This window comes from Cavia porcellus, unplaced genomic scaffold, assembly GCF_034190915.1.
Source record: "Cavia porcellus strain 051 isolate PalLab524CR breed Dunkin Hartley unplaced genomic scaffold, mCavPor4.1 scaffold_5, whole genome shotgun sequence".
In the NCBI taxonomy this organism is placed as follows: Eukaryota; Metazoa; Chordata; class Mammalia; order Rodentia; family Caviidae; genus Cavia; species Cavia porcellus.
The window spans coordinates 51,687,841-51,828,560 of NW_026947488.1; the positions used below are offsets into that span (position 1 = coordinate 51,687,841).

The 140,720-nt window shown below is 46.9% G+C and overlaps 4 protein-coding genes, 1 long non-coding RNA gene and 1 other non-coding gene across 23 annotated transcripts; 2 read left to right on the forward strand and 4 right to left on the reverse strand.

The window, feature by feature from the left end:
- Window positions 1-275: 275 nt before the first annotated feature.
- Plxnb1 (plexin B1) lies at window positions 276-27,450 on the reverse strand. 9 transcript variants are annotated; one of them, XM_013159733.3, is made up of 39 exons: window positions 26,784-26,919; window positions 23,247-23,299; window positions 21,488-22,600; window positions 20,518-20,700; window positions 20,136-20,264; window positions 19,922-20,022; window positions 19,497-19,629; window positions 19,070-19,226; window positions 18,503-18,611; window positions 18,322-18,430; window positions 17,241-17,930; window positions 16,945-17,067; window positions 16,632-16,754; window positions 16,217-16,310; window positions 15,943-16,115; window positions 15,632-15,783; window positions 13,817-13,922; window positions 13,538-13,674; window positions 13,166-13,342; window positions 12,788-12,950; window positions 12,394-12,636; window positions 11,463-11,639; window positions 11,238-11,401; window positions 10,635-10,735; window positions 10,320-10,537; window positions 10,044-10,222; window positions 9,851-9,917; window positions 9,488-9,634; window positions 8,893-9,061; window positions 8,574-8,677; window positions 8,418-8,502; window positions 8,016-8,188; window positions 7,714-7,874; window positions 7,474-7,621; window positions 5,369-5,433; window positions 5,156-5,231; window positions 4,078-4,152; window positions 3,246-3,325; window positions 276-2,975 (listed from the first exon to the last, which is right to left on the reverse strand). In XM_013159733.3, coding segments are annotated over exons 3-39 (6,399 nt in total). In that variant the 5' UTR covers window positions 22,595-22,600; window positions 23,247-23,299; window positions 26,784-26,919; the 3' UTR covers window positions 276-2,974. The 9 variants fall into 9 exon arrangements, 8 of the variants coding, with proteins under 8 accessions (XP_013015187.2, XP_063104875.1, XP_013015185.2 ...); XM_063248805.1 differs by lacking the exon at window positions 3,246-3,325 and adding an exon at window positions 23,950-24,067; XM_013159731.3 differs by lacking the exons at window positions 3,246-3,325; window positions 26,784-26,919 and adding an exon at window positions 27,338-27,450.
- A 1,979-nt stretch (window positions 27,451-29,429) lies between these two features.
- Window positions 29,430-37,693, reverse strand: Ccdc51 (coiled-coil domain containing 51). Of its 4 annotated transcripts, none has more exons than XM_003476637.4 (4): window positions 37,576-37,693; window positions 32,032-32,345; window positions 30,897-31,061; window positions 29,430-30,424 (listed from the first exon to the last, which is right to left on the reverse strand). In XM_003476637.4, exons 2-4 carry the CDS (start codon window positions 32,335-32,337, stop codon window positions 29,669-29,671), a joined length of 1,227 nt encoding a protein of 408 aa, XP_003476685.1. In that variant the 5' UTR covers window positions 32,338-32,345; window positions 37,576-37,693; the 3' UTR covers window positions 29,430-29,668. The 4 variants fall into 4 exon arrangements, with proteins under 4 accessions (XP_003476685.1, XP_063104882.1, XP_063104883.1 ...); XM_063248812.1 differs by lacking the exon at window positions 37,576-37,693 and adding an exon at window positions 33,058-33,078; XM_063248813.1 differs by lacking the exon at window positions 37,576-37,693 and adding an exon at window positions 32,604-32,869.
- Window positions 37,691-41,332, forward strand: LOC100725144 (uncharacterized). Its single transcript, XR_216425.4, has 4 exons — window positions 37,691-37,819; window positions 37,898-37,953; window positions 38,037-38,124; window positions 40,965-41,332. It is a non-coding gene; the product is annotated as an uncharacterized LOC100725144 (long non-coding RNA).
- A 3,704-nt stretch (window positions 41,333-45,036) lies between these two features.
- On the forward strand, window positions 45,037-62,969 carry LOC100725412 (three-prime repair exonuclease 1). Of its 6 annotated transcripts, none has more exons than XM_063248809.1 (14): window positions 45,231-45,368; window positions 45,953-46,110; window positions 48,065-48,195; window positions 49,131-49,301; window positions 51,690-51,808; window positions 53,152-53,309; window positions 54,222-54,323; window positions 55,005-55,134; window positions 55,302-55,991; window positions 58,664-58,800; window positions 58,945-59,036; window positions 59,692-59,772; window positions 59,855-60,107; window positions 61,630-62,969. In XM_063248809.1, the coding sequence occupies exons 2-14, from the start codon at window positions 46,062-46,064 to the stop codon at window positions 62,586-62,588; spliced, it is 3,072 nt and encodes a 1,023-aa protein (XP_063104879.1). In that variant the 5' UTR covers window positions 45,231-45,368; window positions 45,953-46,061; the 3' UTR covers window positions 62,589-62,969. The 6 variants fall into 6 exon arrangements, with proteins under 6 accessions (XP_013015215.1, XP_005006675.1, XP_063104879.1 ...); XM_063248810.1 differs by lacking the exon at window positions 45,953-46,110 and adding an exon at window positions 47,384-47,482 and having other exon boundaries at window positions 45,234-45,368; XM_063248811.1 differs by lacking the exon at window positions 45,231-45,368 and adding an exon at window positions 47,384-47,482 and having other exon boundaries at window positions 46,015-46,110.
- Shisa5 (shisa family member 5) lies at window positions 62,964-77,885 on the reverse strand. 2 transcript variants are annotated; one of them, XM_003476436.5, is made up of 6 exons: window positions 77,718-77,885; window positions 75,652-75,814; window positions 67,414-67,497; window positions 64,619-64,734; window positions 64,240-64,452; window positions 62,964-64,134 (listed from the first exon to the last, which is right to left on the reverse strand). In XM_003476436.5, the coding sequence occupies exons 1-6, from the start codon at window positions 77,785-77,787 to the stop codon at window positions 64,055-64,057; spliced, it is 726 nt and encodes a 241-aa protein (XP_003476484.1). In that variant the 5' UTR covers window positions 77,788-77,885; the 3' UTR covers window positions 62,964-64,054. The 2 variants fall into 2 exon arrangements, with proteins under 2 accessions (XP_003476484.1, XP_013015216.1); XM_013159762.2 differs by lacking the exon at window positions 77,718-77,885 and adding an exon at window positions 77,242-77,707.
- Window positions 77,886-107,978: 30,093 nt separating this feature from the next.
- LOC111753477 (small nucleolar RNA SNORA2/SNORA34 family) lies at window positions 107,979-108,113 on the reverse strand. The gene has a single exon (XR_002788267.1). It is a non-coding gene; the product is annotated as a small nucleolar RNA SNORA2/SNORA34 family (small nucleolar RNA).
- Window positions 108,114-140,720: the final 32,607 nt, after the last annotated feature.

Genomic DNA, 140,720 nt, shown 5'->3' on the forward strand with positions numbered 1-140,720 from the left:
CACCCAGTCTGTTAGAACACTTTTAAAGAGAAACCCATGAATCATTGCTAATCAGCTGTCCCAGACAGGTAGGGGCAGAGGTGTCTGCTCCTTGACGCATTACCCTCCAGGAGTCTGGTGTAGGCAAAGTATAAATAGCAACAGGCGTTGGTACCCAACAGAAAAGCCTGGGCAGCCAGGCACACTCTATGGCCCCCAGCACTGGCAGAGACCACCTGTAGGCAGTGGTCAGTAAGATCTAAGGTTCTTCTGCCCATCCCAAGCTTCCGAGTGCCTTCCAAGATGATTCCAACTTTTATTATCACAAATTCAGTTGTTATTATATTGACCAGCACATGATTTTTTCAACATCAAAAAGTTAATAAAAATATTCCTGGATCTTCTAACCATGTGGACAATTACTCTAATGTTTAAATTAGTGAAAACTATTTTAAGAAACCAAGTCATTCCACAAACTCCTCAAGGAGCCCCAGGAGATGTGAAACAGTGGCCCCATGTGCTAACAGACTGCATCTTTGCAATCTTGGTAAGAAAAAAGGAAAGATTGGTCAAACCGAATCACATTGTACAATGAAATTGTGGCCTAAACCCCAGTGAACAATCACAAAGCCCTGACAGCACTGGCATCTCCACTCAACTAAGTGAAGAGTTTTCTCTCTGGCTGTAGTGGGGTTTTGTTTTGTAGAGAGAGGGTTTCACTATGTAGTCCAGGCTGGCCTCCAATTTGCAAAATCCTCCTGCCTCAGCTTCCCAAGAGCTGGGATTACAAGCCTGAGCCACCTGGCTCCTTTACATCTTTTATCACAGCAGTGTTGGTGAGGGGAGACACGGAAGCATGTGATTTGGAGGGCGTGCATAGGACCCAGCCTTCCTCTCCAGCCAGCCCTCGACTATGCAGTCTGCCACAGCAGCCCAGCTGTCCCACAGTCCCTACAGCGCTGTCCAAGGCTGTCACCCTTTATACCCGCTGAGGTCCACCCTAGTCTAAAATTCCCCGTGGGCCCTGCTCCCTGAGACCGACCACTCTATAGTTTGCCAGAGCCACAAGAGGAAATTCTGAACCATTTCAAGAGATTATAAAAATCTAGCTGGGCCGGGGTGGTGGCAAACGCCGGTCATCCCAGGGCCTCTGGAGGCCAAAACAGGAGGATTGCAAATTCGAGGCCAGTCTGGGCAACTTTCAAAGCCCGTCTTGAAATAAAAAAATAAAAAAGGCTGGTGATATAGCCCTATGGCGGAGTGTTTGCCTAGCACATGTGAGTCCTGGGTTGAATCCTTAGTACCAGAAAGAACAAGACCTTCCTGGGGCACTCACTCAAAGAACTAAAGGTCACATGCTCCCAAACGACAGCACAAGACTGTGCTCCCCACATCTGGCAGAAATGAGGAAGGGTCCTTAGAACCAGCACAGAGGAGCAGCTGTGACTCCCCCTGATGTGGACAATACCAACTGTGTGACTCCTGCTATCTTAAGGACAAAGACTTGCAGACTGCTTTGTGGCCAAGAAGAGGAAGGAAAGGACTCCTTCTGGGCCTGTATCAGTCCGTCTCCTCAAACACTCAAGAAAACCCCAACAGAGGCAGAGGCTTCCGGACAGTGGGCAAGGGAGATGGGTGTGTGGGGGTGCCACTGGGTAATGGGGAGTAAGCAAAGAGCCACGGGAGTGAGCCTTCTGAGGAATCCTCATCTGAAGGGCCTCCTCTCATCTCTGTTTGGTAAGGGTCTGGTCTGCTGAGGCCAAGGGTAGTCTCAGCCCAAAGGGCATCAGCCCCCACCCTTACTGACCCAATAGCAGCGTGAGACCCCACTAAGCCTCAAAACTCACCTCTAGCTGCAAATGGGGAAACACACACAAGACGCCTTCCTGCAGGCAGACAGTTAGGTTGAACCCTTGATTTGGAAGGAAGTTGTGAAACCAAGGGTCCAGAAATAGGGCCACAGGAAAAATTCATGCTGTTTAGAGCTGGCTGCCACAGTGCCACCCTGCCCCAACTCCTTTCAAAATAACACTCACATTTCACACAGCGAGGCCCCTTGAAGAGACAGTGAACCCTTCTATCTCACAGGCCTCCCCCAGCCCAGTACGGATGGAGTTCTCATGGCTTCCCCAGCTTTATCCCTGCAGGACATGCCCTGCAGCCAAGGACTGCAGTTGGGGGACCTTCTGTGGGGGCACAGATGCCTCCCACATACTAGGGAAGGGCTGGTGGCCCACACATCAGACGCCACACAGTGTGTTATCCTTTAATGACAAGCTGGGTGAGCAGGCTGCCCTCTAGCCGAGCAGCCCCTGCAGCTCGTGACCCTCACACAGGGTACCTAAGTGCTGTCTGGGAGGCAGGGTGGCCTGAGACAGCCAGCCCAGCAGAGAGGTCAGTGTGCAGTGACCTGGAAATGGCATTTATCTCTCAGACCTTGCAGGTGGCAGCAGCAACAGTACAGAGGAAGCTGAACCAAGTTCAAAGAAGACAAAAGAGGAAAACAGGAAGTAGGAAGGCTTTCCTTCCCCTCAGAATCCTGATGGGACAAAGGCCAGTACTCACAAACAGCACAGTCTCGTCAGGGGCCCCGAGGCCCTTCCAGCCACTCTCTGGAAACCCTTAATTCCCAACTCCCTGCAGACTGGTGTCACACAGGAAGTAGCTCACAGGGTCCCTGGGCTCAGAGCTGGCCAGGCACTGCCCCATGAGCCTCCTGGTCCCAGGCCTGCAAGATGGTCCAACAGCACCCAGGCCAGAGCCTAAGGAGACGGGGAGCCACTTTCCTCTAACTCTGCTTGTCAGTCACTACAGGCATCTAAGATGGTGGATTCTCCATCAAGGTTCCAGGCCTGCCCAGGCGGGCTACAGCAACAGCAGTTTCCAGGTCCCTACAGATCCGTGACCTTGTTTTCCACAGCAGCCGCAATCTGCTGGAGCCGATAACCCAGTTGCATCTTCTGGGCTGTGCCATCCTCCTCCAGGGCAGTGATAATCTGAAATGCAGACACCAACCAACACCATCAGAGGGGACTGCGCTGGCCCTCGAAGTCACCACAGTCTGCACCAGGCTCCGAGACACTGCAACACAACTTGGGGTCGGGGTCTCACTGATCTCCTATGTGACCTCAGGGTCTCACTGGTGAGAGGTAATGACAGAAGAAAGCACCTTGAGGCTTGAAGGATTAGTGAGGTAGGGAGTGACATACAGTACCTGGCACTGGTGGTAACAACCAAATATCCACCTCACCAGGAAAGCCACTCACCAAGGCCGCAGAACCCAGATGTAGGCCTCTCGGCCCACTGCTGCCAGCCAACAGCAGGTCCTCGGATCATGTGCCAGGCACTGCAGGAGCAGGGACCCAAAGGGACCAGGCAGATGTGGTATGAGAGACAGCTACGGAGCCTTACAAACAACTACTAAAACAATAAAAGGGCTGCCTTGAAGGCCACAGATGGAGACTGCAAGGACAGCAACTCCTACCCATCCCTGCAGGGGGCGTGGTGCATGGTAGCCCTGTCTGCCCTATGATATGGCCATACCACGCCAAGCAAGGCTGCACAACCCAGACCTCACATTCACAGAGCCATCAACTGCCACCCACTGGGCCACAGCCATATCACTGGTGCCTCATGAATGTGAATGGGCCATTCCATTAGGTACTCACAGCCCAAGGGTCCCTCAGAAAGTCCCCTCACCCATCCTTATGGGCCTGGACCCATTTCTCCCACGGCTCGCATGGCCTAGTCAGGTCTGTGCCCTCTCAGGGAGCCATGTTCAACACACTACCAACTATGGAATCTGGAAGGGACTGACTAGGGCAGGTTAAGACAGAGGTGGCAGTTGTGTGATCTGCCAGCACATCCCACATACCATCTCCAGGTCCTGGCAGGGCTCCCAGCAACCCCCAAGCACTAACTACCACCACGGTGGGAGCCCTGCTGAAGGTCTGGGTGATAGGGACAGGGAGCCACCACCCGGAAGCATGCCAAAGATGCTTCCCAACTGAGTCACCAAGCCAGATGCCTTCTGTCCACAGAGCCTCCCAGGATGTTCCACAAGGCCCGCCTCCCAAACAAGGCCCAGGAGCTGCCCACCTGGTCATAGTATTTGTTGATATACTTGTAGAGCTCATGTAGCGCCACTCGTGCCCCAAGGTCACCGGAGTAGTTCTAGGGAGGAGGGCAGGTAAAAGATGAGAGATGAGGGGTGCAGCCAGACACAGAGGGAGGCCCAGGACCCCAGAGAAAGTCAGAAAGAGAGGGCTCCTTAGGAGAAATGAACTCCAGGTCTACAACTGCAGTAGAGCCTAGGTTTCCACTAGGCCCCTAACACTCTCTCACCATCAGACTCCAGCGTAGCCCCCTGCCATCCCAGGTGACTACAATCAAGTGGGACAGAAGCCACTTGCAGGCTATGGGCCCAGTTTTAATTCTGCTATGATCTCATTCAAGTATTCTCTTCCAGGGGGACATCTCTGAAACTCAACTCCTCCTCTGGACCTAATACCACCTAATTTGTGAGGCTTGTATGGGGACCAACAAAACAGCACCTCTTGAAGGGTCTGACACAGCATGACCAAAAAAGCACAGGTCCTGTTACCACTGTAGCTGTGGTTGTCACTGTCATTTCAGAAACACCCTTCATGAGTTCCCGAATTAATATTTGAGGGTTGTCTTAGGAGTAGGTGGGACAGGTGTCCCAGTGATGTAAGCAAGCAGGGGAAGGCATAGGGAGGCAAAACCTGCAATCCTGCAGACCCAGTAGGGCTGCAGATACTCAGGCACCCAGCTGGGTCAGATTCAACGGTAACTGAGACAAGACCCCTGCCCACTCTACAGTGAGATGCTGGGAGCCCTGGTCTTTTTCAGCAGTAGGTAGAAAAAATACTGCGTTAATAATGATGTGCCTCAGGGGCTGGGGATTTAGCTCAGCAGCATAAGCACCTGCCTTGCAGGCAGGCAGTCGTGAGTTTGATCCCCAATACCAATAAAAACAAAAAAGACCAAAAAAAAAAAAAAAAAATGATGTGCCTCCTGCCCCCACCAGCTCACGGGGGCTGCTGAGGTCCCAAGGACTTCCCTACAAAGGGGTCCCTTAAGCTGGTTAGGGCAGAAGTATTAGAGAAACAGGACCATTATGGCAGGTAGCTTGTGCCCAACCCCAAAGCCTTACCCGTGACAGCTCGGCCAGGGTGGAGTTCATCTCCTGATCGCTGGCTGGGATGGTTTGTCTAATGTCTGCGTAGTACCTGCCAGAAAGTCCAGGACAGCTGCTGCTGGGCAGACAAACCCACACTCCCTACCCCTCAGTAGGGCCTACTTGGGGCTGGGCCTCAGCTCCCTGCACACCCACCAGCCCCTCAGGTTCCACCGCCTTCCCCAGTACCTTTCCACCATTCCTTTGTACCGAGGAATATCCCGAGCGTACAGAAGCTTGTTGATGGGGGAGTCCTGGGCACACACAGGAGGGCAGTACAAGAGGAAACAGATGAAACCCCCTATTAAATCAGCTCCCCAGGTCCCAAAGGCATGTTCCAGTTTTATTTTATTTTTATTAGGACATGTTTTCCCTGCACACTGTTTATCCTTGTGAGGAGCTGGTGTTCATATACAATACATCTTAATTCCTTTTTCACCCCCTACCCCTTACCCTTAACCCCACCCTTCTTCCATTTCTTGATCCCCTCTCCCTTTGAGAAGGGATCTCCCTATTTCTGATTATCTACTTTTTTTTTTTTTTTTCAGGCTGGCCTTGAGCTCACTTTGTAGCCCAGGCTGGTATGGAACTTGCAATGATCCTCCTGCCTTAGCCTTTGGGTGTGCTGCGATTACAGGCATGCACCCCGTGACCAGCTTTTAGTTTGCTCTTTATCTGTACTTTGGATGTCTGATTTATTTTATTCAACATAATGGTATCAAGGTCCATTCACCTTCCTACAAATGGCTCAAGTTTATCCTTTATGGCTCAGGGCTTCAGTTTTAAAACAGAAAGTCCTATGTCCCAGGAATGCTTCAGACCCAGCAAACAGGACGGTTGGTCACCCCAACCCATGTCCTTCTGCAGGTACTTTCTCCACCCCCTTCCTCACAGTGTCCAATCTCTGTCCTCAGCTCGCGCTCCTTCCATTGTGTCCTCAGATCACATCTCCAGTTGGAGCTGGCAGCGACACAGAGTAGATGTCTGCTGTTCACACTCCATGTAATCATTTTAAAACTCAGTAAGCTGTGGCCCAGGAAAGCATGGATGTTGTTCTAGAGTGCCTCATTTCCCAGAGGCTGGGCTAAGGTTTCCCAGTCTCTCGGGTCAGAGACCACAGCGTTAATATGCCCAGACACTGCCTCTACCAACACACTGTGCTCATGTCCCAGCAGCCGCAGGTTTCACCCGCTCCCTCCTGTTCCTGGGACTCGCACCTCATGCTAAAGCTGAGGGGAAGGCAGAAAGGTGGAAGTGCCGCTAACCGTAGTGAGAACAGGGACGTACGTCCAGGTCACCTCCCAAGTTGAGCTGGAGATTCAGGTTTTCTCCCCAGTCTGCACAGGGGGCTCTTGATATTTCTGCTTTGAACTATTTCTGAGCTACCCAGGAACCATTTGTTGTTCTGTCTGGAAGGGGAAACAGTACCAAGGCCTGGCAAAAACCCAGCCATCACCTAGAATCCATCCCTGGAGGCAGCCCCCTGGGTCCTGGTGAGGCCCTATGATTGTCAACTTACCACGGGCAGATGATTAAACAAAAATGGCTCCCAAAAGACAGCACGATAGGGTTAAACTTTCCATTTTCCTTCTTCATAGAAGTCTAGAGGTATGATCTAAGTGGAGCCCCACTGATAGAGCTGAGAAGCCACAAGGGCCCTGCCTGCTGGGTGGCTGAGTAGACACACTGGGAACCCCAGATGCCACGGACTCGGGGCCTTTACTATTATAACCTTACACTCCCAACCACAGTGCTGCAGGACCACTTACAACACGTCTCTGTACCTCCCAGCTGCCCCATTAGCACACCTCTCAAACTTAGCTCTCCCCTAGACTCGCCTCCCAGCCACTCCTTTGGGAGGAAGACACCTCCTACCCTAAGGCACTAAATCCACCAGGCAGCCTGGATCTGCTCTGAGTGCGGAGAATCTGCATCTCCACTGGAAATCACCTGGCATCCCCACAGACTCGCCCCCTCTATATCTGAGCTCACCACACCAAAGACTCCACAATCATATGAATTCCCCTTTCTCTGCATCCCTCACATACAGCCCATGGCTTCTGCCTGCCTTGTGCCCTCTTGTGGGCCAGCACCTGGCCCTTGCTTGTCCACTGCAGCACAGCTCCCTCTGAATTCCCAGGCTCCGGGCTACCCACGGGGTGAACCCTCACCAAGTGGCCCTGGCTGGCTGTCATGGACTGTCAGCACTCTATGTGCCCAGCTACACCAGGCTGCACCTGCACCACCCCACACGCATGTGCGCACGACCCCCTGGGTCCAGCCCAGTTGCTCACCCGGCCCAGCTTGTGATCAGCCAAGGTGCAGGCATCCATGAAAGTCTGTGCGATGACAAGCAGCACAGCATCCATGTTATCAGACGTCTGCACATCAAACACAAACTGCGGGTTTTTTATGATATTGATCCAGAACCTCAGAGGCAGGCTGTGGGTGGGGTACAAAGGCTGATGAGCGTACTGGGGAGGAAGGAGAGGAAGACTGCCACACCCACACTCCGAGCCCAGCCCCTCATCTACCTGTTGGTCTTCCAGATGTGAATGGTGTCCTGGTCGGAGATGCCATGCTGCTGGGCCTGCTCATCCAATAAGTCAAAGAAATATTTCACAGCCAGAGGCACAGGGCGGCTGGTGCTGAGAATCACCTGAAACAGGTCATCCACGAACTTCTGCAGGGTGCCCTGCGGGAAGAAGGGAAACAGGGACACATGGTCAGCAGAGGCACCCCAGACCCAGCCCGGCTTAGCCAACCCTACGCCATCCCCAGGCCCTGAAAGTGGCCATTCCCCACACCCAGACCCCACTGCCAGGCCCCCACCCACCTTCATGGACAGCAGGCGTGTCAGGTAGATCTCGGGGATGGCCTTGGCTCGCTCCCGCTCCCCGCCCCGAAGACTGCCTCTCCGAGGCCGGGGTGGCTCTGGCTCCTCACTCGGCTTCACCAGGTGCCAGGGCCGGATGCCCCCCTCATCTACATCTTCCAGCATTGGAGTCCCTGTGCCAAGACCCCATAGCTCATCACCCCACACCAGATGCCACCTCCTTGGGACCTCTTGGGTCCTGTCAACTCTCCCAGGAACAGAGGCACCTGGCTGAGGTGTCTCTGGGTAGAAAAGAAAAAGGCACGACCCCACCCTGAGGTCCAAAGGACCTCCGCCCGTGTAACCCAGGACTGGGCACACAAGCATAGAGCACCACATGAGGGCTTGGGGGCAGGCACTCACGTTCTCCTGGGACATAGTCCTGGTTCTCCCTGAGAACGTGCTTGGTGAGGCAGGGGACAAGGGCCACAGTTGCTCCGTCTGGGACCTGCTGACCACAGCTGGTGATCCCTCCACCAGCCCCACCCCATCATCCCCACTCCACCCCCACCTTCCCACCTTATAATGCTGCAGAGTATTCAAACGCCTCCACAGGCCCTGGACCTCAGAAGTGACATCCTCATCAGAAAGGATGAGGTGACCAGCCACCCCAGACCGCCACTCTGCAAGCATAAAGGTACTTGGCACAGGGATACACCCTCTTCTTCAGGGGCAGCCCCCCACCTAGTCCTTACACAATCTAGGGGAGCAGCTGTCTGAGAGAAGTATTCTAGGGTCAGCCTCTGTCCCAACTCTGCACATCCCACCAACCTCGGGTGACAAGTAAGCCCAGGCCTAATCCCACCTCAGACCCTAACTGCTGCCTCCAGGTTCTCACCAACATCCAGGGTATGAGGGTCCGGCCGCTGGGCAAGAGGCACTCCTTTATAAAGCTGGTCCAGCATTTTCTCCTTGGCCTGGGAGATGGTGTCACAGTCCAGGACCTTCACTGGCACACCCTGGGACTCTCCCGCCCCAGGCCCCACAGCCAACAGCACATTCAAGGTCTGCACAGGACACAGGAACATGGTCAGGAACCAAGTTACGTTCAGAACACAAGGCCAAAGCGCTGGGGCAACTCATGAGAAAACCTTAGCCCCTGACCACCAAGTCCTCAGCAATCCCTAGTTTTGTCTCTCCATCTGCCGGCGTCCCCCAGCTCCAGCTTCCTCTACAAGCAATCCCCACACACACGCGCTGTCGTGGATGGTGGAGCACCTGAGCAAGTTTGAGCCTTGCTCCACTCAGGTGAATCAGCATACGTGAGGCCCTGGGCTCCACCCTCAGCACCATCACAAAGAAACCAATCAAGAGCTCTCCCCAGTGGGCAGCCAGAGGATGAGCTGGCGCTCTCTCCAGGCATAGACCCTGGAAGCTGGGACCCCACCAGGAGATGGATCCCGCCCACCACACACAAGCACACCCTCCCTCACCAGGGGTCGGTACTCCACATCCTCTCTGAGCAAGCGGTTATCATTGAGGGTGTATTTGGCTTTGCCAGTCACGCTGTCCACTGGCCCCTTGTCCACTTGATGCTTAATCCCTCGGAAGAGCATGTACAGAGGCTCCCCTACTGAGTCCTGGGGGGTGCAGGCAATTAGGGGCCCGCAAGGGCACTCCTTTGTAAAGGTACACAGGTGTATGGGATATGAAGCATGATGGGAAAGGGTATAAGATGCAGGCCAAAGGTGTACAAGGACATGCCAGGCAGGGCTTCAGCTCCAGAATGAGGGTGCAAGCTGCCAGGGGCCCGACCCAGCCAGGATAGCAGCTCTGTTGGCCTCTGCCTCCCTTACCCTCAAGAAGGTGTAGAGGCAGATGGACATCCAGTTAGTGAGCAACTTCTCCACCACAGTCTCTGTTCTAGGACAACAGGAGAGGGGCAGGTTGGTGCCAGCGTTCTCTAGGAGCAGATCCAGATCCAAGGGCCCACCCTAGCTCTTGGCTCTAGCTGTCCATTCTCCAAGCAGCCCCAATAGCCATACAGACCTGCGCAGCATCAGCTTGGGGTTTTTGGCCACATACTGGGCTACCAGGTCACTGAGCAGAGTGCGAAGGATGTCGGTGAAGTACTCAAGCTTCCCATGCAGGGCGACAGTGAGCAGAGATGCCACGTAGGCGCGGTCCCGTGCCGAGAAGGTGCGCTGACTCTCCAGCGTGTGTATGAACTGGGCCAGAAGAGATTGTGAGAGGCTGGGCTCAGAAACAACAGGACACAGAAAGATTAGGGTGAGAGCAGGGGTCCTGTTGCGGGCCGGTGCAGACCTTGGTGAGGAAAAGCTTGCTATTGAGCAGATTGGAGAGCTGTCCCAAGCCCTGCTCCACAGTAGGGCGCCTGTTCTCAGGCACACCAAGGTCCCGGTGCAAGGGTGACTCCCGGTAGCCAGGGAAGAAGACCCTTTCGGCATACACCTTGTAGTCAAGGAAGGGGATGCCACTGCCCAGGAGGTCACTGGTGAGATCAGTCATCTCGGTCATGAGGTCTGTTGAGCAGAAGAAGCCAGGCTCAAAGCCAGGTCCAGATGATGGGAGCAGTTCTGGGCTGAGCCCTAGAAACAGGGGCCCCTCTAGGAGCCTCACCTGTAAATTCCTTCTTACAGCGGTCCCTCACACTGCTCTCCAGATTCTCCAGCTGGATCTGAACCTTCTTATAGTCCCGCAGGGCCTGCTTGCTCTTCCTCCTGCTCAGCACCCAAGGTAGGAAAGAAAAGTCAAGAGTAGGCCAAAGCCCTTGCTAGTCCCATTTGGCCCAAACCTGCCTAACTCTGGGCCACATACACACTGACCTCATCTGGTACAGCTCAGCCAAGAGAAGGCCTGGCCCAAACTCAGCCTGCTCCATCCCAGAATACCACATCGACCAATCCCCATTTACCCAGCACAACTGCACCCATGCCAAACCAGGCCTATTATCTATTTCTATGAACAAAAACTGGTTAGAACACAGCCATGGAGGTCCAGGGTTGCAACTGATTAGCATGTAGTACTTATATAGAACACAGCCACGCTCACGTGTTCACATATTGTCCATGGCTGTTCTTATACATGACAGCAGAACTGAGGGGCTGTGAGAGAGACTCCTTTGCCTGCAAACCCCTAATCTGACCTTCAGAGAAAATGTTCACTACTCCTCCCCAAGCCAGTCCCATTCTGCCCAGCCCAGCCACATCTGCTGTTACCCACCTGTACATGAGGACAATGACGATGACACCCAGAGCCAGAAGAGAGGTGCCTACCCCTAAGCCGACCTGGGCTGCCACAGGAAAAGCCACAGGGCTCTCGCCGTCATACTGTACACGACCCAGGGAGAAGTGCAGGTTTCCCATCTGCACCTGTGTGGGGAGTACCTGTGAGTGAGGATTCAGCATACGTTCAACATCCAGCCCTGCCCAGGTCCAGCCCCCTGACCGTGAACTCAGGCAAGGAATCAGGTGCCTCTCGCAGCGCATGATGCCGGGGGAAGGGCTGCTCCATCGGGGGCTCACAGTACAGGTGGTACCGGGTCAGTGTCTTCACCACACAAGGGCCATCTCCTATCATGGCCACTACCTCCTCCTTGGACATGGCAAGGTCCAGATTCTCCCCCTGGAATGCAGAGCCATCAATATGCCAATCACAACCCTTTCCAAGGAGCTGGTGGTCACTCAGATCCCACCCTCCAAACTAGGGAAGGTTGGTCCTAAGGAGCAGGGTTGATAGGATCTCAGCACTGCTCCCCTAGACTGGGACCAATGGTCCTGGAGATGTTCACTGGATCGCTCCACATGATCCTGCTCTGATCCTCCCTCCCTTTCTTCTCCAGAGCTAAAAGTCTACAGAACATGACTCAAGTTCAAGGCCAAGACCCAAGGCCAGCCTGGGCAACTTAATGAGACCCTGTCTCAAACTTTTAAAAAGGGCTGGGGATGTAGCTCCGCACTCCCTAGATTCAATCCCCAGGTCCAGCAGTGGGGAGGGGACTAGAGAACCAAATCTTGCCAGTTACCTAACAAAACCAAAACCCTACTGAGTCAGGTGGTCCTCAAATAGTTAGAAGTCTATCTACCCAGTCCATTCTAGGGCCCACCTCTACCTACCACATGTGCCAGGACATATGACTCATGTCAAGCTACCACTTGGGGATCAGCCCGTTATCTGCTGTGCACCACACAGCCCACTCCTATGTGTGCCAAAATCACTTTGTTGTGTAGACTCCTATTTGTTGTGGCGTGTCAGGACCCAGGCCACCAAAGTCTTCCCGAGGCCCCCAGCCCTCGCTCCATCATCCTGGACTCTCTACTACAGGTACAGTGCTGTCCTGCACAACGAGCCTCGAGGCCCAGCCGAGGAGAAGCAGTACCTCCACAGAGAACACGCTCCCAGGCTTGTGCCGAAATGGTGCAGTGGGGTCCTCAGGGTTGAGAGGCTTCAGGATGGGATCAGCCTCATAAGAGAAGGGAGTGGGACTCAGTTTGTCAAAATCAAAGACCAAATTATCGAGGATAAATTCCACCCGGATGGAGGGGTCCTCAGGCAGGCCTGGGAGGGCAGGTGTGCGACACAGGATGAGCTGGGGAGAGCTCACGTTGCAAGGCTCCTCAAACTGGTGGAGGAAGACAGAAGTGTCAAGTAAGGAGCTTCGTGGGAAGGGGGCCATGCAAGGGGGTAAGCAGCCACTGCAGCAGTTGAAGGTGGGGCTGGCTCAGGGGGCGGGGGGCAGCCTCAAGCAGATGAGGAGGCCCAAGGTGGCTCACATGCTGACGGCCACAGGAGGGTCCAGGGGAGCACCCTGCCTCTGGGACTACACGGCGCCTGCGCTGAACAGGCGGCAGAGCTCTGAGGGCCACAGTCACTCGGATTCTTGGCATCTGCACCACATCCAGATTCTGGCCATGGACCCAGATCTCACGCCCACCACTGAAACACAGCACACAAACCATACAAGGTTTGCTACGACCAGGATCAAAAACACAGCCTGGTCCCAGCTAACTCAGCCCCACCCCAAACCACATGAACTTTTCTCCCTATCAGCAGCATGGAATTCGCAGCCCCCAACACAAAGCCCCGGACTCCCCCAGTACGAGAGCTGAAGGACCTCCCTGTCATATGCCACGCGTGCCTTTGGCCCCAACCTGAGAAAGCTTTTGGTGGGGCCAGCAGAGGTGACATTAGGGTCTGCTGTGTAACTAAACTGGCCATGCTGAAGCTTCCGCTCTGTGGCTCCAAACCACACAGTCACAGGAAGGGTGGCAGGCATGGGGTACGGGCTGGTCTCACAGCGCAGCTCTTCCAGCTGTGGCTCTGGCAGCCTGTGGAGGGAGGGGAGATTGGAAGGGAAATATGGGCACAGGATGGGGAACAAGGGAGCCACTCAGGCCTCTTTACTTCCCTTCCTTGCTGACTCAAGTCTCCACTACAGCCTGGCAGATGTGGACCTTGTCCTGCCCCCTCCATTCTCTCCCTGAGGCCCACAGACTTTCATAAGACAAGGAATCAGCCCTCACAGGTGACAGGGCTGGTCTCCAACTACCACACGAAGGTCCTCCAGGCGTCCTGTCAGGAGCTTGGAACCATTCACAATGAGGTAGGTTCCCCCAGCTCTGGGGCCTTGCTCTGGAGAAATGGAATACACCTTGGGGTCCTGTAGGAAGGAGAACAAAGAGACAGGTAAATGTCAGACTGGGGAAAAACAGAAAGGTTGGAGAATCCAAGACAGACAAGATGGCCCTGTGAAGGTGGCCTATTGGCAGCTGAGGGTGGCTCAGGGTGCAGGACTCAGGTACCTGGTAGGCAAAGTTGAGCTCTGAGACACCGCGTCCTCTTCCTGGCACTTCCACTGCCACAGTACCAGTCACTTCCTCTCCACTGGCCCCCGTGATGCACACAAGACTGTGTCAAGGCAGGCGAGGGGCTGTCAGATGGCACAGTACAGAGAGCCCCCCAAATGGCCCAGCAGCCCCATCCCCTCGCCCTCTTACAGTCAGTCAGGATCCTCTCTCAATTTGGAGGGATCTCCTATGGCACATGGCAGGACTTGGCATCTGAAAACATTCCTGGGGCCCCAGAGGCCTCCAGCAAGGAGGAATTATCCTTCTGTTGTGTCACACATTTGCAGAGGAGCCCTGAAAGGCTGACTGTGGGCAGACTAAGCTAATGAGTGACCTGCTCAACCACCACTTGCTAAGACACCCACTTGCTAAGTGGGAGACACATGAGTGAGTTCTTCTAGGAAAACACTGCCTAAAAGCCTCCCATCAGATCTGGAGACTGGTATGAACAATCCGAAAAAAAATGCTGGTTCGTAGCTAGAAAACAGGAGTCCGGGGCAAATTAATTCCAGAATGTGCAGTCTGCACTGGTTGGACTGTGACACTGTCACAGTCACTGAAAACACTAGAAACACAGCACAAGTAATGTGTGAGCCACCCAGGAAAAACTCCATCCAGAATACATTTTAACTGCTTTATAAATCACTTTTGTAAGTCTCATGGTTCTGGAATCATTAATAGTCACAGTTTCCTTAGGTCCTCAAGCATAACACGTTTTGCAAAAACCTTTATGTACTTGCAAAGCATTCACTTGTTTAAAATAAGTATTGTGGCCAGGCATGGTGGTGCATGCTTCTAATTCCAGCATTTGGAAGGCTGAAGCAGGAGGATTGCTACATAGTGAGTTCAAGGCCAGCCTGAACTACATAGCAAGATCCTGTCTCAAAATAAATTAATTAATTAAAATAAAAATTGTGATGCTAGGAACAGTAGTGCAAGCCTAATAATCACAGCACTTAGGGAGGATCACAAGTTCAAGTCCTACCTGGACAATTTAGTGAAACCTTGTCTCAAAATAAAGAAATACAAAGGGCTGGGGATGTAGCTCAGTGATAGAGTGCCCCTGGATTCAATCACCAGGACCACAAAAAAAATTTTTTAATAAAATAAAATACAGATTGTCCTGAACTGACATCTTCAGGACAGTGTAGTTAGGACACTGGTTGTTGGCTTTCCAGTTCACCTGACATTAAGTCAGGTTTGGGTGCTACTGCTTGGAGCCACCTCAAGTCCTGTGCATGCACCTTTGGGACCCTGCAACTGCTGACCAGGTCACTATCACCCAGAATAGCTCAGTAAACTGTGAGCCCCAGCACAGGAGCATCCAGACACTGGGCTCCCCAGGACAGAATGGGCTGGCTTTCTACAGGTGTGCCACGGCACAGAGCCTAACAGCCCAGGCAGGACACGCTTGGGAAGAGGGTCAGCTGGTGAGAAGGCCAGTCACAGAGGACACTGCTACCATAACTACAATCACAGTCACTCAGAAAGCCAGCCAAAACACCTAAATGGAGCCAGGAATCAACCTTGGGCAGCAACCGTGCCCCAAGTAAGCTCTGAAATGATCCCCAAGCAGCCCAAATCAGAAACCTACAGGTGGGTACAGGAGCCTGGATGGGTGTTCCAGGGCTTTGATGGCAACCCCCACACTGAGGCATTGGTAGCAGAATCAAGGAAAACAGGGGAGGGAAGGCAGAGGAGCAGGGAATAGGAAGCCCTAAAGGGCAGGCCACCCATGGAACCTATTCATGTTGGATCCAGCCAGCTCACCTGCTGGAGACTTCATAATCCTGGGCATCCACAGCACAGGGCACTCCAGCCACCCTGACCCTGTCCAGTACATCCTGAACATGCTGGCCCAGGTTGGAGCCCCTGATGGTGACGCGGGTACCTCCATCTATAGGTCCAGTCAGTGGTTCCACCTGTTTCAGGACAATGACCACTCACCTCTATCCACCTGCTGATGTCCTACAGCATGGAAAGGCAGCCCAAGCCTCCCCACTTTTGGTCCCTGGCATCCATGGTATAGCCACCCTCCAAGGACAGTAGTAAGGAAGGGACAAGCCAGCATTTCCACACACCGAGGAGATGAGAGGTGCAGGGCACTGGATGGCCACAGCCTCAGCCTTGCCACAGGCCTCCCTGGCCATGCAACGCGGATATTCTGCTTTGCACCACACACAGCCATATTGGGGCATAGCAGTCTGGCAACGGCTACAGTCTCCATGTCCAACAGAGCAGTCGTACAGTACCACTGGAGACAGCAGGAAAACATGTAAGAGGCAGGCCTAGAAAAGACCGGTTACCACCAGCCTGCAGCCTGCAGCTGCTCAGGGATCCATCCAGGGAGCTCACCGTGCAGCCCAACAGCACTGTCCACACGCAGGCGACCGGCCCAACGCAGAAACAGCTCCACCCGGAGCTCAGGCTGCAGGGCCTTATAGCTGAGCTGGAGAAGAGGGCATAGAATCAGCCTGGGGCTAGCAGAGGCATTAGGCCTTGGAGAGGCACTCACAGAAAGGACCAAAATGACTAGCTATCAGCACAGCATGAGAGGTCAGAGTTGGTGTGCAGGGATTCCAGGGGGTGAGCAGTGGGAGGTTAGAGGCAGAACTGGAATGGAGGGATTTGCTGGGATTCCAACTTAGAAGTCAGACTAAGTGGAAGCACCCATCCACTCTCCAGGGTCAAAGAGAGATGGGGACAGCGAGGCACAGCCAGCTACAGTGACTACCAGCCTGTGCCCCATCCAGGCTCCCATGGTCTGTACCTGGTGCTGTTGGCATGTGACATGGCACCAGGTATCTGGAGGCAGCTCACACTCAACCCGGGCCTTCACCACCACCTCAAGGCCCTCCAGCTGCATCACACACTCACTGTCTCCAGGGCTGCCCTGAGAACAGAGGATACCACCATTGGGGCAACTTCCAGAACTGGCCCCCAGAAACCTCCCAGGTCTTCAGCACAGCCTCTCTGCTGAGGATGAGACATGGGCCCATGTCCTCTAGCCACTCCCCAGGGATCTGAGAGTGTGTCACCATCCAAAGGGGCAGCAAAGACAGTTGCAACCAGGATATACACACCTGTAGGAGGTGCAGATTCCGGCCAAGCAAGCGGACCTCTCGTTCCACATGTACAGGCATCAGTGTAGAGCTCTGGACACTCTCCACACAGGGACAAGAGCTGGCCCTCCAATTCGCCTCTCCCTGTAGGTACCAAGAACAAAGCAGTCTGTGCAGCTCACCCTGCCCACCTCGGCTTCTGCCTTGCTGGGCTCTAGGAGCTGCCCCATGCACTTCCCCGTGGAGAATCCCGAAGTGAGAGGGCCTGTGTTTCCCCCAATCCCCTCCCAAGGCCTCTTCCCCGGGCTGGACCTCACCAGCTCCCAGAGCCCAGGGGTGTCGTACTGGTAGTCCAGGCTGGACAGGAGGATGAGGGGGGCGGGAGGGCCCTCGTGCTCTGCTGAGTCTCCATCACCTGAGAGGAGGGTGGAAGTGGAGAAGGCGGGCGCGTCACCCCCTGTCCACTCGTCTGCCTCGGGCAGCTCGCCGCCTTCTCTCATGAGCCAGTCCAAAGTGGGCTTCGTGGAGCCAGCGGCCCCTGGGAAAGTGGTGGCAGGAGCAGTGCCAGGGGGCTGATCCAGGGCCACCGTAGTGGGAAGGGCCTCAGGGTCAGGCTCTGCAGGGGACATTGCTGCTACTTCTGAGGGCGCCAGATGGGAGGTGGTCGAAAGATCCTCAGGTGTGGCCGAAGGTGAAGGTCCCAAGTCAGGGGGCACAGGGACAGAGTTTCCAGGGCTGGTAGGCAGGCTGGGCAGGAGAGGCTTCTCATGGAGAGAGGACTCCGTGGAGGTAGGGGAAGGGCTAGGGCTAGGACCTGCCCACGGCCCCCCAGGGCTGAGCAGGGAAGGCCTGACCCCAGGGGACACATCTGAGGTTGCAGTTGTGGAGGGAGCTCCAGGCTCCACAGGAATGGTGTATGGGGTAGCAGTGACCATGGCTTTGGGGGTTGTGGGTGGGAGAGGGCTGGGTGTGTCTCTTGCAAGAGGGGCTAGGGAGAAAAGGGGGCTCTGAAGGGGAGACAGAGAAAGACAGGAAGGGCCACTCAGCAGGCAAACAGAGGAGCAGGCAAAGGGTATGTTAAGAAGGAAGGAGACCAAGGAAAAGAGAAACAAAAACAACCCATTAATTCTCCAAAGGGGAAGCACAGGACTGGCTCCAGGGGTGTCTGTGCTGAGGTGAGGCAAAGGCCACACCTCCTGCCTGTTAGCTATAAATGTCCTCTCCCCAAACCAGCAGGACAGCTGCTCCCCAGTGAGTCCGTCCTACACAGAGGCTCAGGCACTCAGAACCGAGCCTCATGCATGCAGGGAGGCAGGCAGGCACACAGACCCCGGGCCAATCAGACATCCTCACACTGAGGACCCAAGCTCCCATGTACCCATCCCAGTGCCCACTCACCTGCAGGCTTAGCACCATCGGTCCAGCATCGCACGTGGCCTTGTGTGTGCACAGGTGCTGCCAGACACACCAGTTACAGCCCCAGCGGCTGCTCACGCAGGCCTGGCACCTGTACAGAGCACAGCCGTGAAGTGGGTGTCGCCAAGGGGAAGCCTAGAGCAGGGGCAGGGGAGGAACTCACGGTGCAGATGGGTGGAGTTCAGTAACTGCCACACAGTCATAGATGGAAAGGGACGCTTTGACAATCACCACGGTGCCAAACCTGAGCTCCACACTCATGGTTACGTGGTCTGCAAAGTTTGAGAGAAGGCCAAGACTAAGTATCGGCCAAGCACCAGAGCCACCACACAGAGACCAGGTAGAATGGGACTGGCACTTTGGACATGGGAGGAACCCAGAGTTGGGGAGACACCATTCACAGGGCAAGAAATGGGCACAATGCAGTGTTGCAGGCAGTGACAAGACTCAAAGAAAGCCGTCAACTAGCCAGGCATGGTAGCGCACACCTGCAATCCCAGCACTTGGCAAGGTAAGGCAAGAGATCACTGCAAGTCTGAGGTGACCCTGGACTACACGATGAGTTCAAGACCAAGCTGAACTACATAAGAGACCCTGTCCCCAAAACCAAAAAAGTCGTCAACTCGGGGTTCTTTGTCTAGATTTCATTTCATTCCAGTCACAGCCCTTACAGCCAGCTGGAAACAAACTAGTGCTCCCAGGTACAGGGATGGCCAATTCTTTCACCCACCAGCTCCTTTTGGCAGCACCGGGATCTCACTGGGATCTGGGGAAGTGCACATCACCCCAGAACCAGTCAGCAGGGCAGGACTCTGATGTTCTCCAAAGTGGCAAGAATATGACTCCCCTGGCCACAGAGGTGGCAGGTCTGGCACCAACAGGAAAACCTATCAAGAAAGCCCAGGACAAACTGGCCATCAAGCTACAGACCACAGATCAGGTTTATTCGATACCCAGTGTGGACAACACCAGCAGCGTCCAGCCCCCAAGCCTTCAAAAAAAAACCCTGGCCTGCATTAATAACAAAACTAAAGCCCAAAGAAGGACTACACGAGGCCACGGAGGATTTCATACACAGGACACAGAAATCCAAGTTTTCAGGTCATCTCCGGGACTTCCCTCACTGGGAAGTTCCCTCTCCTATCCCAGGCACTCACCTCCCTCTTCTCCTCTCGGCTGATGTTGGCCGGGCTCACGGCTGCCACTCGCAGACAGCCTGGCTCTGGCTGGAAGCTCCACAGCCACTGCTCTGTTTGCTGGCTCCTGGAGCACTCCAAACGGCGACTACACCTAATAAGAGTGATCAGTGTCTCTCCGTGACCCTTACAGGCCACTAGAATTCACAGGGCAGGGCTGCCTACAATCCCAAGGCCCTGTACAAAGCTCATATATAGGGGTGACAGTGGGCTCCTCGTCTGTCCTGTCTGCCAGGGACAGAGGATGGCAGGGGACTGGGAACATCCAGGGGTCAAGGGTTGTGAGTCAAGGACCAGAAGTGGGGAATCTTGGTTGACACAGTGACACAGGAGCATCAAGTACATGAGGCTGGGGAGATGGGGCCAGGAGCCAGCGGAGCACCAACCTGCCGAGAAGTACACACCACCCACAGTATGGGTCCCGGTGAGCAAGGCAAGACATGCAGTCCAGGTGCTGGGCACAGGAAGCCACAGGAACCTTCACAAGCTATGAAGCAGAGAGGACCCCGGACCAGCAATCCGAACACCACTCACCCATGTCTCTGGCCACCCAGAAGACCCTCCCACCAAGTCTCATCTTGGCTTAGGCCAGGCACTTACTGTGGTCTGGGTCATAACATAAAGGTGCTCAAATTTGCCATCGAAAGTGAGATCTCTGCTCACTGCAGAACCCCACTGGATTCTCTGTGTAGAATAGGAGTGGCCATCGCTCCCCGAGCCCAGGTACACCTGAGATCAGAGACCACAAGGTCTGGCCCCAAGTCCATGGCCATAGACCAGAGGCCTCCTCCACCAAAAACAGAAGCAATTTAAAGACAAGAACTTTTTTCTGGGAAGTCACAGGTCACAGCCAGCCCAGGGTGGGGCAGAGAACAGGTAAATACTTCCCAGCCCTGGGAAGAGCACAGGTCATCTTTCCCAGCCCAGGGATCCCGTTCCCTCCAAATACTAGGACAAGGACTAGTACTTCCTGGAGACTCACCCTATGCAGCTGACCTTGACTATCTCCTAGAAAAGCAATGGTGTGTCCATCCTCCAGGGTGACTGCCACTGCTGTTAGCTGAACCCCTGGCCACTCCAAAACTGGTGTGGCTTCCAAGGGGACACGGCTGGCCATGGGACTGGGTGTGTGGTCTGAGCCACAGGGAAAAGCATCCGGGGTGTCCTACAGGCAGAAGAAGCAGCGGGAAGGCCCTGTGTGAATTCCCTGGCTCCACGCCCCCTGACAGCCTCTCCCAGTTCTGTCTCCCAGCCAGCCCTCCTGATAACCCTGCCCTGGACAGCACCTCATAGGGCTGTATCCTCTGCCCTCCCTCAGTACACCTGTCTCCAGCTGCCTTGGGCAGCTTCCAGCAGCTTCTTTCCCTCTTGACCCCCACCTCAGTTTATAGCTCCATCTTCTCTGAGCCTCAGCCTTGAAGTGTGACCCCCATTTGCTATCCTCTGCCTTTTCCTGGGCCACTTTCCAAGCCTTACAGAGCTTTCTGGCTCCCCTCCCAACTCCCAGCCTGGGTCCTCTGCACTTTTTACTGGCTCCCTCCCTCTGCAAGCAGTTTCTTGCCCCTGTATTGGTCTTGAAGGTATAACCATGAAAGCCCCAACCAATCTTCCTCTCCTGCTCCAGAATATAAATAGTTTCATCCCAACACCTGCCCCTGCCCTAGCCCATCCCCACCTCTGCAAAACCTCCTCTTCAGCACCCCTGATCCAACCCTAACCCTCTTCAGTACCCTGGTCCAAACACCTCCTTGCACTGCTCTCTGCTACACTGAATGCTCTGTTTGTGGGAAGGTACCCTTCTACCACTCAGACCAAAAGAAGCCCCAATACCTGTTGACCTGACACCCCCACCCTTATCACCAGCTTCACATCAGGTTCCTTGGCAGCTGTTCAGCCCTTGCTACCTGGCCAGTAGCGTCAGACAAGGCAAAGGCCCCCCCATCAGAACTCACCACTGGCAGTTGGTCACAGGAGGAACTGACGTGATAAGCAATGTAAGCCACCTCAGTCTTGTCCTCAGCAAGGCCCTTCCGGGTGTAACAGGCATCTCGTGTGTGATTAGCAAGCCGGTCCACCTCATCCAGGGGGAAGGCACAGAGTGCAGAGGCTCTCGATGCCCCCGTAGCCGCAGAGGGTGGCTGGCCCACGGTGGGGGGTGCCGCTGAGGAGAAGGCTGCAAAGAGCACCTCCCCACCAGCCATCTCCCCAGATGTAGCCACAGCTGCAGCTTGGATCAGTTCATAGCGGTCCCCCTGGCAAGCCAGAGGCAATTCCACATAGGAGTAGTAATGCTGATCCCAAAGGCACACACGGGACACATAGGCGCGAAAGGCTCTAGATGGAGTCTTCAGGTCTCGCCGCACGAACAGGAAGTAGGCACTAGCCCCACGCATGAAGGCACTCACGAAGTGGTGACTGTACTCAGAGAGGTGGCCCACTGCCAGCTTGGCTGTCTCCTCATAGGAGAAGGCAGCTTGGGGGTCTAGTGGCCTCAGGGCCCGGGTTGTGATGGGCGGAATGCCACCTCCCACACCCCTGCTAGTATATCCCCGTCCCACAAACAGGAGAGGCTCCCCTGCCAAGCCCTGGGCCACCAGCCCCACCGTACTGACTGCAGGGTCATTGGCAGCCACGTACTGGGTGTCCCCAGGTCTCTCTGGCTGCAGCAGGAGTTGCCCAAGCTGCCCCAGGCGCCGCTGTTCACAGACACCCTGGTGTACACTCCCACACACCACCAGGGCACCTGGGCTCACAAGGAGCAGCTGGTTGGGATTGTCAGTAAGCTGGGCCTGGGGGCACTCATCACGCATCACGGGTGGTAAGCAATCTCTGCTGTCTAGCACGGGGCCTGTGGACACCACGGACTCCAGGTGTAGTTCAGGGCTCAGCTGGAACAGGAAGTTGGTGGCCCCCAGATAAAGGGTGCCAGAGGTGGGATCCCTTGCCAGGTGCTGCAGATGTGTGCCATTGGGAGTGAAAGCAGCTGGTGGAAGGGGCTGGAGGGCAAGGACCCACCCAGCCCAGAGCGCCTGGAGAAGAGCTGAGCCAAGAGCAGGCATGGTCACCTGGCAAGGAAAGAGATCAAGTGGAGCTCATGTGGTCTCCAGAATACCGAGGTCACTGGTAAAGGACAAGTCTGTGCCATTGCCAAGATGCCCCTCCTAACCTTGGGCTAAACAAGAGGTCCAGGCCCAAATGGACCCTACAGTCCAGGATGCCCGCAGGCTCACATTCCACCCAGGAAAGAGGAAACTTCAGCACAAGCCCCTCTTACAGGGCCTACACTCTGAGGAGACCTGCAGCCCTGCTTCCCTCCCCTCCCTCACCCCATACTACCTAGCACCACCACACAGATCAGGAGCAGAGCCTGGAAGGGACAAAAGTGCATGGAAGGGGAAGGAAGAGCCTAGAATCCCAAGAGGGAGATGTCCCTCTGCATGGAGGGCAGTTTCCTGGCCAGGAGAAGGGAAAATGAGGTCTCAGGAGCCACCAGATGTCAGAAGATGTCAGACACAGGCAAGAACTGGGCGCAGAGCCTTTTAAGCCAGGAACCAAGAAAGATAACAACCACAGAAACACCAGACCAAAGAAAAATGGGAGGCCCAGGCTGGGAGGGGAGGGGGCTGAAACATTGCACCCCACCTTGGGGAGCCCTGGGCAGAGGAGGGAGTCACATTGCTACCATTTGCCCAGGAGTAAGGTTTGACTCACCTGGCACGGCCAGCTAGATCAGGGGACAACGGCATGACCTGAGCAGGAGTCACCTAGCCAGAGGGAAAGCAGGATGTAAAACTGGGGGCTGGGCGAGAGGCATGGCTCTCCACCATGGAAGCAGCACAAAAGTACCCCTCCCCACTGCCCAGCCTGTCCGTGCAGCCAGGCCTGGCCTGGCCCTCAGCCACCAAACACATTCCACAGAGGACGCCTCCTTGGAGTCCACATGGGGAGGGGGAAGGACAGCAGACAGAGCCAGGCACCCATGGGGCCTGGGAAAGGTCAGCTAGGAAGAAGCCCTCTGGCCAGCAGGGCCCAGTCAGGCCCTTAGCACAGCCCTAAGAACTCTTCCCTCTCAGCACCTGCAGTGACCTGCCTCCAGCTCACACTCTGCCCTGTCCAGTCACCCACAGACATTCCCTCCAGAGACTAGGCTGGTCATCCTGGCCAAATGGGCAACTGCACACTGGCAGAGGCACACATAACACATCTACACAAGGTGTATACACACACCCACTCACAAACACAAGAGAGCTTGCATACACTGTACAAATGTACACAGATATGATCTGTATACACCACAGACACAGAAACACAAACATACCTATATTCCACATAATGACCTATTCCTATGGAAACAGTCCCTTCGTGCACCATTAGCACATTAGAAAAACACACACAAATGTCACAACACACTCACCAGAGACGTAACGCACGACCGTCCACATTTAGACACCAGACTCACACACACTTCCTAGTCCCAACACCAGGTCCTAGAGAGCTGGGGAAGGCTGGCCTTCTTTTTGATATTTCCTTTCCTGAAAATCAGAGTAGAGACAGGAATCGGTGTGTGGGTTTAGTGGAGGGTGTCCTGAGGAAGTCATTATGTGTGGCTCTCCCCCAACCTCATGTCCTCCCGCACAGACCTCCCCAGACTTTGAGTGCTGCCCAACCAAAGTTCTTAAGTTCCAGAACTAAGAAGCACCACCTTCCCCAGACTCCAGTGGTCCCCCACCAGCAGCAGCAAAGTTCTGAGGTGCTAGGACAAACCATGCATCCCAGACTGGGAGACACTTTCCCTACTTGGATGTGCCCAGGCCATGCTGTCCAGCCCCTCCCATCACCCAGCTGCTAGGCTTCCCTCCTCCCAGGTGAACTCATCCCAACAGAGCCTCAGCAGGTTGCTCCTAAAACTGCCCCAGTGAGCAGGGCTGGGCAAAAGGCTCAGAGAAGGCTCCAGCAGCCTGGTGAAGCAGGCATACTGTGGAGCAGGGGCCATGGCCACAGCCTAGCTGGGCACTGCTCCCAAAATAGCTTGGGGGTTTCCATTTTTAGTGTGCAGAGAACAGGGCAGCTCTATGGGAGCGGGAACAAGGCTGCCTCTGTTTGTCACCCAAGGGGGTGGGAGGAAGGAGGTGTCAGGGAAAGTCTCGAACCCAGCCAGAAGCCCAGGACTATGGCGAAGCTAGGCTGCCCAGGAGCCCCCCACCTTGTTTCCAAGAACTGGAGAAAGCTTCTTCCTCTGGGAAAACAAGGTCCACCTGAGGACAGGCAGAGGCCACCTCCTCCAGTTGGCTGCTGCCCACTTCTCCTGCCCCCTCATACTAGGGATGTGCCTTGGGCATAGGGTCCCACAGTTAGACTGCCATTCACTGTTTAATTTGCTTGCAAATATTTGCTCAGAGTCCACTGCATGCCAAGGTTCTCCAGCCCTCAAGGGGCAGCAACAAAACCACTCCCTGAATGTGAAATCACAGCTGCATTGGGGACCCATAGGAAGAAATGTTCAGGACCAGAGTCCCTGGCCAGGGCACACAGGAAATCAGAGGCTGAACCACTCCAGGAAATTACACCAGGTTTCGGCTGCAGTCCTCCTGTGAAGCACAACCTAGCACTCCTTCCTTTTTCCCTATAAACCAGGGGCAGGAGGAGTCCAAAGGACACTGACATTTTCTCCTCTGTGCTGGACACATGTATCTCATTTAACCACTGCCATCTCACACAGCAGCTCCAAGCCTTCCAACACACACACACACACACACACACACACACACACACACAAACTCTCTCTCTCTCTCTGTATTTTCACTGAGCAGAAATGAAGTGCATCCCTTCTTCTGGGAACTTTGGGGTCCCTTGGGCCTGAGGAATAAAGGTCAGGCCCTCTTGTCCACATCCTCCTACATGCATGCTTTTCGTTCCTGCCTGAAGGAAGGCTGTTCCACTCCTCCCATCACAAGCAAGGGCTGTTCCCACTGCCTGGAAAGTCCCATCTTGCTCTATCCTATTTACCCCCACACCCAGCCATCACCTCACTAGGAGACTTCCCCACCCTGCCTGCTCTGGAGGCACCTGTGTGGTGGACAGAACTGACACACCTCGCTCCGGAATGGTACACACTGCCCTGCCAGCAGGGTGTATGCTGTCATTAGTGGCACCACCCAAAACCATTTGGGAGGACCCTTTTCCATCCTCAGTCTGGACTCAAAGCTCTTTAAATGCAGGGAGCATGATTCCTAGGCCCAGTAACTGCCACAGCCATCAGCACTGAGGAGGTACTCCAGGCATGGCAAATAAGTTCCCATTTCATTTCCAAGGAAACCTCACTGGTAGAAGAGGCAGGGTCTTACTCGCCTGGCCACTTGGCCCCTCAAGGGAAGGCCTTACCCCTGCTTTTGTGAACCACCAGGACAGAGCAGACTGAAAGGGCCGATTGGGAGCAAAGCCTCACCGTCCCCAACTTGCACAGCCAGGACCTCCTGCGCCTCCCCACATCTTAGGCCCTGCCGAGGCTCACAGCCAAAGCCCAACTCTAACTCTGCCCATGCCCAGGCCTGCCGGGTGGGCCTGTCCTGGGCCAATCTGTCTTCTCTAAGCCTCTTCGGCACTGCCCACGACTGCCTGGCCTCTGTCTGCAGACAGCAAGCATCCACCAACCCTCCTGAAGCTGTCCTCAACCACCGAACAGGCTCACAAACTAGCCTTTACACATCTGCACCCTTCTGGGAGCCGGTGGGCAACTGGCCTCCTTTCACCCCTCCCTACCCCGCTCGGCTAGGGCGGGGTACACATTGATAGCGCCGGTGCACACGGCCCACCCCGCTGTCTTCGCACTGAGCCGGGTGGAGGCAGCCCATGGCCCAGGCACTCAGCAGTCACCAGTCAAATGGACTGTGTGGAGTGGGGACACCGCCGGGTGCCTAAGGCTCTGCTCCGCCTTTGTCGGTCCCGCCGAGCGCAGCCAGCCGGGGCTGTGACTTTAGGGGGTAGCCTCAACCTCCCCACGCGGCCCTGTCCGACGCCCGGCCTCTCCGCCCCGGGGCGAGGACTCCACCGGCATCCGCGGAGGGCGGGGAAGAGGCCGGCCGGTCCCGGCGACGGCAGGCGAGGAAGGGGCGCGAGGAGCGGCTCCACCTCCTCTGTCTCCCAATCGCGTTCCGGGCGGAGCCGCCAGAGTTCGCCTCGCGTGCACGAGAACGGTCCCGACTCCTGCGCCGAGGCCGCCCAGCCCGCCCGGCCGCTTGGCCTGCTCACCTCGCGGCTCCTCGGGCTCTGCGCGCGGCGGCCTCCGGGCGGCTCTGGCGGACCGCGGCTGTTACCCGGAGACCGAGGGCGGAAAACCGCGCCCGCGCCCGCGCCCGCCCCTCCTGCCGCGGCGCTGCCACCGCCGGGAACAAAGGAGACAAAGCGCGTCGCCGGCCGGGCTCCGCGCCTGCCCCCCGCCGGCCGCCCTCCCCGCCACGGGACGGGCCGGAAGCGCGGGGAGCGGGCGCGCGGCCTCGACCCCCCGAACCCGCAGCGGGGCCGAGCCGGACGAGGCCGGGGTAGGGCCTCCCGTGCGGGCTGCCCCCGAGGCGGCGCGGGCCAGAGGCTCCCCACCTGCGCCGGCGCGGAGCCGGAATTGAGCGCGCCAGGCGCGCGGCAGCCCAGGTGCTGCAGCTCAGCGCCCTCACCTGCCCGGCCTCTCCGCCAGCCGCGCCGCCCCGCCCCGCCCCGCCCCAGCCGTTCCCTCCCTCGCCGTCCCGCTCTTGGAGGCGCTTCCCTTTCCGTACCTGAGCCCCTCCGCGCGGTCCTCCCCTGTGCTTTACCTGGATCTGCCTACCGCGCCTTCTCCTTGGATTCCCCATTAGCCAGCCTCTCCTTCCGGTCCCCACCCCCTGCCCTCTGAGGAGAGCCCGAGCTGGGGACCTGGGTGTGCGCCATGCCGAAGCCGTGTAACCCGACACTCCACTCCCTGGCCTGTTTGCTCACTGGCAGGTGGGGTGATACCACCCTTAGCCGGGCTGCCAAGATGCACCAGCAAGGGCTCATTTCCTGCCTCTCATCCCGGGCAAGTACCGGGACCCATCCGGAGCTGAGACGCTATGGGCAAGCCTAGACTTTCTCACCGCAAACTCCTGCGCCTTCCCGAGGAGGAAAGTGGACAGAAGGGTTCTCTCCTGAAGCCCATCTGGCCTAACTCCAGACACAGGCACAGATTCCAGGGAGCCAAAATCAGCCCCACCACCACCAACACCCAGAGCCTCCAGGGCCTCCCCAGGACATTGGCTAGTCTTCCACACTGGCCACTGTTCTAAACACCAGACCCCTCTCCCTAGCTCCTCTCACAGGTTCTCCATTTGTCTGCCTTTCAAATTCTCCCCTACTTGCACTTGCAGCACCTGAGTCCAGGCACCCAGCATGGCAACCGCTTCCCAATTCTTTCTCAAACTGGCACCCCAACTTTTCTGTTCCAGTCTCTGACCCCATGATTCACACTCCACACACACCCATCCCCAGCTTAGCCAGGATAGTCTGCCCCCAATTCCCTCATCCCTTTGGCTTTCCTGCCTCTGCAGGATGTTGGAGCCCGTTTTGTGTGCCTAGAACCCTCCCCCAAAGGCAATCACAATCCCGGGAGAAGTGAACTCACCCCACAGCTCTCCTCCTACCTCGTGGGTATGAGACAAGGTCTCTCCATGCAATTCAGGCTGGCCTTGAACTCACTTTGTAACCCAGTTTGGCCTTGAATTTGGAACAATCCTCCCACCTCAGCCTTCCAAGTGCTGGGATTAGAGTCATGGGTCACCACACCTAGCTAAACACTCTTACATGAAGTTTCTCCATCCCATGCCATGGTGGGGAACTGCCACATGCCAAGATGAAGTGACCAGAGACCTGGGTGCTCAGAGGGTCAGAGAACCCAGGGGGGATGTGAGTTTAGGACTGAGCTCAGGCTGCAAGGAAAATACTGTGGCCTCTTATGAGGCTTAGCATAGGCACAGACCAACAGATCCCTACGGATATAATTTAATGCAGCGGCAGTGTACCCTAGAAGGGCACTAGTAGGCTTCTCTGTGTGCCAGACCTCCAAAGCAAGGACAAAGTACCACTTCATAGCTCCTGTTGACACAAGGCCACCCACACTATTGAGACAGAGAGGTGAAGGGTCACTGTTCCACTATGAAAAGGGAGAGGTCAGGGTTTTCAGGGGACTTCCTCTCCATGCCTCATCGCACCCCAATCTTTTGGAGCACCTCCCAAACTTAACTGTTTCTTATTCACACTGGTGGTGGTCTAAGATTTACCCACCCCTACTGTGGGTCCCTCCCAGGGTATGTATGGGGAAAGCACTGTGCTGCCCAAAGCACACTGCACCAAGGACCCAAACTGGCTAGCAATCACTGTGACAATGTCCCCAACATTATCAACCATTCCTCTAATCTCTTTCCTGTTCTCCTCCTGCTAGAAACAGGAGGTTCTCCCCAGACACACATACCCCATGACACAGAAAGCAAAACAGCAACCTAGGTTTCACTCACTGGATCCCCAAGGCCATCTAACAGAAAGGTGTGAAAGCAGAGGGCAGGCCAGGAAATTCAAAACAAAAATTCAGGCCTCTGCAGTGAGCACATCCAAACCAGCTCCAGCTGGACTGAGACAGAAAGAGAGAAACTAGAGGGGGTGATTTCTGTCTCTCCAGGACCAACTCCTGACTCCCAGATCTCTGTTTTCAATGGACAAAACTCAGTCTCATGTAACTTATTTTAAAGAGTACAAACTCTTGAGCCGGGCGTGGTGGCTCACGCCTATAATTCCAGCACTCGGGAGGCTGAGGCAGGAGGATCGTTGCAAGTTCTACAAAGTGAACTCAAGGCCAGCCTGAACTGCATAGCGAGACCCTATCTCAAAAAGACAAAAAGAAAAAAAAATTTTTTAAATAAAAAGAGTACAAACTCTAAGACATTTTAATAGACATCAACATAAAGTTTTCATAATTAGGGTGAACAAGCATTGCCTGTAAAGCAAAGGATGCCTGCTGTGAGGCACATAAATGGTGCTGATGTTGTGTGTACACCCCAAGAGTCAATGCATCGCTGGGATTCACTAACAAAAGCCACATTCACCCCATAGGCCCTGTGGGGAGCAGGTCCAAAGGGCTAGCTGGCCTTGAATAGCATGTAGAGAACAGGCAGTGTGGCCACAAATGTCACACAAATGACCAGTGTGCTGTAGATGGTGTTCCTATTCACTTGGGCTTCCAGCTTCTGTTCTGTGTTGGACAGGGCCACCATCATGCTCCCCTGTGCCAGCAAGGAGCTGGGCAGAGACCTGTCTGCTGGCTCTCCCGGGCCTGGGTGTGCTGCAGCCTCTGCAAGCTGAATCACTCCAACCATCTGACTACAAGTTTTATCCAGAACATCAAGCTGCTTTTGTAAGCCTTCTAGACAGGAATGGACCTGCTGGGAATGACTGAGCTGCTCTTGTAAAGCAGATGAAAGGATATCTATGTCTCTCTCTCTGGTAGGGGAAATACCTGCTGGTGACCCAGAGCCCTGGCCCTGCCCAGCATGCACCAGCCCCTTCAGGTCCACCATGAGGTCACGGAGGTCCCTCTGCTGGAGGGAGTAACTAGCTGCCTGTTCATGGATGGCCTCCTGGAGACTCAGTGGCCCCTTCTGTGCCTCCAGGAGTAAGGCCTTCAGTTCCTGTAGTCGTACACGATTCACATAGGTGGAGCCAGCCACACCAATGAGGGCTCCCAGGACTGATCCAATAAGCGACCAGTTCTTAGTTCTTTCAGCCCTGGCACGTTCCTTCTCGTGACTTTCCCGCACTGCTGCAGAAAAGAGAGAGAATTTCTCACGCTCAGAGTCTTCTGCACGCTCATAGGCCACTCGGAGCCTCTTCTCCTCCTGCAAAAGCAAAGCAATATCACACAGCAGCAGAGGATTCTGTGGCTACAGCCACAAGCGTATGGGCCATTCCCCTGACCTTGGCCCCGCCAACACCTGCTGCATAGATAAAGGCAGTGTACACCTTGGAGAGTGCTGTGGAGTGAGCAGCTTCATCTGCACACCAGGCAGTCTTGGTTAGGCTGAGCATGCCCTGATATTCTCAGAGTGTGACACACATATGCTGCCTGGGCCTGAGTGTGCTGCTCCATTGGTACTCTATTCTTGTAATGTAGGTCCCAGACTTGCAATCTAGTGGGTGCTCAGGCTGTGGAAGTTGGGGGTCCTTTCCATTCATAGGAGCTTTCTAGTTTATCTGCTCTCCAGACCTCTCACTATCAGGACATTCAGGACTCTGACCTGGCCCTACACAATCAGCCAGGCTATCTGGAACCTGTTCAGAGGACACAGGGCTGCCTCCCAAGGGACCTACCTGCAGCATCCTGTGCTCCAGAGTAGCCAACTCTAGGTACTGGTTGTCCTCCCTGGAGACACGGTCCAAGCGGTCCCTCACCTCCTTCAGCTTGGCCTGCTGAACTTCCAAGTCCTCCCGAGCCTCTCGAACAAGCCCACGAGCCACCATGAACATTTTCTCTGCCTGCAGAGAGGATAGCAGAGGCTGTCAAACCCTTCTGACCAAGCAAGCTCTGTTCCCAAAAAGGCAGTGGCTAAGAAAAGGTCAGTGGGGTGTCAGCTGCAAAGAGCAGAAACAGTCCCTGAGATGCTAATCCTGGCTCATTCAAAGTGCCAGCCCCAGGCCATGCCCACTGGAAGCACTGGATTTGTGCATTCAGGCAGAAATAATATGCCCCTGAGAAACTTGAAAACAGCCAACAATGCATACAATCTGTATTCACTAAACCCAGCCAACTCTTCTGTGATATAAACCACAGGAAAGAAGCCATGTGCTTTACACTCTTTCCCAAGTGTTCCCTTCCTTATGCTTCACAACACCATCAAAGGCATTGACATGGTTTATAAACCCGGAAACCCCAGGTCGGCCAAACTTACAATGTCCAAGGAGAAAGAGAACGTGATTCAAACCCCTCAGAAGGACCCCTGGTTCTCCTTCCCTCACTATGCTGCTCTGTGCCTAAGCAAGAGTAAGAACAGAGTTGAACAGAAGGCATTTCTGCTGCCATGAAGTGCTTAAACACGGGCAACTCTATCTCCCCATGTCCTCCACCTTTACACAGTAAGACAGCAGCTCTCACCACCAGTCCCATCCCTACCCAACCCCAGGTGGTAAGGACTGTTTACTAGTATAATTGCATTAGTGGCTCGGGATTGGCTGATATACAGTGACTATTTTGAGGGAGCACTGGAGATACACAGACCTTCACACCAACAGTGGAGTCCAATTCCTCACATGATATTTATTTAGGGATTTAGCTCAGCAGCACAGCACCTGCCTGGCAAGTTCGAGGTCATGAGTTCGATCCCCCATTACAGAAAAAAAAAATAGCACATGTGGATGACAGTTATCAGCATCCTACAGCTGGTGACTGAGTTAGCAAGGGTCAGTGAGCCCCATTTCCTAGGTCCAATCTCCCAGGTTCCCTCCTCACCTCAGTCACATTTCCCTGGGCCTCTCGAACTTCGATGAGCCCCACAAACTCTTCATATCTGTCCCACCAAATCTTGGCCGTGGAGGCAACTTGCTGCCGAATGCTCTGCCCCAGGGCTCTCCCCAGAGCTGGGAGGCGATGATACAGGACTGCCTCCTCAGGGCGCTTCTCTCCAGACTGGCTAGGGCCCGGGCTGCAGAGAGTCCTGGCTATAACAAGGTCGGTTCCAAGGAGGCCTCTCCGCACCAGTAAGTGGTGTACACCCACAATGTGCTGCATGGCAAATGTAGGGCCGCAGCCCGTCATCAGGAGACCTGTGAGGGGACGCCAAACAGATCAGCACACCGCGGGAAAGCTGGACACAAGTCAGGTCTACATTTAGTTTCGAACAAATTAATCTCCACTACAGTCATCAAAAGCAAGCCCCACTCTATTCAGCCCAGAGACCTATGACAAAGAGATGATCAGACTCCACCTGCCTCCTGGACAATGGAACGCATACAGGAAGAGCTGACGTGGGGCATCATACCTTCCCTTCCCTCCACAATACCACACAAACCGGGCTGTCCCACCTCTGTGCCTCCCCGGGATCCTTTACAGTGACCTAGATGAGAATCCTGGCGCCCAGTTTTCTGATGTCGAAGAAATTTCTCAAACCAGTTGTGTCCATGCTCACAAAGTCCCATAAAAATTCATAAAGACTCCTGGGAAGTGACAACAGTATCACTGCTATAACATCCCTGATTCCCTGAGGCCCTACAGACACAGGTTATTTAATACCTAAAAAAAAAACTCTGCTCTCCCAAAAGAGAGGACAATTCCAGGGAAAGGAAAGAATCTGTTTTCTCCACAGAGGACAGCTTTTCCTAGCTTCACAACAGCCCTTCTCCTGCCCTCCAATCCATCCCTCCTCCTGGAGCCCAGGAGCCAGGGTCACATTCTCCAATTTCTGCAAAATCCACCCCTATCCCCACCCCTCAACCTCAGCAGCACCATGTGAAGATCAGGCTTCTCTTTCAGCCTTACTTTGATGTTTGGCCCCTAATAACACCTTCTCTGGGTGACCTGGAGGGCCAAAGAGAGGGCTAAATTAGTCACATTCCCAAGAAAAAAATAGCACCTCCCCTCTAGTGCAACCTGACCCCACCCACCCGCCACGGGGACTGATTCCAATTGTCAGAGCGACACCTGGTGGCCAACAGAGAAAAACAGAGGGACCTGTGGACAAGGGGTGGGGGCTAGGGGCTAGGGGCTAGGGGCAGAACAAAGAGCTTCAAATTGGTAGGGTGAACAGAGACCCACAGTACCCCGGCCTCCTTCTCCTCCTCTGTGGAGAGGCTCCAGCTACCTTGAAAACAAAAACTAGGTGGGAAGGGACATGCCTTCTGGTCAAAATGGGCCCCAGATGAATGCCAGTCTCTGTGACAGGGGCCCCAAACTGCTGTTCACCCGTCATCTGTCCTCCTTCCTAAGGCTGCAGACCTCACCCAGAGATCACACAGCATTCACACTGCGGTGGGGAAGCAAGCTGCCCTCACCTCAGAGCCAGGACCGGGACACACAGGCCCAGCCCCCCAACAGCCTGCAGGCTGAGCCCCCCAGCAAGAGCACCCAGTCTCCTGCCCAGTGACACCCAGTAGGGAGGCTTCAGCACTTTTCTGTCACCCAGCTTCTTCAACTCCCTTCTCTTCCAAACCTGTTCCATAATCAAAGCTGCCCTCGTGGAGGCCCTTCAAAATTTCCACTTTGTTAGGTTCAGACTTCTGCTTCCAGATTTCTTCTCCAGTCTTTCTGTAGGTACACTCCTCCTGCCAACTCTCAGCTTCCTCCAATCTTCCCAGTCTCTTTTTCTGATTTCTCTTCTGCTAGCATCCCACTCTTGGACCCTAAAAGGCCCAGCCACCCCTGGTAGAGATGACAGTTATAACCTCCTATGCAATCTTGGCTTCCCCTGCCCTTCCCAGCCCATTCTCCAGCCTGAGAATCTGTTAACTGATGAGTCAGACCACACCCCTCTCATCAAAACCCCTCAGATCCGGGCTGGGGATTTAGCTCATCGGCATAAGCTCCTGCCTTGCAAGCAGGCAGTCGTGAGTTCCCGGTACCGATAAAAAGGAAAAAAGACCAAAAAAAACCCCTTAGATCTCCTGGCATTAACTAGCTTCAGGCCTGGAAGTCACCCACAAGCCCAGCAACTCTCAGCCCTAACCAACCCGTTTCCCTTTCTCCAGTACAGTACTCTGCTCCACCCAGCCACCCAGACATGCTAAGCATGATCCTGTCACATGGCCTCCCACCTCCCCCACTTAGACCACTCTTTCGGAACAAGTCTACACAGCTCACCTTGACATCTATGTCTTTGCTCAAATGCTACCTTTTAATAAGGCCTTCCTTGGCCACTCTATCCCTGGCCACCTTTCTGCTTCATTTTTCTCCACCTGACACTTATTTCCTAGTAAAAAAGCTTGGTGACCTACAGGGGCCCTATAAACAAATGTGTCAGTAACCCCCAAGTTACTTCTCCACGCTAGTCCCTCCTCTCACCTCCCCCATGCCAGCCCCTGTCCTGTCCTCTCCTATCACTCAGCTATTCATGTAGGGCCCCCTTCACAACTGCCTCATTTCTCTGCTTCGTATTTGTTTGTTTTATTTTGTTTTGTCTTTTTGCTTTTTATCGGTACCGGGGATCGAACTCACAACTGCCTGCTTGCAAGGCAGGCGCTTATGCCGCTGAGCTAAATCCCCAGCCCCCTGTTTGTTTTGTTTTTGAGGCAGGGTCTCACTCTGTAGCCCAGGCTGGCTTCAAACTCCTAGCGATCTTTTTGCCTCAAGCTCTCAAGTGCTGAGATTATAGGCATGCGTACCACCATGCCTCAGTGGAAAGCCCAGCTTCTTTGCTCCTCTTAAGCATCAGACACCCTGACAGACTGCCCACCTGAGTCAGTCTCCAGGGCCTCTCCTTCCACTGTCTCACACGCCCTGTGTGCTCTGGCCATCATTCCCATCATGCTGGAACAGCTCCTCTCCAGGGCACCTCCACACTGCTAAATCCCAACAGCCAGTTCTCAGTCCTAATCTCACTCTGTCAGCAACCTGTGCCTCACTGTAGCTCCCTTTCCCTCAAATACCATTCTCACTACATGTTCTCGCTCATCTCCCAACCTCCAGAAACTCTCACACCCAAATGTTCAGTGCACAGACTCCTCATGCATACAGTTTTCTGCTTTTATTTTTATTTATTTATTTATTTATTTATTTATTTATTTATTTTTTGGTCTTTTTCCTTTTTATCGGTACCAGAGATCGAACTCATGACTGCCTGCTTGCAAGACAGGCGCTTATGCCACTGAGCTAAATCCCCAGCCCCCAGTTTTCTGCTTTTAAAACTGCTACCGATAAAAAAGGAAAAAGACAAAAAAAAAAAAAAAAAAAAAAAAAAAAAAAAAAAACTGCTACTGGAAAGCTGAGCTCTTGGCACACGCCTGTAATCCCAGCACTCAGAAGGCTGAGACCAGCCTGGGTTACAAAATGAGATCAAGGCCAGCCTGAACTGCACAGTAAGACCTTGTCTCAAAAGACCAAAAAAATGCTTTAAGAGCAAAGCATGGTAGCTCTAACCTATAATCCAGCATTTGAGAGCCTAAGGCAAAAAAAAAATTGTAAGTTTAAGGTCAGCCTAAGTTACATAGTGAGTTTAAGGCCACCCTTGAACACTGTCAGACCCTGTCTGAAAGTGAGTAAATTCATTAATGTAATTACAGTATGAGTCTGGAGGTATAGTTCAATGGCAGAGCATTTGGCCAGCATGCACAAGACCCTGGCTTTGATCTGCACCACAGCAAACAAAAACTATACTTTTGACTTTTCTGACCTGGGATTTTCAGGACTCCAGGTTCAAGTTATTGAACTGTCCAACCTATATCTCTGCTTAAAAATACTGGAATCTCATCTTTACCTCACAAACCTGCTTCTCCCCCAGCTTTCTCAATTCTGGGTGATGGCAACCCCAAGACCAAATTCTCAGGTCAAAAACTTCACATCATCCCTAACTTTTCACTGTTCTTCTACTTCACATCCAACCTATCAGCAAATGCCCACTGGCTTCCTGTTTTTAGTATCGATGCTGCTGTAGGGAGTATGCCCCACTGGCTTCCTAAACCCATGCAGAGTTCTTCCTATCTCTGTGTGCCACCAAAAGGTCCCAATGACCAAAATTCCTTACCTGCATCCCAAGAGTCTCCTAACAGGTCTTGCTGTCAACAGGGCAGTCATGGATCCTTTCAAAACCCAGGTGAGATCACAACTCTCTCTGGTCAAACCCAGCAACAGTCCCCCCATTTCTTTCAAGAAAAAGCCAAAGTCTTTTCAGTGACTGAAAGGGGATGCACTGCCTTGCTCTCATTCCTCTGAACAGTCACACAGACCACCTGGGTGGCAGAACACTTTAAACCATTGATGGTGAACCTTTTAGAACTTTCAACAATAACAGCTGGCTGAGGCATGAATGCCATAGGCCCGCCACCACTGGTGAGGTTCACTCCATCTTAGGCCCTTGGCACCAGCAGCAGCTCACTCTTCTGCTTGATCCCAGACTCTCCTCACCCCTCACTTCCACCTCAGCCTTCTTTTTATTTACTTATTTTTGGGTTTTTTGGGTGAAGATATATAGATATATAGATCAGGAATATATATATATATATATATATATATATATAAAGAATCAAACTCAGGACCTTTCACTTGTCAGACTGGCGCTGTTCAGTCTTCTTTTTAAATTCTATTCAAATGGCACCTCCTGAGATCTTTCCTGAATACACTATCAGAAATTTATCAGAAATTGCCATTCTAGCCAGGCATTGTGACACACACTTGTTATCTCAGCACTCTGAAAAGGAGTCTCAAAAAATAAATTAAAAAATAAAAATAAAAGCCAGGCATGATGGTGCTCACCCGTTAATACTAGCACTGGGGAGGTTGAGGCAGGAGGACCTCCGCTAGTTGGAAGCTAGCCTGGGCCCCACAATAAGTTTAAGGCCAGCCTGAACTAAAGTTTCTCACTGTCTCATTTTATAATTCTCAAAAAAAAAAAAAAAAAAAAAGAGTTGGGGCTGTAGCTCAGTGCAAAGGCTCAATCCCCATTTTGGAAAAAAAAAAAAAAGAAAGACAAAATTGCCATCCCACCCCAACAAGGCACCCCTTACTTTCCCTGCTTCATTTGCTACAGTCTGTCTCACTCCCTACAATATTAACTCTGCCAGGACAGAAAGTTTTGCTCACAGCTTTATCTCCAGTGCCTAGAAAGCGAACTACAAAGAATACACGCCCCACAAAAATATATTGGATAAATACACAGAATTCGCAGTCATCTGCTTATTTTATGAAACCCAAACTCCCTCGGGGGCTGCCGGAGCGCTAGGAAAACAGGATTCAGGTCCCGCCCACGGCTACCTTCACCCAGCCTGGGTGCCATCAGGTAACAGGGACGCAACTTTTTGCGCGCCCTCCGCGGTTCCAGATGCCCAGTGCAAAGACCCTCCGTCTTACCTGGCTGGCCAGCATTCAAGACAGGAGCCTAATCCCGGGACCAGGCTGTCACTCAATTAACCTCTGACCCGCTAGCGCCCGCCCCCTGAGAGCCGCATCCTGTAGCAGGAGCGCTGCTTCCGGCTCGGCAGCCAATCCGTGGGCGTGTGCCGCCATAAAAGTGCAGGGGGCGGGCCGGTGGGCTCGTTGCTGGCTTTTGAATCGGGTTCCGGAGAGTGTGCGGGCGCCATGTCCGGCCGCGAAGGTGAGTGTGTGCGGCGGGGGCCAGGGGACAGGGGGACGGGCGACGGGGACTAGCAGAGAGCGCTTGTGTTGCCCACAGGTGGCAAGAAAAAGCCCTTGAAGCAGCCCAAGAAACAGGCCAAGGAGATGGACGAGGTGAGCGCGGGCGCCCAGACGCGGGGGAAGCGGAGAGAGGGGGAGACCGGTCTGTCGTGAACCTGTCGCGCTCTTTCCCCCAGGAAGACAGAGCGTTCAAACAGAAGCAAAAAGAGGAGCAGAAGAAACTTGAGGAGCTGAAAACGAAGGCCGCGGGAAAGGGTCCCCTGGGTAAGTGCGCGCTGAGCAGGAGCTAGGCCCGCGGGGCTGTTGAGATCTCAAGGAACTGGGGTCTGGGTTTCTGGAGGCCGCCCAGCCCAGGCAACCTTAGGCTATCATTCCGTGCGGAAGCTGCGAAACTTTGCCCCACAGATTCTAATGGTGAACTTTCTGAATATTCTCTACAACTCACTGCCTTTTTTTGCTGATAATATTACTTAAATTTTTTGCTTACTATTTGTATTATCTATAATGACATCAGTTCACCCGGAGTCATTTCGGGTGCATTTGCTTGGCTTGCTGTTGCTTCACGTGCTTTACTAACCTACCATTTGGCTTGTTCCTTCATGTGACAGAAATGAATTACATATGTCTCAAAAGATTCTTAAAGCTTGGCAGTGGTAGTATCTAACATGCTTTTGTTTTTTGGTTTTTGGGTTTTTTGTCTTTTGAGACAGAGTCTTATGTATTCCAGGCTACCCTCAAACTCCCAGTGACCCTTGGTCTTGCTCTCTTGATTCCCCGGGGTTTTATGCATTTGAAATACTGTTTTACATTTGTCAAACTAGTGATTATTTCATCTACAGTTGTTTAGACCCTGTTTGAGCATTCTGAGCCACACAGAGTGTGGTGGAGGCAAAGATGATGAAAGTGCCAATGGGGCTTCCCAAAACTCCCATCCCAGTGGATTCAGTTATTAAATGTCCACGTAGGACTGGGGTTCTTCCTATAATCTGGTGTCTCATCTTCTCTTAGTCTGTAATCATGTATAGGGAGAAAGCCAGTCGTTAGTGAAACCTTGTATAAATGAAGCATCTCTAATCTGAAAATCCAAAGTGTGCCTAAATCCCAAATGTTTTTGAATGCAGATGTGTTATAAATCAGCCAAGGGTTCTTTTGCTCAAATCAGATGAAAATCATAAAACTGGCATGTTACTGAATGAGTGGGGTCAGAGGAATTTCCTCAGGGAGAACCTCAGGGTTCCCAAGTTGCTCTCCCCTCAGGGGACAGGTTCATTGTCCTTTACCATTAAAAAAAAAAAAGACACAGGATGCGTGAGAAAGAGATACAGGCAAGCAGATGTATTAGACAGAATTAGAAAGCAAGGAAAAAATAGGGAATAAGCTTTAGCTTAAGGAACTAAAAGGGGAAAGATCTGATGATCTCACTGGCTCTTAAAACAACAACAACAAAAACAACACTAGCTTTTTATCGTTTTGCTAGAGTGTGCTGGGAGGCTAGTAACTTGCTATTAGGTCATAAGGTAATCCCAGTTCTCTGGGAGACTTAACACAGGACCATTGCAAATTTGAGCCCTAGAGAATTTAGCAACTTGGCAAGACTCTGTCTCAAAAACAGGACTGAAGATGTAGCTCATTGTGAAGAGCTGTGTGAAACATAAGTGAATTTTGTGTTTAAACTTGAATCTAGAACCACAAGATACCTCTCTCTCTTTTTTTTTTTTTTTTTTAAACTGGAAACCAAACTTAGCTACTGAGCTATATCCCTGGCCCAAAATACCTCATTTTATATATGCAAATATTCCAAAATCCAAAACACTTCTGTTCCTAAGCATTTTAGATAATGGATAATGAATCCAGTTTTTTAAGTTTTTTTTAACAACCCCTTTGTATCTTCATTCCTGTATGCAGCATACTTACTCCTACAACTACTTGTTATTTACCTATGGGGTATCAAATGTCATGTGTAAGTTGAGTAACAATACAGGCATTTTGTTTTGTTTTTTGCTATGTAGCCCAGGCTAGTCTCAAAGTCACTGCAATCCCCTGCCTCAGCCTTCAGAATGCTGCAATTACATGCATGTGCCATCACACCTAGTAACATATAGGCCTTGAGTAAGCCAGTTATGGTGGCATATGCTGTAATTTCTTTTTTTTTTTTTTTTTTTGTCTTTTTCGTTTTTATCGGTACCGGGGACCGAACTCACGACTGCCTGCTTGCAAGGCAGGTGCTTATGCCGCTGAGCTAAATCCCCAGCCCCATATGCTGTAATTTCTGTTTCTTTTCTTTTCTTTTTTTTTTTGGTACCAGAGATCAAACTCACAACGTCACACTTGCCAGGCTTATGCCCCTGAGCTAAATCCCCAGCGCCTATATGCTGTAATTTCAACACTCTGAGAAATCAAGGCAGAATGATCACAAATTCAAGTACAGCCTGTACAGCTTAGCAAAACTCTGTCTCAAAAATAATTTAAGGGGCTGGAGATTTAGCTCAGCGGCATAAATGCCTGCCTTGCAAGCAGGCAGTCGTGAGTTCGATCCCTGGTACTGATAAAAAGGAAAAAGACAAAAAAAAAAATAATAGTTAAAAAGGGCCGAGCATGTGAGCAATCAGTGCTCAGTGCAGAAGTCCTGGGTGCAGTCCACAGTGCACACACACACACACACACCCAGTGTAAATGCTGTGAGTAAACCAGATCACAGCAGCATAGTTTAGGATGTAGCATAATGTGATGCAGCATGGACCTAGCAGTCAAGCTATCTGGCTTGGAATCCTGGTTCATCACATACCAGCCTATAACCCTGAATGACACCAGATACAAAGACTTATTACCTGTGAGTGGGTTGCTGTGGAATGATTAATGAATTACCCAACATGTAGATGGGAAACAATGCACAGCCATTAGTTGTTTCCCTTCCTTGGCCTCATTTCTGCCTTCACCCAGAACTGGGAAAGCGTACTGTTCATGCCTTCATCAAAGTGAATGTGTGGTATTCACTTCCTCAAAGTGAATACCAGGCCTTACTAGGATCCACGTCTGACCCCATGGGTTTTTACCCTAAGAACTGTATTATTGTCTAAGTGATTTTTTTTTTTTTCCTTTTGCAGCCACAGGTGGAATTAAGAAATCTGGGAAAAAATAAACTTCCTTGTGCCTAAAACGATGCTGACCCTGGATTCCATTCCTGTTCCGTTATCTGAATTCCCTTCCATAACATCTTTTTACACCCATAATTAGATTGAAGTGTGTTCTTGGAGTCTGTTGTACATTTAAGAATAAAATTTTGTAAAAAAAAACAAAAACAAAAACAAAAAATCATACAGTGGCTTATTGTCTCTAGTTTTCATTCAGCCATTTCTACCTCAGCTGTGAATGTAACATATACCCAGCCTGTAATTCTGCCATAGTGTGCTCTTGAATCTTTATTCTGCTTCGAATTCTGTATCATCTGGAATTAAACTAACTTATGAAAGGCTTTTTCTTGTATGGTTGTACATTCAATAGAATACCTTATCTGAGGCTAGTGAAAAAATTAGTACTTTAGAAATTCTTTTTCTGCTACAATTTTTTTTTTTTTTTTTTGTCTTTTTCCTTTTTTATCGGTACCAGGGATCGAACTCACGACTACCTGCTTGCAAGGCAGGCACTTATGCCGCTGAGCTAAATCTCCAGCCCTTGTGCTACAATTTTCAATTTGTCTTATAAATGGATTGTGTTATCTGTTTGTTTATGTAAGAAGTCTGTGTGCAGACATGGGTGTATGCCAGTGAACACAGCTCCTTTTAAAGTCAAGGAACCTCTCTTGTAGATACATATACATAGTATGAAGAGGACATAAATGGGAAAGAAGAGGCCAAAATATAAGAACCAAGTACCCTCAAGACTGCATATCTACTGTGGATGCAGAAAGGTCTTTACTAGATTCCTGTCTAATTTTTGCTTTTTTGAGAATCACTAGTCCAAGCTGGCCTTGAACTCACTATGTAGTCCAGGATTGCCTCAAACTTGTGATCCTTCTGCTTCTGCTTCCCAAGGGCTATAATTACAGGCATTTGCCACCACATCTGTCTTTTGTGTCATACCTCATATTTAGCCCATCAAAATAAAATCTGCTCTTGCCATAGACCTTCCAGTACTATCCATTCTATAATCCATCTGGATGACTGTAGACACACCCAAATATATGTTTCTGCTCCTGCTATTGCTTTGCTGACGTCTAGTCTTTACTCTGAACCTAAAGTAATTTTATTAAGCCATAAATCAGACTTTCTGCTTGATGTATTCTTCAGTAGCTTCTTAAGAGCAAAAGCCAAAGTTCTTAAAATTACCACTGAGGCCATATAGGATCTAGATACTACTCCTTTCTCATCTCTACTATTCAGCTCACTTGACCATCCTTAGCCAGAGTAGCCTGTATCAGGCAAGCTTCTGCTTCACTGTTTCCACTAGCTCTATCCTATCAAGAGTCCTACAGACTGAACATTGCCATTAGACCACTGAACTCATTATCACAATAGTGACCTCTTCCTTAATCATTATATGAAGTGGTAGTTCCATGTCTCCTAACCCAGTTACAATCCTGGTACAATTTTTTTTCAGTACTAGGGATCAAACTTACAAATTCATGCTTGCTGGCAGGCACTTGCTCCACCAAACTAAAGCCGTGGCCTGGTACAATTATGGAAATAATGGTAAACTTTGAGAAGGTTTTTTCGTTGTTGTTGTTGTTGTTGGTTTGGTTTGGTTTTTTTGTTTTGTACAGGGAATCAAACTCACAACCTTGCGCTTGCCAGGCAGATGCTGCACTGCTGAGCTATATATCTCTGGACTTGAAAATGTTTTTAAAAGGATTCTATACCAAGCATGGTAAACCTCTGTAATCTCAGAGCATGAGACAGCAGAATAACCACAAATTCAAGGCCAGCCTAAACTACTTGGCAAGACCTTGTCTCAAAAAACAAACAGGAGGGGGCTGGGGATTTAGCTCAGCGGCATAAGCGCCTGCCTTGCAAGCAGGCAGTCGTGAGTTCGATCCCTGGTACCGATAAAAATGAAAAAGACCAAAAAAAAACAAACAAACAGGAGTTTAGTTCAACAGCACAAGCACCTGCCTGGTCATAAGTTTGGTCCCCAGTACCAAAACAAACAAACAAGGGAATCTAGAATCATTTTGAACTATTAAGACAAAGCCAGGCACAGTGGCACATCCCTGTGATCCCAGCTCTCAGGAGGCTGATGCAGGAGGATCACTGCAAGTTTGAGGCCAGCCTGAACCTTGCCTTTAAAAAGACCAAAAAAAAAAAGGACTGGGGATATAGCTCAGTGGCACAAGCGCCTGCCTGGCAAGATTTTAAAAATTTAAAAATAAAACACTGGAATTGGTTTTGGCCTTTATTGTTTGTTTGCCCAGGCTGGTCTCTAAACTCATGATCCTCCTACTTCAGATGCAAGGAGCTGGGATTACAGGCATGCCATTGCACTTGGCCTGGAAAAGATTTTGATAGATTGAAAGCTGTTTGATGACTACACTGTAGCAAATATTAATAGAAAACAAGAGCCCATGCCACCTTGCTCTGGTTCTCTCCAGAAAGTTGGACACACAGCCTGGGCACTGCTGAAAACAACACTTTTGAGTACAAATGACAGCATATTACACCTAAAAGGAAACTGCTGCTCTTCTGCTTGGTGGGCCCTAATCCCCACTGACAAATGAACAACCATGTCTCCAGAGCCAGAGACCTGCAGAATTAAGACAATTTAAGCATTCAGGCCAGGAGCAGTGATGCATGCCTGTAATCCCAATACATGGGATACTGAGGCAGGAGGGTCACTGCAAATTGGAGATACAGTCTGGGACACAGTGAGACCTTTTCTCAAAAAAAAGGAGCCTGCCCAGGCTTCATAATTTAGCAAGACCTGTCCAAAGATAATAAAGGACTGGGGATGTAGCTCAGTACCAAGGCCTTGGGTGGTTTAATCCCAGTACCATGAAAATATTTTTTTCAGTGTTCAAGCAGGGAACCTATCAGCCCAACTTTCTGGACATAACCAGTTTTTCAGGAAACCTATCAGTTGCTTTCAAAACCTAAACTCTAGCTGGGCATGGTGGCACATGCTTGTAATCTTAGCACTTTGGAGGCTGAGGCAGGATTGCGTGAGTTCGAGGTCACCCTAGACTACACAATGAACTCAAAGCCAGCCAGCCTGAATTACATAGTGTGATCCTGTCTCAAAAAGACCTAAACTCTTGAGGCATTCTAGATCTGACAGCAATCCCCTTTTTATTTAATCTCATTTTCCTGTAATGCATTAACAAATATTCATGGGACAGCCATAGGCAGTTTGATATTGAGCATTCAAGGTTGAAAGGTCTTTCTCCTGTCACCAATATCAATCCTCTACCGTTGCTATCTGTTCTGCACACCATTGCTGCTCAGTAAAATCCCACAGGCACTCCAGCCCAGCTCAGATCCCTGTTCCTCCGAGAAACTTTCTTCTCTTTTTGCCTGGCTGGTACTCCGTGTTAAATTCTTATCGAGTAATCCCATGTGCCAGCCTCATAGACCTTCCTCCTTGCTAACTCCCAACCTTTGGAAAACTCTGGAGCCTCCTTTGACCTCCTAGGCCTCCTTCGCCTCTCTACAACCAGCACTTGACACAAAAAACTCCCACACTTAGCGGGATGCGTGAATGAATGTTAACTCTTTCCCACATTGGCACACGTTCTCAGATCACTCTCTCCTTGAAAACATACATATATTTGAAGTTTTCTATGCTGGAAGACGCCTGCTCACTACAGCTCCATTCATACACCTCCCGCAGCCCGATCTTATCACTTCCCGCCTAAAAACTCCGGGTATGTGACAGGTGGGTTTGGCCGGAAGACAGTACACCACCCCTGACAGCTGCCCGCTCGGTTCAAGCACACAAGCGATCATGCCAGGACAAACTGCTCCTGTGCAGCTTTGTAGCCCAAGGTGCCAGAGAAGGGGCGAAGAGCCGAACGCCCAGAAAAGCAGGTATGTCGCCAACTAGGCGCGGAGTCTCAACAGCGCATCTGCTTAGCCCGCGGGAGTACCTGCGGAGGGGAGGGGCCGAGCGCAGCGACGTGCTCTGAAGTACGTCATTTCCCCGCGCCCTGTCTCTGGCGTCTGATTGGCCAGGAGGCTGGGGGCGGGGCTCTGGCGGCTGAGGAGAGCCGGGGCGCGCGGGCGGTTGGTCGAGCTCCTGCGTCGCGCAGATCTGCTTGAGGCTCACGGGCAGCATGGCCGGGACCCCGGCGCCCGGCAGCAGGAGGTGGGGCGCGCCCCCGGCACTCCACCATGGCCCGCCGCCCGGTACCAGCCACCCTCCGAGCAAGCGGGCCCGGGGCTTCCCCGAGACCACCTCCCTGGACCCCGAAGACCCATTCGATGCACAAGGGGAATTCACTGCAGACGACCTGGAGGAGCTCGACATCCTGGCGTCCCAAGCCCTGAGCCAGTGCCCGGACGTGGCAAAGGACCTGTCCAGTGAGTGCTGCGGGCCCTCTCCGGGCGGGAGGTGCAGATCTCGCCGGCGCTCTTGGGAGTGGTGGCTCCGGAACCCCAGCAAGCTATACCCCGCGGTCTTGGGGCAGTTGTGTTCTAAAAAGTCATTTGATTGGAGGAGAAATGTATCCAGAACGTCAGACAGCCGATTTAAATGTATACAGCCATTTTAACTTTTTACTTTATATTTTTAAATTCTAGGCTGTTCGGCTCTTGGTTCTAAGCAGAGATCTTTCTTTGTAGCATAACTACCACCGCCACAACCGTCGCCCTCCGCGGAAGAGACTTTAGATCATATGCAGTCCATGGTAGCCCTTAGACAGTGTGAGCATAAGAAGGGCTTGGCAGAGGCAAAAGATGAGACTGTTTTTTGTTTTGTTTTGTTGTTGGTTTTTACAGTAACCTAGCAAAGTGCCCAAAAGTTAGGAACCACAGCGGATCTATAGCGCGTTGAACAAAATACAAAAACTTTCCTTCACGGAACTTAATATTCTATTTAGAGAATGAGTGAAATCTGGTGAGGCTGCCAGAAAAAATGAAGGTCATCTTGAATCTGTGCTTGGCAGGTAAGGCATCTTAAGTGCCACAAGATCATTACCTGGAAGTCTAGTCCTCTAGCGTCTCCAGCATGGAGCCTGGCAAAGCAGATACTATTCAACACTCGTTGATGACCGGATGGTCTGTGTGACAGTGATTTGCATCACTCTCCTTCTAATAGCACGAGGTGACTCCTTCCCCTTGCTCGACCCTGTATCTAATTCCTTTCTAAATCTTACCATCAACTTTACCTTCTTAATCCATCTTTGGAGTCCATCTTTTTCATATCATTTCTACCAACTTCCTGATCTATGCTACTATGACTCCAACCCAGGACAAGTGTCTGCTAGATTGGCTCACCTTTTCTAGTCTTGTCTGCCTACAAGTCAGACTTTATACTATACCCAGAGTGATCTTTTCAGAACTCAGATCCAACTGTATCTCAAATGTATGCATGAACGTTCATATTGAAAGTGCTATAACTTCTCAGTGCTTCTAATAGAGACCAAGTTCTTTTCATTTTTTCTCTTTTGTTGAGACTGGATCTCGCTGTGTTGTTCAGGGTGGAATTGAACTCACTGTACTCACTCTGTGAGTACTCTGTGAGTTTGAGAGCCTCCTGCCTCAGCCTCCCAAAGAATTATAGGTGTGAAAACCAAGCCTGGCTTAGAGACCAAATCTTTAATATAGCCTGCAAGGGCTAGCAACCAGGTCCTCTGACTCTTTCTTACTTTCTGTCTCTGTTCTAACCACACTAACCTTTCATTTCTTGAATTTTTCCTACATCCTTACCATACAGAAACTCTACACATTGCTGTATTGAACATTCTTGCCACCCACACCCTATCTCTACTTATCTGGTTCATCCCTGTGTATCCTTCAGCTCTGCTCAGTCAGGACTTTCTTAGGAAACATTCCAGTTATTGCACTTGGGTTGGGGTACTTTTTTATAGATATTCTTATATTTGGGCTCTGCAGCTCTTATCACAATTGTGATTTCTCCACACACCCTGGAGAGTGACCCTGGTACTCATTGAGCTACATCACTGAACTTTTTTACTTTTTATTTGAGATAAAGTTCACTCACTAAGTTCCCCAGCTAGATTCAAACTTGGAACCTTCTTGTTTCTTTCTCCCAGAGTCTCCTTATAAGTGTATAAGTACCACCATGCCTGGTTCACAGTTGCATTTGTATTTATTCATATGATTATTTTTTGATTGTCCTGTGAGCTTCCTGAGTTTTAAGACTGTATCTATTTTAAGACTGTATCTATTTGTTCACTCTTACATCTGTAGACACTATCACCATGCCTGATACATTGTAGTTGCACAGTAAATATTGTTGAATAATAGTATAATCCTGGCTAGTAAGATATTTACAGTACCTTTCAGCCTTTAGTTTTTAGATTTTAATCTTTTGTTTCCTTTCCTTTCCTTTTTTTTTTTTTTTCCTTTAATAGTGAAGGTTGTAGTATGTAGTCCAGGCCAGCCATGAACTTGCTTTATATCCTCAAATTTGAGATCTTTCTGCCTCAGCCTCCTGAGTCCTGGGATTATAGGTGAGCATGACCATACCTGGCTCTTTTAGCCTTTAGTTGAGCCTTAAAATTGAGTGAAGAGTGAGGAGAAGATAGTAGCATCGTTTATTTCATATGGATTGTTTATGAGTTTATACCATGTTTTTATTTTTTTTGTCTTTTTTTTTTTTTTCGTTTTTATCGGTACCAGGGATCGAACTCACGACTGACTGCTTGCTAGCAGGCGCTTATGCCACTGAGCTAAATCCCCAGCCCCTATACCATGTTTTTAGGTGGGAGAATACTGCTGCATACTGCTTACTAGATCGTTGTCTCCTTTCAAGGGTGTTTTCTGCTAGGCATGGGGGCCCACACCTGTAATCTCAGCTGCTCAGGAAGATGGGGCAGGATGATCACAGGTTTGAGGCCCGGCTGGGCAATTTAGTGAGACCCTGTCTCAAAATTTACAAAAGGGATACAGGATGTAGCTCAGAGGTAAATGGGCCCTGGGTTCAATCCACAGTAACACATACACAGACGTACGTAGTGAATCACTGCTACATTTTCTGGCAACAGTGGGGAAATGTTAGGTCCTTAAATGTATATGGAAATTGTTTTATACAGCTGTTCATAAGGTCCGCAGATTAGATGGGATGTCAAATAGTTCCACAGGGAAGAACAAAGAAAATGCTTCAGTTAAAGAAAACTTCGAACTAGATGTACTTCAGATGCAGTACAAAGAACTTAAGGAAAAGGTAAGTAACTTCACTTGGAGGGTTTCTTTTTTTTTTAACTTTTTATCGGCACCAGGGGTCGAACTCACAACCGCCTGCTTGCAAGGCAGGTGCTTATGCCGCTGAGCTAAATCCCCAGCCCCTCACTTGGAGGGTTTCTGCTGCTGCTACTTGTCTTTGACACTGAGGACTGACCCTAGGGCCTTGGCTATGCTAAGTAAGCATGTATTCTACCACTGAGCTATACTGTCACCCCTGCTTACAATAGCTATTTCATTCATTTATGTGTTTGAAAGCATTGTACAATAAAATACACAAAAGTTTTATAAATAAGCATCTCAGTCTTATTCCTGTGAAATGAGAGAAGGTTGGGGAAAGAAAGCCAGAAAATTTAGACTAAAAGGCACAGTGTGCGATTCCTAACAGCAAGATAGAAAATAGGGCTGGGGATTTAGCTCAGTGACATAAGAGTCTGCCTGGCAAGTGCAGGGTTGTGAATTTGATCCCCAGTACCAAAAAAGCACTGTACACCAGATCCAAAAGGAAAAATACAAACTCTTAAACCACTGAGATGAATCTACAGCATATGTCTATATGAAGAACACTGTAACAATTGCTATTTCATTAACAGTGTTAGTATGACCACATGTAAGTTCCTAAGAAAACCAGGAATAAAATGTGGAATTCCAATTCCCTGAAGTGTGACCTGAGTTATTAAATGCCTTTTAGAGCCTAAGAATCTACATGTGACACGAAAGTAGAAGGAAGACCATTAGAGAAGAGGCAGGGAAATGTGGAGCCAGGTGAAGGGTAGTGAGCAAAGTTTATTATATGCATGTATGACACGGAACCTAGTCTGTATAATGAGTGTGCATCAAAAATAGTCTGCATTGAGTGAGTGACAGGTATGTCCTTAACCCATTCTTGCTGACTGTCAGTTAATTTGGGATTTACAGTTGAAAACGATGGAAGAAGAAATCCTCATTAAGAATGGAGAAATTAAAATCTTGCGGGACTCATTGCATCAGTCAGAATTCATTCTGGAAGAACAAAAAAGATCATACTTCCTTCTTGAACAAGAGAAAACTCAAGTACTCAGTGATAAAGAAAAGGAGTTCTCCAGAAAGGTGACTTGGCAGTTATTTTGCATATGATGGACTGTAGTTTTGTCTGCTCACTGACTTCTTCGTTTGTTTGTTTGTAGTACTGAGGACTGAACCTAGAGCCTTCACACCAAGCTACATCCCTAGTCCATTTTTCATTCTGAGACAGGGTCTGCTGAGTTTCCCAGGTCGGGCTCAAACTTGAGATCTTCCTGCCTCAGCACTTCCTCCCAGAGTGCTAGGATTAGTCATGTGCTGTCACATGTGGCTACTGATCTCTTTTAAAAGCAGTGACACTGTTGCCTATAAATCCTCCAGGGAGTTTTCAACAGCTGTTTGCCTTAAATACTTCTTGCTCTTAGTAAATTCTCACACTTTTCTTCCAGAGTCTGCTTATGGTTTGGAAAAGGAATGAGATGAAATGCTGCATCACTGTGGTATTTAGTACTGGCAAGAATAAATCACTAGTTTAGAATTTCTAGAAACAGGATTAAATTCAGGCTCTTTTGATAGAAGAACTCAGTTAACCTTGCTTAAGCCAAAGGAAATGTAATGACAAATCTGGGAAAAGAGGAGTATGCTAGGGTGTGGGGTGACTCTGACCCCAGGCTACATTTTGATTTCCTATGCTACAGGTAGGCTCTGTCCTTAGAAGGGTGAATTCTCCCCCAGGGAGAAGTTCCTGGGCTTGTACTTATAACTCTAAAGCACTGGTAAGACTTGGCCTGCTATCTCAAGTTTAAAAATCTGAGGAAGCTGTCTGGCAAGTGGAAGGTCACGAGTTCGATCCCCAGTACCAAAAAAAAAAATCCGAAGAAGGCACTGATTGGTCTACCTTGAGTCAGGTGTCTGTCCCTGGACTGGCCACTGTTCAATGAAAGCCCCCATTTGAGTCACATGTTCAGAGGAAGGGAAATACTGTTCTGGGAAGAAAAACAGCAAGTGTCTAGTACAAACCGCCACTTTCCTTCAGTCGCTCCTGAAATGATTTGTGTGTGTGAGTCAGGGCCTCACACATGCTAGGCAAACACTGCCACTGGTCTAAGGCAAACTTAACATACTAAATACTCTATGCAATGGCCTATGCCCCAGCGCTAACTCTAGTAGTTGACTTTCCATGTAAATGATGAAGAGCTGGCATGGGGTGTACACCTACAATCTAGCCTAAGACAAGATCACCACAAGTTCAAGGCAGCCTGGACTATAATGCAGCACCTGCTTCAAAAAAACCAAAATAACTGGGGATTTAGTTCAGTGGCACAAGCATCTGCCTGGCAAGCACAAAGTCAGGAGTTTGATCCCTGGTACCCAAAAAAAAAAAATACAGGCTGCACACTTGTTGTAATCCTTAGTCTTCCTCAGAAGGGGAGACTGAGGCAGGAAGACTGTCATGAGTTCAAAACCAGCCTGAGCCCACATCGTTAGACCTTGACTCAGAAAACAAAGCTGAGCACAGTGGCACATGTCTGTAATCCCAGCACTCGGGAGGCTGAGGCAGAAGGATCACTGTAAGTTTGAGGCCAGCCTAAACTACATAGTGAAACCTTGTCTCAAAAAGACAGTGAATAAATGAATGAATGATGAAGAACAAGGGATTTGAAATTATCCAAGCCAGTGAGTCTAGGTTTCAGTGGTAACCTCAGAATAGTGACTAAAATGTGACCTCTACAGACTGTCCCAAAAAATAATGGTAAAAGTTGTCAGAAGGCCCAAACCTTCCTGCATTTACTGTGACTGGCAGTGTGGCAGCTACTGGCTGGTTAAAAGATTTAAAAAAAAAAAAAAAAAAAAGAATAGCCAGGTGTCATGGTGCACACCAGTAATCCGACCTACTTATGAAGGTAAGGCAGGAAGATCACAAGTTCAAGATCAGCCTGGGCTACATATTGAAGCTATCTCAAAAAGAGAAAGAAAAGTTACTATTGAGATTTGGCACCTTACCAAACTGCTGCACAATTTCTACTCAAACTTCCCTTAATCTTCCCATATGTATTAGAGTCAAGAATCTGTTACAGATTCAGAAAGGCTAAGTAAATGGTGGGCTTATAACTGCCTTCACAATAGTTAAAATCAGATATCTTTCTAGAGTGTCATGCTGTCTTTCAGAAGGCTGGCATTTTAGGACATTTGTATGGCAGCAGACTTTTTTGTGAGGGGGTCTTTTTTGAGGCAAGGTTTTACTGTATGTTCCAGGCTGGTCTTGAACTCACTTTGTAGCCAAGGTTAGCCTTGAATTCACAGCGATCCTCCTGTCTCAGCCTCCCATGTGCTGGGATTGCAGGTGTGCATCTCCACACCCGGCTGACAGCAGACTTTTATATGTGCTTTTCATTTACTGGCTTGAATTTTGATACCCAGAAATATTTTTACACACATTATAGTGCCACTGCAAGTATATCTTTTGCCTTTCAGCTTCAATCATTGCAGTCAGAACTCCAGTTTAAAGATGCAGAAATGAATGAATTAAGGACCAAGCTTCAGAGCAGTGAATGGGTGAATAAACTGGCTGCTCCCTCCGTTTCCCATGTCAGGTAAGGCTGGTACCAGAGAGTTCATTTATTTAGTAAAAAGTCAGACTAATCCTGAACAACGGCCATGTAGACCCTGCCACCTGGGCAGAGTCCTGTTTGCTGAAGGAGTCAAAGGTGGTTTGGATGAAGCTAAATGATTTGAGATGTCACAGCATAAAGGCCCTTACTGTGTTGGTGCTTTCTTTAAATGAGACTTTATAAATACAGTGTCTTAAAAGTAGAAAAAGCAAGCCAGGATTGGTGGCACATGTCTGTAATACCAGCACCGTGGGAGGCAGAGGCAGGAGTATCAAAGTTATAAAAAAGCTAAGAAGTGGGGGTGGAGGAATTGAGGATGTAGTTCCATGTGATGCCTGCAAAAAATAAATAATCACATACATTAAAAAGGTAAGAAAAAGCTGAGAAGATGATCTCCAAATGTGGGGCATGGGCCAGTCTTCATTTCTAGTGATCTGTGCAACGTAGCAGGCCCTAGGACCTGGTTCAGTTCCTCCCCAAAGAATCTGTTAGACCTAACAGATTTTGCCCCACATATGAGTATATTTCAGTACTAGCTGAATATTGGAGTATTTTTCCTCAGTTGCTGCTCTGGGACCTTTTTCTCACAGCCCCTCAGTTGCTCCTGGATATACTTAACGTGTTAACGGTTTGTATTCTGTCTTCTGCCTGTCAGAGCAGTCTGGTGCTATAAATAGCAGCCTGGAAATTTGAACAGTGTCAGGACCTTTTTCTAACAGCAAACATTCTGCCTTGCCCATAATAAGCAGTAAAATTAAACTTGCTTGCATACTCCAAGGAGTCAAATTGCAACTCTCTGGATTCAGTCACTGACTATTAAAAAATTAGATTGTTCCACATTGAACAGGTTTTCTTTGGTGGAATTGGAAACAGTAAAAGAATTATGGCCAGGGCTGGGGATTTAGCTCAGCGGCATAAGCGCCTTCCTTGCAAGCGTGTGGTCGTGAGTTCGATCCCCGGTACTGATTTTAAAAAAAAGAATTATGGCCAATATTTGGGGGGATTAGAGGGAACTATGGAACTTGGTAATTCAGATTGAAATCCCTTGGATTTTGTACCACTGCCCTGGACAGAGTAGGATATATGCGTACTAGATAAAACCAAAAAACACCTAAACGTAAGAAGTTAAACCTTGTTGAAAGTTTTGTAACCATGTTCTTTTTTTTTTTTTTGTCTTTTTCATTTTTATCTGTACCAGGGATCGAACTCACGACCGCCTGCTTGCAAGGCAGGTGCTTATGCCGCTGAGCTAAATCCCCAGCCCCTGTTCTTTAAGTGATTTTTAGCAGAATTAGTACTTTGCTTTCATAATTAATTTTTTTCAGTCCTAGGAAAAACTTTTCTGTGGTTACAAGACCAGAAGCATGTTCTTCACAATTTGGAAAAACATCTTTTCCTACAAAGGAGTCTTTTAGTGCTAACATGTCCTTTCCCCACTCCTGCCAGACCGAACCAGGATGCAAGTCTCCAGTGGGCAGAGAGGGTAAGTCAGTCTGTTAACCATGCATTGCTATCTAACAGACTACCCAAACTTGTGGCTTAAAACAAAAACAACTTTATTTTCTCCCAATTCTGGGGGTGTGCAATTCTGAAAGGGCACAGTGAAGCAGCTTACCTCTTCAGGGGCTAGAGTCACTCAAACTTCACTGAAGCTGAAGGATCTGGAATGAAAACATTAATTCCTTTCCAGAGAGGCCTCTCCATAGGGATAGAAGGTATCCTTACAACATGAGAGATGGCTTCTCTTTTTGCCAGCAACCCAGGGAGAGGCAGCTAGGACTGCTGATTCTTCTAGAGGGAGACCATCTAGTGTGCTAGTTTTTACTCTGAGACTGCTGTGCCAGTTCATCTTGTAATTCAGATATAATTAGTTTCTTCCTACCATCAGCCCTTTCAGATCTTGCCACTTACGAGAAGCTTCGGTCCACTTACATTTTTGGTGTCTAGCAACTGGTGATACAGTGCAGGATAGTGTTACAAGCAGACAAGAGCCCAGCAGCCTCCATACTAGTCCCGGCCTGCTCCCTGGCTTGTCTGATCAGGGCAGATCCTTACCCCTGTCCCTTGGCCTCCCTAAATGTAAAACAGAGCTAGTGATAATGTCTCCTTGTGGGGTTGCTCTGAGGAACAGAAGCTGCTAAAATCTTGGACAGTATCTGATACATACTAAACCCTGTATAAATGTTAGTTGTTACTGTATTCATCTTGTTGCTTCATTTTGAAGTGAGGCCTAATGTTTCTTTCTGTGTGTGAATTCCTTTTATATGAAGAAAGCAAAAGATGTAAGCTGCTTTGGTTGGCCTAACATCAAGGAGTAGAACAGCCTGGCTGTTTTAAACTCATTACATGTAAGAGTTCCTGATATGTCTATGCTTTTGATTCACATTTTATCTAGCTTCAGATAATAAGACCCACAGCCAGAGAAGTAGCCCTGTAAAGCAAGAAGAGGTGCAGAAAAGTCTAATGGACAGCTGGCGGCAGAAATCAAACATCAAAGGTACCAAATCCCCTGCTTTTCCTGCAGCAACCTGCATGGCTCCTGTTGCCTTCTGCAGTGCTCAGCGAGAGAAACTGTCTGGAACTCTTGAGAACCCCAGGCAGTCATTCAGGAGGTCCAGGCAAGCAGGAATCTGACTCAAGCAGGAGATGAAGAGACAGGGCAAAAGGGGGTTTTCGGGGCTGAACCCAGGGCTTTACACTGAGCTCTAGATCTCTAATCCTTTTTTATTTTTTATTTTGAAACGGAATCTTGCTGAATCTCTTCAGGTACTCTCTTCAGGTACTTCAGGACTGGCCTCAAATTCACAATCCTGCCTTAGCCTCCCAAGTGCTGGTATTAAAGGCATGTGCCACCACACCCAGTTTAAGCACAAGACTTTATAAAATGGAAAAGTCAAGCCAGGCTTGGTGGCAGGCACCTAAGAAGCTACTCAGGAGCTAAAATGAGGTTGCTTGAGGCCAAGAGTCCAAGGACAGCCTGGGCAATATAGCAAGGCCCAGTGGGGGGGGAAATGAAAAAGGCCAAGAGCAGATACATCCCAAAGTCTTCTGGACCCAAAGGCATCTTACTAGGACTGAGTGGCAGCTTAGCATCCACAGAACCTTCAGCTTTTTCTCCTGCAGTTGCAGAAAAGCTGTCCAGTGTCAGAACCTTCAGGAGTCACTTTGTCTTCCACAGGTTCCATTTTGATAAACCTATTACTGAAGCAGCCTTTGATCTCAGGGTCAGGTGTAGGTCTTTGCCACCTCCTGAGCAGTTGTTCTGAGTCTCCTACTGGCAACGTCTTGCAGCCACCAGGGCTTGGCAGGTAAGCATGAGACTTCTGGAAAGTTTGTTTGGAAAGGAGTTTCCAGGAAGCAAGTCCTTTTCTGACTTCCCAGCCTGGGAGGTCTGTGGGATGTACATGGGGACTGGAAAATTAGGAAGGTTGTTTGGGGCCCTTGGCCTTATGTATTTTATTTTGTATGTTTCTAGTATTTTGGCTGTGACTTCAGGCTTCAGAAACACAGGTTCCCAAAGTGAGTCATTTTCTTCCTTGTCCCTGAGAGAAGCACAGAACCTGGCCTTCACTGGACTGAATCTCATTGCCAGGAATGAAGGCTCATGGGATGGAGAACCAGCAGAGGGAACCAGAAGGGCCTTCCCACTCTGCCAGCTTCCTGGAGCCACGCACCTCCTTCCCCTCATTCAGTTCTTTGTGGGCCTACACTGCCAGGCTTTGCAGGAGCTGGCAGCAGCTAAAAGGAGTGGCGTTTCCGGGGACTTGCCAATGAGTAACTCCTGCGCAGACTCCGGGGTGGAGGCCAACCCCGAGGATTTGATTTGCAACCTGGAAGGCTTCTCTGTTGCTTCTCTTAGCATTCTGCAGCACCTGGTGTGTCACAGCGGAGCAGTAGTCTGCCTGTTACTGTCTGAAGTGGGGACAGACACTTGTGCTGAGGAAGGAAACTGGAGCCTGGCTCACAGACAGACTGGTGGAAATCCGGTCTCAGCACTCACGGGGGTTGCCGAAGACCAAGGCCAGCATCCACTATTGAAGATGCTTCTTTACCTGTTGGCTTCCGCTTCTGCAGCAGCAGGTCACCTGCAAGCCACTGTCCTAAGTCAGTGTCTCAAGGTTTTGGTGAAATTAGCTGAAAATGCCTCCTCCGATTTTTTGCCCAGGTATAAAGCAGTATGGAATGAACACTCCTCTGTGGGTCTCCCTTGACCTTAAGAGGTCTAATCTGTGGCCCTTACACTTTGCTCACATGTTTTTTAAGACAGGATCTCACTATGTAACTCATGCTGGCCTTCATATGTAATCCAGGCTGGCCTTGAATTCATGACAATCCTGCTTCAGCCTCCTGAGCACTAGGACTACAGGCATGCACCACCATCTCACATCTTGACTTTTTTCCACTGCTTAGTTCAAAGACTTGTTCCAGGGAGCTCTAAAGTGACAGGAAATGAAGCCAGGTGTTGGGAGAACCAAGAAGGTAGTTTTTTTAGTTTAATTCTGCCTCTGGCTAAAAATCGGAAGACACATATGATAAAGGCTGCTAGCCACTGTGAAAGTGTGTCCTGTCCCAGGACAAGGACTGAACCAAAATAAGGAGTTCCGTAAGGCACATGTCTGTAGCCACAGCCTGATGTGGAGTCTGTGTGTGAGCCCTGCCCACCCCAGCCTGCACCATAGGTCCCTGGCTCCTCTTCAGGCTATAGTAGCATAGTAAACCTAGTCACAAACATTGCTATAAGTTCCTGAGTTTGAATACAGATTCCTAAATTGAGAATACAGAGCCACCAGATGGGAGGGCAAGTAAACTCCACCAGGCCCACCCCCACGTGCAGCCCTCCAGGTGCTCAGCCGCCTCAGGCCCAGGAGGTTGGGGTGACACCACCTGCTGAACCTTCCTAACTCTTCTCACCCTGTGCTGAGCCCAGCCTGCCTGTTTCCTAAATTCAGTTCTGGATCCTTCCCAGTGGACATTTCCTGGCTGGTTGGTTCATCCTAAAGGTTGTGCTCAGAGGTAGATGGAACACTGCAGTGTGGTGGGGAAGCATGGTGAGGCTACTTACTTGCTTTATATTTGTTAAGTGAATAATCCCAGAAACCATGTCCTTGCCGTTTCTCCTGGAATACAGTCTCATTCCATTCTCGTTGAGTTTGTCCATAGGAGTGTTGAGAACACAGCTACTTAATGTGTGCCTGCTGCAGGCCCAATCCAGGAACCTTCCACTCGTCGCCTTGTGTGACACTCACGGCACTGCTGGAGCACAGGAGCTCACTCTGATGCTCGGTCAGTGTTGATAAACTCTATACTGAGATGTTGTTAGGGCTCAAAAGCAGGACGTGATGTAGTGCAAGCAGTGAGGAAGCTGCAGTCTCCACATCCTTGCCCACCCAGGCTTGAAAGCAAGACATCCTAGTCTTTCTCTTTTTTCTAGGGCTCACAGTGACCCTAGGGCCTTGTATCTGAACACTCACCATGCAGTCACATCTCTATAACCATTTCATTTTTCATTTTGAGTCAAACCTCACTAAGTTGCCTCCACCTCCCCAATACCTGGGATCACAGGCATGCACCACCACTCTTGTCTTTCTTGTGTCTATCACAGGCTCGGCCTCCAGGCCTGGGTTTTTAAGCAAGTAGATCTCACCTTCAATTTAACCAGAAGAGGATGGTGTATCCCCTTTGTGTACTGGGTTATGCATGCAGTTCGTTGAAAAAGAATGTCCTGATTCTATCAAGAAATATGGGAGGGTCCGGGGATATAGTTCAGCACAGTGGCCTACCTGGCAAGCGCAGGGTTGTGAGTTTAATTCCCAGTACTAAAAAAAACCCAGCAGGAATTGGCTGTGTTGTGCACAAAGGTGGATTGTTCTTGCAGACACTTTCAGGGGCCTTCATGAAAACAGATTGGGGCCACTTTCAGCCCAGTGAGGAATACAGTGATGCACACCTGTAATCTTAGCACTAAGAGGCTAAAGCAACAATATCACAAGTTCAAGCCCAGCCTGGACAACCTAGCAAGACTCTATCTTTTTTAAGGAGCTAGGCTGGAGATACAGCCGAGCACAAAAGCTCTAGTTCAATCCCTAGAACTGGAGGAGGGGACCTGGTTAAATTCCAGTTTCCCAGAGTGTCACCATCCCTGTCAAGGAGCATGCAGCTTCTTGCTTGACTGCAGGATACACCACAGAGTGAATCCATGCCCTGCTTCCTGCTTCATGGTCGTGGTCACAGTCTTTGACCACCACACTCTGCAGAGACACCAAGTGTAAAGGGGCACACACAGCTGGCCACTGTGTCAATGGCCTTTTCCAGCCTCATGCTCCTGCAGGCTATGTGGACAGTGAATCCAGTTTGCTTGGCTTGTTGGTCAGAGGTGTCACTCCTTGCCCAAGAGAGTGTCCCAGAACCCTTCACCCATGCACACCCTACAGTGGGCCCTCTTCCCCCTGGCAGCAGAGCCCAGCATCTCCTAACAGGCAGAGAATGGACTTCCTTGCGCAGTGAGTGGTCTTAGGAAATTCAGCCACAGCCAAGTCCCTGTGTCACTTGTAGAGCCCTGACTCATCCCAGTGGAAGGCAAGGACATTTCTGTCACTCCAAGTTATAATCTGCCCCTTCCCTGGGAGCAGAGACAGGAAAGAGCCCGGAAGGTGGAGACCAGGCTTTCCAGGCTGGGTGCTGCTGAGCCAGGCAGGACCCTGGCATCCATGCACAGCAGTCCTGTGCTGAAGGTTGGTGCCCACACAAGCTTCGTAGCAAGGAGACAGATAGCATCTGAACCCAAGTCTTGCCAACCAAGTCTTTTGGGGACTGTCGTGTCTCTGGCACATCTTCCAGGTTCCAGTGTGTGTTACCAGTGCTGCCACGGTGCCTCAGCCCAGAGACACCCCTGCCTTGTGTGCTGCTGACTGTGGAGCTGCTCTCTCTCCTGGTGGACCACGAGAGCCTGGCACCGCAGCTCTGCTCCCACCCTGGTAAAGAAGGGCACAGCGGCACCTGCCTGTGTTGGAGGGAGGTCAGGGTAGGGCAGCTGGGTTAAATTCCTGAGGGGTTCCAGAGCTCCGAGCCCAGGCCCAGGACAGGGAAGGACCCTGGGTGAATGAGGTTGTCCATTTCAGAGGGCTGCCTCCTCCTGCTGCTGTACATGTACATCACCTCAAGGCCCGACAAGGGGGCCTCGGAGACACAGTGGCTTCAGCTGGAACAGGAGGTAAATATGTGAGACTGGCCTGGAGATGCTGCACCACCCCATCCCGAGAGCCCAGGCATCTTTCTGCCCTCCTTTCTATGACAAAAAACGCTGTCTGCCCTGTTTTTGGCAGGGTGGGGGGGATCTCTAGAGATAGGGTCTCACTGTGTAGTCCAGACTGGCCTTGAACTCGCAGTGATTCTTCTGCCTCTGCCTCCTGAGTGCTGGGATTACAGGTGTGTGCCACCAGACCTACAGCTGTAATTCATTGTTTATAACAGTTTATCAAAACCAGGTGCAGTGGAGCACACCTGTAATCTTAGCACTGTGGCAAGCTGAAGCAGGAAGATTACAAGTGTGCCCAGCTTGGGCAATTTACCAATTTAATGAGATGCTGTCTAAAAAAAGTAAAAGGACGGGATGTGGCTCAGTCTGAAAGCCCTGGGTTCAGTCTCCAATATAGAAAAAAGTTTATCAATCAGCTACAGGTAAACTGGAGGCTCCCCCAAAGCTGCAGTCCAGGTGAGCCCAGATTGTCCAGGACTTGGCAGAGCTATCTGATGACTAGTTGAGTCTTGTGACCCTGGGGCTGCTGCTGCAGCAGCTGGAGCTCCTGCAGAGACTCCCCCTCCCTATCAGTCCCTATGGTGATGCAGCAGTGTCTGTCCTGTCCTAGGCTGTGTGGCTGCTGGCCAAGCTGGGTGTGCAGAGCTTTCCCTCCCCAGTCACCGGCTCCGACTGCCAGTGCAACGTGGAGGTGAGTGGGGAAGGGACACTGTGCAGGGACCCTGCACCCCATGCAGGAATCCTTGAGGCCTCAGTCAGTGCCCTCTCTCCAGGTGGTCCGAGCTTTCACAGTGACACTGCACCGGCAGTGGCTGGCCGTGCGGAGGGCAGGGGGTGCCCCGAAGACGGAGCAGCAGAAGCACACCGTGCGCTGTCTGCGGGACACCGTGCTCCTGCTGCATAGCCTGTCTCAGAAGGACAAGCTCTTCACTGTGCACTGTGTGGAGGCACTGCATCAGTACGACCAAGTGATGCCAGGTGTTGGTGCCCTGATCCGAGGGCTCCCTGACGTGACCGACTGCGAAGGTGAGCCCACGGTGGCACTGCCACCCCAGCCCCCCAGGCAGCCTCCCGAGTGACAGCCTTTCCTGCCACTGGGAACTTTTCCCCCTGGTTCTTCTCTGAGTAACTATGCTGCACTCTGTGTTTATCTGTTGCGTTGGGCTGGCCAAGCCATGGTTTTTCTAGAAATACTCAGATCTAAATGGCCTTTGTGTCACTTTGCTTATAGTAGCTGAGGGAGCAAGAACACAATAAGGTGGAGAATGGTCGGTTCCTACATGTGCTAGGGGGAGAGGTGGGACCTGCCCGGCCCTCTGCTTTCCCGACTGTCTCACACAGAACCCTTTCATTCTGGCCAGAGGCAGCCGTGGATGACCTGTGTGGCATCGAGACAGACACAGATGACATGGAGATGGACTGTGGCTGAGGCCTGCACACCCAGCCATATAGCAGCACTAGCACCTTCACTTTCCTCAGCTTGTTACAGCAGCGCCTGAGTGTGTAGCAGCCACCTGTACACGCCTGCGATCCCAGCACTCGGGAGGCTGAGGCCGGGAGATGGCCATGAGCTAGCTCAAGGCCGGCCTGGGCTACAAAGCCAGACCATCTCAAAACTATATAATAAACAGACAAAGTAAAAGCAGTGACTAACCACGACTCTTGGAAATGCCAGCTTTGTTTCCTTTCCAGGCCTCACCTACTTGGCTTGGGGGATTTGGACCTGGAGGGATCCAGGGGGATTTGGCCCTGTCCTCCCCACCTCTTCCCTCCTCCCTGGCTGGTCTCCATAGTAATTAATCTGCCTTCAAGGGAGCCCTGCCCTGCCTGTGGAATTGTTTTGAGTCATGGCTTTGGGATGGGGCCCTGGGAATAAACCACTGTGTGGCAGGGAGAGGCAGCACTCAGTCTATTCCTAAAGCTGGAAGCTAGGAAAGTGGACCCAGGACTAGCCACGGAAGTATAGCCGGCTACCAGAGGTGCTTGCGCCCTGCCACCACTCCAAGACAGCCGGGTCCCGCTTCCACCAATGCCTTGAGGTGCCTGGGAGGGAACTGTGTTAGCCAAGAGAGGCGGAGCAGGCCTGCTGGCAGGCGGAGCAAGGGGGCAGGCTTTGCTCTCAGGCAGGCCAGTGGGTGGGCCCAGGTTAAGTTTCAGTTCCTGTCCTGCTGCTGCTGGCAGCAGGAAGAGCCCAGTGCCTGCCTGCCTGCTTGCGTGCTGACCTGTGTACCCACCCGCCCTGTAAGTACAAACCCCAGTGGGGCAGGGGAGGAACGCCATGGGTCTCTATACTGTGGGCCAGAGGGGCACTAGAGGGGCCAGACCCCGGCACAGACAGCCAAGTCTGTTTGGCCCACTGAGGAAACCACCGGATCCATTTCAGCTTCCTGCCCTGAAAGTGGGCCTTGGAGCTCCGGGACAGCACTTGACTATGCAGAGGCCTGAGGGGTGCTTCTGCCCACTCCCCATGCCACTTTCTGCCCTCTAGTTCTTTCCACTTCCCATGTGAACCAGCCCTAACCATACTCTTCCCCTGGCTCCGAGGCAGGTTTGTACCCCAGCATGGCCTCACCAGCCCTGCCCCCTGGACCCATGCAGACCCTCATCTTCTTGGACCTGGAAGCCACTGGTCTGCCCTTCTCTCAGCCCAAGGTCACGGAGCTGTGCCTACTGGCTATCCACAGATGTGCACTGGAGAGCAGCTCCCCCTGCCAGGGGCGGCCACCTGCAGTGCCCCCACCGCCCCGTGTGGTGGACAAGCTCTCCTTGTGCGTGGCTCCAGGCAAGGCCTGTAGCCCTGCAGCCAGCAAGATCACAGGTCTGAGCACAGCTGAGCTGGCAGCGCACGGACGGCAGCATTTTGACAAGAACCTGGTCACCCTGCTCCTAGCCTTCCTCCAGCGTCAGCCACAGCCCTGGTGCCTTGTGGCACACAATGGTGACCGCTATGACTTCCCCTTGCTGCAGGCAGAGCTGGCCATGCTGGGGCTTGCAGGTGCTCTGGATGGTGCCTTCTGTGTGGACAGCATCACTGCCCTGAAGGCCCTAGAACAGAGCAGCAAAACCTCAGAGCATGGCTCAAAGAGGAGCTACAGCCTGGGCAGCATCTACACCCGCCTATATGGACAGGCCCCAGTGGATTCGCACATGGCCGAGGGGGACGTCCTCACCCTGCTCAGCATCTGCCAGTGGAGACCATGGGCCCTGCTGCAGTGGGTGGATGCTCATGCTAGGCCCTTCAGCACCGTCAAGCCCATGTATGGGGTCACAACCTCCCCTAGAACCAACCCTAGACCATCTGCCACTCCAGCCTCAGCAACCCTGGCCACGGCCAGGAATACTAGTCCCAGCCTTGAAAGGAACAGAAAACTCATGGCTCTTCTTCCAACAGAGGTGGCTGGGACTCCATCTTGGGAAGGGCTACTGGCCCCTCTGGGGCTGCTGGCCTTCCTAACCTTGGTAATAGCCACACTGTATGGACTATCCCTGGCTGCACCTGGGCAGTAGACCGAGAAGGAAATTTTGACAAAGATCCCCTTAGCACTAAGTGGTAACCACCCCATACCCTCTTTGGTACTTGCAGCCTGAGACTATGGGGTACAGGACAGGTAGTCTTTTTTTTCCCCCCTCACTGTCCTAACAAGAACTCTGAGCCTCAATAAAATCAGGCAAAACACAGAAATGCAAATGATGGCTGGAGCTGGGCAAGGAGGTGCATGCCTGTAAATCCAGCACTCAGGAGGCCGAGGCAGGAAGATCACCGGGAGTTTTTGTAGTCAGGGCAGCACAACTACAAACTAAGACCCATTTCAATAAAAAGAAAAGTGGGTAGAAACAAAATCCTGCCCAAGGCCCAAAGCTCTGAATAAAGGACACAGCAACTCCAAATATTTGCGTTTATTATAAACAAGGGTGCAGAGCCCAGGCTCTCCAAAATACAACAGATACAAAGCTAAGACAGCTGGTAAGACATTAATAGTCACAAGAACTCCGAGGTATTCGAGTTGGGGCCAGAGCTACCACACAGGCCTCCCATCCCCTCACCCACTACTCCTCTTTGGTCCAGACAGCCCCTTGGCCCTGGTGTCTCCGCTGCCAGGACGAACTGTGACCTGGGTACTAGGGTTAGATATTCCATGAGGCTGCCATCAGGGCCGGCAGGACTGTCAGCAGTCAGCTTGTCCCCCTCTTCTGTAGATTCGTTCTCCACACATTTGAAAGCCTCACATCAGCTATCACATTTTAAAACAAATAGGCAAAATTTTTGGCTAAAAGTAACAGAAACACTGCAGGGAGGAGACCTGAGTGTGTTGGTGGACAGAGACCCCACTGCCCACCTGTGGCAGGGGCCAGGTCAGCAAGCGCAGGAAAGCTTCCCCATGGGCCTCTAGTCTTGAGAGCAGTGGCACCCAGGCAATCCCAGGGAGGCTGCTGGGACGGGGAGCTATCGAGTGGCTGGGACCCTGCCAGTGTTCCCACCTCAGGAGCTGACCAACCACCCATCGAGCATGGCACAGGCTCCAGGGAACAACCAGACATCTGCCCAAAGGACAGGGCCTCAGCAAGAGCCTACTGCTTGCCTGCCTCAGCCAAGGGCTCCCCAACCCCTGGGGACAAGCCATGGCCTCCAGCAACCATTCCCACAACCAGGACATGTGTGTGATGCCTCAAACAACTGCTATCCCAGGATGCCAGGTTGTGCCTAGTCACCCTGTGGTGAGCTGGAAAAGACTGCCCACTCCACTTTTCAAATCTGCTCGAGATTTCAGTGAATCTGCATAATTTCAAGTGAAGAGAACAGTTTAGTCCCAGCCCACCTAGTTAACATCAGAGGAAGCCACATGTCACATACAATGTACATAGGGTAGTAAAAAGTGTGCCTGCATAACACACACACACACACACACACACACACACACACACTCGCACGCGCACATACACAATCAAGTGGCAGCCAGAGAGGTGGGGTGCATTCAGGGGACTGCTTTCGGGGGATCCATATATGCTGGGTTGTATGGAGGCTGGCTGGCGGGGTAGGGTGCAGCTGCACCTCCTGAAAGTAGAGAGCACACTGGTTGGTTGTGGGCATGGTGGGCTGCCTATGGGCAGTGGAGGGTGTGGGGGCCAGGCAGGACCACAGAGCCCACATGATACTCACCAGTCAAGGTCTCGTGGTAGGCTGGAGGCCCCATGGGCTGGGCCGGGTAGGGTGGTGGGTACTGTGTTGAGTAGGGTGCTGCTGGCATTCCTGGCTGGGGGGGCATGGGGTGGTAGCCCTGGTACGTCGGTCCAGGATAGCTAGGGGGTGCACTTGGAGGCTGAGGGTAAGGGGCGTGCACCACGGTGGTGGCTGTGGTGGTGGTCACGATGGCTGCAAAAAGAATCCCAGTCAAGATGCACTAGCTTCCCAGGTCTTGAGGCAGGCCCGCCCTCTGTCCCTCTGGCGTAGCCAAGCAGGGGCCTGGTCAACTCCTCTTGCCCACCCAGGGATCTGCAACTGCATGCAAGGGGAGTCATGAGATGGGGACAGTGCTTACGACGCGGCCGACGGCACATCTTGTACAAACAGCAGCAGGAGCAAGTGAAGCAGATGATGATGGTGACAACAGAGAGCACGAAAATGGTCAGGCCGATGGCCACGGTGGCTCCGAACCTGCCAAAGAGCTGGTCAGGCCCCGCCCCTCCCCAAGCCCATCCCTTACCCATTCCCAGGGGCAGCCCCCTTGCCCAAAGGGCTTCTGGGCGACGCAGATACACCAACATCCTGGTTGCAGAACTGGAACCTATTTTGACCTCACTCCCCTCACGTATTAGATGGGGTCATTTGGGAGTCTTCAGTGCATGGAGGGTGCCCACTCCCACCAGCACACAGGTGTCAAACATGCATCAGAAGTCAAGGACCGTGGGACCTAAGTTAAAGCATCACAATGCCTGAGAGCCCAGCCCAGTATGAGGGGCAGCTCTGGAAGACAGACTGAGGAAGCATGAGAATGAAGAGGGACATAAGCCTTACAGAGCCAGCAGCAGCGGAGCAGGAAGAGGCCTGAAGTGCCATCTTCCCACCTCCACCCCCACCCCACCCCACCCACCAGTACAGCTAGGCTACATCCGCAGGGCAGGGTTCAGAGCAGATGGGAGGACACAAGAGGGCCAGGCAGAGGCAACAGGCTTTCGGGAAGTGGAAGTGAAAACTACTGAGGAACATGGAGCCTGCCCTTGCCAAAATTTTTGCAGGCCCTGGGAGGGGAGTTCATCATAACTGACTTCCAAAGGCAGACATTTCTATATCCCCTTATCACCTGAGGCCAGCCAGAAAGGGTGTGGGTCCTGCCCCACCCCACCCTTCCAGGGGGCTTCTAGCTCCCTGGTGTGAGCAGCCCAGGGATTCAGCAGGGCCCAGCCCTCAGCTATGGGACAGAACTGAGAACAAGCCTTCTTTCTTGAGGCTCAAAAAGCACCCATCCTAGCTCCCAGGAAGGAGCCATTGCCTGTGGCCCAGGGGGAGCACCCAAGACAGACACAGGTGCCTGCCCAACAGAGTCACAGAGCCAACAGGAGCTGTGCAGCAGCTGTGCGTCTCTGTCTCTCTAGGAACGGCATTCCAGGAGCTCACCCCATGTTAGCCTCTGCCTCCTCTCTGAGGTCTCCTGCAGGCCTGGACTTTCCCTCTTTCCATCGGGCCACTCAACCTCCTCCCCTTTCAGGGAAAGAGAAAGCGAATCTCCTCTCTCGTCCTTCCCATCCCTGACGTCAGCGGCAGGAAGGAGCGGTACACAGGCCTGCAGCCACCCTCTTAAAGACACAGCCTGGCCCAGACCCAGGCCCAGGCCCAGGGGAACAGCAGAAGCAGCAGTGGGAAGACATCCAGGAGGCGAGGAAGGGAACCAGGGCACTGGCTGGCTGCCTGCTGGCCAGTGCAGCTCCTTGAAGTCTCTTCAGTGTGCCTGAGTCACAGCCTGACTCAGCCCAGCCCCAACTGCCTGATCACTGCATGCACACTCAGTCTAGCCTGTCCCCTCTCTTTCTCTTCTCCCACCGGCAAGCTCCCCAAGGTCCTATCTGGCCTCAAGATGCAGCTGCCACCTCCAGCCCTGCCCTGCCAGGTCTGACCAAGTCATTCCTCCTCAAATGCCTGTCTGCAAAGTCTCGGGCTCTGGGAACCACACAGGAGTCTGCTTTATAATTACACACTAAAGTGTGTGTGTACCTGTTTTTCTGTGTACTGTAGGTGCCAATTAAAAAAGAAATCTGGGGTTTGTCCAAATAGTAAAATTTACAATAAAGCAAATTTCAGTCTTTAACAATTTAAATAAAACTCGCCGGACTCACAAAGCCTGGGATGGTCCAGGAGGCTCACACTCCCTCTTGGGCCACATCATCTTGCTTTCAGCATTTGAAAGCACCAGGCTGTGCATCTCAGGCCCTGTCCTAGGTGGGCTTCCCTTGAAGGCCCTGACTCATGTACCCCCTGATGAAGAGGAGGAAGGTAGAGGCCTCAGTCTTCATCCAGACCGGTCCAGGGTGCTGGGGTGTGCAGGTGGCAAGCAGCCGCACTCACAGAAGCCTTTCCTAGATTCCACTGCAGCCGGGAAAGCCACAGAGCAACGAGACACATGGAGACTCTGACCCCATCTGGAGCCCATGCCTTCTTCCCCCAAGGGGCAAACAGGCCCATGGGAGCTTCCTCTGGTAGTGGCTTCTAGCCCCACAGGAGAGGCACCAGAAGCTGTGGGACAGATCCAGCCCAGAAAACACGCGTGTGTGGCTGCACACCCTCTCTGTCCACTCAAGCATGTGTCACAACACCTGTTGCAGTGCCAACAGGCACTGGCGTAAGGAGACAGGGCTGCTCCCTGGAACCCTGAGAGAGTGAGCATCTTCACACAGGAACCATGACCCACAATCTCTGACATGTAACAGTGGCACTCTGCTGTCTCATGCCCACATTATCACCCTGCTGCCACCATCGCCCATCACTGTCATCACTCCATCACCATGCAAGTACCACCCTCTCTACCACCTTCCATGGCCTCCACTGCCCCATCGCCATCCAAGTGTAGTCCAGCCACCTATCCTCCACCCCCATCACTATGCCCACTGGTCACTTGCTGCCCACCTCTTCACCTCTGTGGACATGGACCCAGCTGGGCCCCAGACACCCCCATAATCACCCCCCCCCAGGACACTCGATTCTCAGCTTCCCTATGGAAGCAAGGTACAAAGGTCCTCACAGTCAGTAGACTGCACCCCCTGCCTCCACACCCCACCCACCCTCACAGACCTCACCTGAGCCCACCTGAGGCAGATGCACACAGCCCATAGATTTATTTACCCTGACATGGAGTCACTGTCAAAGCTGGATCCAAATCTCAGCGGTGAGCCCAGCTGCTCCCAAGGCTCCGTGGGGGTAGACACACTGCAGAGAGGAAAGCCCGTGAGGAACACGTCAAGCCCCACCTGTGTACAGGTGTGAACACGCTACCAGGCACACACACAGCACACGATCCCTGGTACCAGTAAAAACGAAAAAGCCAAAAAAAAAAAAAAAAGAAGCTAACTGAACATACAAAACTGCCCAATGTGGTGGTTCACGCCTGTAATCCCAGCACTCCGGAGGTTGAGGCAGGAGGATCATTGCAGCTTCAAGTCCAGCCTGGGTTACAAAGTGAGCTCAAGGCCAGCCTGAACTGCACAGGGAGACCCTGCCCTATCAAAAAAATTAAAAACTAAATTGTATTAAATAAGCAATCATGAAGGAAATTAACAAACATCAAACTGATGATAAAAACAACAACAAAAACAAAATCTGATGATAAAAATACTATAGCTCAAAAATCATGATGAAGCCAGGCACAAAGGCTGAGATAGGAGGATCACCAAATTCAAACCCAACCTAGAGAATCTGATTTAGCAAGATTGTCTCAAAATAAAGATAACAAAGGACCGGAGAAATAGCACAGTGAAAAAGCCTAGGTTCAATTCCCAGGCCTGGGGAAAAGAAAAAACTCAGTGTGAAGCTGAAGTTGGGCATGGTAGCATATGCCTATAATCCCAGCTACTGGGGAGGCTGAGGCAGGAAGACCAAAAGTTCAAGGCCAGCATGGTCAAATTATCAAGACAGTGTCTCAAATTTATAAAGGGCTGTGCTGGAGATATGGCTGAACAGCACAAGCACCTGCCTGGCAAGCACAAGGTCCTGTGTTTGATTCCCAGTAGAAATAAAAAGAGAAGTCATTAAAAAAATTCATAAAGGGCTAGGAATGTAGCTCAGCCATAGAGCACCCTGGGCTCAATTTCTAGCACCACAAAATAAAAACATACAGAAGTAAAAACCAAGCAGATGGAGGACTCAGAAGTTGTGTAACAAGTTCAAAGACAGCCTAGACTACATAGCAAGAGCCTCTCAAAAAACCGAAAAATAAACAATCAGTGTGAACCCTCCCTGGAGAGCATGCTGAGCTCCACAGTGCCCCAAGTGATTCGGAAAATACAACAGCAGCAGGCACATGACCAAACTTTTCAGGAACAGTGAAGGATATGAACAGCCGATATGAACAGAAAAGAACAGTGATAACAGACAATAAAAACATCGCAGGAGCTTACATACAGAGTTACCAGAAACATTCAAATAATAACATGTATGCTACTTAAAGAGCAGGCGTTAAGACTGAGGAGGACCATAAAGAAACTAAAGAAAAGACTGAGCTGGGTGTTGTGGTGCACAACTGCAACTCCAGCATTCAGAAGGCTGAGGTAGGAGGATCTCTGTGAGTCTGAGGTCAGCCTGAGCTATACAGTGAGTTCAAGGCCTGGACTACACTGGGAAACCCTGTTTCAAAAACAGAGAGAGGAGAGAGAGAGAGAATTAAAATTAAAGATGCTCAGCTTATTCATATTGCAGAGTCGTAAGCGTGTAGTGGGAAAATCATCAGGACAGATTAGACCACACATTAATCAGTCACCCTGGCAAAAAACCCTGCCAGGCCAGGAACTGTGAGAACTGAGGAAGGAAGTGAAGGAACATGGCTGGCTTCTTAGACCACATAGCACCTGAACGTGAGCCATTCATTCGGCTGTGACCCTGTCTCCCAGGGCCTCTGTCTTCTTCCGGTACTATTCTTCTCCAGGACAAGGGAAGGAAGGACTCTGAGGACAACTCTGGTGCTATCAGAGCTGCTCCCTCTCCACAGGAATGGCACACATAGGTTGGGAGGTCGCAGGGCAACAGCGCAGCCCACACTGTAGAACCGCGTCACTGCAGAGCTGTGGACGCAGCCGCCAGAAGGCGTGGAACACAAGCGAGGGTCATTCTCAACATGAAAGTCAGTCTGCTAGGGTTGGGGCTTGGGGGGGACCAGTCATTTCCTATCAATGTCTCACTTTGGAAATGGAAATATTGATCAGCTTTTTTTTTTTTTTTTTTTTGTTCTTTTGAAACGGTGTCCTGCTCTGCAGTTCAGGCTGGCCTTGAACTCACAGCAATCCTCCTGCCTTAGCCTCCTGAGTGCTGTGATTATAGGCATGCACCAACATACTCAGCATCTATTTCCTTCTTTTGACAGTCTTACTATGTAGTTCAGGCTGGCCTTGAACTCACTTTGTATCCTATGCTGGCCTCGAACTCACAGCCAGAACAGGTGATCCTCCTGCCTCAGCCTCTGAGGGCTGGGATTACGGGTATATGCCACCATACCTGACAGCTAACACCTGTCCTACCATGCTATGCTGGAAGTGTAGGGACAAGGACCTGTAGCTGATCTTTTTTTTTTTTTTTTTTTTTTTTTTTTTGGTACCAGGGATCAAACTCATGACCTCATGCTTGCCAAGCAGGCGATTGTACCACTGAGATGTCTCAGGCCCTTGTAGCTAATCTTGACTAGGAGTTAAAAACAAACTTTACTAGAGAGATTCCCCTGGAAAGCACATCAAAGATAGGCGCAAAAAAGGAAAAGAAAAAATAAAATAAAGAAAGGCACTAAATGGCCTTGAGACTTGCATCAAGGGACCAGAAAAAGAGCTGACAGGCAGGACACACAGAGAAAGCCAGGTGCACGAATAAGCCTCCCCACCTCAATAAAATGTTAGAAAAGCAAAGACATTACGTAGTTACACCTATGCATTAACATACATACTTATGCACTTGTGTGCTCACTCCAGAGGCAAGAGAATATTCACTCTAGGGTCGTTAACGAGTACAATAGCTATTCCAATGCCTTTTACCCCCATACAAACTCTAACCAAGGTCAAGGCACCCCCCTGCCAACTTGCCAGCCACCCCAAAGACGAGGCCTTAAAAGATGTGTCAAGGACCAGTAAACAGACAAAAAGCTACGCACAGATGACCAGAAGAAACGTCAGGCAGGAAGAAGTATCTGAGGCTAATCCAGGTGTGACTCCACTCATCCCCCCATAAAAACAGCTGAGACCAACAAATGCCAGGGATATAGCTCAGTGGCTTAACTGCCTGTCTGGCAAGTGCAAAGTCCCGAGTTTGAATCCTAGTTAAGAGAAAAACAAAACAAAAAAACCCAGCTGAGATCAATGGGCTTACAGGTCTTGGGTCTTTGGGAAGCCCCCCTACCCTGATTCCTTCTTATCAGAGTAGCTATTTATCTTCTCCTTTCTCCCTCATTTTCCTCTTTACAAATAAATGGTCAATCTCTTGCTATACTTCTACTACTGGGGCTGAGTTACAGTCCAGCAGGCTCCTTGGACAACAGGGCAGCAGGGCTGCATCCCTGCATGCAACAGAAACAGAATTTATCTCGCTCCACAGGTTTCCTACCCTGCAAGAAATTCTGCTGCGGGGTAAGTCTCACCTTGCATCTTACCATACTTGATTTTAATAACACTAATTTTAGATGAGAACTGATAAAGGGTGAATGAAACTTTCAGGCTATTGCAATGATCCGAATGTATTTTGCACATGAGTGTGAAGGATGTGAATGGTTGGGGCCAAGCTGAAAATGCTGTTTACTGAACATGTGTATCCCCATCCCCCAAATTCATATTACAGCCCCGCCTATGATGGCACGTGAAAGTAGGGTCTTTGAGAATTCAGTGGGTTTAGATGAGGTCATGGTAGAATCTTTATGATGATGGGGTCAATGCCCTTGTAAAAAAGATGTTTCAACTGGGATTTAGCTCAGCAGCCTAAGCACCTGCCTGGCAAGTGTGAGGTCATGAGTTCAATCCCTGGTACCAAAAAAAAAAAAAAAAAAAAAAAAGATGTTTTGATGGCACACACCTATAATCCCAGCACTTCGGAGGCTGAGGCAAGAGGATTGTTCCATATTTGAGAACAGTCTAGGTTACAAAATGAGCTCAAGTCCAGCCCAAACTGCATAGCAAGACCCTGTCTCAAAAAAAATGATTTTAAAAAAAAGATGTTTTGAAATATTTATACATTATACAGTCCTAAATTGAAGTAATTACTACATGACTGAATTAAATAAAAAATTAAAGGAAAAATATTTATAATATCAAATTTCAGAAAGGATGTAATAATCCCTGCAGGATGGATGACGGGCATAAAAATGGCATAACTGCTGGGCGTGGCGGTGCACCCCTGTAACCCCAGCACTAAGGAGGCTGAGGCAGGAGGATTGACACAAATTCAGGGCCAGCCTGATCTATGCAGCAAGACTCTTGTCTTTAAAATTAAACTGGCACAACTCTACTGGAAAGCTGGTCAGAAGCACCTGCCAAAACTGAGCATGTGCACCAACAACAGCACTCTAGATACATAACCAAAAAAGTATGTTCGTTTTACCAAAAAGATATGAAGAAAAACCAGTCAGACAAGGTGGCAACTTCCTATAATCGTAGCTCCTTAGGAGGCTGGGGCAGGAGGACTGCAAATTGAAGACCAAAGTGGGCAACACAGCAGGAACCTACCTCAAAAAAATGGTAATGGAGTTGATGTGGTGATCCACATCTGTCATCCCAGCATTCTGGGAAACTGGGAAACTGGGAGGCTTGCAAGTTTGACCCTGGCCTAGGCAATTTGCCTATCTCAAAATAAAAAAATAACACAGGGCTAGGATGTAGCCCTCTGAGAAGGCCCGGTGTTCATTCCTAGTACCACAAGAGAAAAAGACAGGGAGAAAGGATGGGAAAGGGGAGAGAAAAAACAATAACATTGTTTTAAAGGGCTGGAAATGTAGTTCAGTATTCAAACCCCAGTGTTCAAGCCTAGAACTCCATCCCCACTACTAAAAAGGAGGGAAAAGAGTGGGGAGAGAAAACGTAGGGGCTGGAGATGTAGTTCTGTAGTCAGTGCTTGCCTAGCATGCACAAAACCCTATGTTCCAGGCTGGCCTTGAACTCACAGCAATCCTTCTACTTCAGCCTCCTGATTGCTGGGATTACAGCCAGGTGCCACCATGACTGCTTTGAAGCCCAGGGTTTGATTCTCAGCATGGAAAAAAAAAAAAAAAAAATCCCATTACTTGGGAGGCTGAAGCAGGAGGATTGCTTCTAGTTTGAAGCTAGCCTGGACTACAGGGTGAGTTCAAAGCCAACATGAACTCCATAGTGAGACCATATCTCAAAAAAATTAAAATTAAAATTAAATAGAGAGAAGTTTGTTTTTGTTTTTTTGAGACAGGATTTCACTACATAGTCTAGGGTAGCCTTGAACTCCCTAGGTAGCCCAGGCTGCCCTCTGACTTGCAGTGATCCTCCTGCCTCTTCCTTTCAAGTACTTGGATTATAGACCTCATAGGCATGAATCACCACACCTGGCTGACAGAAGTAAATTCAGTAAGGTGTCTGGATACAACTTTGATTTGTGAGCCAACTGTGGTGGTGCACATATGTAATCCCAGCACTTTGGAGGCTGAGGCAGGAGGATTGCAAATTGTATAGTCCAGCCTGGGTGACAGCCTAACCTGGACCACACTGGGATCCTCTGTGTCAAAAAAGACAAATGAAACCAAAACCAAAAAAGCTTCAAGCAAACTAGGAATAGCAGGGAACTTCCTCAATCCAGGAGAGAGACCTGTGCAGAAGCCACAGCTTGCATCACATCCGTAGTGAAATACTGAACACTCACCCTAAAACTGGAGAAAGAGAGCTGTGTGCATTTGGCTCATGCAATGAAATAGGGAAAAGTAACAAAGGCATACAAAAAAGAAGTAAACGATAGAAAGATAAAAAGTAAAAATTTTCTTTTAAAAATAAGAACTTGAAGTGCTCTAAGGTTTGAGTTTTTTGCATGTGGGTCTCCGGTTGCTTCAGGATATTTATTGAAGGTACAACCCTTTCTCCACTTAACTGCTTTTGCATCTTTGCTGAAAATCAACTGTCTGCTATGTGGTTCTTCATATGGGTACCTTGGTGGTCCGTCAATCTTGATATCAATGTTTTGTCATGAGTGGTGTAACTTTTTGATAAATTATGGGATTGAGGAGGGTTGGAGCTCTAATGTTGCTTCTTCTTCTTTTTTTTTTTTTTTTTTTTCTTTTTTATCGGTACCGGGGATCGAACTCACGACTGCCTGCTTACAAAGGAGGCGCTTATGCCGCTGAGCTAAATCCCCAGCCCCTAATGTTGCTTCTTTATCAAAGTTGTTTAGACTAGTCTGGGTTTTTTGTATTTCTACAGAACTGTAAGAATCAAAATGCTAATTTTTATGAAAAATGATGCTGGTATTTTGATAAAGGATTGTGTTTTCTGATCTTTACTATTTTCTTCTATTTGTTTTTGGTTTTACTCTGTCTTTTATTTCTAATTTCTTAAGGAAAGATATGAGGTTATTTCATAACTCACATGGTGGCATTACAGGCATATGCCACCATATTTCAAAACTTTCCTCTTTTCTAATTAATGTACTTGGTGTTAAAAATAAATAAAAGAATATAAAGTAATCCAAACACAGAATGTCAAAAAGAAAATACAGTAAAAGAGACAATTAGCACAATAAAACAGCTATGACAAGTCCCCAATATCAACTGTACTGCGCTGGATCACCTTTTTTTTAAAATCAGTACCGGGGATTGAACTCATGACCATACACTTGCAAGGCAGGCACTTTTGCCACTGAGCTAAATCCCCAGCCCCTCACTACATCACTTCTAACTGAATCACTTCTAACGGTGCTCGGTGCTCTGTATGGAACCCAGGGCTAGGTACACACTACACCAAGCTACAAAGACCACGAGTTACCTTTAAATGGGACGACGCCGGGGAGCTTGGCTCAGTGGTAGTACACCTGCCTGGTGCAAGGTCCTGAGTTAGAGCCCCTGGACCATGCATACACTCAAAAATAAAGCTGCTTCTACCTTAATTCTCATACACACAAACAAACAAACAAAAAAGACCTAAATTAACTCAGTGTTAACCATTTAAATGGAATGAATGTTCCTGCTTAGAAAAAATAAAAAATAATTACCAGGCACAATAAAAATTTTAAGAATCAGTGCACACATGTAAGCCCCAACACTGAGGCTAAAGCAGGATTGTGAGTGTGAGGCCATCCTGGGTTCCATAGTAAGTTTAAGTCCAGACTGGTGAGACTCCAAAAAACTTAAAAATAAAAATAAATGTTTTAAGTTAAAATTGCCGCTACTGATTTGCAAAAGATAACTGTAAAATATAAGGAAAATCACAGACTGATAGTAAGAGGGTACTGTACAATCTGTCAAGCACCTCAAGCTTGGCCAACAGGGGCGGGGCACAGCCACCCCAAGACCACTGGAAAGTCGTTAGTCCATGACCATGTGGCCATCTCTGACCTGGCAGCACCACGACTGTGCAGACTTCCAAGAAATTCTTGCAGGTTCCATATAAGGAAGATGAGGAAGTACAAGGATGCCCAAGATGGTCACTTGGGATGGGACAGCTTGGTCTCACACCACTGAGAATGATACAGCTGTGACTGGGCCCAGGGCAGTCGTGCACAGGGCAGTGGGGACCAGGCTCACAAACACCCCTCCTGATGCAAAGTATGAGGGTTTACTGTAACTCTAAAAATGTACTCATAAAACAATGTAGACTTTGAAAGGCACAGTCAAAATGATACACTTGCCAGGCACGGTAACACATGTCTATACTGAAATCCCTGCAGTGGGAGACTGAAGCAGGAAGGTCACAACACAGCAACTTAACAAGACTGTCTCAAAAGGCACACGCTTTGAGCAGGGCAGCCTGGCTACACCTGGGCTTGGAGGGAAATGGAACGGTCATGGGGGACTAAAGTAAATGAGCTGAGAAGTGTGACCTCCTAGAGTGTCTGCACCTGTGACTAAAGAAAGAAAACACAGAATGTGACACAGAGTTGCTCCTCAGTCCCAGCCTATAACCTGTGTGCAACGTACATGTATGGGCTGAGCCAGGACACAGTGCAGCTACTCCTAGGCATACATTCACACTCACAGCCGGGTGCACACACACACTGCAGGGAACCCTAGTGCCCCACTGCCCACCTTGCGGATGTGTCAGTAAGGTGTCCACACAGCAAGAGCCTTGGGCTGAGCAGGTTTCTCCACTCCGATGCTCAGCCAGCATCTAGGGTGCTGAGAGGGCACAGGCCACTTCCCCCACCAGCCAAACCCACCGATGCACCAACCTGGCCATGGACACGGCACACTCATCGTCAGTCCACACCAGTCTCTTTAGCACATCAGAGCAGCAGTATTGGTTGGAACAGGAACCACAGCAGAAGTCGGGACATAGCCTACGGAACGAGCTCCCGCCAAGGACAGCTGGGCACACCTCACCGGCACCATGGGCTATAGCAAAAAAAAGCATACCTGTTGTGCCCTGGCTACAGCACCAGCCCTGACCAACACTGTAGGTTCCTGGCAGTCACCAGGCAAAGCTGCCTTAGGTCACCCTACCTATGCACACCACCCCCTCAGCCTTCCCATACCATGGCTGTCTGCATCAGGAAAGAGCCCCTCTCCTCTGCCAGTACACTGGCCTTTGAAGAGACAGTGACCTTTCTCACTGTGAGCCTGACTAGGCTGCACCTGGCTTCCCAGCTCCCACGTTCCAGGAACTAGCCCCAGGAACCAGCCCGGGTTCCTCAGAGCAGGCTGCTACACTGCAGAGGACCTTAATCTACTCCAACTTTCCAGCCTCCCACATTCTGCCCATTTTAGGTCTCTTCCCATCTCCCACCTTCCATTCTATTCATCCTTGGGGCCTTTGTTTCTCCAGGCATCTGCAAACACAGCTAAATGGTAACACCTTGACCACCTACTGGGGACCAGAGGCTGGATCTTCCCATTAATTTTCATCCCCTGTCCATCACTCAGCCTTAGGAGCTTCATCCAGTGGATACCATAGTCCTGGTCTGGGCCTGCAGCAGGTGACCAGGAAATGTCTGTGCTCTCTGTGAGACCATCACAGGGCTCTCAGCCACAGAGGTGAGAACTAGTGACATCCTTGCAAGTCTCCTGCTGAGATTATGCCACGGCAAGTGCTGAAAACAGCCAAGGACTCTGGGTAATCACAAAGTCTGCAAATCTAGAAGACCTCTTCCCTTGCATCCTTAGGCTTCATGAGCACAGCCCAGGAGCCCACAGCAGGAAGGGATAGTACCTGATTCTACTGAGCTGAGCCCACACCCAGTGGATTTCCCGGGTCCAGCAAGGCTCTGGTGACTGAGTAGGCTGAGGCCAGGCCTGAGGCCATCCCTAGAAACAGCACTCTGAGTATAGTCCCTGTGACTACATCCTACATTCTCAGGACAGTGCAACACTGGCCGGGACTGCCAGGAGATCAAGGCCCAAAGGCAGACAGAGCCAGTGACCTCCTAGATACAAAAATAACGGAACAGCAGGGTGCAACAGCTAGCTCCAGACAAAAGTCTGCTCAGGCGAGCTGGGTGTGGCGGCACAAGCCTATGTAGTCACAGCACTGGGAAGGCTGAGGCAGGATTGCTGTAAATTCAAGGCCACGCTGAATTTCATAGCAAGCCCCTGTCTCAAAAGAAAGCAAGCAAGAAAAAAATAAAGTCTGTTCTGGTTAAGTGTGCACCAGCAAGCCCCGTCTGGCTCCCTGACCACGTGAAAGCAAGCACCCTGTGTGTGCATGGCCCTGCTGTGGCAGCTGAGATGACCACCACCACCACCACCACCACCACCCCACCCCACCCCACCCCCGCCCGCGCCTGTTTCACAAAGCAGCTGCATGACACGCAGCAGACACACACCTGGAGCAGGGACCGTCTCCCTCACTGAAGGGGTCAGCTGTCCTGGACTTTGGGCTCCCCTTCTCACTTCTCCACCCCAGGTCCTCAGGAAACAACGCCTCCCCTTCCAGGAAACCATCAGCCCCAAGGGGCCTTGGCTTCTCCAGGTGGCCAGGGACCCGTCTAACGCCAACCCCCAGGAGGCCCGGCTGGCCTCCCAAGCCCCTGGGCGCCTCGCGCATGTCCAGGCACGCCCGGTGGGGGCGAGGAGGGCCCCAGCCGGAAGCAGATGCCAGAGTGTCGGGGGCGCGGGGACCCCGCCAGCCCTGACGGCAGGGCGAGCTGAGCTGAGCTCGCCGCCGAGCCCGGGCGCACATGGGGCCGCGGCCTGGGCTGGGCAGGGTGGGCCAGGCGCCACGCTAGGGTCGCGACGGTCCGGGCGCTGTCGCCAGGCAGAGGGGCGCAGCTGCCTGCCCCCCGGGACCTCCCCAGCTCACCCCCCGGGGGCGCCGGCGCGAGCAGCAACAGCAGCCAGAGTGTCCAGGGCGCGGGGGACGGCGCGGCCATGCCAAGGGCGGCGGGCGATGGTGGACCGACGGGAGGACTGGGGCGGTGGGACAGACGGCGGCCGGTCGCGGGCGGGAGGTCGGGCTCCCTCCCTCCAGGCTCCGCCCGCCTTCCCGGAACCCCCGCCCCGCGGGAGGAGGGGAGCGGCCGTCCGCGTCCTCGCCCTGCGCCCGGCGGCGGCCCGGGAAGGGGCCAGGCAGGCCCGGGCAAGAACCCGGCTTCCAGTGGGCGCCCCAGAAGCCAGCTCTTCTGCAAAGCTCCCCAAGACCCGGCTCTCAGCACAGCCCGTCCGAACCCCACCAGGACGGCCGTGTCCCGTGCAGCCCAGCCCTGGCTCAGACTTGCTCTGGAGCCCCCGCCTCGCTGGCGAGCTGGTGGCTCCCAGGATCCGTGTGCAGGCCACCCTCGGGCACAAAGCTGACAGGCCACCTGCCCCTCACTATGGAAAGAGTCCCGCACAGGCCCTGGCGAAGGGGCTGAGCATTCTACCCTGCCCCACCCTGCACCTGGACCAGCTAGCCGAGGTACTCAGTGCAGAAAATAATATAAAATGCTGAGCTAGTGTGTACGACCTGAGTACCACCACGTCCTTCTCTTCTAGGGGTACCCTAGGCTATAGGCTTAGAATAGGGAGAGGATGACTGCTTCGAAATCCAGCACTCCGGGAGGCTGAGGCAAGATTACGGGTTCTAGCCAGCTTGGCCAATTTAGTAACTTCACAAAACCCTGTCTCAAAATAAAAACAAAAGGGCTGGAGATGTAGCTCAGTGCAAAGACCTTGAATTCAGTCCCGGATACCCCCCCTGAACTGCCCTCCATAGGTAGAAAGCCTGGGTCTCCAGTAAGCATCCAGCATGCCCTGACTGAGAAGTTGAAAACTCAGTTGCTGGGGACACACACAGGAGGCGGGAATAGCACTGTCCCTAGGCAGACTGCTCACCCCTTCTGCACCCCATCCCACAGTTCAGATTGAACTCAGGGCCTTAGTACTGACCATTACATGGTCAGTCCTTTCTAGGGTCTAGGTCATTAAATTGTCCAGCTGCAATCTGACTTGAGATCCTCCTGCCTCGACCTCCCAGAGCACTGGGATTAGAAGCACATGCCACCATGCTCAGGTTCCAACCAGGGTGCTAAATGAGGGGGCCTGAGTCTTATCCCCTTTGACACAGCCTTGTCCCTCGATGTCTTCTGAATCCACTGTCGGAAACTAGATAAAGCCCAAGTGTGCCTTTCCCTGGAGATGGCCACCACTTGCTCCTCTCCATGTCCTCCTTCCCCCCAGCCATCCTCGAGAACTCTCCAGAGGCTGCTTCTGCCCCACAGTAACTGCTCCTGCCATTCTCCACCATGCACAAACTGGTTTTATCCCTTGGTTTTCCAACTGACATCCTAAGAGTGGTCGTGTCACCTCTCACTCCTCCAGCCTCCACCACCAACACCACCCCACCCCACCCCCCACACCCACCCCCCACCCCCGCACCTCTCACCTGTTCTTATCCCTTTGACTGTTCTAGTATTGGGCTTACTCACTCCTTGTCAGCCCATGGCTCACACATAGCCTAGGTGAGACCTTCATATGAAACATGAAGGGGTTCCAGGACTGGCCCAGACCTGTGCATGAGCAAGACAAGCTGATGGCCAGGAACTCCCCAGAGACTCAGTAATTTCAAGCCTGCAACCAAAGCCAGAAACTGTTACATCCACAATCTGTCTAGGGAAGCTGGCCCCTCCTATGCAGATAGAACTTTGCCAAAAATAGGAATCTCAGCCAGGTTGAGGGAACCCAAATCTGGGCAAGAACAAATAACGTGAGGACCCAGACCAGCTGGACTAACTCAGAATAAAGAAGAAGAAGAAAAACAAACAGGTCACAGAAGCAGGATGGATGTTGGTGGTAGAAGGTTGGGGTCTGGGTGGGGTCCCACTAGGTTCCAGTAATCTTTCCTGCTTGCCCCTGCAGGCCAGACAATGGAAAGGGCTTTCTCTCCAGCCCTGGGTGCTACATCAGCCCTAGGTAGTGCACTACCCTGCCCACAATCTTGGAAATAGCAGTTTTAGTAAATTCTCCTCAAATCCTGCTTGGTAAGAACAACTGTTGGCTGCTGGGGTTTTGATTAGAGTTTGTAGATGGGTGCTCTGTGTGGGACTGGCAGGTGAAAGCATCATCCAGTGATGCTGAGAAAGCCCAGTGCTCCACGGCATAGGGCAGAGTTGGTGCTTCAGCCCAGGACTGGCTGGCTACACTGGCTAAGCATTAACGAGTGAGTGTGTGTGAACGTCTGAATGAAGTTGCACACCAGGGGAGAAGGTTAGGAGAGCCGTATTGGGAATAAGCAGGAGGGTTCCTGAGTGGGTGGCTTCATGGCCCTCAATTCAGAGCCAGTTAGAGGTAAGCAGAGCACAGGGCCTGCTCAACTATGCAGCAGCCACCAATTACAGATGGCTATGTGAATTTAAAATGACCAATTGGAACTCAATCTTCTAACCCCATCCCTCAAAAATGTAAGATTCACAGGAAACTGGATTTTAGATTTCTCAAAACTCTGGACTTAGTGGGCAGTGAATGACTTCCCTGTAGTAGCGGGGAGCTGTATCCCATGTTGCCTGAGTGATGAGGAAAACAAAACCTTGGGAAAGCAAAGCCTAAAAGCAAAACCAACAGCTTGCACAAAGCTACTGTCTCGTTCCATTTTTGTTATCTTGCTTGTACAGCCTGCCTCAAACCTCCCGTGTTGAAATGCACCCCTATTCTGCCGCGCGCTCTCTCTCTCTCTCTCTCTTTCTCTCGGCCTGTGCATTGCCACTTGAAACCTCTAATAAGACAAAAAGCAAAAAGCTCGGGGCTCAGACTTTAAGGCAAGCAGCTCCTCTGGGCCCATGGGCATAATAAAGTTTGGTTCTCTCTACCTCTCCAAGTGCTGCTCAGTTTCTTTGCCTTCCATAAATCTAAAACTGCTGTAACGTTTGGAAGTTCATCATCCTTGATCTAATGGCCTATCTACCTAGCTCACTGTCTATTCTTTTTTGAGTGTTTGTATGAGGGGGGGTTGTTTGTTTGTTTTGTTTTTGATACAGGATCTCATTCATGCTGATTTAAACTCACTATGTAGGCTGGTTCCCAACTCTCAGTGATCCTCCTGCCTCAGCCTCCCAAATGCTAGGATTATAGGCATGCCCAACCACACCCAGGATGTCTATTCTTTTTTTTTCTTTTTTCTTTTTATGGGTACCAGGATCGAACTCACAACCGCCTGCTTGCAAGGCAGGTGCTTATGCCGCTGAGCTAAATCCCCAGTCCTGGGATGTCTATTCTTATTTTAATTTTTATCAGTCTGACCCAACTCTATCTCAGGCCCTTTCCCTAGCTACCTGCCTTACTCATAAACTATTTTCTACACAAGGGACTTTGCCATTCCTCACCAGCATCTGGGTTCTTCCCTCATCTAGGGCAGAGGATACCAAACACTTTCCCAGCTTCCTCAGCCCAGGGAAAGGGCTTTTGCTCTAGGCCTACCAGTCAGATGTTCTGCAGTCTGATAGGGTGCTGGTGACCAGCACTAGGACAACAGAGACTTTGATGCCGTCATCAGAATTCTAGGCAAAGCACCTCACTCTGGGGTCCCAACCGGCCAGATTCAGACACTGGTCACCTTGAGAGTCCCATCGGAGACAAATGGTAGAGAAGCAGAAAAGCAATCAGTTCAGTATGGGCTGAGTTAGTGATACAGGAGAAATATGACTCCCAACCTGCTAGACGTCATGTATGCTTAGTTCACCAGCCCCTGAACTCGAAGAATGAATTCCAAAAGACAAAGGAGATTTACAGCAGGAAAAGTTTGTTGAGAGATAGCTCCTGAGAGACAGGTGGGGTCCCAAGTGGGTTGCCCTTTGTCAGGGGTAATTTATACAGCAAAGTCACACTGTGAGTGCAACGTGGGTCCAACTCTAATCAATCAGTAAGATTCCAAGCACATTCCCTTAGCTAATATGGATCCAACAGGGAAGCAGGTGACATCATTAACCCTGACATATATATGACCCCTAAAACTGGGCTAACTTTGGGAAGGGTTGGGTTTCCTGCTGAGAGTGTTCAGACACCTAGTACCTGACACATGTCTAGATTTAGTGGACAGGGTAGAGCTGGGGATAAAGTTTAGTTGCACAGCACCTGCCTAGCAAGCACGAGGTCCTGAATTTGAGTCTCAATATTTAAAAAAATGAACTGAATAAGTCTCAAATTTCTATTTATCACTTAAGGAAATATGTAAAATAGTCCATAGTGCCTTTATCTTGAGATCTGACCTTCTGTAGCATATATTGTTGTGGGAAAATTCCCAAGTCAAACTGAGAGGAAAGACTACTGAGGAGATAAGAAGGCAGTGGCTTCATGCCAGGGGACTGTTGTAGGATCATTCCCAAAGGCAACAGCCCTGAGTTTACAGAGTTCATAAAGTGTTTAGGAGTGGGAGGTACAAAGCAAGTGACAAATGTCACATAATGGGTTACCCGTGTTAGTCATATACAGACAGGCAGGCTAGTCTTGAACAGATTTGTTGAAACAAAGGAATTAGTTAACATAATATAGAAACATTCCAAAAACAAGGAGAGGCGGCCCCTAAGGGTGAGCATAGTTAAAAATGTCCTTGACTGGACCAGGGTGCCTTAAGGTATAGACAACTACTCTGACACAGTGTTCATCAGAGGTGTACAGCTGGGCTTCAGACACTGTCAAGGTCAACTGAATTCAGCAGAAGCAGCAGAAATTTGGTCAGAGACCTTTAACTGCTAATTTGTATCATGAAATACCTATAAGTTTGCTATTTTTAAATGTGTTTTTTGGGTTTTTTTTTTTTGGTCTTTTTCGTTTTTATCGGTACCAGGGATCGAATTCACGACTGCCTGCTTGCAAGGCAGGCGCTTATGCTGCTGAGCTAAACCCCAGCCCCTAAATGTGTTTTTATATTATAATTGTGTCTCAATAATATAACATGGGGGGCATCAGAGACCAACAGGCTTGTGTAACCGGACATAGCCTGGAATTAATTGTGCCTAGGAGCAGACAAGAGTGTGACAAGACCTTCTGCTCCAAACAAATAGAACTGGTCCCATTTATAGGGATGGAGAGAAGCAGTGGACGTTAGGCAGGAAGATTTCAAAAAATATTTGTGGTCAAAGTTCTCTGGTAGTCTTGAATCTCAGGAGGCGAAGTCCTTGAAGATATAAATTCTCAGGTGTCTCCGGATGTCCCTGGGTGTTTCAGGAGCTGTAAAATTTCTTGTCCTGGCTTACTTCCTTTCTTGTGCTTGTTAGGACAAGGAACTAAGCTAAGTTCCCTGCTGAGAGCTGAATTTCCTGTCAGAGTACTGCTTCTGCTGGCCAGAGGCTGGAGGCCAGGGAAGCAGGGTTAGGTCCCATTCAAATGGAACCTTATGTTTTCTTTTTTTTTTTGTCTTTTTCGTTGTTTTTTTTTTTTTTTTTTTTTTTTTTTTTGTCTTTTTTGTTTTTATCGGTACCAGGGATCGAACTCACGACTGCACACTTGCAAGGAAGGCACTTATGTCGCTGAGCTAAATCCCCAGCCCCTTATGTTTTCTTAATTTTTATTTATTTTTAATTTTTGGGCCGGGGATTTAGCTCAGTGGCATAAGCACCTCCCTGGCAAGTGCTAGGTCCTGAGTTCAATCGCCAGTACCAAAAATACATAAATTTTTGGAATCAAACTCCTGACCTCATGCTTGCCAGGCAGGCACTGTGCCTCTTAAGCTATATTCCCAACGCTAACCTTATACTTTCTTCAGATGTGCTCCTAGCCACAATTCTTTTTGAGAGAGGGAGAGAGAGAGAGACAGAGAATGAGAGAGAGAGAGAGAGAGAGGGTCTTATTATGTAGCCCAGAATGCCCTGGAACTTGTGGTGATCCTCCTGCCTTAGCTTTCCAAGTGCTAGAAGTACAGGCATGTGTCACCATGCCTGGCTCAGACACAATTCTGATGCCTTTAATTTCCACTGACCTCCTTAATCCCAGTCCTTCTGCCTGACTGTATATTAATTTCTATCTAGTTTGGCTGCCTATAATAGTACTACAGAGCCAGGCATGGTGGCACATGCCTATAATGCCAGTACTCTGGAGGCTGAGGCAGGAGGATTGTTGTACATTGGAGACCAGCTTGAGCTACAAACCCTTTCAACTCCTGGCACCAGCTTCTACCTAGACATCAACCGTCATCCTGTCGACTCCCCTAGACCCCAATACAGCGCCCTCAGCCAGGAGGAAGTAGTTACAGAGAGAAATCTTCGCCCCTTTTCCTAATAATCATAAGACAGGATATGAAAGGGTTGCTGGCCCAGACCGGACACTTTAGCCAGGAAAAGCCTCAGCTGGAATTAGGGAGCTCCTGCCTCCCCCGCCCCTAGAGATTTACCTGTAACCCTATACCCCTGAGCTTAGTAACCTACCTCTGGCACCAAACGTGTGCCAATGGGCTACCTGTGCATCCCTAATACCCCCTAGGTTCCACCCCAGGCCAAGGCTACTTATGTGCCTCACTCCACGTGTTCCAGGGAGTGTGTTCCAGGGAGAGATCGCCAGCCCCGGGGTAGAGATGCTGCGCCCCGGGGGCCGGGGAGGGGGTGTCTCTCCCCGAATTCCCAAAATAAAGGTTACTTATATTTTATACTTCTTATCTTTGCAGCCATTGCCGGCCACTCCTTCCCCCTCCTCCCCTTCTCAGACCTAACACTTAGTACCTTGCACTTGCCAGGCAGGAACTTGTACTGCTAAGCTATATCCCCAGCACTAATTTTTCTACTCTTCACCTCCGTCGTTTCTTAGAATTCATTTTTCAATTTTGGGGAACACAAGCTCAGTGTATTTGACATCCAGCATTTCTCCTGTATCAATAGTACTATAGAAGACGTGAACCCTAGGTAGAAAGGAATCAAAGAAGTGAAGATTTTAAAAATTGTGCTTTGAGCTGGACGTGGTGGTGCACACCTGTAATCCTAGTGCTCAGGAGGCTGAGGATTGTCAAAAATTAAGTCCAGCCAGGACTACATAGTGAATTCAAAGCCAGCCCCAACTATACCACAAGACCTTGTCTCAAAAATCGAAAAATAATAGAAACAAAAACAAAAGATTTGAGAGAGCCACTCTCCCCCAATCCTGTTTAACTATAAACAGCAATCCTCCAGCTATTACTGCTCTCAGGATCCTAACAGAGGTACAGAGTGAGCTAACAAAAGCCTAGGAGCACATTGCAGCCCCCCCCCCCCACGCAGCACAGCTAAGCGGGTGCTGGGGAGACTCAGTGGGAGGCACCTAAAGCCTGTGGAAGTCTGCCCTGAGGGCCCTCTTTTTACTCCCCACCCCCTCTTTTTTTCCTGTTGCTGCTGTTACCTTTCACATGATCTTCCCTAAACATAGCTATTTACTACTTACTGCTCAGGATACGCTCAGGAATTCTTTTCTCATACTTAAGAACCTGGGCTATTATCCACCTATTCAACTATAACAGAAGGAAACAGGATGAGCAGGCCAGGCCCGGAGTGTGTGTAGCCGGGTGGGGTGGCAGGCTGACGCAGGTTTGAGGCCAGCCTAGATTATACAGAGAGACGCTGTCTTCAAATCTTTCCCCACAAAAAGGTACTCATAGGCAGCCTTGGTAAACAACATCTGGTTTATCATTGTCTAAGGTTTAGTCCTGCAGAGCTCTGAAGAAATATTGCTTAAGGGGGTGATTTGTGTTCTGTCCTGAGGTGACCAACTAGCAAAGCTCCACTCCCTGAAATCTGAGATGAGCTGAAAACAAATGACTCAGAAAGAACAGGCCAGACGAACAAAATGGAGTCATTCAGGTAATTACTGAGGCCCTCTCTTCCTCCATTTCTGCCTTCTTTTCTTATCCTTTGTTCCTTCCTTCCTTATGACAAAGTCTCCCTATTGTAGATAGCTAAATTACTTACAAATATTACAGGAAGTTAATTTAGGCTGGCCTTAAACTCACAGTGATCCTCCTGCCTCAGCCTCCCAAAAGCCAAGATTACAGGCATGTGCCACCATGCCACCCTGTCTGCCACCTATAATATTTCTACCTAATTTAGCTGTCTATAAATATTTCCCCCTCTGAAGAAGTACCCCTAACTGCCACGAGGGAGCAAGGGGCAATGACCCTTCTGGTTTCTTCAAGCTGAAAGGGATCATAGCTGTGACCAGCAGTCAGAGACACTCTATAGATGCCAGGCATTCTTTTGGGCAAGCATATGATTGCCTGGCTTTTTTTTCGTCTTTTTCCTTTTTATCGGTACCAGGGATTGAACTCACGACCGCCTGCTTGCAAGGCAGGCGCTTATGCCGCTGAGCTAAATCCCCAGCCCCCTGGCTTTTTTTTTAAACATACAATTTTAAATCTGGAGGAGATAAGGCCAAAGAAACAATTAAGTATTCGTGGGCCAAATAATAAGACCAACAAGATAATTATAAATACAGTCAACAGAGGTTTCCAACAGGAGAGCCACTGATGAAAAGAAGGTCCAGGGAATTTCAGAATCTGAGATGTCATTAATTGGGCATCCAGTATCTTGAACAGCTATTGAGCTGTTAGCAGCAGGATCAGGAATGGACACACAACCTTCAGCTTTCACAAAATGCACAAGGAGCCACCGGGCTGTTAGTATATCTGATGCCATCTGATTTTGGAGGACGACTTGTCTCATTAATTTCATCTTTTCATTCAGGAGAGAGAGACCAGCTGCAGTGTCATTTAAGGTCCACTGATTACAGTTAGGTAAAGCCTTGATGTGTTGTGTGACATCTTCCAACTCTAGGGAAGGGATAAAGACAGAGGCTAAATGATCATACCAGTGAAAGTTCTAGACCACCAGTGCTGTGGAACACAATTTGAGTGAATCTCTTTGAATGTAGAACAATTGTTGTAACTTCGATTATATCGAGACTTATTTTTTAATACTGATACGTATTGTTAGGGCTGACGCCGCAGGGAAAGAGACCCCAAGGACTCAACTCTTGGTGAGGAAAAAAAAAGTTTATTTCCATGCGCATGGGGTCCTCCAGGCAAACGAGTGCGGAGGGCCCCGAGGGGAATTTGTGCAGGGTTTTTAAGGGCATAAGCGGGAAGCAAGCAGGTTTACAAAAGCAGATCGCATTGGTTAATTTTGAACGGCGCAGGGCTTGGCAGATGCTGATTCGAGGGGTCTGGGGCTGAGTAACCATGGAGACTGAGGGTCCTGGTCTGATCTCAGAGTGCCAGGTACAACTCGGTCTCGTTTGAACAGCACATTCCTTTACTTATCTTTACCTTTACAGAGGACAGAACATCTTGTGGTTAATGACTAGCAGATGCATTCCTTCCTGTCCTGCTCCGATATCTCAAGGAGGAATTAGGGAGTGAAACATTTCTTACAGCTCTGTTCTATAGCTCGGGGGGGGGGTTACATTACAAACGGGGAGTCGATTCTCTCATTCCCCCCTTTTTCTTGTGGATGACTTTTAATCTTAAAGGTCCTGTATGGGTAAGGGATCATATTGTTGACGTAGCACCATAACTTTTACTTGAGAAATCTGGGCCCTCACAAACCGGGTTACTCGGTTAATGAGGCAAGGGGCTATAGCCATGACTATAATGAATCCAGCCAGGGGTCCCAATAAAGGGAGGATATAGGGCAGAATTGATTCCCGGAAAGAGAACACTTTGGCTTCACTTGAAGGGGGCTCTCATACAAAGATCTTTAACAATTGGTTTTTTTTGCTTACAGGGGGACCAAAGCCGCCGTGTAAGGTCGGCATCAATGTTATTAAATCAAAACAAGCAAGCTAAAACAGTTCATGACCAGCATAATCTAACTATGCTTTAGTCAATTTTTAACTTTAAGGGTTACCAGTCTGTTGTGTAGTCCACTGAGTATGTCCCTCGTTGTCTGCTGTTTCCAGTGGCTTTACATGAGTGTAGTGAATCCACGCAGTTTTTCCTGCTACCTTGATGGCAGTGGGGGTACTGAGCACCACGGTGAAAGGTCCTTCTCAGCAGGGTTCAAGGGAGTCACAGTGGTGACATCGAACCAAGACTGGAGTCCTTGAGGCCTTGGTCTCTGAAGGCAGGTCCAAGTGTTTTTGTCTAAACAGCTGGTGGATCCAGGCCAACACAGGTTGGAGTGTCTGTAGGGACTTAAGATCTTGATTAGTAATTTTAGCTAATTTGTCTTTTGACAATCTTGGAACCAATGGCGGGGGCCTCCCAAACATGGCTTTAAAGGGGGAAATTTTAGAAACATATGGGGTATATCTAGCTCTTAACAGTGCAGGGAAGAAGGCTCATCCAATTATCGCCAGTTTTTGAAAACAGCTTAGCTAAAATGTCCTTGAGACTTTGGTTTATATGTTCTATTTGCCCTGAGCTTTGTAGCTGATAGGCACAGTGGAGTTTTAATTAATTCTTAATGCCTGGGCTAACTTTTGGGTGACTCGGGCTATGAAAGCCAGGCCATTATCGGACCCCATTGATAGTGGGAGGCCAAATCAAGGTATGATCTCATGCGATAGCCTTTTAACTACCACTAAGGCTGACTCAGACTTAGTAGGGAAAGCCTCTACCCAGCCAGTAAAAGTGTTTATTAATATCAAGAGATAGCGGTGTCCCTGTAAATTAAGTTTTACCATGTCCATGAAATCTACTTTCCAATGTTCTCCTGGAACAATTCCTTGATGTCGGGTGGTCTCCAGCGCAGAGCTCTTGGCTGAGTTGACTAAGAAGCACTGTGGGCATCTAGAGCTCGAAGAGGTGGTCAGTTTGTAGAGTTTTGGAATAAAATACTGAGTTCTGGACAAATCCACAAGTTTAGTTTTTTCTAAACGAGTAGTCTGGCGAGCCCGGTATAACAGCTCCTGCCCTAGTGTCTCCAGTAACCGTACTTGTATATCAGGTAACTGGTATTAGCCCCTTGGGGTGGGAGACTTTACTCCAAGTTGAGATGCTAGCTGTAGGTCTTTCTTTGTGTAGACTGGTTTTGACAAGGTCAGAGGACTAGTATCAGAGCAGTTACTTTCTTGGTTGACCCCTCTGATGTGGTTGCCATTTTTTATCTTCGGTTGGGTGAGCCTTGTAAGGAATAGCAACCCATTGAGGCAGCCAGACAGCTGCCAGCAAATCTAGAATCTGTGGAGCATTTTTAGATGGCTTCCACGTATATGTATAGTAGCAAAGGGATATCTTCAGTAAAAAAAATGTTTACCCTCTTTTCCGTGGCTAGTTTTAGCCTCTCAGTCAAAGCAACAAGCTCTGCCTTTTGGGCAGAAGTGCCAGGCTCTACCCGCTTAACCCAGGGTACCTCCTTTTCGGCGGTCACTGCTGCCCCGGCCACTCGTTTGCCGTTTTGGATGAAGCTGCTTCCATCGAACAGTTGTCGGCATTTCCCAAAAGCTGGTCAGTAAGATCAGCCTGTAGGTTCTGCTGCAGTTCGAGGATGTCAGCACACTCATGGAGAGGTGTCCTTTGTTCCTCCGGATCATCATCAGGCATAAGGGTGGCTGGGTTTAAAGCTGAAGAAGTCTTGAATATCATTGACTCTGGGTCTAGAAGCAGGGCTTGACAGTAGAATTCTGGCATTTGAGAGCCTTTTTTAGGAGGGGTTTTGATAAGAGTCTCTAAACTGTGAGAGGTTACCACAGAAATCACTTGCCCAAAGCGAGTTTCTTTGTCTCCTTAAGTAGCATTGTCACAGTAGCTAGTATTCTTAGGCAGAGGGGCCATACTCCTGTTACTGAATCAAGTCTTTTGGAGAGGTAGGCCTCTTTCAAGGGCCAATGTCCTGAGTTAGGACTCTTTTGGCAATGTCCCTGAGTTTATCTATGAACAAGATGAAAGGCTTGGTAACGTCAGGGAGTCCCAGGGCTGGGGCCTCTGTCAAGGCCCGCTTGAGCTGCTGGAAGGCCTGTTCACATTCATCAGTCCAGTTCAGCGAATTTTGAGTTTCTCCCTTATGGGAGTCATATAGAGGCAAGCTTTTCAGTAAAATTTAGCCTACAGTATCCAACTGCCCCCAGAAAGTCTCGTCTGTTTTTTAAAAGTTTTTTCTCATAGAGCAATTTTAACACCTTGGCTATCTTTTTGTAAATTTTTTAGTTCTCAAAGACCTTTTTGTGCTATCTCTATTAACTGGCTGAGGGGCATTTCCTTAAACCTCTCAAACCTTTGTAATTTTTGTCTAACATGTGGGGCCGACTGAGTTACAAAGAGAACAACTAGCGATATTGGGAAACCTCCTTACCTCTGGATGTTCAGTCAGGGTGGCACAAAAGGAGAACATGGTTTTGGCATTCCGGATCAGAGAGCCGGCTTCATCTGGATGGCACACTGCTTTTTGTCCAAGGGTGTCACGTGGCAGGCCATCATTTTACTAAAATTATATTCTTAACAAAAAGGGCTTTTTCATAGGTAACAAAATTGTGCTGCATAATCTCCCAGATGTTCACAGTACATGCAAGAACTTGTATTTCTAGTATCACCTATAATCTCATTTTAATGGAAACATTTTGCAGCAAAGTACAATCTTATGTATACTTCTACCAAAACTGATCTAATACTGTCAAATTCTGAACACATTTACTTCTTGTCAAACCTGTTATTTGTAGTACTATAAACCAAGACAAATAAAATTCACATCCTCTTGAGCCTTCTACAACTTACAATAATACCTCTCAAACTAAGCTTTAATCTTTTTCCACATTCTGGCATAGCCAGACACCTTTACTTGAAGACCACTATCTTTGTCCCTCTTTTTACTATTACCAGTTAATTACCTTTCTTTTTACTTCTCAGACAACATCAAAACTCTCAACAAAACCCTTGAAGTCACCTTTTAGTAGTCTAAAACATGCTTATTTTATATCTTTTTACCACATAAAAATGTTGTATTTTAAAAACAAAACTGTAACCTTTTAACTGGCTCAAATATAGTACCGCCTGGTTTTTACTTGGCAAAGTTGACATGACTCTTAACAACCATAGATATACATATATATGTGCACATGTTTACATTTTCACCAGAGAGAAAAAAATACTCCTTTTAAAAGGCATGCCGAGGTTGCAAGCAATCAATTGAAGTCTTACATATTAAACAAGGCGCCACAACATTAAAGACACAAACAAAGGGAGCTTCTTGCACAGTTTGGTCAGTTAAAGGAAATAATTTTTCTTATCATGAACCTTGAATCTAATAAGCCATATGGATCCTGCAACAGAAATGGGCAACAAGCCCCTAAGTTAGTAACAAGTTTAAACAGGCAACCAAGGAGAGGGCGGAGGAAGGAAGGGTTTTACCCACAGTGGGGGCTCCTCCCTGAGGTCTTGCCATACCAAGATGTAGGTGACCCGGTCGGGGTGGCCCTCTCGTCCAGGGTGGAAGATGATGTTCTTAACTGCTAAGATGAGGGGATGGTGGAAAGTCCCCTCCGGTGGCCAACCCACGGAGAATGTGGGCCACTCAGACGAGCAGAAAGTCTGCCATTTACTTTTTTAACCTGTAAGGAGAGATTGTGAGCCCTCTCTCGAACCTCCGACCAATGGTCGAGGGTGAGGGACAATGCGGACGATGTCGTTTGTCCCATGATGTTCTGAAGACAAAGAGTGGTTAGCGTACGCGCGACACAACAAATAACCGTTCACAACAGTCACAACACACAGGACAAACAGGCCGGCCACTCTCACGCATTAGTTTCACACCAAACGAGTCACCTTAGGGGGTGCCTCCAGATTGGCCCGGACGGACCACAGATTGGGAATGAAATTCCCCAGATTGGCCCAGACGGACCACAGATTGGGGCCCCAGATTGGCCCAGATGGACCACAGATTGGGAATGAAATTCCCCAGATTGGCCCGGACGGACCACAGATTGGGAATGAAATTCCCCAGATTGGCCCAGACGGACCACAGATTGGGAATGAAATTCCCCAGACCGATAGGAAAATCCTATCGCAGACGGTGAGTCACGGAAGACCGTGTGGGGCGTCCCCCGGTCACCAGAGAACAGAGAACAGATAACAAAAACAGGTAACAAAAATTGCCCCTAGATCGGAGCCGTTTGGCTCGGGGCGTGAAATACCGGTAGATTGATCCTCAGAGTAAAAATAAGAAGCGACCGGTCGTACTCACCCACCGCAGAGCCGTTGAGGTCACCTCCCGTGAGACGTGCTATCTCGCTAGGGCCTCCAAGATGTTAGGGCTGACGCCGCAGGGAAAGAGACCCCAAGGACTCAACTCTTGGTGAGGAAAAAAAAAGTTTATTTCCATGCGCATGGGGTCCTCCAGGCAAACGAGTGCGGAGGGCCCCGAGGGGAATTTGTGCAGGGTTTTTAAGGGCATAAGCGGGAAGCAAGCAGGTTTACAAAAGCAGATCGCATTGGTTAATTTTGAACGGCGCAGGGCTTGGCAGATGCTGATTCGAGGGGTCTGGGGCTGAGTAACCATGGAGACTGAGGGTCCTGGTCTGATCTCAGAGTGCCAGGTACAACTCGGTCTCGTTTGAACAGCACATTCCTTTACTTATCTTTACCTTTACAGAGGACAGAACATCTTGTGGTTAATGACTAGCAGATGCATTCCTTCCTGTCCTGCTCCGATATCTCAAGGAGGAATTAGGGAGTGAAACATTTCTTACAGCTCTGTTCTATAGCTCGGGGGGGGGGTTACATTACAAACGGGGAGTCGATTCTCTCAGTATAGAGCTGATTGCAGTATTTTTTTAAACTGGCTCTAAGCATTGTAAGTAAGGCTAGCGTGGAGGTACTGGTGTGTAATTTACAAAGCCATCAAACAGTCTCCTGTTCCCTCAAACAGTGCTTTCTCTAAAATACATAAGCACAGCGGAATCCTAGAACCAGTCAGCTTCAGGAATGTCAGCTGGCTATGAGTCTCAAGGTAAAGAGGCTCTGACTCTCCAGGGCACAAGAGTTTACATATCAGAAACCAAACCAACAGCCTCCTAAAACAATGCAGTTGCTGCCTTAGTTAAGTTATGCAAATTGATCCTTCTGCATATCTTTATATCTGCATTTTGCAGAGATGCTTTTCTCACTATCCAACTAGCCAGCTCAAGTTACTCACTAGTTCCTACCATCCTCACTGTCACTCATCTCAAGCCACCCCCTTCTTCACAAGATAATAAATTCTGGGAGAGGGCTAGGTTGAAGATCTTTGTCCACACATCCTCACAGGGATTGGATTTAGGATTCCTTGTCTGCCCTTAATTTGGAATAGGTCTTAGTGTCTTTAGTCTCACCATGGGTTGCTCGGGAGGTGATACATTAGAATTATCTTGCTGGGATTCCAATAACATCTCAATGGGATTACAAATATAAATTTTTGGATTGCGAGGAAGACTAAAAAAGAGATTACAATACTTGGATAACTGTACCCAATATTTGGGATTACAATAGGTGTTATAGATGGGGTAAGTTTTATCTATATTTTTGACATTCTTTCCTTGTAACCATGCAAATCTCAGTGGAAGTAACCAAGGCCGCAAATTGGTCCCACAAGATCAGTGAGTGCCACTGGGGGCTTCCAATCTAATTCTGGGATGATTAAACCCATCCTGTGCAATCCAATCTTTTTTTTTTTTTTATCGGCACTAGGGATCGAACTCACGACCGCCTGCTTGCAAGGCAGGTACTTACGCCGCTGAGCTAAATCCCCAGCCCCTAATCTTCAGCCTGTAAAGTTATTGGTGTCAATATTTAGTGTAATTAGGCCAACAAAAATAGGAGTGATTTTTCTGTTTCCAACAGAAGGGGTCCTTTTTTACTGAGGTGCCCTAAAGTGGGGTTAGCCATATACAATCATCCCATATCTAAAAGTAGCTGTCTTGATATCGGTGATTATTGGCTCTCAGGATCCCTTGCTCTTGTCTTACTAGTGCCTGTAGAGGGGCCTCAGTAGCATTGTTAGAAAAAACTCAATAACAACTAGGATCATTAACAGGATAGTTGTAATGGTGGGCTAAATTATGAACCACTGAACTCTTTCATATCTCATGAATGTAGTTTTGTAGTTTACTCCAATCATCTCCTTGAGGTGGTGATAGCCACCAAGGAGGTCCTGATGTACTTGGCAAGGGCAGCAGGCCACATTTCCAGCAAGACTTTTGTTGTAACATATCCCTGTGCCCACATTAGAAAGGAATTGTGTCCTTTAACTGATCACATGATTAGTAAAAGGCCTAAGGATAACTGTGGTGAATTGAAAATTGATGGTCAACTTTAACACCTGTTGAACTGAATCAGTGTGGTGCTGAGTGAGAAGGGTCCACCTGAGGACTATTGCCAGTATAGAAAGGAGACATGGAGAAGAAAAGAGTAGTGTTGTGGGTTTTCCTAAGCCGTTGTTGTTTTGGAGCTGTTGGTTCTCCTAGAGAAGCCTGTCATGCTGGCTTCCTGATATGAACTCAGCTGTTATCATCAGAGGAGCTCAGGACTTTGTTGTTGAGAATGGCTGTGGTTTACTTTAGTCCTTACTTTGAACATCACCTCCTAGCTCTGAAGGGGAAGATGTGTGCTGTTTAATTTCCAAGAGAAGCTTGTAATGCTGGCTCTCTGATATGTACTCAGCTGTTCTCATTATCAGAAGAGCTCAGGACCATCACTGTTGCTGAGGAAGGCTGTGGTACTTTTGGGGGGAGCTCTAGTCCTTATTTTGAGCATCGCTTCTTTGCTGTAGTGCACAACTCTCAGCCTGCCGGCATGGATCCTTCATCCCACTGGCACAGACTTTCTAGCTTCTGCTAGTGACTTTTGGGCCTTCCCAGCACAGATCCGTGAAACAGACTTGCATGAGTCATTGCAAGTCTAGATTTTTAACTGCACTGATGCAGGTAGGTGACTGCCATGGGATCCAGGCCTTTGGCTGGACTTTCTAGTTCTTTAGTGTGGTGGACAGATTTCCTGTACTTTCTTTGTATTTGGCTCCTTGGGTGACCATTATAAATAATAGTATAAATTATGTGTCCTGCATATAATTGTTTTCCTTGCAATCCCTGACTACAACAAGTAACATCTTAGATCACTTTTCTGAAAACTTTGTGTTTTTTTCCTTCAATAGGAATCTTAGGTCTTCCATGGGTTCACAGGAATATTTGGACGGTTGCTTACATTCAGCGACAGTCTCTGTTACCAGGGTTTGAGATTGGTGTGAGGTATCTAGTAGCCCACGTCTGCTACTTTGACAACTAGTAGAGTTGACAGAATCACAGTGTGTGGTCTTTCCCAAGTTGGTGCCAGGGAAGATGATGATGAAGGGGGAGAATTTACCTGTATTGAATCTCTGGACAGAATATGGGATTGCCCTTTTGTTTAGGCTGAGCTTCTTGAAGACTTCGTTGGAATTTAGCCAGTGAGGTAACATCTTTTATAAAGTAAGGCATCTGTTTCTCTATTGAAGAAAAAAACATTAGCGCTATTTGAAGGGCTATGAAGCCCTTCAAATGGGCTGAGGTCTAGGATTTGAGTGTTTTTCTCACTTTGATAAGAGCTACAAGGATTAAGTGAGGCCACTGTAAGTGGGTTTCCTGAGCCATTTTGCAAAGTTCTCTCTTTAGGATCTCATTCACTTCTTTCTGATGACTGTAGCTTCTGTGTACAATGAAAGGAGGGGGAATGCTCAGCACCTGAGAGACACCCTGTGTGACTGTTGCTTTAAATCTTTTAAAGGCCCATTCTCTCTCTGTAAGCTTTTAGGAAGTCCAAATATGGAGATTATTTCTAAGACCAAATTCTTTACCACCTCTTATGCCTTCTCTGTTCTATAAGGAAAGGCCTCAACCTAGTTTGTGAAAATACCAAACAAGATCTAAAGTATTGAAGTCCCTTACTCTCTGGCATATAAGAAAAACCAAGCTGCCAGCCTTCACCAGGGTATTTACTATCTCTGTTTTCCCAGAGGAACAACTGTCTGATTAAGAGGATTGTTTTTTGGCAGAGCTCACATGTCTTAATCATCTGTTGTGTTGTCTGAGAAAGTCCCTTTCCTATGAATACCTTTGAGGCTGTCTGCTGGATCTTGTCTCTCCCCAAGTGAAAGGTGTGATTAATAATTAGTCTAACATTGTAGGGTTTTCTTAACCACTACTGAATTTTAAGATGACCTTCAGGTTACAAGGAAATTTAGGAGGTAGCCAGAAAGCAGCTAAAACTGGGAGCCCAATTGTTCTTAGTAATGATTACTCTGGTTCCCAGCTTTAAATTCATTTTAGCAGCAGTTTGTCTAGTTTTGCAATGGCTTCAGGTAGTCTTGAGAGTCATCCCAGGCTGACGTGGTGAAGGGAGCAAGGAATTTTGGGCCCTGTAGTCCTGTGTCTCAGTGCTCTGGCTAGATGGGACAGACTCAAGGCTATTGGGTATGGGGCTCCACAGGAGATAAGGCAGGAGGGTTGGAAAGGGAACCAGACAAGCAATCAGGTCTAAGTGGAGAAAGGATAAAGAGTTTAGGAATTTGTTTTGATGGATAATAACGTGTGCTGCTTTTTATTCATCATTTACTAAATGTTTGTCTGTCTTACTGAATTGCAGCCAAAGACTGAATTCTCTTGGCTTTCATCTATATTTAGCTGGGTTGTCTGTTCTTTTTCCTGACAATTCCCTAAGGAATCTCTTCTGATTTCACAGGGGTCCAGAGAAAAGGGGCATTTATCAATGAAACTAGATTTATCCTGTTTCTTTCTGATCCTTCTGTCAAAGCTTTGGGCCGTTTCTGCCTCACCCACCTCAGAGGCCCTAATATTAATTTGTTCTGTTCTTCTATCTTCCATTTCTAGATGGTTTCTTTACTGTTCTCTTTTTCTTTTCAATTAAGAGCTTACTTTTCAATCTGGGCTATTGGCAAGGATTTGCCCAGAGAGCCCAGGTAAAGCTGCTGGCTCACTGGGGTATGACACAGTTGCTAAAAAAAAGACTTAGTAATTTTTCACTGACCAGCACCAAGAAGGAACAATTTACCATCATCTGATTGTAACCATCCTGATGGGAGGAACTGACACCCTTGGGAGAAAAGCCATTAAATTTCTCACTGAAAATATTTGGGCTAACTAGGATCAAGGAACCTTTCCCAGATCAGGGGAGCCTGAATGGGAGGCCCTCAAGCAACACTTTTTTGCTGCTGCATCAGCCAGTTGATTACACTGAGACATTCCATCAACTCCTTTTTGGTGTTCTCTACAGTAGATTACCATTTAGAGGGCATATAGACAGATAATAAAAGATCACCCATCTTCTTACGGTACTTTATGGGAGATCCAGTGACTGTCAGATAATTTCCTTCTTTCCATTTGGCATGTAATACTACAAAATCGCATCTTGAATCAGTATAAATATTAACTTTTTGTCCTTTGCTGAGTTGAAAGTCTCTGGTCAGAGCTATGAGTTTTTTTTTTATTTTATTTTAAAGAGGATAAGATTAAACAGAACAAAACAGATCATAAGGAAACAATTTTAAGAGACATGGATTTCAAAGCAAGTCCACTGGAGATCTTCACTGTCTATCATATTCTCTTGTTTTCTTCCAAATAGTTGTCTATATCTTCACACACAGTGAATACATACTGAACATTATAGTACTATACTAGTCAGAACAGGATGATGAAGGCTTTTTAGGTCTTCTAGACCTGACATTAGGGAAGTCAACAATGGCTGCCATAATGTCTCTCATTTTCTTCAAAGTAGCTGCCCATATCTTTACATATGCTGAAATTAAACATAAGAGACTAGACTAATATCACTCTGAACAGTGAATAATAGTATTGCTAGATTTTATGTCATAATTGCTACAGAATTGGCAATGAATATCTTAGTGTCTTTTCTTCTTCAGAGTATCTGTTCCTTACATCATGCGTTATATAATCTGTTCCCGTAAACTGTTTAGAAATTCTCCACATGTGTGAATCTCTAGAGAGCTATGCGGTTTTCTAGCTGACCACTAGTCCCCCGTGCAAGTGAGGAATTTTTGGGTCTGATATAAAGTCACCACTGCATACCCTACCTTTCTCTTGCATCTTCTATGAAGGAACTTCCATCACCGAAGTGGGTAAAATCAAGGTCAGTAAGAGATATGTCTCCTCCGGCTGTCTATGAAAGGAAAATTTCCTCTTCACATGTCCGTCAGCCTCAATTTCCTTCTTTCCTGGTAGAAAGGTGGCCGGGTTTATGGAGGAATATGTCTTTATTTGAATGACTGTTCTTTCCAGAAGTAGAATCTGGTATTTAAGAAGTCTATCATCTGGCCAGGCATGGTGGCACATGCCAGTAACCAGAGCACTTGGGTGGCTGAGGTGGGAGGATCATTGTGAGTTCAAGACCAGCCTGGGCTACAAAGTGAGCTCAAGATCAAGCCTTAACTGCATAATGATGCCCTGTCTCAAAAAGACAAAAAATAAAAAATAAAAATAAAAAGAAGTCCATTTTTAGGGGCTGGGGGTTTAGCTCAGTGGCATAAGTGCCTGCCTTGCAAGCAGGCAGTCATGAGTTCGATCCCCGGTACCGATAAAAAGGAAAAAAGACCAAAAAAAAGAAGTCCATTTTTGATAGCCATAAGCTTTCTTTGAAAGAAAGAAGTCCTGCTACATTGTGAGGCATAAATATAATGAAATCTTTGCCTCGTCAACTTTGATGCCTGTCACACCAAGAGCTACTGCAGCTACAGCCCTCAGGTACACAGACCATCCCTTTGCTACAATATCTAATTCATGACTCAGGTATCCTACAGACTGTTAAGTGGGTCCTGTTCCAGTGTAAGCACTCCCAAAGCCACACCCCACCTGTCATCAATGTGCACACTGAAATGGTGTCCTGTCAGTTAGATCAGGGCTGGGGCATTTAGAAGGACCTGTTTAAACTAATGGACTGCAGTTTGGGAGTCAGGTTACCAGGTTAAAATATGGGTGTCTGTCTTTTGAGATTCTTTTATAATCTGATAGAATGATTGTACAATCTCACCATATCCTGGTATCCAAAGGCCACAAAAGCCTGTAATTCCTAGGAATCCCTTAGCTGTTTCATAGTCTTGGGCTGTGGGAAGGAAAGAATTGGTTTAACATTTTCTTTCCCTAGTCTTTGGGTTCCCTTAGATATGATAAGGCCTAAATATTTTACCTCAAGACTGCAAATTAGTGCTTTAGATCTAGAAACCTTATAACTCTCTCTGCTAGAAAATTCAGCAGAGCTCTTCTGAGGGGGCACATGGCAGTATATCTTCCATGTATTGTAAGACCGCCACCTGGGAAAATTCAAAATACACCTACTTTCTGGAAAGTTCATGCCCCAAATGGTAAGGTTTGTCTTTGAATCCTTGAGGAAGCACAGATCACATCAGTTGAGAGGCCTGATTGTGAGGATTTTCAAAGGATGAAAGAAATTGAGAATCTGAATGTAAAGGAACACAAAAGAAGACATCTTTAAAATCTCACACTGGAAACCTACTGGTGCCTTCTGGGATTTGAGAAAGGAGGGTGTACAGGTTAGATGCGGCTGTGTAGATTGGCACTACTGCTTCATTACCAATCTCAGGCTCTGAACTAACCTCCATTCTCTACTGGGTTTTTGAATTCCCAAGGTTAGAATATTACATGGGCTATTACAGGTTAAGAGTTCAAGTAAACCTCATAATCTTAAGTTATCAGTTATAGGTAACAATCCTTTCTTAACTTCAGGCTTTAAAATAGTAGGATCTCTGAGGTGTATCTGTACTGGAGAAGTTCTTATTTTCCCTATCCTTTTTACCCTTTTTGCCCCTACTTCAAAATTTATTTCTATCTCAATGAGGGGGAGGTAGTGTGCCTGACCTATGTGCATACATATTATAGTATTTAAATAAGATAAGCTGTCTCTCCCCAAGAGGGGACCTGTACTTTCGGGCACAATCAAAAAGGAATGTGTAAAAAGAAAGCCATCTCAGTTGCTGCCTAGGGATTGTGAGGAACAGCTCGTTACCTCTCTCCAGTGACTCCTGTCACTGAGGACCATGGTGGGAAAGGAAGGCCAGGATTGGAAAGGATTGAAGGACATGTACCAGTGTCCAGCAATAGCCTGATTTCTTTTCCCTCTATAGTCATGATTACTCAGGGACCCTCTGTGGAGATGACAGTCTGGCCAGAGAGAAGGAAGAGAGTGTCTTAGGGACCTTCAATCTTGTACCAACTGGCAAGATGGATCTCAATTCTAGGACCTCCACCTTAGAAGGCAGTCAGACTTCCAGTGGTCACCTTTGCAGTTAAGGCATAGGCTAGGGAGCTTCCCATTACAGTTTTTTTTGTTTTTTGTTTTGTCTTTTGTCTTTTTATCGGTACCGGGGATCGAGCTCATGACTGCCTGCTTGCAAGGCAGGCACTTATGCCGCTGAGCTAAATCCCCAGCCCCTACAGTTTTTTTAATGTGATATGGCTTTTGGCAGTGGTATCATTTGAGGTTAGTAGTCATCCAGCTCTTCTTGGAGCCCCAAAACTAAGACTTAGATTTCATTCATTTCAGGGCCACAACATAACAAGTCACTTTCTTTCAGTCTCTTTGTTTTCTCTCCTTTGCTGCCTCCTTATTCTGATTATAAAATACTGAGGAGACAATTCTCACTAAAGTATAAGTGAGCTATCTGGAGCAAAACTATCTCTTGTAGTTTCTTTTAATATCAGAGGCTGAGGGGCTGGGGATTTAGCTCAGCGGCATAAGCGCCTGCCTTGCAAGCAGGCAGTCGTGAGTTTGATCCCCGGTACTGATAAAAAGGAAAAAGACCAAAAAAAAAAAAAAAAAAAAAATATATATATATATATATATATATAGGAGGCTGACTGAATAACAAACTTGTTTTTGATGCTACAGCAATTTCAGATTTACAGGAGGCAAAGAGACTGAGCAGCACTTGGAGAGTTGAAGGGAACCAAATGATAATGTTGGTGGGCTCAGAGGAGCTATGTACTCCAAAATCTGACCCCTAGCCTTGCTGGGGCTGTCTTCTGTAGTGATTTCAGGGGGGAATCTGCAGACTGAGTTACAGTGGCAGAATAGGACATGGTTAAAGCATAGGGTATCTGAGGTGGAGTTGTACAAGGAAGACACCAAAAATGGCTAGCTAAGATAGATAAAAGAAGTGGAATGAGAGAGTTGCATTGTGCAGGCTATCAGTTTTGGTCTTAAGCCTTAGTTTCTCAAAGTTTTGTTTTCCTCATCATAAGAATAATCTGTCCTAGGAGCTGGGGATTTAGCTCAGCGGCAGGCAGTCGTGAGTTCAATCCCCGGTACCAATAAAAAGGAAAAAGACAAAAAAAAAAAAAAAGAATAATCTATCCTTCTATCAAATCAGGGAGTAGGGATGCATGTTTTACCAATATCTCTTATAAACAATCTAAGGGAGCAGAAGGTTTCTCATTTTTCTCCTGCTGCATAGTTGACAATTTACAGTAATTGAAGGGTTCGGATATTGTCTTCCTTAGGCCTTCAAGAATACATGTCTGGAGGTGTTTTCTATTCCAATCTGTCATCTGGTTATTAGGTCAGCAGGAGTCTTGGCTCCAGTGGGAACTGGTGGTTCCCCTGGCTGCCTACCTTATGATCTTCTAAAATTAACAGCATGACATTTATCCACAAATGCAATTAGCAGCTTGTACTGGTGCTTGTCTCTCACTAGAAGTCAATGTTTGATTTCATCTTTCCAGTCTAGCTCATAGGTCTGAGAAAGCCCTCTAAAGATCTCAGTGTATTTCTCAGGGTCATCTGAAAACTTTCCTAGATCCAGCTTGATCTGCTTTAGGTTGCTGAGAAGAAAAAAAAAAAACCCATGAGTTCCAAATCCCCCATTTACTTCCTGTAAGGGGTACTGTTGAGGTGAAGCGTGAACAAACTCAGTTAAGGAGGGGTATAACTTCACAGAAGCTTCAGTTATGGCTGGTCTAGAGGTCTTCACTCTTAGGACCCAAAATAAACTTAGAGAAGGTCTTAGACTCAGTAATAGTGGGTGAGGTGTTAACTAAGATTCTCTTGGAAACCTGTCCTTAGGTTCCAGAGGTCAAGGAACAGCAGTCCCAGGATCAGAGATAGTCGATGCCTTAATGGCCGAGGTATCATGTTTTCCTGTGGCTCATGTTAATATTTTGGAAACAAATAAGGATTATTTCTTAGTGCAAAGGAAGTTAGAACATAAGACAATTCTGACCATTTCTTATATATATATATATATATATATATATTCTTTTCTTTTTTATAATTCTAGTTGTAAAATAGCATCATAATCCATACTTTCCTCTAGATTCCACTTTGGCTCTAGGGGATAGATAAGGCCAAGCTCATGTGCATAAAAATATCAAATAGGTCTTTTGCAACATGTGAGGGTCAAACACCTTCTAGTGCTAAAGAATGCACTCCAGAGGAACAAGAGACTTTCACACTGAGTTCCATATTTCTGAAGTACAAAAAGAAGTATTGACATCTCTTTAATTTCTAAATTAAAGATTGATTTCTACACCCTCATGGTGGCCCCCCAAGTGGATTCCATTCCAGGACAGGTGGTTGCCATCTGGAGAGACCAGAAGATAAAATTTGACCTATCCACCCTCAAACTGATACACAATTTGATCTTCCCAAGGAGCTCATGTACTCACTCCCTTAAATGTTTGTTTATTTGTTTTTCTTTTTTCCGGTACCAGGGATCGAACTCATGACCACCTGCTTGCAAGGGAGGTGCTTATACCGCTGAGCTAAATCCCCAGCCACCCTTAATGTTTTTTTATAAGTACAAGTTACAATTGATCTCTGCTATAACACTCATGTTTAAGAAGGAAGCATTGCTTAACTGTAAACCACTTTTTTTCAGGTTAGCAAAATCATTCAATATTTATTTTCCAAATCCATTTCAAGAAAAAGACAAAAAATTTTAAAAAACTAAAAATTTAAAAACACGTCAATCGGTAGCAACAATGGTACATACATTGCACATTGTCATCTCCAAATCATTCATCCAGGGCACAAAACATCTGCATTCAATTGTCCAAACAATATCAGCATAAATCTTTCTCCCTAGTGAACTCATAGAAATCAGTTGTATAACTATCTTAACTAGTTTTTATATACATATACATATGTTGTTTCAGCTTCTCACACTAATAAGACAATATGATGTTTACACATGTGTGTTTTATTTATTTCACTAATGAGCTTGGTTTCAGGTTGCATCCATTTACCTATAGGAGTCTCCATTTATCCTTCTTTATGGCTGAGTAGTACTCCATTGTATAAAAACACCATATCTTTTTTATGTATTCCTCAGTTGATGGGTGTTTACTTTGTTTCCAAGATCTGGATATTACAGATTGTGCTGCTATAAATATAGGTGCACATGTATCACTGTTGTAGTCAGGGGCTGCAAGGAGGACAATTACATACAGGACACAGAAATTATAATAATATTATTTTATGATGGTCACCCAGAGTCAAATACAAGGAAGTGCAGGAAATCTGTCCACAACACTAAAGATCTCGAAAATCCAGCCAAGGGCCTGGATGCCACAGCAATAGTTGGCATGAGTCCATCTGAAGACCTAGAACCCATGACAATGACTCATGCAAGTCCATTTCATGGGTCTGTGTTGGGAAGGCCCAAAGATCAGCAATGGAAGCTGGAAAGTCTGTGCCAGTGGGTGAAGGATCTGTGCCAGCAGACTGAGAGTTCTTCACTAGAGTAAGGAAGCGATGTTCAAAATAAGGACTAGAGCTCCCCCCAAAAGTACCACAGCCATCCTCAGCAACAGTCAAAGTCCTGAGCCCCCCTGATGATGAGAACAGCTGAGTGCATATCAGGAAATCAGCATTACAAGCATCTCCTGGAGATTGAACAGTACACATCTTCCCCTTTGGAGCCAGGAAGTGATGTTCAAAGTAAGGACCAAAGCTCTCCCGAAGCAAACCACAGCCATTCTCAGTGACAAGGTCCTGAGCGCCTGTAATGATAACAGCTGAGTTCATATCAGGAGAGCCAGCATGACAAGCTTCTCCAGGAGAACCAATGGTTCCAAACAGCAACAACACTTAGGGAAACCCACTCTCCGTGTCTCCTTTTCATGCTGGCAACAGTCTCAGGTGGGCCATCCACGCTCGGTACCATGCTGATTCAGTTCAGCTAGTGTTTAAGTTCACCATCGGTTACCAGTCCACTACAAGTATGATACTTTTATTCTTTTAGGAAGATACCCAGAAGGGGAATAGCTGGGTTACATGGGACTGCTAGTCCTAGTTTTCTGAGGAATCGCCACTCTGATATCCACAGTGGTTGCCCCAGTCTGCATTCCTACAAACAGCAAAGAAGGGTTCCTTTTTCCCACCAGTCCCCCATCCAGCATTTGTTACTGCTTGATTTCTTGATAATAGCCGTTCTTCCTGGGGTGAGGTAGAGTCTCAGTGTTGTTTTTATTTGCATCTCTTGAATGGCCAGTGATGTTGAACATCTTTTAACATAGTTTTTTGCTGTTCATATTTCTTCATCTGAGAAGTGTGTATTTACTTCAGATGTCCATTTTTTTGGGTTGGAGGACTGATTTCTTTGAGTTTTTTATATGTTCTGTAATCTTTTCTCTGAGGAACAGTTGGAAAACATTTACTCCCAAGTTGTGGATTGTCTCTTCTCTCTATTGGTGGTTTCTCTTGCTGTGCAAAAGCTTTTCAATAGGGTGAGATCCCAGTTGTTGATTCTTTGTGATAGTTCCTGTGTAATCAGAGTTTTGTTTATAAAGTCTTTGCTTACACCAATGTCTTCAAGAGTTTTACCTACTCAATCTTCCAGAAAATTTAATGTTTCTGTTTTAGTACTAAGGTCTTCAATCCATTCTGATTTTAGCTTAGTATATGGTGAAGATATGGGTCCAGTTTTAATCTTTGGCATGTTTCTCTTGTCTAATTGGTCAGCTAAAGTTTCCAGGACTATGCTGAATAAGAGTGGAGACAGTAGGCATCCTTATCAGATCCTGACCTAGATCCCTGATCTCCCAAACAAGTGTACGACAGAGGTTTAACTAAATTGAGACAAGTTATATGATTTTAGGGCTCCAGGAAGGTCAAAACCCTTTAGTTGAGCTCAATACTCTGAAGGCTAAGACCAAGACTTCTCTGGATCAGTCCACTTTTATTAGGATCAAGGACAAAAGGTGGGGAGACTGAGGAAAGCATGGGAAATGAGCAGGACCTTGGGAGTCACTTCAAAGACTTCTCCAAGTAGTAGATTATGCCAATTTAGGAGAACCATCTTATCTCCAAGATGACATTTATGGTAGGAGTGTGATTGCAGGAGTGAAATTCCTTCAGCTGCAGTCTCAATTTATTTAATTAGTGTTGGAGCCAAGGTGTCTTCATCTGTGGCCTTATCACGCCCTTTGAGGTATCTCTGGCCTCACAGGCCAGTGATTCATAGAGATTCACTTACTATGAGTCAGCTCCCGTTGCCAGGCAAGGGACCAAGACTCACAGATAAACATAAAGCCAATTAGTTAATTTTAAATCCTGTTCAGAGCCGCTGCGTAGTGGTCTCCAACACATCCTTGTCTTGTTCCTGGTTTTAGCGAGAAAGCTTTCAGTTTTTATCCATTTAGTATGATATTGGCTGTTGGTTTGTCATAGATTAGTTTTATCAGATTGAGAAAAAGACCATCTATTCCAATTTTATGTATGTTTTTATCATGAAGTGGTACTAGACTTTGTCAAAAGTTTTTACTGCATGTATTGAATGATCATATGATTTTTGTCCTTGGCTCTGTTAATATGGTGTATTACATTTATGGATTTATGTTGAACCATCCCTGCATCCCTGGGCTGAATCCCACTTGATCATGGTGTATAATCTTCTTGATGGTTTGCTGCAGTCTCTTTGCCAGTATTTTATTGAGGATTTTTGCATCAAGGTTCATGAGGGAAATTGGTCTGTAATTTGCTTTCTTAGTTGGGTTCTTCTCTGGTTTTGGTAGCAGGGTAATGCTTACTTCCAGGAATAAATTTGAGAGGATTGCTTCCCTTTCAATTTTATTAAAGAGTTTAAGAAGTAGTGGTGTTAGGTCCTCTCTAAACTTGTAGAATTCAGTAGTGAATCCATCAGGGCCAGGGCTTTTCTTTGTTGGTAGGTTTGTTTGTTTGTTTTGTCTTGCTTTGTTTTTGGTACTACAGATCAAACTCATGACCTCACACTTGCCAGGCAAGTGCTTATGCAACTGAGCTAAATCCCTGGCCCTATTCATATGTTTTTTTTTCTTTTTTCTTATTCATAGGTTTTTAATTACATCTTCAATGTCATTGATTGATACTGGTTTATTTGCATTTTTATATCTTCTTGATTCAGCTTTGGTAATTCATATATATTTAGGAATCTGTCCATTTCTTCTGTACTTTCCATCTTATTGAAATACAAGTTTTCAAAATAGGTAGAGATGATCTTCTGGATTTCTGCAGGGTCTGTTGTAATTTCACCCGTTTTATTCCTAATTGTGTGAGTTTCAGTCTTTTCTTTTCTCATAAGGTTAGCTAAGGGTTTGTCAATTTTATTTAATCTTTCAAAGAACCAGCTCTTCGATTCATTGATTCTTTGTGTGTTTTTTTTTAGTCTCCAGTGTGTCAATTTTTGCTCTGATCTTTATAATTTCCTCCCTTGTACGAGTTTTTGGCTTAGCCTGCTCTTCTTTTTCCAGAAGTTTGAGGCTCACTATTCAGTTGTTTTTATGTGTTTGCTCTGTTTTCCTCATATGCATATTACTGCTGTAAATTTCCATCTTAAAACTGCTTTTATTATGTCCCACAAGTTCTGGCATGCTGTGTTGTCACTGTTACTCAGCTGTATAATCTGCCTAATTTCTTCTTTAATTTCATCTGTGACCCATTTGTTTCCAGTGAGGTGCTATTTAATTTCCATGTACTTATGAAGTTGTTGTGCTTTCTTTTGTCAAGGATTTCCAATTTCATTACACTGTGGTCTGATAGTATGCATGGGATAACTTCAATTCCTTTGCATTTACTTAAGCATGTTTTATGAGTTAGTATGTGATCTATTTTGGAGAATGTCACATGTGCAGCTGAGAAGAATGTGTATTCTGATGTGGAGTGGAACACTATATACATCTACTAAGTCCATTTGTTCAAAAGTTTGATGTAGTTCTAATATTTCATTATTGATTTTTGTCTAGTTGATATGTCTTTTTGTGACAATGGGGTATTAAGATCTCCCAATACAATTGTATTAGGGCTTATTTTATTTTTCATGTCCAATAGTAATTGTTTTGTATAGCTGGGTGAACTGGTATTTACTTCATATATACTTATGATTGTTATCTCTTCCTTTTGGATTGCTCCCTTTACAAGCATGTAGTGATCTTCTTTATCTCTTTTAATCAATCTTGGCTTGAAATTCACTTTGTCTGTAAATAAAATAGCTGCCCCTGCTTTTTTCTGGGTTCCTGTCACATGGAGTATTTTTTCTGTCTTTTGACTTTCAGTCTATGAATTTCTTTTAGAATTAAATGTGTTTCTTGTATGCAGCATATCATTGGATCTTGCCTCTTTTTTAATTTTAATTTTTATTTTAAAGGGGGTAAAACTAGACACAACAAAACAGAACACAATAGGACATAAGAAAGCAATGTAAGAGATATAAATTTCAAAGCTAGATGACCTGAGATCTTCATGGTCTATCATATTGTCTCTTGTTTTCTTCCAAATAGTTGTCCATGTCTTCACATACACAGAATTCATACAAAAAAACATAGTATAAAAGTGATCTGAATAGAATGAGGAAGGCGTTTTAGGTCTTCAAAACCAGACAATAGGGAAGTCACTAATGGCTGCATAGAGTCTCTCATTCTTTTCAAAATAGCTGTACATACTTTCATGTATACTGAAGTTCAACAAAACAAAACAGGCGGGGGGGGGGTTTGCTTGATTTCCCATTGCTCCAGGTCCCAGCATGGTAAGGGTCCTAGTAAATGCTAGAGGCTCCCATCCTGGGCCACTGGAGCCTGCCACACTCACAGTTGCTCACTAGGGAGGAGGGGTTGCTTGGTTTTTTTGTCGCTCCAGGTCCTAGTATGGCTCGGGTCCCACTAAAAGCTGGAGGCTCCCATCCTGGGATGCCAGAGCCTGCCATGCTCACAGCTGCTCACTTGGGGTGAGGGGATTGCTTCAAGCTGTTTCTTTCTAATGAATTGACCATTTATTGCTCAAGTTCTGAAATGGCCAACAGACCATAGAAAGACATCTCTTTAGGCTCCTATTTGAAAACAACATGTCAGGAAGCTGCCAGCCTCAATTCAGGGCCAGGGATCTTGCCTCTTGATCTATTCTGCCAGTCTTGACTGGTGAATTGAGATCGTTAACATTGGTGGTTATAACTGAAATGTATTAACTTATCCTTCTGATGTTATTTTCCTGCTATTGGCTCCCCCTTTTTTCCTCTCCTTCTAATTGTTTGCTTTCCCTGGTAGATTCCTCCTTTTGTGGTTCATGGAGCTGTAGTACTTATTATCTTTTTCTAGAATGTCCCTCAGAACATTTTGGAGTGCTGGTTTGGTGGTCATAAATTTTCTCAGATGTTCTTTGTCATGGAAGTATCTTATTTCTCCATCAATTTTGAAAGATAGTTTTTGTGGGGTACATCAATCTGGTTTGAAAGTTGTTTTCCTTTAGACCTTGGAGTACTTCACTCCAAGCTATCATTCACTTGGGGGTCTGTGCTGAGAAGTCAGTTGTGATTTATAGGTGATTCACTTCTTTTCTCTAACAGCTTTTAGTATTCTATTCTTGTGTTGAATTTCTGAAATCTTGACTATGATATGCCTGGCAATAGGTTTTTTTTTTTTTATTATTGCTAATTGGAGTTTTTTATACTTCATTTCTCTGTATGTCAAATTCTTTTTCTCTACCAGGAAAGTTTTCTGCCATGATGTCTGTGAATATTTTCAAATGTCATTTTCTTTGACTCCAATGAATCTTAATTTAGTCTTCTTTGTCTCATCTAGCAGCTGCTGGATTGATTTCTCATGGTCCCTCACTAGTTCTGAGAAATCTTTTCTTTTCCTGATCACTAACTGCAAGCCTGTCTTTAGTATCTGAGATCCAGTTCTCACATTGGCCTAATCTGTTTGAATATTTTCAGTGGAGTTTTTATTCTCCTAGATATCTGTTTGAATCTGCTTTATGGATTCCATTTCTTTCCTATTTTCCGTAAATCATTGTTTTCTAATTCTTTGAAAGAGGGTAAAAGGGGCTGGGGATTTAGCTCAGCAGCATAAGCACCTGTCTTGCAAGCAGGCGGTCATGAGTTCAATCCCTGGTACCGATCAGAAAAAAAAAAAAAAAAAGAGGGTAAATACCAGAAAGTGAGATGGAAGTGGCTGGAGCACTTCTGAGCCTGCAGAGGAGATCAACACTAGAGATAGAACCAGTAGTTGACTTTAGGAATTCTGCCCTGGGCCCTAGGCAAAGAAGTCTCCAGACACATCTGTTATCTATCTAATTACATGAGAAACCTTTCACAGCAGCAAGACATGGTGGTGCCTTTTAAAGTCCATTTTAAAATCTTTATATCTCTGAAGTTCACAGATTAAACTTACATCCACCTAGCAATCACTGTTCACTGTCAGTAAATGCACTTTTGCTGGTCATCTGTGTACACACAGAAGAAAAAAGCTAAAGTTTCTTTCTTACTCTTTGTTAGCATATGCAGGGCACAAATATAAATCATTCCCCTTATTGCCATTCTCCTTCATAAAAGATGAACAGTTGTTGCAAGCTGCCTCAGCCTGATTTCTGGAGGGTGGATGGTTTAATGACAAGGTGGTTCTCAAGTTAACTCCCAACAAGTTGGAGAAAACTTGGAGTTTCTAAATGACTAGCAAAGAGGAAAAAGTACAATACGTAAGTGAAGATTTTTCTGCTGGTTTCCCAGGTTGGGCTGTTGGAACTCAGCTTCCACTGAGGAGCCTCCAGTGTTTCCAGAGAACAGCCTTGTCCATGTCACTTCAGTTGCTCCCTCAGTCTGCTGGTCCACACAAGCAGAGATCTGTCTCTTGAAAGGAACCCAGCTACTTATCTGGTCAACGTTCCATTGGTCATTGGCTTCAAAGGGATTCACCAGAAGGTGCTAGGGAAAGCTCTCCTGTGTACTGAGCAGCAGCTGCTCTTAAGCGTTTGACTAGTTGGCAGAGTGACCACTGTTCTACAAGGGACAGACAAAAGTTTAAGCAAAAATCATCATATAGCATTTTGTAAGTTTCTAGTAAAAGTTTCAGAACCCACAACTTGTAATCAAAGTGTTTCCCTCTCCAGTACAAGTAAATTATAAGATCCAGATCTAGGAAGGGAGAGAGAAGGTTGGAGATTCTCCTGTAGGCTAAATGTGTTTCAGTCCCTTAAGCAAGTGCTTTGAGAAATAGCTCCTTCTGGTTAACACTGAAGTCAGTTCTTCCCATGGAATCTCAGGTGCAGTCTCCCGAGGAAGACTGCTGCCCAGAATACTAAGCCAAGGCATGGATTTTTTAAAAATAGGGTCTCACTACATAGTTCAGTTTGGCCTTGAGCTCACAGGGATCCTCTAGCCTCAGCCTCTTGGGTAACGGGATTATAAGGCATGCAGCACACCTGGCAGGACATGGCTTTTATGTGTGTTCTCCTGAACTGGCAAAATTCTGATGCCTTATCTGACCCTCATCTGCGATGGCATCTCTGTCTTTGGTGTTAGCAAACACTCATTTTCTGTGGGCTTAGCTTAATTGTTGACTAGGAAGAAAAGGTTGCAGCAGTTACAGTTTATCTATCTTTAACCTTATGAGCCTCCAAAAAGTAAAGTACAAAGTGATAGAAAAAGATCAGATAAGACCGTCTTCTCATCTGCAGATCAGACCAGAAAAAAAACTGAGGCAAAATAGGCTTTATATTTTCTCTAGAGTGGATCAGGCCAGTTTGTCCCAGTGAAACCCTTCCCCAAGTCTTTTTTTTTTTTTTTAATTTTTATTTAAGGAGAAAAGAAAAGAAAGAAAAAAAAAACAGTGAAGGGGTACAAGTTATACAGATTTACAGAATAAAAAAATGCGCAGTAGGAAATCACTAGTTAATGGATTACATATTGCCATCTTAGAAATAATTGTTTAAGTCACAAAATTAAAGCTTGTAGAGTGGACATTCCAACAATGATACTGCAAACAGTTCTGTTCAATGATCCAATAAAACTCTGTGATATCATTTTCTATCTTATACATTTAAATATACATGCAGTTATATAGTTTAGAGCACTTTCTTTTCCTCTCTTTTGTACAGTGACTATTACACATTTTGGGTTTCATTGTTCCCACGGTTCTTGTTGCTTTTTTGGAAGAGAGTAAAACCAAATGTGACATAACAGAACAGAATCGGTCAAGTCAAAAGGGTGGACATAATAGATAATATAAAAACATAATACAAGGTGATAAACAATGGTTACCATAATGCCTCCCGCTATTTCTAATAGAATTGCCTATATCATTAGTTGTAATACAATTGAACAAAACCGTAAAGAATAAAACCGACAAAACCAAAACATTGGAGATATTGTAGGTCTTCAAAAGTAGATAAAAGTCAACGAGAATGGGCGTTATAATGAATCTCATTATCTTCTCAGCTGATGCCTAAACTTTCGAACCTGATACTATCCAGCAAAACAGAATATAGGAACCTCAGTCAAAAACAAGATGGTGAGAGTAATACAGGGCTTCAATTCGAGATAATAGAAAGTCAAAGTGGGTTACTATATTATATCCTGCTATTTTTTCCCTTTAATTAAATGGATAAAAATAAAAAAGTAAATAATGGAGTGGAGATTGAGAAAAAGGAGGGCATAACAGCGAAACAGGGCAGATCAAAACATAACCATTTAAGCAGAATAGTGTTTCACCACCAGCTAATCCTGACCCAAAAATAGTTACCATATTGACTCCCTCCCTGAAGTCCTTGAGTACAACTTCATATACTGTAGCATTAAGTATATCAAAACAATGTAAATCCATTTAAGAGAATGACAGCATTACAGAGTATTTAGAATCGACTAACAGAAAATGAACAATGGTCTCTGTATAATCTCCTTGTCTTTAAAAGGTTTTTTCCTTATACTATCGTACATAACAAAATCCAATAAGATACAACCTGTTTAGACCATTGGAGACAGAAGAACAAAAGCTAGATGAGACTTCAAAACAAGATGGTACTAAATCAGCATTACCTATTAAGATGTCATTTTCTCCAAAAAAAGCTGTTCCTATCATCCAATCTTCTGTCTCATTTCTGTTGAGCTCTTTTTCTGTCAGTAGCTGTCAGTTTGTCTTCTTCATTTTGTTCTCTGCTCCATTCGTTGTGGCCTCCCCGCCCCTATTTCTGGGTTCTTTGTATTTTTCTTTTTTTAGAATATCCTGCAATACTTTCTGTAGGGTTGAATTGGTGGTTGCAAATTCCCCCAGTTCCTCTTTATCCTGGAAGCACCTCGTTTTTCCATCAATTTCCAGGGACAGTTGTGCAGGATATCTCAATCTTGGCTGTAGATTATTATCTTTCAAAGCTTGAATTATTTCTCCCCATGCTCTTCGTGATTTGATGGTTTGTGAAGAGAAATCTGCTGTAATTCTGATGGGTATTCCCTTGTAAGTGATCTGTTTCTTGTCTCTTACAGCTTTTAATATTCTGTTCTTGTATTGAATTTCTGGAATTTTTATTATTATATGCCTGGGTGTTTCTCTGTTAGGGTTGTAGGTAGCTGGGGTCCTGTATGCCTCATACATTTGAGTATCTTTACCTTTTGCTAAATTAGGAAAATTCTCCTGGATTATTTCTGTAAGTAGCTTTTGTAGTTCACTTGTTTGTGTCCCTACTTCTTCCTTTATGTTCTTAATCCTTAAGTTATGGCTCCTCTTATCATCTTCTTGTCTTTGTATTATTGCTGTGTGTTTCTTTGTTATTTTTAAGAAGTTTTTCATTTCATTCTCCCATGTTTCAAGTCTGCCCTCCAATTCAGATAGTCTGTCCTTAGTTTCTTTCAAGCTGTTATGCCAGTCTTGGGTAGACTTCTTAATTTCTTGATAGTCCCTTTGCACCTGCTTCACATACTCAATGCTTTCTCTGTTTTCTCCATCAAGCAATTCTCCCCTCTTTTTCTGTTCTTCCATTCCACCATCTGCTTTTTCCTGGGTGGTGCTTAGCATTTCTCTAACTATTCTGCATACTTCTAGCTTCAGGTCATTGATAACTTCATTCCTGAATTGGTCTATGAGGCTCTCTAAATGGCGCTTAATGTATATTGGTGCAGTGTCCACTATTGCCTGATTCTCAGGATTGGGGGTCGAGGAGCCTTTTTTGTTGCTTCCCTTCCCCATATTTTCTGTTCCTTATAAAATGTAATCTTACACAGGAGGTCCGGCTTCCCTGCCTGTCAGCCACAGCTTGATCAAATTGCGCTGGCTAGTTGTTCCCGCTCACCGCTGCGCCCCAGGGAGTTGCGGAGGAGGCAGCCTACGCGGGAGTCGGTCGCTCCTCCGGGCCACCGTCAGGCTCTGGGATCTGGGTTAGGTCAGCCTAGGGAGTCCGCGAGCAGCGTCCCTCTGGCCAGGCACCTTTCACCAGTCCCGTCCGAGAGGGAAATGTGCGGCTGCAGTTGCCACCGCGCCCTGCTCTTACAGGACTGCCCGCGCCCAGAAAAACCTCCGCTGGAGTCAAACTGCGGTAGGGAGTCAGTTCCTCGCTCACCTCGCCACCAGTCAGCCTTCCTCCCTGTCCGTCGCATTTCCGACTCCGTTCCCAGACTCCTGTTCCCAAGCCTCTGCGCGTCTCTCCTTGCCGAGCCGCTATGGAGGTAGCCGGGCGCCTGGCGGCGGGAAATCCAAACCGCGGTTTCCGATGGCGTGGGGACTCCGTTCGGAGACTCCCGTTCCCAGAGCTCGGCGGTCGCGTCTCTCCTTGCCGAGCCGCTGTGGAGGTAGCCGGGCGCCTGGCAGCGGGAAATCCAAACCGCGGTTTCCGATGGCGTGGGGACTCCGTTCCCAGACTCCCGTTCCCAGAGCTCGGCAGTCGCGTCCCTCCTTGCCGAGCTGCTGTGGAGGTAGCCGGCCGCCGGGCAGCGGGAAATCCAAACCACGGTTTCCAATGGCGCGGAGTCGAGCCTCCACACTGAGATTTTTCTGTTCCTATTTTAGCGCCAGGACTGTATTCCAAGTTGGATTCTCTCAGCCCAGTTCGTTCCTGAGTCAGCAGAGCATATCTCTACTGGTTCGTATCTCCTTAGTCCGCATCATTCCTGGCCTCTGAGCCGAGCCTTTAGAGAGCGTTCAGTAGTTGCTGTTGTCTGTCCGCCATGTTCTCTCACTTCCATCAGCCGAAAGATCGCACCAGTTTTCACATACTGTCAGACAGTGATTCATACCATCATTCTTGGTAGCTTAGAGTTCCTGTATTCAGGCGTGCACCAGCCTCCCCAGCTCTCCACCTCTGGGGGACGCAGGGGCCCTTCCCCAAGTCTTAAGAGCAGCCAGTGACCTAGCATCTTTCAACTGGTGAAGGAGCCCTCTGGTTTATAAATAAGAATATATTTTCTAAATATGAATTAGATTTCACTGGACACATTTTACAGAATTTTATATTAAATTCCGCTAGGGGGCACGCTAATGTTACTTTTCCTGGTGCCACCAAAGTCAGCAACTAAGTCCAAATGCAGCATGTAAAACAGAAATAAAAATGTCTCATTAAAGGAACATCATAGCCTTAAAACATTGCCCGATTTCTAACTTAAATTATCATCATTTTATCAAAACTATGTAGTAGAAAAAGGGTAAGCAATTATAAGCAATTGACAAAGACGTAACATAAAAATTTTGATTACACTCATGAGTCACACACCCAGAATCTATGCAACAAAAGCAAATTCTTACCTCAATCCAGTTATCTTGGTGAAATCTACAAATGACAGGAGAAAGAAATTCCCACCCTGCTAGATGTCCAGTAGGAGTTAGTTTGTGTTCTCTAAAACTGAAGGATCAATTCTAGGAACAATAGAAGTTAAGAGCTGATTCTATTTAATGGGGAAAGAAAGCTGTTTTTTTTTTTTTTTTTTAAGATTTTGTTTTGTTTTTAGCTTACACAAAGGTAATTTATTAACAGAAAACAACTTGAGTCCTGTTCACAGATGGTGACCTCCCTTCCTGTGGGTGCTCTTGGGGGGCATGGGAGTCACATCTTCAGTCCTCTTAGTCTTTCATACCCAAGTGAGAAAGCACTCGGAGGGCTGGCTACACACCAGGTCCAGGTGTCTTAGTCTTGTTTCCTCCTGTGGCCCGGAGAGTGACATGCAGGGAAGTGGTACCCAGTGTCTTGTACCTCTGGCCCACATCCTGGGCAGCCAACATCACAGCATGTGGGGAGGATTCTTCTGGTTCAACCTTCACCTTCATCCCACAAGATGCAAGGCGGATGATTTCCTTGCCAGAAAGATCAGTGACATGGATGAAAGTATCACTGAAGGATGCAAAGATGTGACAGACTCCAAATACATCCTCTCCTTCATCAGATACCAAAAGAACAAGAGTAAAAGGGGTAAAAGGTGCACAAGAAGACTCTTTCTGTCCCTTATGTTGCATGCAGGGTGGGTGTAGTACTCACAGCCATAACCCTAGCATCAGACTGTGAATCAAGCACAAACTCTAGAAGCCGCCTCCATGATTGTGTGAGGCTTTAGGGGGACATCCAGACAGAAACCATAACAGGTACTGTAGTTGAACTCAGGACCTTGTGCTTGCCAGGCAGGCACTGCACCACTGAGCTATATATCCCTAGCCCATTGTTTTTCTGAGCTATTATTTGGCAGAAATTTTCTAAGAAGTTTTATTTCCCTGCTTCATGTGGAGAGGAAAACATGGTGAAGAGGGTAGTTTGTTTATATAAATAAACTACCAAGATCCTGAGAGCCATAGTCCTAGCAGGGTTATCTTCATTATGGATCCACTAAAAAGCAGGAGTCCCAATCCCAGTGCCCATTTAAACTGTGGTAGATTGGGTATCATTAGTGATTCCATGATCTGTACCCAGAATAGTCTAGGAGTCTTGCTTTTTGGGGAGGAGTCTCAGATCTTCAAGACTTTCATTGGAGTAGCTTTCTTCTTTTGGGTTTTGTTTTTCCTCAGATGGTTCAGGAGAGGTTGACTTTATCCTTGAAAAGTGACTCCAGCTGTCTACCTCTACCACCTTTACTGTGGTGGGTATAGCAGAGGTCACTGGGAAAATAGCCCTTTCATTTTAATGGGTTGTAGATTTGACTGAAGAAGGAGCCAGGCTTGGTGGTACATGACTGTAATCCCAGCACTTGGAAGGCTGAGACAGGAGAATTGCTATGAGTTTGAGGCCAGCCTGAACTATCAAGTGAGACCTTGTCTCAAAAAAACAAATAATAATAATAATAATAATACTGCAAGAGTCCTCTCTTTTCAAGTTTTAACAAGTACTTGGGGGCTGGGGATTTAGCTCAACGGCATAAGCACCTGTGTTGCAAGCACACAGTTGTGAGTTCAATCCCCAGTACTGATTAAAAAATAATAATAAATAAATAAATTTTTAAAAAACCCCAAAAAACAAAAAACAAGTACTTGGTCTCCAGGGAAGAAACTAGGTGGTCCTTCTGGTCCAAAAGCTGGCAGATTTTTGTCCCCATATAGTAGTATTTATTATAGTAGTACTTAGTATAGTAGTACTTACTCCAGATTAATAAAATAGTGTAAGAGATTTTATGGCCTCAGAGTTTACTACTGTATCAGAACATGGAAAAGGCTTCCATATAGCATTTCAAATGGATGCATACTCAGCAAGGTTTTGGGGGTATTTCAAATTCTTAGGAGGGCTAGTTGTCAATAATTGGAGTTGGGGCTGGGGGTTAGCTCAGCAGCATAAGCACCTGCCTTGCAAGCAGGTGGTCATGAGTTCGATCCCCGGTACCGATATTAAAAAAAAATAATAATTGGAGTCAAGTCAGGTTTCTTGGCAAGCTTTTGCCAGAGTTTGCTTTGGGGCCTGATTGGACCTTTCCAGAAGACTGAGGTTTCCATGGAGAAGGGAGGTAGTACCTTACTCCTACAGCCTTTGCCCCGCCCCCTCTGAGTTATTTGAGAGGTAAAAGAAAGTCACTGTTAAATTCCTAGTGGTGGAGGAAGAAAAAAAAAAAAAAACAAAGTCACTGTTGGCAGGCATGGTGTGCATACCCATATCCCAGCACTTGGGAGGCTGAAGAAGAATTGCCATGAGTTTGAGGCCAGCCTGGGCTACATAATGAATTCAGGGCCAGCCTGAACTGCACAGTGAGACTTCATCTTTAAAAAAAGGCCATTTTGAAGCTGAAGGAACTGGGCTAGTCTAAACTGAGGAATGATTTCTTTGAGGAGCATTTCAACTATCTCCATAGCCTTTTCTGAACAGTTAGGGAAGGCCTCAATTTAACCTTCAAGGTAACAATTAGATTTCGTGTGTCCTCCCCAAGTTTTATTTGTTTTTGTTTTTTGAGAGTTTTTGTATTTTGAGACAGGCTCTCACTTTGCAGTTCAGGCTGGCCTTGAACTCACAGTTGATCCTCCTGCCTCAGCCTCCCAACTGCAGGGTTAACAGACATGTGTGCCATGGTGCCCAGCTGACTTCATATTATTATTTCCCTGGTAAGAGGAGTCATCACTTTACACCTTATCTGTAGTTGTTTCTGAAATTACAGTTTTGTTCTGTCGGAGGGGCTGTAACCTCTCCGAGGCAATTCCCTTTTCTTTCTGTTGTCTATTGCTCACCTGGGGGTCTCCCAGGCTTTTCTAGGATTCTTTGTTTTTAATCTGGGGTACAGAAAGTGACTAGCACAATTTTTCATGTTTTTTTTTTTAATAGGTAAGGGGATCAAACTCACGACCTCCTGCTTGCAAGGCAGGTGCTTATGCCGCTGAGCTAAATCCCCAGCCCCTACTAGCATAATTTTTTGCTATGATATTTTGCCATGAGATGTCAAAAGCAAGGGTCAAAGTTTAAAACTCATCAGCAAACCTAGTAGTACCTTCTGAAAGCCTAATCTTTGCATTGTGAGATATTTGCCACTGAAAAAGGAACATGGGGTCGAGTGGCCCTTTCCTGTGACCTCTCTCAGGGGCGGGATGAGATAGGAGTTGGGAGAGCAGGAAATCCCCCTGAGGTTACCCTGTCACACTTAGAGCAGGGTGAGGAGCTGCTGAGAGCCTGCCTTCTTTTCCTAGCTTTAGTAAATGGAAAACCTGTTCAGGCCTCTCTTGTCCAGTTCTTTGTATGGGAGAAAAAGAATCTAGAATCTCTGGAAGTCTCCAGCACCCAGAACCCCAGTAACATTTTGATGAGTACCTTAGACACTTAGTTACAGTGGCTTTCATTAAGAAGGGGGACAGGGAGACCCATATCCCCCTGAGAGGCAGGCAGAGGTCTGATGACAGGATGGATCTTCAGTGATATCACTCTCCTCTTCAGGGGCCTCTTTAGTCCCCACACCTCTGGGCCTTTGAAGAGGGTTGGTTTATGATTAACAGCCAAAAAACCTGAGCATAAGGAATTTTAATTTTTTATCCATAAGGGGTTTCAGACCACATTTCTTGCCTTTTGCAGAAAAGATCTAACTGAAGAATAGTAGTTTAGACTGCTATTCTGTATCCATTTCTTACCATTTCCTAATTCAACCCAACAACATTGCAATAGAAAATAAATAGGGTTTTTTCCTCATATTCCCAGGATCAAATTGTTTCCAGCTTTTTTTTTTTCCTTTTTTTGTTTTTTTGAGACAGAGTCTCTCTATCCAGTTCATGCTGGACTTGAACTCATTTTGTAGGCCAGGGTGGTCTTGAATTTGCAGTGATCCTCCTGCCTCAGCCTCCCAGTGCTGGAATTACACACATGTGCTGGGATCACAGGTGTGCACCACCACACCCAGCTATTTCCTGTTTTTTTAAGGGTATAGCCAAAAGGTGAGGTCAGTGGGATCTGCAGGGTATTTCCCATGCCACATCGTGGGGTCTGTGGAGGGAGGAAGAGAGAGGACTAGCGTCCTCCTGAGGATGTGTCATTTGTCCTCTATACCATCACCAATGGGACCCAGGTTACACTACCACATGTCTCTGCTGATGCAGGTGGCACCAGGGCCTTGTCTTCACATCTCTCCTTAAGTTGCAGTGACTCCTTAGGCACCACGGTGGAACCCCTCGCAGGTGCCATCTAAACACTGGAGACACAGTATCCCTCTCAGTTATCCTAATCATTTAAAAACTTTGGTAATTTTTCTTTGTTTTGCGTCTTTGCTTTCTTTTTATCTTTTTGAGAAACATTCTCGCTATGCAGTTCAGACTAGTCTTCAGTTCACTTTGTAGCCCAAAACAGTCTTGAATGTGCAGTGATCCTCCAGTGCTGGGATTACAGGCATGCACCAGCACACCCAGCCTGTTTGATTTTTTTTTTTTTTTTGAGACGAGTCTCACTGTGCATGTCAGACTAGCACTGAATTCACTATGTAGCCCAGAATGTCCTTGAACTCATAGTAATCCTCCTGCCTCAGTCCACCAAGTATTGGAATGTCAAGTGTGTGCCACTACACCTGGCTTGGTAATTATTTTTTAAGGCAATAGAGATTTTTCAGCACTTAAGAGGAAAAAACTTTAGAAAGTTCCAAGTACAAAGATAGGGTCTGTTATCTACTGACTAAAACCCTCCAGTTCTACTCCTGCACTGGACTCCTGTTCCCCTTGTTCTGCTTAGGCCCTCAGGGATGTGTTTCTAAATTACTTAAATTTCTGTTAGAAGAAACAGGAAGGGGATCTAACCATATTTAGAAGGGAAGAGAGAAGGCCCACATGTTCCCTGAAAGCAGAGACCTTAGGTCTTCTCCAAAAGGGTGAGATTTCCCAGTATCCCTAAGGCCAGTTGGGAAACATGGCTGACAAACATGGTGGAAAGATGAACTGGGACAGTCCTCTGAGGTTTCTTCAGAAGTGAGGCCCTGAGAAAGTGAATGACTAAATGATGGCCAGAGATAGGAGAAAAGCGCAGATAAGACTTTGAGTGCAAAAAAGGACAGGCTGAGCTAGATGGCTACTCAAACAGTAGACCAAATTACCAATTGGTATTTTCCCCAAAAGAATGAGAAAGCTGAATAAAGTATTGGGAAGAACAAGAGAGGCATATTAAACATTAGAGCATATGCACATGGAACTTGATTTTCTTGGGTCTGGTAGAGGCTAAAAAGTTCCTCAACTGGATTAATAACAGATACCCAGGCACCACTTAACTAACTTGTACCTGCAATGAGGGGAGTGACCAAATAGGAAAGAGAAGAAAGAAAAAGAAAGATACAGCTCCAGGCCAGCCTACGGGCCTTTCCCAACAGCTGGGAAAAACACAAAGGCCAGATGCTTACCCATTCCCCGCCAAGTCAGGGACATACCAGGAGCTGCTCCAGAAACCCTGAGAAAACTTCCTGAGTTCCCAGCTCTCAGTAATCTCCTCCACCCTCGCTTCCTGCTTCCTCCTGACAACATCAGAAAAAAAGGTAAAGGATTTGAGTGTTCTGCCAAATGAAATTCTGAGTAAGAGAGAAGGGACAAAAAGTGGGCTGGGGCTTTTTTAGGGGAAAGAGGAGGAAAAGAGTAAGACCTATATACAAGTCTCTCCCAAAATTTAGGAGACATGAATAGGTTCAAAATACTTTTTTGCTGGGCATGGTGGCACACAACACATCTGGATTCAAAGATTTTTCTTTTCTAGTCCCCTTCCTTCAGATTCCCAGTTTCTGTTTGCCCTTTAATGGAAAAATCCCATTTCAAAAGAAAAACAATTTACTTAGTTCTCCTACAGGGCTTCAGAGATAGCACTTGCCCTTTTGCTTAGGCACCGGGAAAGGGCTTAAGGAACTTAGAATTTAAACAGAGAAACATCTTACAGTATGTGGATGATATCCTCATCTGCAGCCCAACTTGGGAGCTGTCCAACCAAAATGCTATTCTTTTGACTTAATTTTTCTCCTTGTATTGACCGTGTGTGTGTGTGTGTGTGTGTGTGTGTGTGTGTGTGTGTGTGGTGTGTGTGAGAGAGAGAGAGAGAGTGAGAGAGAAACGCTTGGAGATTTATCACGCATTTCTTTTCTCCCCCTTTTATGTCATTCATTGTTCTGTTTGTTTGATTAGGTTCTTACCCCTCCTTTTTATTTTTTTGCTAATCTTTCTTTCAATTTGTTTCCTTATTTTTTTCTAATTTAATCTTTATTTTATTGTTTATCTCAAAGGACTGTTTTCTATTCTTTTGACTTAATTTTTCTCCCTGTATTGGTTTATTTGTTTGTTTAGGGTGTGCACATTAGCCTTTTTTATTACTGCTATTAATACTACTAATTTTCTCCTACCTCTTAACACGACTCTTTATTTCAATTTTGTCACCTTCTTCCAATCTTCCCATTAGTTAGGTTTTTTTTTTTTATCTTTTTTTTTTTTTTTTTTTTTTTTTTTTTTGAGACAAGGTCTCCCTATGCAGCGCAGGCTGTCCTTGAGCTCACTTTGTATCCCCGGTAGGTGTCAAACTTGCAATGAGCCTCCTGCCTCAGCCTCTCAAGAGCTGGGATTATAGGTGTGTCCCACCACACCTAGCTTTCATTGATTAATTTTTAAAATTCTATTTTTTCATGCTTCTATTACCCATAACCACTATTCTTACTAGGATAATATAATCATTAACCTTTATGAATCTGTAGATAGTTAACTAGTTTATGAATTGGTAGATAATTATACTATGGTTGAACATTATTCAAATGGTAATGGAGGTAAAAGTGTTTTGTTGAGCATATATTTACTGTAAATAAATATCTGGTTGTCTTAGAGTTTCCAACATAGCAATGGATATAATTTTATGGTTAAGCATGATTTATTATTAGCTCTTAGGCTTTGTCCATATACAGTTGGTATTTGATGCTATCACATTTTTTTGTTGCTTGTTCGTTTGTTTTTTTTTTTTTGTTTTGTTTTGTTTTTTTGATACAGGGTTTTGCTATACAGTTCACGCTGGCCTTGATCTCACTATGTAGCCCAGGTTGGCCTAAGACTCACATAAATCCTCCTGCCTCAACTTCCCAAGTGCTGGGAGTACAGGTGTGTGTCACCATGCTGTTATTATTGCTTTTACTATTTTAGTCCAAGTGACATAGTTATTGATGTCAATGAGTTTTCTCTGTATTCTAATATCTGGATTGCCTTGGGGTAATAATATTACAGCCCAGTCCCAAACAACTGAATACTGGACCAAATAGGTTATAACCCTGTCTTCCCCAAAACTGAGATGACTGAATGCTAGGACAGAGCCAGATACCAATAGCTACCTACATACATCTAGAGGATATCTCTGAAAAGTGAGCAATAAGGAAAAAGGTCATTTATTTGTTTGTTTGGGGGTGTTTCATTTTAGTTTAGTTTTTGTTTTTGTTTTTTGAGACAGGTTCTCATGCAGTTTAGGCTGGGCTTGAACTCACTACCAGGTATTGAGGGGGAAGAAATCAAAAGTAACAAAGCCAAAATATCTGAAACAGTAACAGTTAAGGTAGCAAAATAGACCAATAAGATGTTTTTGCAAAATCACAGCAGAAATAATTAAAAAGATAATTATTACAGTAGTACAAGTGATTTTAAAAACTGTTTAAAGAATCTAGAAAAGAAACTAATAAAAAACTAGAGGAGCTAAAGAGAGACATGTAAACCATGAATGCCCAACACAGAAAAGTACTGGAATCCATAAAAAAAGTTTCAAACAGAAGTCCAGGAGATAAAAATTTTTATTGAAAGTATGGACAGCAGAATTGGCCAATGTGACAATAAGTGTCAGTCTAGAAAATAGGGGTGTGGCTGGTGATCAACTGAGTGAAAACTTGTAAACAAAAACATGAAAAATGGATTCAGCAGATGCTAGGTATGCAAAGAAGACTTCTCTAAGATTAATTGGAATTAATGAAAAATCAGAAGATAGCATAAAAGACCTGTTTACCAAAGTAATACCAGACAATAGTCTAAAGTATAAAAAAAATCTGATGTAAGATAAATGAGGCATATAAAACCCCTAATATTCATGATTAGACAAGAATCAATCTAAGACATATCATGGTGAAGATTCCAGAAATCCAACCCAAGAACAGAATCTTAGCCAAGTGTGATAGTGCATGCCTATAATACCTGCTCTTGGGAGGCTGAAGCAGGAGGATCTCATGAATTCAAGCCCAGAATAGATTACACAGTGAGTTCAAGGCCAGACTGAACTACACAGCAAGACCCTGTGTCAAGGAACCAAAAAACCAAGCCAAACAACTGCAACAACAAAAGCCAAAATCTTAAAATCTGTTAGAGAAAAGAAACAAATCATTGATATAGGAGAAGCCATCTGAACTTCCAACCCAGACTGATGTGTCTCATAATGTTACCTTTCAAAAGTGACAGAGAAGGACTCCCGGGAACACGGTGCAGTGGTGAGAAGAGAAAGAACTTCTCCAAGTTTTGGTGTCTACACCTTGAAATACAGAAACATGAGGAAGATGAGGAGGAAAGAGGTGAACCCATGGACCACAGGAAGGATCTGAACTGAGACTTGAGGCCCATGGAGAGAGATAATTCAGGAATCCAGCAAAAATAAGAAAACCAGGGATGGTGGTCCTGCTGGTCAGAGAGAAATAGCAAGGAACAATGCAGTCCCCACACCTCGTGTGCCGGTGGAGGCCCTACCAGCCAGGGACAGCCAGCAAGAAAGCCATCCAGCCTCAGGGTACCAGCAGAGGCCTTGCTGGCAGGGGAAAAGAAGCAAAGAATCCATGCAGACTCTCTGTGTGCTGGTGGAGGTCCTGCAGGCTGGAGAGAACTAGCAAGGAAGCCACCTCTGCCTCCCACACACTCCCCTCCACCCCAGCAACCAGACGCAACACAGGCTGAGATGACGATAACTGAAGTAAGGAAGCAACCTGACATTTGTGTTGTCTGTTTCACTTTGCAGGCCTCGGGCCGTAGTCTGAGCAACTATTCAGAGGATAACAATAGGCAATCTAGTAATGATTGTGAATTTCCTACTGTCCTATCACTATCACTGTTCTGTTTTATTTCATTTTACTGTTCTGTTTTACTCCCTTTAAAATTAAAAAAAGTGGTGAAGAAATAAGATATTTCTATGACAAGGAGCACCTAAAGAAATTCATGAACACTAAACCAGTACTAGAAAATATCTTAAGGATATATTAAAAAGAGGCATTGAAGTTTATAATGCCAAAAAGCCCAAAAGAATGAACCCACTAGGCAGGCCAAGCAATAAAGCAATGGGAAAGAAAGAGAATCAATGGCAGGAAAATAATATGACAAGGATAACTCAGGACCTACCAGTCACAATCACCACTGTGACTGGTCTCCACTCACCAATCGAAAGACACAGATTAGCAGAATGGATCAAGAAACAAGGCCCAATAATATGTCATATACAATAAACACATTTAACCCCGAAAGAAACTCATAGATTTAAAGTCAAAGGATGGAAATCAGTATTGCAGGCAACAGGAACTCAGGTGTAGTGGTTGACTGTCAACTTGAGACATTTTAGAAGCTTGACTAAATGGGTTTAGTAACTCTACACTCAAGGGTGTAGAAGACCCACCCTAGGGTGGCTCATCACCTGGGGGTATAAAGGGAAGGAGGAAGGATGAATGCATCCCATTCTTGGGGGAAGCTCCAGTCTTCACCTTTGGTTTGGACCTAATCTCCTGGCTTCCAGTGTAGACTCCAGCCTTTCTTCCTAGAGCTTTTGGCCTTCTGTTGCAGGCCCATCAGCCTGCTGGTGTGGACTTGCACAAGACACTGGGTGAACTCCAGACCTTGGATTGAATCCTTCAGCTTCCAGTGTGTAGACACCCTCTGCACGCTTCCTCATCGGACTCTGTGGCTCACCATCATAAGCCAATCTTATTGTTTCTTTTACATCTGTATATCTTGTATTATATCTATTCTCTCTAGTAAAATCCTAATATACCAGGGGGGAAAAAAAGCAGGAGTAGCTATCCTAATTGCAGACAAAGTGATAAGAATTAGTAGCTATCCTAATTGCAGATAAAGCCAAGAATGATAAGAAGAGACAAAGTACATATTGGTTAAGGGTACAATTCAAAAGAAAGAGATAACAATTATAAACATACATGCACCAAATATCAGCACGCCCAACTGTACGAAGCATTAGTGATCATGAAAAATAAGATAAGTAGCCATACAATTGTAACAGGAGACCTCAATACCCACCTATCACAAGTGAACAGATCAACTGGACCAAAAAACTAACAAAGATAGAAAAGAAAAGCAAGGCTGAAAAGCCATGGCCACGCACTGAAATGAACTTGGAAACAATAGTGGCCCCAGCCAATATAGATGGAAGAATTTCACCAATAACAATTGCAAGAATCACTGATACAACATGGACAAGAACCCGGCATGTTGAAATTCCAGCTCGTCCATGGTGCTTATGATGCCCAGCTGGAAGATGTTCCATCTATAAGCAGAGGCAAGAGGCATTTTATCTAGGGAATATGGAACCTATGGACAGTCTTCTGTTTACTGAAACGTGGCAGAGCTTTGCATGTGTGACACACAGAAACAGAGCAACAGAAACAAATGTCTACAACTGCAACCATGACTGAAGGTCTACACCCTCCACAGGCAATATTAGCCATTCTTTCTAGTGCCTGGAAAAGCATTGGGAACAGACACATAGAGTGCATGGAGTACTCACTCCAAGTGTTGCAGAAGAGGTTTTTCTTTTTTCTGTTTTTTTGGGGGGGGGCAGTGTGAGACAGGGTCTTGCTATGTAATCAAAGTTGGCGTTCTACTCACTATGTGGTCTAGGTTGGCCTCAAATTCATGGCAATCCTGCATAAGCCTCTGAAGAGCTGAGATTACATGTGTGCACCCTTACACTTGGCAGATGAGGTTTTCTGAGTAGTTGGAGAAAATTTGGAGTGGAGTCTAGTTAAATTCAATCACCAGTCAATTTCAATTGAGGCAACCCTTAAAACTGTGTATGACATATAATAAAAACACAGTCATTCTCTGTATTTGAGGATTCTATAACTTTGAATTCAACCCATTTCAAATGGAAAACATTTGAGGAAAGTTGCATTTACTAAACATGCATGGACTGTCAGTCATGGTGGCACCTACCTGCAATCCCAGCACTTGCAAGGCTGAGGCAGGAGGATCACTATGAGTTTGATACCAGCCTGGACTACATAATGAGTTCAAGAACACCCTCAATTACATAGAAAGACCCTGTCTCAAATAAATAAATAAGCGCAAATTGTTTTTCCTTATAATTAATAACTAAACAAGTATTTGCATTATATTAGGCACTGTAAGTCAGCGAGAGATGATTTAAAGCAAAAAGGAGAATCTGTATAATGTTTTTTAAATTTTATTTTGAAAGTAGTAAAAATACAGCAGAACCAGGCAGAAAAAAGCCAGTCGAGACAATGCAGTGAAAGTGGTACAAAACTTCACAGCAGGATACGGGATAACAGTAATAGGTACCATAGTATATCTTTTTTTTTTTTTTTTTTTTTTTAACCGTAGTATATCTTGCTATCTTCACAATAATTGTCCTTCCGATCAGGTATCAATAGCAAAATCAAAACAAAAACAGAACACTATAAAACCAATCAAAAGAGAATACTGGATAGAGTAAAACAATTATAACAAAACAAAAAGTGAAAGTAACCTTTGCCTTCAAACAGAAGGAAATCTCCCTTATTTGCTAGATTGCATATGGTCATTCTGCCAAGAGATGCTCAGATCTCTGTCCCCAGTTGCTAATGGGGGTCAAGGGGTGGGGGAGATGTTTGATTCTCAGCCCCTACTCCTGTAGGCTCACAGGAGCCCCTGACTGGGTGTCCTCCTGGCCCACGCGAGGGGTGCTTACCAAGAGGGTGGGCAAATTGCTTTCTTGTGCAGCCAGCTGGCTAAGTTCTACTACGGCTGGATCGCCTGTATAATTTAAATGTAAATTGTATGTAAGGAATTTGAGATTCTATGGATTTTGATATAGATGAGCTTCCTGCAACCAACCTCCTGCTGATACTAAGGAGCAACTGTACCTAAATTTATTAGGTTGATACCTTACTGCAATTTAACACAAGACCGATTTGGTATCTTTCCCCTCTCTCACATCTTTCTTCTTACTCTTCCTATTTTTGACTAAACAGTAAGTGAATTAGTTGCCTGAGCAGAAATATGTCAGACCTGAGCCGAATATCAAGCTGATAGAGGGAGGGTTGATGCCAAAGTTGATAAAATGATAACTGAAAAGAAAGTCTCACTGTGAATCTGAGTATGGGAGTTTAGAAGGGGAAAGGCTAATGGTCTATTTAAGGGTTAGTACAGGAAACGATGGCTTTCCTCCTGGTACCCCACTGTGTCCTCCAGCATGTACTTCAGTCTTCTCTGACCAGGCTCATTCTGCAGAGCCGCTTTCTCTCTCATTCTTCACTTTCACTTTTTTTAATAAACTTTTTTTTTATTTCCAGGAATCAGGAAGTTTCCATTCATGTCAGTACTTCATTGCTGGACATAATGGTGCACACTAGTAATCGCAGCACTCGGGAGGTGAGGTTGGGATGGCCACGAGTTTGAGACCAGCCTGGGCTACATAGCGAGTTCACAGTCAGCCTGAATTACACAGTAATATCCTATCTCACAAAAAAATCTGGGGATATACCTGGGTGGGGTAAGCACCTGCCTAGCAAATGCAATGGCCTTGAGTTTGATTCCCAATATCCTCCCTGCAAAAAATAAAATAAAATACTTTTTATATTAAGACAAGATCTCACTGGGCAGCTCAGGCTGTCCTTGAACTTGTTATGAAACTCAGGCTGACCTCAAACTTATGATTGTTTAATTATTTTCATTGCTTGGGTTTGTTTTTTTAATTTTTAAATTTTTATTTTAAAGGGGGTAAAATTAAACACAACAAAACAGAACAAAACAGGACATAAGAAAGCAATATAAGAGATATAAATTTCAAAGCTAGATGACCTGAGATCTTCATGGTCTATCATATTGTCTCTTGTTTTCCTCCAAATAGTTGTCCATGTCTTCTTCACATACAGAGAATTCATACAAAACAACATAGCATAAAACTGATCCAAACAGACTGAGGAAGAAGCTTTAAGTCTTCAGAACTGGGGAAGTCACTAATGGCTGCATAGAGTCATTCTCTTCAAAATAGCTGTCCATACTTTTGTGTATATTGAAGTTCAACAAAACAAAACAGACGGGGGGGGGGGCGGTTTGCTTGATTTCCCTGTGCTCCAGGTCCGAGCATGACATGGGTCCCAGTAAACGCCAGTGGCTCTCGTCCTGGGCCACCGCAGCCTGTGGCTGGTTGTTTTTAGATGGGGTCTCAATATGGAGCTTAGGCTGGCCTCCAAATTGTGGCAATCTTCACAAGTGCTTGGATTACAGGCTTGAACCACCGTGCCTGGCTGTTTTTTTAATTAGAAAGTGTTTTAGACTTTACACATTACTACTCTTCAAATATGTAAGATCTTATGTATTGTAATTGTAGGGACTTTCTTAAGAGTTTTTAAACTGCATTCATCTCTCTGTCATAAAGAGGAAAACTGCTTTGAGCAGTTTCTTACTCTTTCACAATATGTATTGAAGATTTTGGATCTGATATACTCTTTCAGTTTCTTACACTAGGGAGACAATGTGGTATTACTCATGTGAGTCTGATTTATTTCACTAATGAGTATGGTCTCAAGTTGTGTCCATTTACCTTAAAAGCCTCAATGTAATCCTTATTTATAGCTGAGAAATACTCCATTGTATAAAAATACCACATCTTTTTTACCTATTCCTCAGTTAATGGGCATCTGGGTTGTTTCCAAGATCTGGCTATTACAAACTGTGCTGCTATAAACATGGGTGCACATATATCACTGTGGTATGATGTTTTTAATTCTTCTGGGAATATGCCCAGAAGTGGGCTAGCTGAATCAAGTGGGACCTCAGCTTTTTGAGGAGTCTCCATATTGATTTCTACAGTGCTTGCACCAGCCTATACTCTCACCAACAATGCAGGAGAGTTTTCCTCACGGCCTCTCCAGCATTTGTTGTTGGTAGTTTTCTTGATCCTGGCCATTCTTTCTGGACTGAGATGGAATCTCAGTGTTGTTTTAATTTGCATTTCTCTAATGAGCAATGATGCTGAAAATTTTTTCATGTATTTATTTTCCATTTGCATTTCTTCAGCTGAGAAGTTTGCATTCATCTCAGATGCTCATTTTTGGATTGGGTCTTTGAATTTTGGGGACCTGATTTTTTTTTTTCATTCTTTATATGCTCTAGACAGAAGTCCTTTGTCTGAGAAACAGTTGACTAAGATTTTTTTCCAATTCATTGATTTTCTTTTCACTTTGTTGGAAATTTCTTTTGACATGCAAAACATTTTAATAAGACAAGATTCTAGTTGATTGTGGGAAATATTTCCCATGCAGTTTGATTTTTGTTTATGAATTCCCCACCTCTATGTCTTCAAAATTTTTACCTATTTTGTCTTCCAGCAGATCTTTGATCCATTTTTACTTTAGTTTAGTGCATGGTGCATGGGTCTAGTTTTAGCTTTCAGCATGTGTAGAGCCAGTTTTTCCAGCACCATTTATTAAAGAAGCAGTCTTTCTTCCAGTGAACATGTTTGGCCTCTTTGTCAAAAATAAGGTGGCTTGGGGGGCTGGGGATTTAGCTCAGTGGCATAAGCACCTGCCTTGAAAGCAGGCAGTCGTGAGTTCGATCCCTGGTACCGATAAAAACAAAAAAAAAGCCAAAAAAAATAAGGTGGCTGAATGTGTTTGTAGTTTTGGCTATGTCTTCCAATCGATAACTCAGATAGGAAAAAGGAGGAAAGAAGGGAGGGAAAAGAAAACTAACTTTGTGTATATATACAGAAGATAGCTAAGATGATTATACTACTAGTTCTATTAGTTCTTAGAACAGAACAGTTAATACACTATTAAATCAGTTTTACACATCTACATCTGGTAATCTGAGTAACTCTTTTGAAGATAACTATGCAAAATAACAACTATTGTTAAGTTCCTATCATCTTATTTTGAAAGCCCATATTGTTATTGTTTTGGGGTTGTTGTTGTTTGTCTGTCTCTTTTATTTCTTGTCTGTTTGTTTTGGTTTTTTTGTTTTGTTCCCTTTAAAATAAAATAAGAAAAGAAGAAAACTGTTGATAGTCTTTTTTTTAAGAAACGACTGTCTCATTAATGATGCTAAATTTATATTGTAAATATAGTATCACCACTTCACACTAACTGCTTATGTTAAAAAATAATTATTATTTTCAGCAAATGCATTATTAAAGGTGGCTAATGTAACTGTTTTCTTCCTTATTTAAAAAAATGGAGTTTTCCAGAGAAAGCAATCTATTATCTTGAGGAATTCCAAACTGTTAAATACTCTGATCAGTTTTAAAGAATCTCCTGAAAATTATGGTTCCGGTAATGGTGAGACTTGACTTGCAAAAACAAAATCAACAAAGAAATATCAAAGTTGCATGAAATCTCTGAACAAATGGAGTTAATAGTTGTCTATAGAGTGACCCACCCAACAACAAAAGAATATGCATTCTTCTCAATAGCAGATGGGGCTTTTTCTCCAAAATAGATGAGATACTAGTGCATGAAGCATGCTTAAGTAAATGCAAAAGAATTGGAATTATCTCATGCATATTACCATGTCATAGCACAATGAAACTAAACATCAATGGAAACAGACACTAAAGAAGATTTCCAAACATATGGAAATTAAATAATATCTTCATGAAAAATGAATGGGTTACAGATAAAATTAGGAAAAATTAGTTTCTACAAATGATATGCTAGGACAGCATACCAGAACTGTGGGACACAATGAAAGTAGCACAGAGAAACTTATAACAGTGAATTCTCACATCAGAAAAACAGAGGAAGCTCAAATAAGTAACCTAATTATGCACCTCAATGTTCTTGAAAAATAAGAAGAATCTAAACCCACAGCTAGTCCAGGGAAGTAAAGATCAGAGCAGAAATTAGTAATTGAAACTAAAACAATATAAAGAATCAATGAATCAAAGAGTTAATTATTTGAAAGACAAAATCTTAGCCAAACTTACCAAAATAATAAAAGACCCAAATCTCTATTTAGAAATCAAAAGGCAAAATCATACCAGATTCTTCCAAAATCCCCAAGACTACACTGGATCCACAATCCATCAATAACTACACTGAGAACTTGTACTCTGATACAATGGAATACTCAGAAAAAATAAATTTCCAGCTACCAAAAAAAAGTCCCAGACATATTTGAACTACCGAGAAGATATAAAAAAATCCATTATCAACAAAATTGAAAAGGTAATTTAAAAAACTGCCAACTAAGAAAATCCCAGGTCCTGGTAGATTCACTGCCAAATTCTACAGGAATTTTAGAGAAGATCTGGAGCCAATACTCCTCAAACTCTTTAGTGAAATCAAGAGGGAAGCAGTATTCACAAAACCACCCTTGGAAGCAAGTGTTATCCTGATTTCAAAACCAGAAAAGACTCAGGCCAATCTCTTCAATGAACCTAGGTGCAAAAATCCTCTAATATACTGGCAAAGAGAATGCAGCAAATCATTAAAAAGCTTATATGCCAAGTAAGGTTCATTCCAAGGAAGCAGGGATGGTTCAGCATGCATAAATCAATAAATGTGATACACCACATAAACAGAAGCAAAGACAAAAAAAAAACACACATGATCATCTCAATGCAGAAAAAAACATTTTACAAAATCTAACAACCACTCATGATGAAAAATGAAGAACCATTTGTAATTCTTTGGAGACCAAAGCTGGTGGCTTCACAGGCCTCAATCGCTAGATTCCTGCTTTTTTGTTTACGGCCTTAACCCGGAGGTGAGGGTTGCCCCATGGTGAGCAGCAATACATCTAGCCCTTGACTTCATGCACAAAGCTATAATTGGTTGTTTCCAGGCCCCCTTTTAGGAGTTGAGAGGCTCAATTCCATTTAAGTTAATTTAAGTAGTGCCTGCTAGGTTTCAGGGAAGATGGTGAAAGAGTAAGCAGCAGAGAAAACAGCCTCTCTGAAAGTCACATCCAGATGCTAGAATACAGCGCTATAAGGAAGACAAGAAGAAATGAAGTGGGTCCTCTGGACCCAGGAAGATTCTACAGTATGGGTTCAAGCCCACAGAGAGAGTAAAAAGCAAAATTTCAACAAGAGAAATAAAGATAGTCACTACATGCTTGTAAGGAGAGCAATTCAAGAGGAAGAGATAACAATCATAAATATACGACAAATACCAGTGTACCCAGCTTTATAAAACGATTACTAGTAGACATGAAAAATCAAATAAGCCCTAATACAGTTGTATTAGGAGACCTCAATACCCTACTCTTACAAAATAACAGATCAACTAGACAAAAATCAACAATGCAATGTTAGAATTACATCAAACCTTTGAACAAATGGACTTACTAGGTGTCATGTTCCACCTCACAGCATCAAAGTACACATTCTTCCTAGCTGCATATGTGACATTCTCCACAATAGCCCACATACTAACTCATAGAACATGCTTAAGTAAGTACAAAGGAATTGAAATTATCCCAAGCTTACTATTAGACCACAGTGCAATGAAATTGGAAATCCTTGGAAAAAGAAAGCATGAGAACTTCATAAGCACATGGAAATTAAATAGCACCCTACTGAACAACCAATGGGTCACAGACGAAATTAAAGAAGAAATTACACAGTTTATACAGCTGAATGACAATAACAATATAGATACCAGCACTTGTGGGACACAGTAAAGCAGTCAGTTCTAAGAGGGGAATTTATAGCAGTAAATACCCATATGAGGAAAAGAAAGCAAACACCTGGATGGTGAGCCTCAAACTTCTGGGAAAAGAGCAGGCTAAGCCAAACACTTGTATAAGGGAGGAAATTATAAAGATCAGAGTAGAAATTAACACACTGGAGACTAAAAAAGCCATAAAAAGAATCAATGAATCAAAGAGCTGTTTCTTTGAAAGATTAAATAAAATTAACAAACCCTTAGCCAACCTTATGAAAAAGAAAAGACTTAAACCTACACAATTATGAATAAAAAGTGTGAAATCACAACAGACCCTGAAGAAATCCAGAAGATCGTCTATACCTACTTTGAAAATTTGTATTCTAGAGCCGGGCATAGTGGCTCACACCTGTAATCCCAGCACTCGGGAGGCTGAGGCAGGAGGATCGTTGAGAGTTCGAGACCAGCCTGGGCTACAAAGTGAGCTCAAGGCCAGCCTGAACTGCACAGTGAGATCCTGTCTCAAAAAGCCAAAAAAAAAAAAAAAAAATTATATTCTAATAAGATGGAAAGTACCAAAGAAATAAACAGAGTCCTACATACATATGAATTACCAAAGCTGAATCAAGATGATATAAAAATGCTAAATAAACCAATATCAATCAATGAAATTAAAGATGTAATTAAAAACCTATCAATAAAGAAAAGCCCAGGCCCTGTGGATTCACTGATGAATTCTACAAGAAATTTAGAGAGCACCTAACACCACTACTTTTCAAACTCTTTAATGAAATTAAAAGGGAAGCAGTACTTCCAGATCAATTCCTGGAAGCATTACTCTGCTACCAAAGCCAGAGAAATACCTAACTAAGAAAGCAAATTACAAACCAATCTCCCTCATGAATCTTGATGCAAAAATCCTCAATAAGATACTGGCAAATAGACTGCAGCAAGTTGTCAAGAAGATTATACACCATTATCAAGTGGGATTCATCCCAGGGATGCAGGAATGCTTCAACATACATAAATCCATACATGTAATGCACCATATTAACAGAGCCAAGGACAAAAATCATGTCATCATCTCAATAGATACAGTAAAAGATTTTGACAAAGTTTAGTACCCACTCATGATAAAACCCTACAGAAAATTGAAATAAATGATTTTTATCTCAATCTGATAAAAATCATCTGTGACAAATCAATAGCCAACATTATACTAAATGGACAAAAACTGAAAGCTTTCTTTCTAAAATCAGGAACAAGACAAAGATGTCCACTACACCACCCTTATTCAATATAGTCCCGGAATCTTTAGGTGGAGCAATTTGACAAGAAAAAGAAATAAAAGGAATAAAGGTAGGAAAGGGAAAAGTTAAAATATATTTGCCGGTGACTTGATACTTTACCTAGAAGACCCCAAAAACTCTACCAGAAAACTATCAGATTTAATAAGCAAATTCAGTAAGGTAGCTGGTGTTGACAAAGTCAACACTCAAAAATCAATAGCCTTTCTGTACACAAAATAAATTCACTGAGAGAAATCATGGAAACAACACCTACAGTAACATCATAAATATTAAATACCTAGGAATCAACCTAACAAAGGATGTAAAATATCTCTACATTGAAACTACAGCTGGGGGTTTAGCTCAGCACCACAAGCACCTGCCCAGCAAACAAAAGTCAGCATAGTCCTGGAAACTTTAGCTGACCAATTAGACAAGAGAAACATGCCAAAGATTAAAACTGGACCCATATCTTTCACCATATGCTAAGCTAAAATCAGAATGGATTGAAGATCTTAGTACTAAAACAGAAACATTAAATTTTCTGGAAGATTGAGTAGGTAAAACTCTTGAAGACATTGGTGTAAGCAAAGACTTTATAAACAAAACTGATTACACAGGAACTATCACAAAGAATCAACAACTGGAACCTCACCCTATTGAAAAGCTTTTGCATAGCAAGAGAAGCCACCAACAGAGTGAAGAGACAACTCAATGTTTGCCAGCTGTATTTCAGACAAAGGATTACTATCATACACATATAAAGAACTCAAACAAATCAGTCCTCCAACATTTAAAGACCCAATCCAAAAATGGGCACCTGAGATGAATGCACACTTCTCAGATGAAGAAATATGAACAGGAAATAAATATGTGAAAAAATGTTCAGCATCACTGGTCATTTGAGAGATGCAAATAAAAGTAACACTGAGATTCTACCTCACGAAATCAAGCAGTAACAAATGCTAGAGAGCTGTGGGGAAAAGGAACCCTGCTCCATTGTGGGTGGGGGTGCAGGCTGATGCAACCACTGTGGAAATCATATGGAGAATCCTCAGAAAACTAGGACTAGAGGTCCCATTCCACCAAGCTATTCCCCTTCTGGGTTTGTTCCCAAAAGAATTTAAAACCTCATACCACAGTGATATGTATGCACCTGTGTTTATAGCAGCACAGTTTGTAATAGCCAGATCCTGGAAACAACCTAAGTGCCCATCAACTGAGGAATGGATAAAAAAGATGTGGTATTTTTATACAATGGAGTACTTCTCAACCATAAAGAATGATAAACTGGAGATTTTTATACATAAATGGATACAACTTGAGAACATATTCATAAGTGAAATGAAAAAGACTCTCATGTGTAAACATCATACTGTCTCACCAGTAGGATGAGCTGAATGAACAGCATACATAAGTTTGCATAGATAGATAGATAGATAGATAGATAGATAGATAGATAGATAGAGATACAAATAGATATTTAAGCTAGTTATACTCCTGGTTTGTCTGACTTCACTGAAGAGAAAGATTTGTGCTGGTATTTTTGGACAATTGAATGCAGCTGTTTTGTGCCCTGGGTGAATGATTTGGGGATGACAATGCGCAAGGTATGGACTATTGTTACCCCCGATTGATGTACTTTTAAACTTTATTTTTTTTCTTTATTTTCTCCTTGAAATAAAAGGAATTTGAAAAATTATATATGTATATATATATATATAGCCAGTTTAAAAATAAAATAGAGAAGATTTTTACCTCACTCTGTAAAAGCCATCTATGATAAATCAATAGCCCACATCATACTGAATAAAGAGAAGCTGAAATGTTTCTATCTAAAATCAAGAAGCAGAAGACAAGATTATCCACTATCACCACTTCTGTACAGTAAAGTCTCAGAGCATTAGCCAGAGCAATTAATCAAGGAAAATAAGTAAAATGTACCCCTCACACAGGCAATTGGGGATCTTGGCCCGGTCCCAGCACATCTGAAATGATGAAGTACAAAGTAACTATGAGGCACAACACTGGATCAGAACAACCCACTGCATACTTTTCTACTGTAAAGTTGTACTTTAGCTTAATGGTAGCCCGCTGTGCCCCTCAGTAGCCACACCTAAAGGGTACAGGAAGTAATCTTTGTGTTTACCCTTTCGGCATGGTGACTGGCAAGATCTGTGCCTGTGTGCAAACGTGTTGCATTGGGATTTTTACCCACATAATGCTGCATCTAATAGGTTTTGCATATGTTCACCTGAACACCACAGGGAGTAAAACACACGTACATCATTCTTTCATTGTGAAAACATGTATGTTACCATGGAGTGGGGAGTTCGCTTCCTTGCTGCCTGGGTTGCTGCATGCTCACATCTGCTGAGGATTCTTAAGGTCTCTGAGACACTGCAGTGTCTGATGAGCTTATGGCTGCTGTGTAATAAGCCCCTTGGCTCACTGTCCAGTGATGTCTTCAGAGGTGTGATGTCCTCCTGCCTGGCTCACCAGGTATTAACAGTCGAATGGGCCAATAGTAGTCTGGGTTCTTGGTATTGCCAAGCATATACCCAGCAGTAAGTAGCTACATTTACTGAGCATCATGGGAAAGGTAACAATAGCAACAGGAAAAACAAAACAAAACAAAAGAAGGCTGATAACCCAGGTTTTCAGAATTTAAAAGGCAGAACCTCTGCTTTCTGGTCCCCATGGTTCCAAGCACTGGTGCCTGAGATTTTCCCAATCTGATTTTTATTTATCTTTTTTTTTCTCCCTTAGGGTATTGGAAGTAGCAATATCTGTTGGGTGCCATTTAGGGCTACAAGGGGAAAGGGAGTGACTCTCTCAGTTCCTTTATGTCCAACGGTTTGAGCCCAATTTCTTCCCTACCTTCGTCTTCCAAGTCACAGTAGTAAATACCACCTACACGTCATCATCTCTACTCACCTGGGGCTGAACTACCCGCCCGCCCCAGCCCATGACCACTGCAGGTTTCCCCACAGACTCAGATGCTAACCCCACCCCTTACGCACCTCTGTCTCACACGCCTTCCTTGCAGCCAGGGGATCTTGGCTCTACTATAAAACTATATGCAAAAGCTGGAGGTGTTGTTCAGAGGTAGTGTTACCAGGTTTGGGGTATTAGAGTTTCCGTCCACAGGATTTTCCTTGGGTTTTTTTTCTGTTCTGAACAAGAATTGATCATGACAAGGGCAAATGTTGTAGCAAAGTTTTGCGTTTATGAAAGGTAGGAAAAGAAACAGGCTCTGTGTTGTCTTATACCTGTAATTCTAACACTCGGGAGACTGAGGCAGGAGGAGTGCCATGAGTTCAAAGCTGGCCTCAGCTACATTGTGAGTTCAAGGCCAGCCTGAACTACACAGCTAGCAAGACCCTGTCTCAAAACACACACACACACACACACACACACACACACACACACACACAGAGTAATAAAGCTTCACCAGGTGTGGTGGTGATATCTGTAAACCCCACACTGAGGAAGCTGAGGCAGGATGACTGCTGCAAGTTTTGGGCTGGCCTAGCTTCTGTAGTGAGTTCAAGTCCAGCCTGAACACATACTGAGACCCTACCCCAAAACAAAGAGAGAGAGAGAGAGAGAGAGAGAGAGAGAGAGAGAGAGAGAGAGTCTCTGTAGAGTGAGTGTGGGCCAAGTAAAAGTAGGAAATAAGTATGCTCTACAGGAAAGAGTGGGCTGCTGTGAGGGGACTGCAGCAAAGACTCAGTGTGGACTCAGTGTGTGTGTCCTTCCTGTATCTCCCACTCCTCAGGCTGCCATCAGGTCGAGGCCATCCTGTGAAAAATCTGCTCAAATTCTCATGACAAGCCCATGTGCAGGGTTTTGGGAACCATTCTGCACATGCATCCTGGGATTTTGTAATAAACAGGCCACACCTACTTCCCTAGCCAGCTTTCCCACACCCTAACCCCATCTCAGAAGAGCCCAAACCCACACTGCAAGGCCCTGGGTTAAATCTTCTGTACCAAATAGGTAGATAAATAATGGCTGGTAGCATTCACCTGTAATCCCAGCACTTAAAAGGCTGAGGCAGGAGTATTGTCACAAATTTGAGGCCTGCCTAAACTGCATAGCAAGATCCTGTCTCAAACTACATAAAAACAAAAACAAATAGACAAACAGACAAACAAAATGAAATACACATAGAATCCAACCATTTCCAGGCAACTCCATCAGAGGAATCACTGTGCCTCACCTGCATTGGTGCAGCATCACCTAACCCAGGCCTCTGTCGCCTTCTCAGTCCAGTGCACCCTTCCCCACAGCCCTCCTTCGGTCCCATCACTAGCCAATGTGCTACCTGCTGTCTCATTTCCTTATTGTCTCACTCCTAAAATGTCCTCTCTGTGACAGTAGGGACTTGGCTGTGCTTACTTTTCTGGTTCTGGTTGTTGTTGTCTTGGCTTGTTTCATTTTGTTTTCTCTGAGATGGGTCTTGCTGTCTTCCTGGATGGCTATGAATTCATGCCACACTTGTGTATCTCCACTGCCTAACACACGGCAGGTGCTTCATAAATGTGCGAAGTCAGTGAGCTAAGTGGAATGACAATACATGACAGAATTCGGAGGAGTTGAATCACCAAAGCCCAGGCCTCTCTGGCACCCTTTGCCCACTGAAGCAAGGGTCTTTCTCTGAAAGACACCACAGTAGAGTGATATATATTTTTTTTTTTTTGTCTTTTTCCTTTTTATCGTTACCGGAGATCGAACTCACGACTGCCTACTTGCAAGGCAGGCGCTTATGCCGCTGAGCTAAACCTCCAGCCCCCAGTAGAGTGATTTTTGTTCCTCTTCCCAACTCTTGAATGCCTCCAGGGCCTTCAGCTAGAGATGAATCCACGCATATTGAAGTTGTGATTACAAGAGTGAGACCCAGAATGCTGGCTACTGAAGCAAAAGAATTCCTTCCTGCCTGAGTATGGGGGCACACACCTGTCAGCCCAGCATTCTGGGAGGATGACCGAAGGCCCAGGATGGGAAATTTAGGAACTCAGTGAGACCCTGTCTCATAATTAAAAAAAAAAAAAGAAGAAGAAGGAAGGGCTATAGCGTGACGTGAAGGCCCAGTGCCAGAAAATAAAATAATAAAAAGGATTTATTTTTCATATTTTAGGTGCTGAGAACTAAACCCAGGGCCTGGTACTCATAACCACACACACTAAACATTCACCTAAGAGGCTTAGTCAGAAAACAGGTTTCTGAATTCACAACTTTGAAGACTCAAGCTGGGCAGTCCCAGCCAGTCTGGCCTCTGGTGAGGGCCCTTGGCTCCTTTGCATCACAGTGGGCCCACAGATAAGAGGGAACATGGGCCGAGATACGGGCAGGGAAAGGGGCAGGTTAGCCCCCCTCTTCTACAGCAGCTCACTCTTACCAGGACCCGGAGAGGCCTCTGAAAACACCCCTCACTGACGCCTTGGGAAGTTCACTGCTGAGAGGAGCATCTCTAAAATGTTTTGATTTGCCAAAACCACTGTTACAAAGCACCACAGACTGAGTAGCTGAAATAACAGCAAGGCACTATCTGAGAATTCCAGAGTCTGGACATCTGAAATCAAGGTGTTGGAAGGGTCATGCTGGAAATACTGGATGAGGAGTCTACTCTGTGCCAGTCTGATCTCATTTTACTATGGCTACAATAATCCTATTTATTTATTGGGGATTGAACCCAATGAGCTACACTCCCCAGTTCTTTTTACATTCTGAGACAGGATACTGCTCAGTTGATTAATTGCCCAGGCTGGGCTCAAACTTGTAATCCTCCTGCCTCAGCCTCCCAAAGTATTGCACACTATGTTTGGTTTTTAATAATCTTATTCTAAACAAATTCACATTATGGGGTAGTGGGTCATAGAACTTCAGTGTATGAATGGTGAGCACAGTTCAACCCATAACAATTACCATAGTTACCTGTGGGGATCAACTTGACATGACTACAGCCATCTGGATCAGAACCACCATTTTGCCAGCCAAGTGACTCCAGCCTATATTGATAGTTGGGGTTTTGGTTTTGGTCTTCCTGTTTGTTTGTTTTGTTTTGTTTTGGGGTTTTTGTGTGTGTTTTTTTTATGAGACAAGGTCTCACAATGTAGATTAGATTGGCCTCAAACTCACTATGTAGCCCCCAAACTTTAACTTGTAGCAACCCTCCTGCCCCAGCCTCCTGAGTGCCAGGACTACAAGCATGCACCACAACACCCGGTTCTCCTTAATAGTTTTTGAGATGCTTCAGACACACCCTAATTATCTGCTGGCTACTGTTTTGTAGCTGATCATATAAACACCTTCCTCTTAGCTGGATGTGTTGGAGCATGTTTGTAATTCTACCCTTCTGGGAGGCTGAGTTAGAAGGATCACAAATTTGAGCTCAGCCTGGGAAATCAAGCAACTTATTGAGACTCTGTCACCAAAAAAAAAAAAAAAACAAACCTGAAAAGCCCTGCAGACACAGCTCAGTGTGAAGGCACTGCATTTAATATGTGGTACTGGGAGGAGGGGGACAAAACCCTTCCTCCTGCCTTGGGGTGCTGTGATCTTGTCTTCTGGTCACACACTTTTTTTGGTATTCTAACCAAAATATTTGATATCAGGTCTTTAAATTTATGGTCTAATTTACAGGAAATTCAGAATAGCAGGTAACAAATAAAATGATATCAGACAAATTTGGCAAGCAGT

What these genes read in the sequence shown, in the direction of transcription:
- Ccdc51 (XM_003476637.4), bottom strand. Translation starts at nt 32,337, where the DNA reads ATGACGGGCTGCGGCCCTACATTTGCCATGCAGCACATTGTGGGTGTA. An exon ending in CCCAGGGAAATGTGACTGAG is followed by an intron (nt 31,062 to 32,031) that starts GTGAGGAGGGAA and finishes TCCTCTCTGCAG; the next exon opens with GCAGAGAAAATGTTCATGGT. An exon ending in TGGAGCACAGGATGCTGCAG is followed by an intron (nt 30,425 to 30,896) that starts GTAGGTCCCTTG and finishes TTGCTTTTGCAG; the next exon opens with GAGGAGAAGAGGCTCCGAGT.
- LOC100725412 (XM_013159761.3), top strand. Translation starts at nt 45,122, where the DNA reads ATGGCCGGGACCCCGGCGCCCGGCAGCAGGAGGTGGGGCGCGCCCCCG. An exon ending in CCCTCCGTTTCCCATGTCAG is followed by an intron (nt 51,809 to 53,151) that starts GTAAGGCTGGTA and finishes AATTTTTTTCAG; the next exon opens with TCCTAGGAAAAACTTTTCTG. An exon ending in TGACGTGACCGACTGCGAAG is followed by an intron (nt 60,108 to 61,629) that starts GTGAGCCCACGG and finishes GCTCCGAGGCAG; the next exon opens with GTTTGTACCCCAGCATGGCC.
- Shisa5 (XM_013159762.2), bottom strand. Translation starts at nt 77,359, where the DNA reads ATGGTTTCCTGGAAGGGGAGGCGTTGTTTCCTGAGGACCTGGGGTGGA. An exon ending in GATGTGCCGTCGGCCGCGTC is followed by an intron (nt 64,453 to 64,618) that starts GTAAGCACTGTC and finishes TTCTTTTTGCAG; the next exon opens with CCATCGTGACCACCACCACA. An exon ending in CTACCACGAGACCTTGACTG is followed by an intron (nt 64,135 to 64,239) that starts GTGAGTATCATG and finishes CTCTACTTTCAG; the next exon opens with GAGGTGCAGCTGCACCCTAC.
- Plxnb1 (XM_013159731.3), bottom strand. Translation starts at nt 22,594, where the DNA reads ATGCCTGCTCTTGGCTCAGCTCTTCTCCAGGCGCTCTGGGCTGGGTGG. An exon ending in TGGTGTGTACTTCTCGGCAG is followed by an intron (nt 19,630 to 19,921) that starts GTTGGTGCTCCG and finishes CACTCTTATTAG; the next exon opens with GTGTAGTCGCCGTTTGGAGT. An exon ending in GCCTCTACACCTTCTTGAGG is followed by an intron (nt 9,635 to 9,850) that starts GTAAGGGAGGCA and finishes TGCACCCCCCAG; the next exon opens with GACTCAGTAGGGGAGCCTCT.